This window comes from Electrona antarctica (assembly GCF_951216825.1).
Source record: "Electrona antarctica genome assembly, chromosome: 20".
Classification (NCBI taxonomy): domain Eukaryota; kingdom Metazoa; phylum Chordata; class Actinopteri; order Myctophiformes; family Myctophidae; genus Electrona; species Electrona antarctica.
Window position 1 is genome coordinate 38541800 of NC_136801.1, and position 144179 is coordinate 38685978.

Below are 144179 nucleotides of genomic sequence, written 5' to 3' on the forward strand. Positions count from 1 at the left end.
GGTGTAAGTATGTAGGACTAGTAGCATGCCAAAGTTATAATTTTTTTCGGACGGCATACTATAGCATGTCGTTTTTCGTGATTTTGGACTATTTGAAAAAAAAGATGAAAATCATGAAAACACAACCTACTATAGTTCATGGCTTCGGACGGCATACTATAGCATGTCGTTTTTCATGATTTTGGAGGATTTGAAAAAAAGATGAAAATCATGAAAAAATCGACATACTATATAGTCCATGGTTTGGGACGGCATAATATATTATGTCATATTTTCATGATTTTGGGACACTATGTCAGAGCCAGGACTTGAACCTGCAGCCTCCTGATTACCAGGCAGGCTCTGTACCCAGTGAGCCACTGTGCATGCTGTTCTTAAAAGGCCGAATAGATAATGACAGAAGAGCCAGAGACTTGTTTCCATTGTGGTTCATAAACATTCGAGCGTCTAGAGATAAACAACAGCAAAAGAAACAATAGACAAATCTCCTGTTATTTCTTTTTTGTATTTTATTTTTGTATCAATGTTGTACTCAAAGGGAACAGCAGACTGCATTGTGGCAGGTAGCAAGTAGATCAGTGACTTAGCACACTGTCTGCATGATCTGGAGATAGTGGGTTCAAACCCCACTCAAATCTTTACTTGCCAAAATCTGCCATTGACCCCCATTCTGAATTTCTCAAATTTAAAAGCACTATATTTCTAAAACTATGAAACATTTCAAAGATTCCTTTTCAGGCAAACATGTCCACCGTAAGATGAACCTAAGTAGGCTTGAATGGGGTTTCTAGGTGTAAGTATGTAGGACTAGTAGCATGCCTAAGTTTGTGCTATTGCCATTGAGAATGCATTGAGCGTTAAAGTTAAATAACTCAGAAACTACAAAACATTTCAAAGTAAAAAGTTCCAGCATGTGTCTCCACAGTAAGCTGAATTATAAAAAGTGTGAATGGAGTTTCTAGGTGAAAGTGCTTTTTTGACGTGCCAATATCTGCCATTGAGCCCCATTGTAAAATTCTCAAATTTGAAAGCACTATATTTCTAAAACTATGAAACATTTCAAAGATTCCTTTTCAGGCAAACATGTCCACCGTAAGATGAACCTAAGTACGCTTGAATGGGGTTTCTAGGTGTAAGTATGTAGGACTAGTAGCATGCCTAAGTTTGTGCTATTTCCATTGAGAATGCATTGAGCGTTAAAGTTAAATAACTCAGAAACTACAAAACATTTCAAAGTAAAAAGTTCCAGCATGTGTCTCCACAGTAAGCTGAATTATAAAAAGTGTGAATGGAGTTTCTAGGTGAAAGTGCTTTTTTGACGTGCCAATATCTGCCATTGAGCCCCATTGTAAAATTGTCAAATTTGAAAGCACTATATTTCTAAAACTATGAAACATTTCAAAGATTCCTTTTCAGGCAAACATGTCCACCGTAAGATGAACCTAAGTAGGCTTGAATGGGGTTTCTAGGTGTAAGTATGTAGGACTAGTAGCATGCCAAAGTTTGTGCTATTGCCATTGAGAATGCATTGGGCGTTAAAGTTAAATAACTCAGAAACTACAAAACATTTCAAAGTAAAAAGTTCCAGCATGTGTCTCCACAGTAGGCTGAATTATAAAAAGTGTGAATCGAGGTTCTAGGTGAAAGGGCTTTTTTGACGTGCCAATATCTGCCATTGAGCCCCATTGTAAAATTCTCAAATTTGAAAGCACTATATTTCTAAAACTATGAAACATTTCAAAGATTCCTTTTCAGGCAAACATGTCCACCGTAAGATGAACCTAAGTAGGCTTGAATGGGGTTTCTAGGTGTAAGTATGTAGGACTAGTAGCATGCCAAAGTTTGTGCTATTGCCATTGAGAATGCATTGGGCGTTAAAGTTAAATAACTCAGAAACTACAAAACATTTCAAAGTAAAAAGTTCCAGCATGTGTCTCCACAGTAAGCTGAATTATAAAACGTGTGAATGGAGTTTCTAGGTGAAAGTGATTTTGACGTGCCACTATCTGCCATTATAAATTTCTCACATTTAAAGCACTAAATTTCTAAAACTATGAAAAATTTCAAAGATTCCTTTTCAGCAAACATGTCCACCGTAAGATGAACCTAAATAGGTTTGAATGGGGATTCTAGGTGTAAGTATGTAGGACTAGTAGCATGCCAAAGTTATAATTTTTTTCGGACGGCATACTATAGCATGTCGTTTTTCGTGATTTTGGACTATTTGAAAAAAAAGATGAAAATCATGAAAACACGACCTACTATAGTTCATGGCTTCGGACGGCATACTATAGCATGTCGTTTTTCATGATTTTGGAGGATTTGAAAAAAAGATGAAAATCATGAAAAAATCGACATACTATATAGTCCATGGTTTGGGACGGCATAATATATTATGTCATATTTTCATGATTTTGGGACACTATGTCAGAGCCAGGACTTGAACCTGCAGCCTCCTGATTACCAGGCAGGCTCTGTACCCAGTGAGCCACTGTGCATGCTGTTCTTAAAAGGCCGAATAGATAATGACAGAAGAGCCAGAGACTTGTTTCCATTGTGGATCATAAACATTCGAGCGTCTAGAGATAAACAACAGCAAAAGAAACAATAGACAAATCTCCTGTTATTTTATTTTTTGTATTTTTTTTTTGTATCAATGTTGTACTCAAAGGGAACAGCAGACTGCATTGTGGCAGGTAGCAAGTAGATCAGTGACTTAGCACACTGGCTGCATGATCTGGAGATAGTGGGTTCAAACCCCACTCAAATCTTTACTTGCCAAAATCTGCCATTGACCCCCATTCTGAATTTCTCAAATTTAAAAGCACTATATTTCTAAAACTATGAAACATTTCAAAGATTCCTTTTCAGGCAAACATGTCCACCGTAAGATGAACCTAAGTAGGCTTGAATAGGGTTTCTAGGTGTAAGTATGTAGGACTAGTAGCATGCCAAAGTTTGTGCTATTTCCATTGAGAATGCATTGAGCGTTTAAGTTAAATAACTCAGAAACTACAAAACATTTCAAAGTAAAAGGTTCCAGCATGTGTCTCCACAGTAAGCTGAATTATGAAAAGTGTGAATGGAGTTTCTAGGTGAAAGTGCTTTTTTGACGTGCCAATATCTGCCATTGAGCCCCATTGTAAAATTCTCAAATTTGAAAGCACTATATTTCTAAAACTATGAAACATTTCAAAGATTCCTTTTCAGGCAAACATGTCCACCGTAAGATGAACCTAAGTAGGCTTGAATGGGGTTTCTAGGTGTAAGTATGTAGGACTAGTAGCATGCCAAAGTTTGTGCTATTTCCATTGAGAATGCATTGGGCGTTAAAGTTAAATAACTCAGAAACTACAAAACATTTCAAAGTAAAAAGTTCCAGCATGTGTCTCCACAGTAAGCTGAATTATAAAACGTGTGAATGGAGTTTCTAGGTGAAAGTGCTTTTTTGACGTGCCAATATCTGCCATTGAGCCCCATTGTAAAATTCTCAAATTTGAAAGCACTATATTTCTAAAACTATGAAACATTTCAAAGATTCCTTTTCAGGCAAACATGTCCACCGTAAGATGAACCTAAGTAGGCTTGAATGGGGTTTCTAGGTGTAAGTATGTAGGACTAGTAGCATGCCAAAGTTTGTGCTATTGCCATTGAGAATGCATTGGGCGTTAAAGTTAAATAACTCAGAAACTACAAAACATTTCAAAGTAAAAAGTTCCAGCATGTGTCTCCACAGTAAGCTGAATTATAAAACGTGTGAATGGAGTTTCTAGGTGAAAGTGATTTTGACGTGCCACTATCTGCCATTATAAATTTCTCACATTTAAAGCACTATATTTCTAAAACTATGAAACATTTCAAAGATTCCTTTTCAGGCAAACATGTCCACCGTAAGATGAACCTAAATAGGTTTGAATGGGGATTCTAGGTGTAAGTATGTAGGACTAGTAGCATGCCAAAGTTTATATTTTTTCGGACGGCATACTATAGCATGTCGTTTTTCGTGATTTTGGACTATTTGAAAAAAAGATGAAAATCATGAAAAAACGACATACTATAGTTCATGGCTTCGGACGGCATAATATATTATGTCATATTTTCATGATTTTGGGACACTATGTCAGAGCCAGGACTTGAACCTGCAGCCTCCTGATTACCAGGCAGGCTCTGTACCCAGTGAGCCACTGTGCATGCTGTTCTTAAAAGGCCGAATAGATAATGACAGAAGAGCCAGAGACTTGTTTCCATTGTGGTTCATAAACATTCGAGCGTCTAGAGATAAACAACAGCAAAAGAAACAATAGACAAATCTCCTGTTATTTTATTTTTTGTATTTTATTTTTGTATCAATGTTGTACTCAAAGGGAACAGCAGACTGCATTGTGGCACGTAGCAAGTAGATCAGTGACTTAGCACACTGGCTGCAAGATCTGGAGATAGTGGGTTCAAACCCACTATCCCACTATAAACCCACTATAAACACATAGAAAAGACATTTTAACAAGGAGACGAGAGAGAGAGAGAGGTTGACAGACGCGTCTGAGCGTTTGTTAGCACCGGTTAGTAGTATCGCCGAGTTTGGCTTACTTTATCTCTTTCTAAATCACATTTCGGTACCACATCTACCACATGGGTAGTTTATTAAGTGTACTTTAATCCGGTTAAATGTTTGTAATGATCAGACTTAGCAATCGTATGCTTTACCCATACGGGATCTGCAACCGGCGTTAGCCCACTGCTAGCCAGTCTGACAGCTGCCAGCCCAACCACTAGCCAGTCTGACAGCTGCTAGCCAAGAGGCTAACTTCACTCATCTACTACCACCGGACTGCTGACAGCAGTAACCACGGCACCTTCCATCCACCGAGGGATGACCAGCCTGCCTACCACCACGCTGAGACAAATCTACGCACCGGGCCACCATCTGTGTGGCCCTCGCCGGTAGGTGACTTTCTGGATCGCTGTCGCTACCATACGTGCCACGTCTACACTTTATCTGAGTCTACTCTCCGCACCGGGCCACCGTTTGAGTGGCCCTCGCGGGTACGTGGTATTCTGCACCACTGCCTGTCTACCTGACGTTATCTACTTAGTCTTTCTCCTGTCCATTTCCACTTTACTGGCCACAGTCTGTTTTTTCCTCAGCAACAACCACCACCATGACGGCACTCACCTTATCACCGGGCTGTAAAAAGTGTCTCCATCTGAAGAAGAAAGTATCCGAGCTGGAAGGAAGAATTTCCATTCTACATCAGATACAAGATGATGAACTCCTCCTCGACTCCCTGTACTCCTTCTGTCATGATTCCGTTGTCCCAGTCCTCTCCCCCGAAGCGTCTGATAATGTCATTTCTGTCGGCACCGCCAAGGTGGGGGACCTGGATCAGGTAGGCGACCTGGACGTGACGGTCCCTGCCACCGGACTCTACTACGCCCACCTCCCCCCAAGGATGCGCGAGTTAGATGTAACGGTCCCCGCCACCCGAGCCGACAGTCCCGGCCTCCCCACCACCAAGGTCGGAGAGCTGGACTCGATTGTCTTTGCCGCGGCGGATGGGCTGAACTCAAGGCCTCCCTCGGCCAGCTCCACTCCAGGCCCCTGGATAACTATGTCCAGAGGTAAATATGGGAGGCCTCCTTCCCATTCCCCGCCACCAGCCCACCCACCGCTACCCACCAGCAACCCATTTAATGTTCTGGACATAGACGAGTTCCCCCCACTGGGCCTGGCATCCAACGGGTCACTGTCAACTCCATCTCACCCGTCGAGCTCGTCCTCCGCCACCAGTCAGAAGAAAGGCCGCTTGACTTTGCTAAAAAAGGCTGTTAAGCGCCGCTTTGAGGGTCTTTCTGGTCAACAGCCACTGAAGAAGCCTACCCCTCTAACACTATTCAATACCTGGGAATGGCCTGGAAAGCAGGCGAGCATCCCACCCCAGAACCCCCCCTCTCCACAAACGTCGCCCCATACACTGGACAGTAGCCCCTCACCACAACGGCCCACTTCGTCGTTGTCCCCCTCCCTGCCAACGCCGCTAACATTATTCAACACCTGGGAATGGCCTGGGAAGCCCACCCCCTCCTCCTCACAAACGACTCCTCACATATTGGACAGTAGCCGCCGCTACCCATCAAAACTGCCCCCTACGTCTGCGCCCCCCTCCCCCCCTACGTCGCTGCTGATTGGAGACAGCATAATAAAACATATCCAACCAAAAAGCACATTATTACGCTGTTTTCCAGGAGCAACCACTGCTGATCTCCTGGACAAAATGCCCGACGTCCTGGCCTCTCTTCCCATTTCCATCACAAAAATTATCCTTCACGTGGGCACCAACGACCGTTCTTCAGAACAAACACGAATCCATTATTCCCATCTTTTCAACCTCCTTGTCAACAGTGGAAAGTCGGTGTATATTTCAGGTCCATTGCCTACGCTTAGTAGCCGCGGCGATGTCCGCTACAGTCGGCTGCTGGCGCTGCATCACTGGCTCCAATTTGCATGTCACGTTCATAACATCCACTTCATCCACAATTTCTATCTATTTTGGGAGCGTCCGTCTTTTTATGCCGCCGATGGCCTCCACCTAAGCAAGCTGGGATGCAAAATGCTTGACCAAAATATACATGACTCTATGGCTCCACAGACGCTGCCAAAAGATTTCACACACGTGTTACCTGATCAATGACTACTAGTATTGTTTACTACAGCTGACTCGGGCCATGCTCCTGTGTGCAAGCTCCGCCCCCAAGCCGCGTCAGACACCTCACACAGCCACCAAACCAGTTCACATAGTCACCACAGCCCCACCTTGTGGTCAGGAGGACTTCCACCTCCCTTTGCGCCTAGATCTCTGCCTGTCAACCACTTAGCCCTAGACGCCCCTCCAAACCCCATCTCAACTGTCATTAGAAACAGGAAATATCACCAAAATAAAAACGGCCTAAATCAAAAAAATCTCCACTCCGTGAAAACTGTTAAGACTGTACTACACAGTACAAACAACCTTAACCAGCTCAAAATTGGCTTCCTCAATATAAGATCCCTAAATAATAAATCCCCTATAATTTATGATTATATAATCGACCATAAACTAGACATGATGGGACTCTGTGAAACCTGGCTCACAGCTAATGATGAACAGCCCCTAATCGCTGCATCCCCACCAAATTTTATATTCTCCCAATCAGCCCGCACCACAAAAAAAGGTGGTGGTGTTGCACTAATCCATAACGGTAAGTATCCACTCAACCAAAAACCCAATACTAATTTTTCATCATTTGAGTTGTTATTAATGTCCTCATCATTACCCAGTCAAAATGCCCTCCCCTTTTCCATAGCCATCCTATACCGTCCCCCTGGTGCCTACACCCTTTTTCTAGAGGAATTCTCTCAATTTCTATCAGACCTCATAATCCGTGCTGACCATCTGGCCATAATAGGAGATTTTAACATTCATTATAATAACAAATCCAACCCACTTAATAAAGCCTTTACATCACTTATTGAATCCCTTGATTTTTCCCAAACCGTCACAGAACCCACACACCGAAATGGCAATACCATAGACCTTGTCCTGACCCGTGGAATCAAAATCCAGAATATAACAGTTTCTTCATCTGCCCCATCAGTAACCGACCACTATTTCATCGACTTTACAGCTTTGATCCCCTTACCCTCCATTAACCACTGCCCCTCAAAAAGCCGCTGCATAAACAATACAGTCAAAACAGCACTAGAATCTGCACTGCCAACTGTCATCACTCCTTTCAATAACTATTCTGGATCTCTCGACAATTTCACAAATGGGTTCAATAATGTCCTCCTCAATACTATAGATTCCATCGCCCCCTTCAAAACTATAAAACGCACATCACAAAATATTTCACCATGGTTCAACAATAATACAAGATCACTCAAACGAACATGTCGAAACCTTGAACAAAAGTGGCGTAAAACTAAGCTTGAGGTATTTCATTTGGCATGGGATGAGTCAGTACACACATATAAACGTGCTCTACAAGAAGCTAAAAACACATACTACTCCACATTAATAGCCAACAACAAAAACAACCCCAGATTCCTTTTTGACACAATCGCCAACCTCACCAAAACCACTCCCCCAGCTCCCCCCCCTTCCATCAATCCACTAGATTTCCTTACATTTTTCAACAACAAAGTGGAGTCAATTAGAGAGCAGACTAAGAGCACTGCTACCGCTTCACCCACAACCGCCTCCCAACCTCCATCTTCCACAGCCACTCATTCCAGCATCACCCTATCACATTTTGATATAATCTCCTATGATAATCTCACTAAACTGGTCTCCACATCAAAATCCACCACCTGCCTACTGGATCCAATCCCCACCAAATTATTTAAAGAGCTGCTTTCTACACTGGGCCCCCCGCTTCTTCATATCATAAATGAGTCCCTAATCAGTGGCACCGTTCCAACAGTTTTCAAAACCGCAATAATCAAACCCCTACTAAAAAAACCTAGTCTAGATCCACACACATTAGCGAACTATAGACCAATATCCAATCTCCCATTTATGTCAAAACTGCTAGAAAAAGTTGTTGCCAGTCAGCTTACAGCCTATCTCAGCAATAACAATCTCTTTGACAATTTTCAGTCCGGTTTCAGATCCCACCACTCCACAGAAACCGCTCTGGTTAAAGTGTCAAATGATCTGCTAATGGCAATGGATGCGGACAGGACCTCTCTCCTGCTGCTCCTCGACCTTAGTGCCGCATTTGATACGGTCGATCACTCAATTCTCCTCGATCGTTTAGAACATCTAATTGGTATCAAAGGTCCTGCACTCGATTGGTTCCGCTCCTACCTCTCACATAGATCTCAGCGTGTGCTCTTCAATAACTCAATGTCCGATTTTTCCAGTGTTAACTACGGTGTCCCACAAGGCTCAGTTCTTGGTCCAATCCTCTTCTGTTTATACATGACACCATTAGGCGACATTTTTAGAAAGTCTGGCATAGAATACCACTGCTATGCAGACGACACCCAAATTTACATCCCCATCACAGCAACTGACCCATCCAACATTCACAAACTTGAAATCTGTCTAGCCGAGGTAAAGAAATGGATGAACAGCTCCTTCCTACTCCTGAACTCTGCCAAATCAGAGATGCTACTAGTCGGTCCAGTCAAGCATACTCATCTGTTCAATAACATAACCCTTAACCTCGATGGCTGCCCAATAACCCACAAACCAACAGTCCGAAATCTAGGAGTCATTTTTGACACATCTTTATCTTTCACACACCACATAAAAAGCATTACAAAATCTGCCTTCTTCCATCTGCGCAACGTTGCTAGAATCCGTCCAATACTCTCACTTCCCGACGCCGAAACCCTGGTCCACGCCTTCATCACCTCAAGAATAGACTACTGCAATGCCCTCTTCTCCGGTTTACCATCAACAGCAACAAATGGCCTCAGATTAGTACAAAACGCAGCAGCTAGAGTACTCACCAGAAAAAAGAAATTTGACCACATCACACCAACACTAATAGAACTTCACTGGCTACCCATACAGGCCAGAGCCGACTTCAAGATACTCCTCCTGACCTATAAAACCTTAAATGGACTCGCACCACCTTACATGTCCAGTTTAATAAATATATACATCCCCCCAAGACCACTACGCTCTCAGGATGCTGGCAAACTCACAGTCACAACACATAATAAAATAACGGTTGGGGGCAGAGCTTTCACACACCGTGCCCCCTGTCTCTGGAACGCTCTCCCTCAGGATGTCAGAAATTCACACTCCCTGGAAATTTTTAAGTCAAGGCTAAAAACACACCTTTTTTCTATACATTACAGTTCCGCTTAGTTTTTATGCACATTTTACCATGTTTTACTATGTTTTTATTGCTATTTGTGTTTGATTTGTTTTGTATAAATGCTGTAAAGTGCACAGAGACCCCCTGGGGTGATTTTGTACTATAAATAAAATAAACTGAAACTGAACTGAAACCCCACTCAAATCGTTACTTGCCAAAATCTGCCATTGACCCCCATTCTGAATTTCTCAAATTTAAAAGCACTATATTTCTAAAACTATGAAACATTTCAAAGATTCCTTTTCAGGCAAACATGTCCACCGTAAGATGAACCTAAGTAGGCTTGAATGGGGTTTCTAGGTGTAAGTATGTAGGACTAGTAGCATGCCAAAGTTTGTGCTATTTCCATTGAGAATGCATTGAGCGTTTAAGTTAAATAACTCAGAAACTACAAAACATTTCAAAGTAAAAAGTTCCAGCATGTGTCTCCACAGTAAGCTGAATTATAAAACGTGTGAATGGAGTTTCTAGGTGAAAGTGCTTTTTTGACGTGCCAATATCTGCCATTGAGCCCCATTGTAAAATTCTCAAATTTGAAAGCACTATATTTCTAGAACTATGAAACATTTCAAAGATTCCTTTTCAGGCAAACATGTCCACCGTAAGATGAACCTAAGTAGGCTGGGGTTTCTAGGTGTAAGTATGTAGGACTAGTAGCATGCCAAAGTTTGTGCTTTTTCCATTGAGAATGCATTGGGCGTTAAAGTTAAATAACTCAGAAACTACAAAACATTTCAAAGTAAAAAGTTCCAGCATGTGTCTCCACAGTAAGCGGAATTATAAAAAGTGTGAATGGAGTTTCTAGGTGAAAGTGCTTTTTTGACGTGCCAATATCTGCCATTGAGCCCCATTGTAAAATTCTCTAATTTGAAAGCACTATATTTCTAAAACTATGAAACATTTCAAAGATTCCTTTTCAGGCAAACATGTCCACCATAAGATGAACCTAAGTAGGCTTGAATGGGGTTTCTAGGTGTAAGTATGTAGGACTAGTAGCATGCCAAAGTTTGTGCTTTTTCCATTGAGAATGCATTGGGCGTTAAAGTTAAAAAACTCAGAAACTACAAAACATTTCAAAGTAAAAAGTTCCAGCATGTGTCTCCACAGTAAGCGGAATTATAAAAAGTGTGAATGGAGTTTCTAGGTGAAAGTGCTTTTTTGACGTGCCAATATCTGCCATTGAGCCCCATTGTAAAATTCTCAAATTTGAAAGCACTATATTTCTAAAACTATGAAACATTTCAAAGATTCCTTTTCAGGCAAACATGTCCACCGTAAGATGAACCTAAGTAGGCTTGAATGGGGTTTCTAGGTGTAAGTATGTAGGACTAGTAGCATGCTAAAGTTTGTGCTATTGCCATTGAGAATGCATTGGGCGTTAAAGTTAAATAACTCAGAAACTACAAAACATTTCAAAGTAAAAAGTTCCAGCATGTGTCTCCACAGTAGGCTGAATTATAAAAAGTGTGAATCGAGTTTCTAGGTGAAAGTGCTTTTTTGACGTGCCAATATCTGCCATTGAGCCCCATTGTAAAATTCTCAAATTTGAAAGCACTATATTTCTAAAACTATGAAACATTTCAAAGATTCCTTTTCAGGCAAACATGTCCACCGTAAGATGAACCTAAGTAGGCTTGAATGGGGTTTCTAGGTGTAAGTATGTAGGACTAGTAGCATGCCAAAGTTTGTGCTATTGCCATTGAGAATGCAATGGGCGTTAAAGTTAAATAACTCAGAAACTACAAAACATTTCAAAGTAAAAAGTTCCAGCATGTGTCTCCACAGTAAGCTGAATTATAAAAAGTGTGAATGGAGTTTCTAGGTGAAAGTGCTTTTTTGACGTGCCAATATCTGCCATTGAGCCCCATTGTAAAATTCTCAAATTTGAAAGCACTATATTTCCAAAACTATGAAACATTTCAAAGATTCCTTTTCAGGCAAACATGTCCACCGTAAGATGAACCTAAATAGGTTTGAATGGGGATTCTAGGTGTAAGTATGTAGGACTAGTAGCATGCCAAAGTTATAATTTTTTTCGGACGGCATACTATAGCATGTCGTTTTTCGTGATTTTGGACTATTTGAAAAAAATATGAAAATCATGAAAAAACGACATACTATAGTTCATGGCTTCGGACGGCATAATATATTATGTCATATTTTCATGATTTTGGGACACTATGTCAGAGCCAGGACTTGAACCTGCAGCCTCCTGATTACCAGGCAGGCTCTGTACCCAGTGAGCCACTGTGCATGCTGTTCTTAAAAGGCCGAATAGATAATGACAGAAGATCCAGAGACTTGTTTCCATTGTGGTTCATAAACATTCGAGCGTCTAGAGATAAACAACAGCAAAAGAAAAAATAGACAAATCTCCTGTTATTTTATTTTTTGTATTTTATTTTTGTATCAATGTTGTACTCAAAGGGAACAGCAGACTGCATTGTGGCACGTAGCAAGTAGATCAGTGACTTAGCACACTGGCTGCAAGATCTGGAGATAGTGGGTTCAAACCCCACTCAAATCTTTACTTGCCAAAATCTGCCATTGACCCCCATTCTGAATTTCTCAAATTTAAAAGCACTATATTTCTAAAACTATGAAACATTTCAAAGATTCCTTTTCAGGCAAACATGTCCACCGTAAGATGAACCTAAGTAGGCTTGAATGGGGTTTCTAGGTGTAAGTATGTAGGACTAGTAGCATGCCAAAGTTTGTGCTATTTCCATTGAGAATGCATTGAGCGTTTAAGTTAAATAACTCAGAAACTACAAAACATTTCAAAGTAAAAAGTTCCAGCATGTGTCTCCACAGTAAGCTGAATTATAAAACGTGTGAATGGAGTTTCTAGGTGAAAGTGCTTTTTTGACGTGCCAATATCTGCCATTGAGCCCCATTGTAAAATGCTCAAATTTGAAAGCACTATATTTCTAAAACTATGAAACATTTCAAAGATTCCTTTTCAGGCAAACATGTCCACCGTAAGATGAACCTAAGTAGGCTTGAATGGGGTTTCTAGGTGTAAGTATGTAGGACTAGTAGCATGCCAAAGTTTGTGCTATTTCCATTGAGAATGCATTGGGCGTTAAAGTTAAATAACTCAGAAACTACAAAACATTTCAAAGTAAAAAGTTCCAGCATGTGTCTCCACAGTAAGCGGAATTATAAAAAGTGTGAATGGAGTTTCTAGGTGAAAGTGCTTTTTTGACGTGCCAATATCTGCCATTGAGCCCCATTGTAAAATTCTCAAATTTGAAAGCACTATATTTCTAAAACTATGAAACATTTCAAAGATTCCTTTTCAGGCAAACATGTCCACCGTAAGATGAACCTAAGTAGGCTTGAATGGGTTTTCTAGGTGTAAGTATGTAGGACTAGTAGCATGCCAAAGTTTGTGCTATTGCCATTGAGAATGCATTGGGCGTTAAAGTTAAATAACTCAGAAACTACAAAACATTTCAAAGTAAAAAGTTCCAGCATGTGTCTCCACAGTAAGCTGAATTATAAAACGTGTGAATGGAGTTTCTAGGTGAAAGTGCTTTTTTGACGTGCCAATATCTGCCATTGAGCCCCATTGTAAAATTCTCAAATTTGAAAGCACTATATTTCTAAAACTATGAAACATTTCAAAGATTCCTTTTCAGGCAAACATGTCCACCGTAAGATGAACCTAAGTAGGCTTGAATGGGGTTTCTAGGTGTAAGTATGTAGGACTAGTAGCATGCCAAAGTTTGTGCTATTGCCATTGAGAATGCATTGGGCGTTAAAGTTAAATAACTCAGAAACTACAAAACATTTCAAAGAAAAAAGTTCCAGCATGTGTCTCCACAGTAAGCTGAATTATAAAACGTGTGAATGGAGTTTCTAGGTGAAAGTGATTTTGACGTGCCACTATCTGCCATTATAAATTTCTCACATTTAAAGCACTATATTTCTAAAACTATGAAACATTTCAAAGATTCCTTTTCAGGCAAACATGTCCACCGTAAGATGAACCTAAATAGGTTTGAATGGGGATTCTAGGTGTAAGTATGTAGGACTAGTAGCATGCCAAAGTTATAATTTTTTTCGGACGGCATACTATAGCATGTCGTTTTTCGTGATTTTGGACTATTTGAAAAAAAGATGAAAATCATGAAAAAACGACAGTTCATGGCTTCGGACGGCATAATATATTATGTCATATTTTCATTATTTTGGGACACTATGTCAGAGCCAGGACTTGAACCTGCAGCCTCCTGATTACCAGGCAGGCTCTGTACCCAGTGAGCCACTGTGCATGCTGTTCTTAAAAGGCCGAATAGATAATGACAGAAGAGCCAGAGACTTGTTTCCATTGTGGTTCATAAACATTCGAGCGTCTAGAGATAAACAACAGCAAAAGAAACAATAGACAAATCTCCTGTTATTTTATTTTTTGTATTTTATTTTTGTATCAATGTTGTACTCACAGGGAACAGCAGACTGCATTGTGGCAGGTAGCAAGTAGATCAGTGACTTAGCACACTGGCTGCATGATCTGGAGATAGTGTGTTCAAACCCCTCTCAAATCTTTACTTGCCAAAATCTGCCATTGACCCCCATTCTGAATTTCTCACATTTAAAGCACTATATTTCTAAAACTATGAAACATTTCAAAGATTCCTTTTCAGGCAAACATGTCCACCGTAAGATGAACCTAAATAGGTTTGAATGGGGATTCTAGGTGTAAGTATGTAGGACTAGTAGCATGCCAAAGTTATAATTTTATTCGGATGGAATACTATAGCATGTCGTTTTTCGTGATTTTGGACTATTTGAAAAAAAGATGAAAATCATGAAAAAACGACATACTATAGTTCATGGCTTCGGACGGCATAATATATTATGTCATATTTTCATGATTTTGGGACACTATGTGAGAGCCAGGACTTGAACCTGCAGCCTCCTGATTCCCAGGCAGGCTCTGTACCCAGTGAGCTACTGTGCATGCTGTTCTTAAAAGGCCGAATAGATAATGACAGAAGAGCCAGAGACTTGTTTCCATTGTGGTTCATAAACATTCAAAGGTCTAGAGATAAACAACAGCAAAAGAAACAATAGACAAATCTCCTGTTATTTTATTTTTTGTATTTTATTTTTGTATCAATGTTGTACTCAATGGGAACAGCAGACTGCATTGTGGCAGGTAGCAAGTAGATCAGTGACTTAGCACACTGGCTGCATGATCTGGAGCATGTGGGTTCAAACCCCACTCAAATCTTTACTTGCCAAAATCTGCCATTGACCCCCATTCTGAATTTCTCAAATTTAAAAGCACTATATTTCTAAAACTATGAAACATTTCAAAGATTCCCTTTCAGGCAAACATGTCCACCGTAAGATTAACCTAAATACGTTTGAATGGGGTTTCTAGGTGTAAGTATGTAGGACTAGTATTATGCCAAAGTTTGTGCTATTGCCATTGAGAATGCATTGGGCGTTAAAGTTAAATAACTCAGAAACTACAAAACATTTCAAAGTAAAAAGTTCCAGCATGTGTCTCCACAGTAAGCTTAATTATCAAAAGTGTGAATGGGGTTTCTAGGTGTAAGTATGTAGGACTAGTAGCATGCCAAAGTTTGTGCTATTGCCATTGAGAATGCATTGGGCGTTAAAGTTAAATAACTCAGAAACTACAAAACATTTCAAAGTAAAAAGTTCCAGCATGTGTCTCCACAGTAAGCTGAATTATAAAACGTGTGAATGGAGTTTCTAGGTGAAAGTGATTTTGACGTGCCACTATCTGCCATTATAAATTTCTCACATTTAAAGCACTATATTTCTAAAACTATGAAACATTTCAAAGATTCCTTTTCAGGCAAACATGTCCACCGTAAGATGAACCTAAATAGGTTTGAATGGGGATTCTAGGTGTAAGTATGTAGGACTAGTAGCATGCCAAAGTTATAATTTTTTTCGGACGGCATACTATAGCATGTCGTTTTTCGTGATTTTGGACTATTTGAAAAAAATATGAAAATCATGAAAAAACGACATACTATAGTTCATGGCTTCGGACGGCATAATATATTATGTCATATTTTCATGATTTTGGGACACTATGTCAGAGCCAGGACTTGAACCTGCAGCCTCCTGATTACCAGGCAGGCTCTGTACCCAGTGAGCCACTGTGCATGCTGTTCTTAAAAGGCCGAATAGATAATGACAGAAGATCCAGAGACTTGTTTCCATTGTGGTTCATAAACATTCGAGCGTCTAGAGATAAACAACAGCAAAAGAAAAAATAGACAAATCTCCTGTTATTTTATTTTTTGTATTTTATTTTTGTATCAATGTTGTACTCAAAGGGAACAGCAGACTGCATTGTGGCACGTAGCAAGTAGATCAGTGACTTAGCACACTGGCTGCAAGATCTGGAGATAGTGGGTTCAAACCCCACTCAAATCTTTACTTGCCAAAATCTGCCATTGACCCCCATTCTGAATTTCTCAAATTTAAAAGCACTATATTTCTAAAACTATGAAACATTTCAAAGATTCCTTTTCAGGCAAACATGTCCACCGTAAGATGAACCTAAGTAGGCTTGAATGGGGTTTCTAGGTGTAAGTATGTAGGACTAGTAGCATGCCAAAGTTTGTGCTATTTCCATTGAGAATGCATTGAGCGTTTAAGTTAAATAACTCAGAAACTACAAAACATTTCAAAGTAAAAAGTTCCAGCATGTGTCTCCACAGTAAGCTGAATTATAAAACGTGTGAATGGAGTTTCTAGGTGAAAGTGCTTTTTTGACGTGCCAATATCTGCCATTGAGCCCCATTGTAAAATGCTCAAATTTGAAAGCACTATATTTCTAAAACTATGAAACATTTCAAAGATTCCTTTTCAGGCAAACATGTCCACCGTAAGATGAACCTAAGTAGGCTTGAATGGGGTTTCTAGGTGTAAGTATGTAGGACTAGTAGCATGCCAAAGTTTGTGCTATTTCCATTGAGAATGCATTGGGCGTTAAAGTTAAATAACTCAGAAACTACAAAACATTTCAAAGTAAAAAGTTCCAGCATGTGTCTCCACAGTAAGCGGAATTATAAAAAGTGTGAATGGAGTTTCTAGGTGAAAGTGCTTTTTTGACGTGCCAATATCTGCCATTGAGCCCCATTGTAAAATTCTCAAATTTGAAAGCACTATATTTCTAAAACTATGAAACATTTCAAAGATTCCTTTTCAGGCAAACATGTCCACCGTAAGATGAACCTAAGTAGGCTTGAATGGGTTTTCTAGGTGTAAGTATGTAGGACTAGTAGCATGCCAAAGTTTGTGCTATTGCCATTGAGAATGCATTGGGCGTTAAAGTTAAATAACTCAGAAACTACAAAACATTTCAAAGTAAAAAGTTCCAGCATGTGTCTCCACAGTAAGCTGAATTATAAAACGTGTGAATGGAGTTTCTAGGTGAAAGTGCTTTTTTGACGTGCCAATATCTGCCATTGAGCCCCATTGTAAAATTCTCAAATTTGAAAGCACTATATTTCTAAAACTATGAAACATTTCAAAGATTCCTTTTCAGGCAAACATGTCCACCGTAAGATGAACCTAAGTAGGCTTGAATGGGGTTTCTAGGTGTAAGTATGTAGGACTAGTAGCATGCCAAAGTTTGTGCTATTGCCATTGAGAATGCATTGGGCGTTAAAGTTAAATAACTCAGAAACTACAAAACATTTCAAAGAAAAAAGTTCCAGCATGTGTCTCCACAGTAAGCTGAATTATAAAACGTGTGAATGGAGTTTCTAGGTGAAAGTGATTTTGACGTGCCACTATCTGCCATTATAAATTTCTCACATTTAAAGCACTATATTTCTAAAACTATGAAACATTTCAAAGATTCCTTTTCAGGCAAACATGTCCACCGTAAGATGAACCTAAATAGGTTTGAATGGGGATTCTAGGTGTAAGTATGTAGGACTAGTAGCATGCCAAAGTTATAATTTTTTTCGGACGGCATACTATAGCATGTCGTTTTTCGTGATTTTGGACTATTTGAAAAAAAGATGAAAATCATGAAAAAACGACAGTTCATGGCTTCGGACGGCATAATATATTATGTCATATTTTCATTATTTTGGGACACTATGTCAGAGCCAGGACTTGAACCTGCAGCCTCCTGATTACCAGGCAGGCTCTGTACCCAGTGAGCCACTGTGCATGCTGTTCTTAAAAGGCCGAATAGATAATGACAGAAGAGCCAGAGACTTGTTTCCATTGTGGTTCATAAACATTCGAGCGTCTAGAGATAAACAACAGCAAAAGAAACAATAGACAAATCTCCTGTTATTTTATTTTTTGTATTTTATTTTTGTATCAATGTTGTACTCACAGGGAACAGCAGACTGCATTGTGGCAGGTAGCAAGTAGATCAGTGACTTAGCACACTGGCTGCATGATCTGGAGATAGTGTGTTCAAACCCCTCTCAAATCTTTACTTGCCAAAATCTGCCATTGACCCCCATTCTGAATTTCTCACATTTAAAGCACTATATTTCTAAAACTATGAAACATTTCAAAGATTCCTTTTCAGGCAAACATGTCCACCGTAAGATGAACCTAAATAGGTTTGAATGGGGATTCTAGGTGTAAGTATGTAGGACTAGTAGCATGCCAAAGTTATAATTTTATTCGGATGGAATACTATAGCATGTCGTTTTTCGTGATTTTGGACTATTTGAAAAAAAGATGAAAATCATGAAAAAACGACATACTATAGTTCATGGCTTCGGACGGCATAATATATTATGTCATATTTTCATGATTTTGGGACACTATGTGAGAGCCAGGACTTGAACCTGCAGCCTCCTGATTCCCAGGCAGGCTCTGTACCCAGTGAGCTACTGTGCATGCTGTTCTTAAAAGGCCGAATAGATAATGACAGAAGAGCCAGAGACTTGTTTCCATTGTGGTTCATAAACATTCAAAGGTCTAGAGATAAACAACAGCAAAAGAAACAATAGACAAATCTCCTGTTATTTTATTTTTTGTATTTTATTTTTGTATCAATGTTGTACTCAATGGGAACAGCAGACTGCATTGTGGCAGGTAGCAAGTAGATCAGTGACTTAGCACACTGGCTGCATGATCTGGAGCATGTGGGTTCAAACCCCACTCAAATCTTTACTTGCCAAAATCTGCCATTGACCCCCATTCTGAATTTCTCAAATTTAAAAGCACTATATTTCTAAAACTATGAAACATTTCAAAGATTCCCTTTCAGGCAAACATGTCCACCGTAAGATTAACCTAAATACGTTTGAATGGGGTTTCTAGGTGTAAGTATGTAGGACTAGTATTATGCCAAAGTTTGTGCTATTGCCATTGAGAATGCATTGGGCGTTAAAGTTAAATAACTCAGAAACTACAAAACATTTCAAAGTAAAAAGTTCCAGCATGTGTCTCCACAGTAAGCTTAATTATCAAAAGTGTGAATGGAGTTTCTAGGTGAAAGTGCTTTTTTGACGTGCCAATATCTGCCATTGAGCCCCATTGTAAAATTCTCAAATTTGAAAGCACTATATTTCTAAAACTATGAAACATTTCAAAGATTCCTTTTCAGGCAAACATGTCCACCGTAAGATGAACCTAAGTAGGCTTAAATGGGGTTTCTAGGTGTAAGTATGTAGGACTAGTAGCATGCCAAAGTTTGTGCTATTGCCATTGAGAATGCATTGGGCGTTAAAGTTAAATAACTCAGAAACTACAAAACATTTCAAAGTAAAAAGTTCCAGCATGTGTCTCCACAGTAAGCTGAATTATAAAACGTGTGAATGGAGTTTCTAGGTGAAAGTGATTTTGACGTGCCACTATCTGCCATTATAAATTTCTCACATTTAAAGCACTATATTTCTAAAACTATGAAACATTTCAAAGATTCCTTTTCAGGCAAACATGTCCACCGTAAGATGAACCTAAATAGGTTTGAATGGGGATTATAGGTGTAAGTATGTAGGACTAGTAGCATGCCAAAGTTATAATTTTTTTCGGACGGCATACTATAGCATGTCGTTTTTCGTGATTTTGGACTATTTGAAAAAAAAGATGAAAATCATGAAAACACAACCTACTATAGTTCATGGCTTCGGACGGCATACTATAGCATGTCGTTTTTCATGATTTTGGAGGATTTGAAAAAAAGATGAAAATCATGAAAAAATCGACATACTATATAGTCCATGGTTTGGGACGGCATAATATATTATGTCATATTTTCATGATTTTGGGACACTATGTCAGAGCCAGGACTTGAACCTGCAGCCTCCTGATTACCAGGCAGGCTCTGTACCCAGTGAGCCACTGTGCATGCTGTTCTTAAAAGGCCGAATAGATAATGACAGAAGAGCCAGAGACTTGTTTCCATTGTGGTTCATAAACATTCGAGCGTCTAGAGATAAACAACAGCAAAAGAAACAATAGACAAATCTCCTGTTATTTCTTTTTTGTATTTTATTTTTGTATCAATGTTGTACTCAAAGGGAACAGCAGACTGCATTGTGGCAGGTAGCAAGTAGATCAGTGACTTAGCACACTGGCTGCATGATCTGGAGATAGTGGGTTCAAACCCCACTCAAATCTTTACTTGCCAAAATCTGCCATTGACCCCCATTCTGAATTTCTCAAATTTAAAAGCACTATATTTCTAAAACTATGAAACATTTCAAAGATTCCTTTTCAGGCAAACATGTCCACCGTAAGATGAACCTAAGTAGGCTTGAATGGGGTTTCTAGGTGTAAGTATGTAGGACTAGTAGCATGCCTAAGTTTGTGCTATTGCCATTGAGAATGCATTGAGCGTTAAAGTTAAATAACTCAGAAACTACAAAACATTTCAAAGTAAAAAGTTCCAGCATGTGTCTCCACAGTAAGCTGAATTATAAAAAGTGTGAATGGAGTTTCTAGGTGAAAGTGCTTTTTTGACGTGCCAATATCTGCCATTGAGCCCCATTGTAAAATTCTCAAATTTGAAAGCACTATATTTCTAAAACTATGAAACATTTCAAAGATTCCTTTTCAGGCAAACATGTCCACCGTAAGATGAACCTAAGTAGGCTTGAATGGGGTTTCTAGGTGTAAGTATGTAGGACTAGTAGCATGCCTAAGTTTGTGCTATTGCCATTGAGAATGCATTGAGCGTTAAAGTTAAATAACTCAGAAACTACAAAACATTTCAAAGTAAAAAGTTCCAGCATGTGTCTCCACAGTAAGCTGAATTATAAAAAGTGTGAATGGAGTTTCTAGGTGAAAGTGCTTTTTTGACGTGCCAATATCTGCCATTGAACCCCATTGTAAAATTCTCAAATTTGAAAGCACTATATTTCTAAAACTATGAAACATTTCAAAGATTCCTTTTCAGGCAAACATGTCCACCGTAAGATGAACCTAAGTAGGCTTGAATGGGGTTTATAGGTGTAAGTATGTAGGACTAGTAGCATGCCAAAGTTTGTGCTATTGCCATTGAGAATGCATTGGGCGTTAAAGTTAAATAACTCAGAAACTACAAAACATTTCAAAGTAAATAGTTCCAGCATGTGTCTCCACAGTAGGCTGAATTATAAAAAGTGTGAATCGAGTTTCTAGGTGAAAGTGCTTTTTTGACGTGCCAATATCTGCCATTGAGCCCCATTGTAAAATTCTCAAATTTGAAAGCACTATATTTCTAAAACTATGAAACATTTCAAAGATTCCTTTTCAGGCAAACATGTCCACCGTAAGATGAACCTAAGTAGGCTTGAATGGGGTTTCTAGGTGTAAGTATGTAGGACTAGTAGCATGCCAAAGTTTGTGCTATTGCCATTGAGAATGCATTGGGCGTTAAAGTTAAATAACTCAGAAACTACAAAACATTTCAAAGTAAAAAGTTCCAGCATGTGTCTCCACAGTAAGCTGAATTATAAAACGTGTGAATGGAGTTTCTAGGTGAAAGTGATTTTGACGTGCCACTATCTGCCATTATAAATTTCTCACATTTAAAGCACTATATTTCTAAAACTATGAAACATTTCAAAGATTCCTTTTCAGGCAAACATGTCCACCGTAAGATGAACCTAAATAGGTTTGAATGGGGATTCTAGGTGTAAGTATGTAGGACTAGTAGCATGCCAAAGTTATAATTTTTTTCGGACGGCATACTATGAGCATGTCGAGCATGTCGTTTTTCATGATTTTGGAGGATTTGAAAAAAAGATGAAAATCATGAAAAAAACGACATACTATATAGTCCATGGTTTGGGACGGCATAATATATTATGTCATATTTTCATGATTTTGGGACACTATGTCAGAGCCAGGACTTGAACCTGCAGCCTCCTGATTACCAGGCAGGCTCTGTACCCAGTGAGCCACTGTGCACGCTAAATGGTAAATGGTAAATGGTGCATTTATATAGCGCCTTTATCCAAGGCGCATGCTGTTCTTAAAAGGCCGAATAGATAATGACAGAAGAGCCAGAGACATGTTTCCATTGTGGTTCATAAACATTCGAGCGTCTAGAGATAAACAACAGCAAAAGAAACAATAGACAAATCTCCTGTTATTTTATTTTTTGTATTTTATTTTTGTATCAATGTTGTACTCAAAGGGAACAGCAGACTGCATTGTGGCAGGTAGCAAGTAGATCAGTGACTTAGCACACTGGCTGCATGATCTGGAGATAGTGGGTTCAAACCCCACTCAAATCTTTACTTGCCAAAATCTGCCATTGACCCCCATTCTGAATTTCTCAAATTTAAAAGCACTATATTTCTAAAACTATGAAACATTTCAAAGATTCCTTTTCAGGCAAACATGTCCACCGTAAGATGAACCTAAGTACGCTTGAATGGGGTTTCTAGGTGTAAGTATGTAGGACTAGTAGCATGCCTAAGTTTGTGCTATTTCCATTGAGAATGCATTGAGCGTTAAAGTTAAATAACTCAGAAACTACAAAACATTTCAAAGTAAAAAGTTCCAGCATGTGTCTCCACAGTAAGCTGAATTATAAAAAGTGTGAATGGAGTTTCTAGGTGAAAGTGCTTTTTTGACGTGCCAATATCTGCCATTGAGCCCCATTGTAAAATTGTCAAATTTGAAAGCACTATATTTCTAAAACTATGAAACATTTCAAAGATTCCTTTTCAGGCAAACATGTCCACCGTAAGATGAACCTAAGTAGGCTTGAATGGGGTTTCTAGGTGTAAGTATGTAGGACTAGTAGCATGCCAAAGTTTGTGCTATTGCCATTGAGAATGCATTGGGCGTTAAAGTTAAATAACTCAGAAACTACAAAACATTTCAAAGTAAAAAGTTCCAGCATGTGTCTCCACAGTAGGCTGAATTATAAAAAGTGTGAATCGAGGTTCTAGGTGAAAGGGCTTTTTTGACGTGCCAATATCTGCCATTGAGCCCCATTGTAAAATTCTCAAATTTGAAAGCACTATATTTCTAAAACTATGAAACATTTCAAAGATTCCTTTTCAGGCAAACATGTCCACCGTAAGATGAACCTAAGTAGGCTTGAATGGGGTTTCTAGGTGTAAGTATGTAGGACTAGTAGCATGCCAAAGTTTGTGCTATTGCCATTGAGAATGCATTGGGCGTTAAAGTTAAATAACTCAGAAACTACAAAACATTTCAAAGTAAAAAGTTCCAGCATGTGTCTCCACAGTAAGCTGAATTATAAAACGTGTGAATGGAGTTTCTAGGTGAAAGTGATTTTGACGTGCCACTATCTGCCATTATAAATTTCTCACATTTAAAGCACTATATTTCTAAAACTATGAAAAATTTCAAAGATTCCTTTTCAGCAAACATGTCCACCGTAAGATGAACCTAAATAGGTTTGAATGGGGATTCTAGGTGTAAGTATGTAGGACTAGTAGCATGCCAAAGTTATAATTTTTTTCGGACGGCATACTATAGCATGTCGTTTTTCGTGATTTTGGACTATTTGAAAAAAAAGATGAAAATCATGAAAACACGACCTACTATAGTTCATGGCTTCGGACGGCATACTATAGCATGTCGTTTTTCATGATTTTGGAGGATTTGAAAAAAAGATGAAAATCATGAAAAAATCGACATACTATATAGTCCATGGTTTGGGACGGCATAATATATTATGTCATATTTTCATGATTTTGGGACACTATGTCAGAGCCAGGACTTGAACCTGCAGCCTCCTGATTACCAGGCAGGCTCTGTACCCAGTGAGCCACTGTGCATGCTGTTCTTAAAAGGCCGAATAGATAATGACAGAAGAGCCAGAGACTTGTTTCCATTGTGGTTCATAAACATTCGAGCGTCTAGAGATAAACAACAGCAAAAGAAACAATAGACAAATCTCCTGTTATTTTATTTTTTGTATTTTTTTTTTGTATCAATGTTGTACTCAAAGGGAACAGCAGACTGCATTGTGGCAGGTAGCAAGTAGATCAGTGACTTAGCACACTGGCTGCATGATCTGGAGATAGTGGGTTCAAACCCCACTCAAATCTTTACTTGCCAAAATCTGCCATTGACCCCCATTCTGAATTTCTCAAATTTAAAAGCACTATATTTCTAAAACTATGAAACATTTCAAAGATTCCTTTTCAGGCAAACATGTCCACCGTAAGATGAACCTAAGTAGGCTTGAATAGGGTTTCTAGGTGTAAGTATGTAGGACTAGTAGCATGCCAAAGTTTGTGCTATTTCCATTGAGAATGCATTGAGCGTTTAAGTTAAATAACTCAGAAACTACAAAACATTTCAAAGTAAAAGGTTCCAGCATGTGTCTCCACAGTAAGCTGAATTATGAAAAGTGTGAATGGAGTTTCTAGGTGAAAGTGCTTTTTTGACGTGCCAATATCTGCCATTGAGCCCCATTGTAAAATTCTCAAATTTGAAAGCACTATATTTCTAAAACTATGAAACATGTCAAAGATTCCTTTTCAGGCAAACATGTCCACCGTAAGATGAACCTAAGTAGGCTTGAATGGGGTTTCTAGGTGTAAGTATGTAGGACTAGTAGCATGCCAAAGTTTGTGCTATTTCCATTGAGAATGCATTGGGCGTTAAAGTTAAATAACTCAGAAACTACAAAACATTTCAAAGTAAAAAGTTCCAGCATGTGTCTCCACAGTAAGCTGAATTATAAAACGTGTGAATGGAGTTTCTAGGTGAAAGTGCTTTTTTGACGTGCCAATATCTGCCATTGAGCCCCATTGTAAAATTCTCAAATTTGAAAGCACTATATTTCTAAAACTATGAAACATTTCAAAGATTCCTTTTCAGGCAAACATGTCCACCGTAAGATGAACCTAAGTAGGCTTGAATGGGGTTTCTAGGTGTAAGTATGTAGGACTAGTAGCATGCCAAAGTTTGTGCTATTGCCATTGAGAATGCATTGGGCGTTAAAGTTAAATAACTCAGAAACTACAAAACATTTCAAAGTAAAAAGTTCCAGCATGTGTCTCCACAGTAAGCTGAATTATAAAACGTGTGAATGGAGTTTCTAGGTGAAAGTGATTTTGACGTGCCACTATCTGCCATTATAAATTTCTCACATTTAAAGCACTATATTTCTAAAACTATGAAACATTTCAAAGATTCCTTTTCAGGCAAACATGTCCACCGTAAGATGAACCTAAATAGGTTTGAATGGGGATTCTAGGTGTAAGTATGTAGGACTAGTAGCATGCCAAAGTTTATATTTTTTCGGACGGCATACTATAGCATGTCGTTTTTCGTGATTTTGGACTATTTGAAAAAAAGATGAAAATCATGAAAAAACGACATACTATAGTTCATGGCTTCGGACGGCATAATATATTATGTCATATTTTCATGATTTTGGGACACTATGTCAGAGCCAGGACTTGAACCTGCAGCCTCCTGATTACCAGGCAGGCTCTGTACCCAGTGAGCCACTGTGCATGCTGTTCTTAAAAGGCCGAATAGATAATGACAGAAGAGCCAGAGACTTGTTTCCATTGTGGTTCATAAACATTCGAGCGTCTAGAGATAAACAACAGCAAAAGAAACAATAGACAAATCTCCTGTTATTTTATTTTTTGTATTTTATTTTTGTATCAATGTTGTACTCAAAGGGAACAGCAGACTGCATTGTGGCACGTAGCAAGTAGATCAGTGACTTAGCACACTGGCTGCAAGATCTGGAGATAGTGGGTTCAAACCCCACTCAAATCGTTACTTGCCAAAATCTGCCATTGACCCCCATTCTGAATTTCTCAAATTTAAAAGCACTATATTTCTAAAACTATGAAACATTTCAAAGATTCCTTTTCAGGCAAACATGTCCACCGTAAGATGAACCTAAGTAGGCTTGAATGGGGTTTCTAGGTGTAAGTATGTAGGACTAGTAGCATGCCAAAGTTTGTGCTATTTCCATTGAGAATGCATTGAGCGTTTAAGTTAAATAACTCAGAAACTACAAAACATTTCAAAGTAAAAAGTTCCAGCATGTGTCTCCACAGTAAGCTGAATTATAAAACGTGTGAATGGAGTTTCTAGGTGAAAGTGCTTTTTTGACGTGCCAATATCTGCCATTGAGCCCCATTGTAAAATTCTCAAATTTGAAAGCACTATATTTCTAGAACTATGAAACATTTCAAAGATTCCTTTTCAGGCAAACATGTCCACCGTAAGATGAACCTAAGTAGGCTGGGGTTTCTAGGTGTAAGTATGTAGGACTAGTAGCATGCCAAAGTTTGTGCTTTTTCCATTGAGAATGCATTGGGCGTTAAAGTTAAATAACTCAGAAACTACAAAACATTTCAAAGTAAAAAGTTCCAGCATGTGTCTCCACAGTAAGCGGAATTATAAAAAGTGTGAATGGAGTTTCTAGGTGAAAGTGCTTTTTTGACGTGCCAATATCTGCCATTGAGCCCCATTGTAAAATTCTCTAATTTGAAAGCACTATATTTCTAAAACTATGAAACATTTCAAAGATTCCTTTTCAGGCAAACATGTCCACCATAAGATGAACCTAAGTAGGCTTGAATGGGGTTTCTAGGTGTAAGTATGTAGGACTAGTAGCATGCCAAAGTTTGTGCTTTTTCCATTGAGAATGCATTGGGCGTTAAAGTTAAAAAACTCAGAAACTACAAAACATTTCAAAGTAAAAAGTTCCAGCATGTGTCTCCACAGTAAGCGGAATTATAAAAAGTGTGAATGGAGTTTCTAGGTGAAAGTGCTTTTTTGACGTGCCAATATCTGCCATTGAGCCCCATTGTAAAATTCTCAAATTTGAAAGCACTATATTTCTAAAACTATGAAACATTTCAAAGATTCCTTTTCAGGCAAACATGTCCACCGTAAGATGAACCTAAGTAGGCTTGAATGGGGTTTCTAGGTGTAAGTATGTAGGACTAGTAGCATGCCAAAGTTTGTGCTATTGCCATTGAGAATGCATTGGGCGTTAAAGTTAAATAACTCAGAAACTACAAAACATTTCAAAGTAAAAAGTTCCAGCATGTGTCTCCACAGTAGGCTGAATTATAAAAAGTGTGAATCGAGTTTCTAGGTGAAAGTGCTTTTTTGACGTGCCAATATCTGCCATTGAGCCCCATTGTAAAATTCTCAAATTTGAAAGCACTATATTTCTAAAACTATGAAACATTTCAAAGATTCCTTTTCAGGCAAACATGTCCACCGTAAGATGAACCTAAGTAGGCTTGAATGGGGTTTCTAGGTGTAAGTATGTAGGACTAGTAGCATGCCAAAGTTTGTGCTATTGCCATTGAGAATGCAATGGGCGTTAAAGTTAAATAACTCAGAAACTACAAAACATTTCAAAGTAAAAAGTTCCAGCATGTGTCTCCACAGTAAGCTGAATTATATAAAGTGTGAATGGAGTTTCTAGGTGAAAGTGCTTTTTTGACGTGCCAATATCTGCCATTGAGCCCCATTGTAAAATTCTCAAATTTGAAAGCACTATATTTCCAAAACTATGAAACATTTCAAAGATTCCTTTTCAGGCAAACATGTCCGCCATAAGATGAACATAAGTAGGCTTGAATGGGGTTTCTAGGTGTAAGTATGTAGGACTAGTAGCATGCCAAAGTTTGTGCTATTGCCATTGAGAATGCATTGGGCGTTAAAGTTAAATAACTCAGAAACTACAAAACATTTCAAAGTAAAAAGTTCCAGCATGTGTCTCCACAGTAAGCTGAATTATAAAACGTGTGAATGGAGTTTCTAGGTGAAAGTGATTTTGACGTGCCACTATCTGCCATTATAAATTTCTCACATTTAAAGCACTATATTTCTAAAACTATGAAACATTTCAAAGATTCCTTTTCAGGCAAACATGTCCACCGTAAGATGAACCTAAATAGGTTTGAATGGGGATTCTAGGTGTAAGTATGTAGGACTAGTAGCATGCCAAAGTTATAATTTTTTTCGGACGGCATACTATAGCATGTCGTTTTTCGTGATTTTGGACTATTTGAAAAAAATATGAAAATCATGAAAAAACGACATACTATAGTTCATGGCTTCGGACGGCATAATATATTATGTCATATTTTCATGATTTTGGGACACTATGTCAGAGCCAGGACTTGAACCTGCAGCCTCCTGATTACCAGGCAGGCTCTGTACCCAGTGAGCCACTGTGCATGCTGTTCTTAAAAGGCCGAATAGATAATGACAGAAGATCCAGAGACTTGTTTCCATTGTGGTTCATAAACATTCGAGCGTCTAGAGATAAACAACAGCAAAAGAAAAAATAGACAAATCTCCTGTTATTTTATTTTTTGTATTTTATTTTTGTATCAATGTTGTACTCAAAGGGAACAGCAGACTGCATTGTGGCACGTTGCAAGTAGATCAGTGACTTAGCACACTGGCTGCAAGATCTGGAGATAGTGGGTTCAAACCCCACTCAAATCTTTACTTGCCAAAATCTGCCATTGACCCCCATTCTGAATTTCTCAAATTTAAAAGCACTATATTTCTAAAACTATGAAACATTTCAAAGATTCCTTTTCAGGCAAACATGTCCACCGTAAGATGAACCTAAGTAGGCTTGAATGGGGTTTCTAGGTGTAAGTATGTAGGACTAGTAGCATGCCAAAGTTTGTGCTATTGCCATTGAGAATGCAATGGGCGTTAAAGTTAAATAACTCAGAAACTACAAAACATTTCAAAGTAAAAAGTTCCAGCATGTGTCTCCACAGTAAGCTGAATTATAAAAAGTGTGAATGGAGTTTCTAGGTGAAAGTGCTTTTTTGACGTGCCAATATCTGCCAATGAGCCCCATTGTAAAATTCTCAAATTTGAAAGCACTATATTTCTAAAACTATGAAACATTTCAAAGATTCCTTTTCAGGCAAACATGTCCGCCATAAGATGAACATAAGTAGGCTTGAATGGGGTTTCTAGGTGTAAGTATGTAGGACTAGTAGCATGCCAAAGTTTGTGCTGTTGCCATTGAGAATGCATTGGGCGTTAAAGTTAAATAACTCAGAAACTACAAAACATTTCAAAGTAAAAAGTTCCAGCATGTGTCTCCACAGTAAGCTGAATTATAAAACGTGTGAATGGAGTTTCTAGGTGAAAGTGATTTTGACGTGCCACTATCTGCCATTATAAATTTCTCACATTTAAAGCACTATATTTCTAAAACTATGAAACATTTCAAAGATTCCTTTTCAGGCAAACATGTCCACCGTAAGATGAACCTAAGTAGGCTTGAATGGGGTTTCTAGGTGTAAGTATGTAGGACTAGTAGCATGCCAAAGTTTGTGCTATTGCCATTGAGAATGCATTGGGCGTTAAAGTTAAATAACTCAGAAACTACAAAACATTTCAAAGTAAAAAGTTCCAGCATGTGTCTCCACAGTAAGCTGAATTATAAAACGTGTGAATGGAGTTTCTAGGTGAAAGTGCTTTTTTGACGTGCCAATATCTGCCATTGAGCCCCATTGTAAAATTCTCAAATTTGAAAGCACTATATTTCCAAAACTATGAAACATTTCAAAGATTCCTTTTCAGGCAAACATGTCCGCCATAAGATGAACATAAGTAGGCTTGAATGGGGTTTCTAGGTGTAAGTATGTAGGACTAGTAGCATGCCAAAGTTTGTGCTATTGCCATTGAGAATGCATTGGGCGTTAAAGTTAAATAACTCAGAAACTACAAAACATTTCAAAGTAAAAAGTTCCAGCATGTGTCTCCACAGTAAGCTGAATTATAAAACGTGTGAATGGAGTTTCTAGGTGAAAGTGATTTTGACGTGCCACTATCTGCCATTATAAATTTCTCACATTTAAAGCACTATATTTCTAAAACTATGAAACATTTCAAAGATTCCTTTTCAGGCAAACATGTCCACCGTAAGATGAACCTAAATAGGTTTGAATGGGGATTCTAGGTGTAAGTATGTAGGACTAGTAGCATGCCAAAGTTATAATTTTTTTCGGACGGCATACTATAGCATGTCGTTTTTCGTGATTTTGGACTATTTGAAAAAAATATGAAAATCATGAAAAAACGACATACTATAGTTCATGGCTTCGGACGGCATAATATATTATGTCATATTTTCATGATTTTGGGACACTATGTCAGAGCCAGGACTTGAACCTGCAGCCTCCTGATTACCAGGCAGGCTCTGTACCCAGTGAGCCACTGTGCATGCTGTTCTTAAAAGGCCGAATAGATAATGACAGAAGATCCAGAGACTTGTTTCCATTGTGGTTCATAAACATTCGAGCGTCTAGAGATAAACAACAGCAAAAGAAAAAATAGACAAATCTCCTGTTATTTTATTTTTTGTATTTTATTTTTGTATCAATGTTGTACTCAAAGGGAACAGCAGACTGCATTGTGGCACGTTGCAAGTAGATCAGTGACTTAGCACACTGGCTGCAAGATCTGGAGATAGTGGGTTCAAACCCCACTCAAATCTTTACTTGCCAAAATCTGCCATTGACCCCCATTCTGAATTTCTCAAATTTAAAAGCACTATATTTCTAAAACTATGAAACATTTCAAAGATTCCTTTTCAGGCAAACATGTCCACCGTAAGATGAACCTAAGTAGGCTTGAATGGGGTTTCTAGGTGTAAGTATGTAGGACTAGTAGCATGCCAAAGTTTGTGCTATTGCCATTGAGAATGCAATGGGCGTTAAAGTTAAATAACTCAGAAACTACAAAACATTTCAAAGTAAAAAGTTCCAGCATGTGTCTCCACAGTAAGCTGAATTATAAAAAGTGTGAATGGAGTTTCTAGGTGAAAGTGCTTTTTTGACGTGCCAATATCTGCCAATGAGCCCCATTGTAAAATTCTCAAATTTGAAAGCACTATATTTCTAAAACTATGAAACATTTCAAAGATTCCTTTTCAGGCAAACATGTCCGCCATAAGATGAACATAAGTAGGCTTGAATGGGGTTTCTAGGTGTAAGTATGTAGGACTAGTAGCATGCCAAAGTTTGTGCTGTTGCCATTGAGAATGCATTGGGCGTTAAAGTTAAATAACTCAGAAACTACAAAACATTTCAAAGTAAAAAGTTCCAGCATGTGTCTCCACAGTAAGCTGAATTATAAAACGTGTGAATGGAGTTTCTAGGTGAAAGTGATTTTGACGTGCCACTATCTGCCATTATAAATTTCTCACATTTAAAGCACTATATTTCTAAAACTATGAAACATTTCAAAGATTCCTTTTCAGGCAAACATGTCCACCGTAAGATGAACCTAAGTAGGCTTGAATGGGGTTTCTAGGTGTAAGTATGTAGGACTAGTAGCATGCCAAAGTTTGTGCTATTGCCATTGAGAATGCATTGGGCGTTAAAGTTAAATAACTCAGAAACTACAAAACATTTCAAAGTAAAAAGTTCCAGCATGTGTCTCCACAGTAAGCTGAATTATAAAACGTGTGAATGGAGTTTCTAGGTGAAAGTGCTTTTTTGACATGCCAATATCTGCCATTGAGCCCCATTGTAAAATTCTCAAATTTGAAAGCACTATATTTCTAAAACTATGAAACATTTCAAAGATTCCTTTTCAGGCAAACATGTCCACCGTAAGATGAACCTAAGTAGGCTTGAATGGGGTTTCTAGGTGTAAGTATGTAGGACTAGTAGCATGCCAAAGTTTGTGCTATTGCCATTGAGAATGCATTGGGCGTTAAAGTTAAATAACTCAGAAACTACACAACATTTCAAAGTAAAAAGTTCCAGCATGTGTCTCCACAGTAAGCTGAATTATAAAACGTGTGAATGGAGTTTCTAGGTGAAAGTGATTTTGACGTGCCACTATCTGCCATTATAAATTACTCACATTTAAAGCACTATATTTCTAAAACTATGAAACATTTCAAAGATTCCTTTTCAGGCAAACATGTCCACCGTAAGATGGGGATTCTAGGTGTAAGTATGTAGGACTAGTAGCATGCCAAAGTTATAATTTTTTTCGGACGGCATACTATAGCAGGTCGTTTTTCGTGATTTTGGACTATTTGAAAAAAAGATCAAAATCATGAAAAAACGACATACTATAGTTCATGGTTTCGGACGGCATACTATAGCATGTCGTTTGTCGTGATTTTGGAGGATTTGAAAAAATATGAAAATCATGAAAAAAACAACATACTATAGTCCATGGTTTGGGACGGCATAATATATTATGTCATATTTTCATGATTTTGGGACACTACGTCAGAGCCAGGACTTGAACCTGCAGCCTCCTGATTCCCAGGCAGGCTCTGTACCCAGTGAGCCACTGTGCATGCTCTTCTTAAAAGGCCGAATAGATAATGACAGAAGAGCCAGAGACTTGTTTCCATTGTGGTTCATAAACATTCGAACGTCTAGAGATAAACAACAGCAAAAGAAACAATAGACAAATCTCCTGTTATTTTATTTTTTGTATTTTATTTTTGTATCAATGTTGTACTCAAAGGGAACAGCAGACTGCATTGTGGCAGGTAGCAAGTAGATCAGTGACTTAGCACACTGGCTGCATGATCTGGAGCATGTGGGTTCAAACCCCACTCAAATCTTTACTTGCCAAAATCTGCCATTGACCCCCATTCTGAATTTCTCAAATTTAAAAGCACTATATTTCTAAAACTATGAAACATTTCAAAGATTCCTTTTCAGGCTAACATGTCCACCGTAAGATGAAACTAAGTAGGCTTGAATGGGGTTTCTAGGTGTAAGTATGTAGGACTAGTAGCATGCCAAAGTTTGTGCTATTGCCATTGAGAATGCATTGGGCATTAAAGTTAAATAACTCAGAAACTACAAAACATTTCAAAGTAAAAAGTTCCAGCATGTGTCTCCACAGTAAGCTGAATTATAAAAAGTGTGAATGGAGTTTCTAGGTGAAAGTGCTTTTTTGACGTGCCAATATCTGCCATTGAGCCCCATTGTAAAATTCTCAAATTTGAAAGCACTATATTTCTAAAACTATGAAACATTTCAAAGATTCCTTTTCAGGCAAACATGTCCACCATAAGATGAACCTAAGTAGGCTTGAATGGGGTTTCTAGGTGTAAGTATGTAGGACTAGTAGCATGCCAAAGTTATAATTTTCTTCGGATGGAATACTATAGCATGTCGTTTTTTGCTATTTTGGACTATTTTGAAAAAAAGATGAAAATCATGAAAAAACGGCATACTATAGTTCATGGTTTCGGACGGCATACTATAGCATGTCGTTTGTCGTGATTTTGGAGGATTTGAAAAAAGATGAAAATCATGAAAAAACGACATACTATAGTCCATGGTTTGGGACGGCATAATATATTATATCATATTTTCATGATTTTGGAACACTATGTCAGGACTTGAACATGCAGCCTCCTGATTCCCAGGCAGGCTCTGTACCCAGTGAACCACTGTGCATGCTCTTCTTAAGGCCGAATAGATAATGACAGAAGAGCCAGAGACTGGTTTCCATTGTGGTTCATAAACATTCGAACGTCTAGAGATAAACAACAGCAAAAGAAACAATAGACAAATCTCCTGTTTTTTTATTTTTTTTATTTTATTTTTGTATCAATGTTGTACTCAAAGGGAACAGCAGACTGCTTTGTGGCAGGTAGCAAGTAGTTCAGTGACTTAGCACACTGGCTGCATGATCTGGAGCATGTGGGTTCAAACCCCACTCAAATCTTTACTTGCCATTGACCCCCATTCTGAATTTCTCAAATTTAAAAGCACTATATTTCTAAAACTATGAAACATTTCAAAGATTCCTTTTCAGGCAAACATGTCCACCATAAGGTGAACCTAATTACGTTTGAATGGGGTTTCTAGGTGTAAGTATGTAGGACTAGTAGCATGCCAAAGTTTGTGCTATTGCCATTGAGAATGCATTGGGCGTTTAAGTTAAATAGCTCAGAAACTACAAAACATTTAAAAGTAAAAAGTTCCAGCATGTGACTCCACAGTAAACTGAATTATAAATAGTGTGAATGGAGTTTCTAGGTGAAAGTGATTTTTTGACGTGCCACCATTTGCCATTGAGCCCCATTATAAATGTCTCAAATTTGAAAGCACTATATTTTTAAAACTATGAAACATTTCAAAGATTCCTTTTCAGTCAAACATGTCCACCGTAAGATGAACCTAAATACGTTTGAATGGGGTTTCTAGGTGTAAGTATGTAGGACTAGTAGCATGCCAAAGTTTGTGCTATTGCCATTGAGAATGCATTGGGCGTTTAAGTTAAATAACTCAGAAACTACAAAACATTTCAAAGTAAAAAGTTCCAGCATGTGTCTCCACAGTAAGCGGAATTATAAAACGTGTGAATGGAGTTTCTAGGTGAAAGGATGTTTTGACGTGCCACTATCTGCCATTATAAATTTCTCACATTTAAAGCACTATATTTCTAAAACTATGAAACATTTCAAAGATTCCTTTTCAGGCAAACATGTCCACCGTAAGATGAACCTAAATACGTTTGAATGGGGTTTCTAGGTGTAAGTATGTAGGACTAGTAGCATGCCAAAGTTTGTGTTATTGCCATTGAGAATGCATTGGGCGTTTACGTTAGATAACTCAGAAACTACAAAACATTTCAAAGTAAAAAGTTCCAGCATGTGTCTGCACAGTAATCTGAATCATACAAAGTGTGAATGGAGTTCCTAGATGAAAGTAATTTTTTGATGTGCCACTATCTGCCATTGAGCCCCATTATACATTTCTCAAATTTGAGTATGTAGGACTAGTAGCATGCCAAAGTTTGTGCTATTGTCATTGAGAATGCATTGGGTTAAGTGAATACATTATCTGTTCAAGTTTAAGCTTTTAACATTACAATATCACGTGGTTCAACTTACCCCTCGACTTGGATCAACTTACCCCTTACCTGGGGCAAATTGAGGCAGACCACTTTTTTTAAAAAGGTCATATTTTCATGGCCCTTTGTCATAGATGCTTACTCATCGTTTCAATTGATAGAAGACATCCTGAAATATGGGCAGATCATTAGATTTTACTGCCATCTCATTGTGCCTTGCTTCCAGGACAACTTAAGCAAAAAGTGGTTCATCTTATACCCCGTTCCTATATAGGGGACTATATAGGTTCCCCAATTTCTGGAAGCATAATGTGCTTTTTTTATTTATTGTTTTTAAACACATATTGTGGTTAAAAATAATCTGTGGTCTATTTATGAGCAGGCTACATTAAAACAGCTAGGCTCAATAAAGTGTCAGTGATTTTACCCATGTTTTAAATGGAGAGTTTGTACCTTCTACCCTCTCTGGGTAGAAGGTACAAAGAAGCAAAGTGGAAGTACGAGGCTCTGAAACAGCATTGACACTAGGTGGGTTTCCATCAAAACATTTCGAAAATAGGAAGCGAATAAGTAAGTAATTCGAAAAAAGAAAAGCGTATTTTTCTTGTTTCCATCCACTGACAAAATGCGCTTCTTTGGAGATATTAAATAAGCAGTAGGCCTAGATGGCGCTATTTGCCAGTCAAGTGAGACGCGCAGAGAGGCGCATATTATCTGACATTTATTTTACCGTTTGATGTCTGAAATCTGATAGCATCTGCATCACACACTACAGGATAATCTTACACGATTATTTGATCATGTCACACACACACACACACACACACACACACACACACACACACACTTCTCTGGTTTGTTCTTCACCACGGTGCATTTGACGTTCTTTTAGGCTATTCAAGTTGGTCTGCATGAAGTCCGCTGTCCAGATGGGCCACTGGGACAGGCTGTCTTTCAAACAGGCTGTCTGTTAAATAAATAGGCGTGTGTTTTTGTCTAGACAGGGGCTGGTATAGTTTCGTTTTCAAAGTACAGGGACGATCGGGACCCCTGCCCTGCGACTTGACAGTACATTTCCATTTTGACTAGTCTCCTCTCGTCCGTTTCGTTCCGAGCTGTTTAGGAGAAATATCACCGATCTAACTTCATGATCAACGGCGAACGCCCTCACCGGGGAGAGCAAAAGAGCCTCAGCCTGCAGACATAGGCTTCGAGACTCGAGTGTGTAAATTTAATAATTTATGTATCCACATCCCACCCACCCTCCCGTTCGAACACTCCACAAGTCCACTATAGGCTACTCACCATCGCGTGTGTTTTTTTCTTTTCCAACTGTTAAAAGCGATATAATGCGAGTTCAATGCTTTCTAATTAGAAATATTTTCCGCAAGTGTTTCCATAACCCATTTGCGCATTTCACTTTTTCGATATAGCCCCAAATCCGCCACCTTCTAGCGAAAAAGTGTTTTTGCGAAAAATGCAGACTTATGCGCATTTTGAGGTGTTTCCATCCAGGAGATTTTGCGAAAGAACCGCAAAAAAAAGGCTTTATGGAAACGCACCTTGTGAGAGGTTATATTAACCACACTGTGTGCACTTGTTGTGTAATGAAATGAAATTAAATCTATATTTACCCAGGGTATCTGGGCTAAGCTCAAGAACTTGTTTCCAGCCAGGCCCTGCTCATAGAACACATTTCATCGTAGTGGTTGATGCCTTGTTCAAGGGCATTTCAGCGGTGGTAATTTTAACGTGTCGGACGGCTGATTCGAACTGGGAACCTTCCGGTATCTAGACCGCGCCGCTATCCGTTCGGCCACCGCTGCCACTGTTATAGTCCAGCTGCTTACCTCCAATATATAAAGGAATCGTTCAGTTTGTGATAAAAGCATGAAATTTGGTACACATATAGCCAAAGGCATCCCAAACATAATTGGATGTGGAGGCATCCTGAATTTTCAACATGGCACCCATGGCAGCCATTTTTCAAAATACCACCATTGACATCCTATTATAAGGCAATATTTTCTAAATTTCCTTATGCTTTAAGTAGCATGTGACATATCAAACTAGGGGGGTTTCATGATGCTGAATCCATTCCAAGCATTAGTTTTGCATAAAAACACTCATTGGGCTAAATTTGGCCATAGCAACTTGCCCAACTGTGCTGATGTCAGCACATTTGGGCAAGTTGCTATGGCCAGATTTAGCCCAATTTGGCCAATTAGCCCAAACTAATGCTTGGAATGGATTTAGCATCATGAAAACCCCCTAGTTTGATATGTCACATGCTACTTAAAGCATAAGGAAATTTAGAAAATATTGCCTTATAATAGGATGTCAATGGTGGCATTTTGAAAAATGGCTGCCATGGGTGCCATGTTGAAAATTCAGGATGCCTCCACATCCAATTATGTTTGGGATGCCTTTGGCTATATGTGTACCAAATGTCATGCTTTTATCACAAACTGAACGATTGTTATGGACCATGCTGCACTATTATGTATTTTGTTTTGTTTGATGTTTTGTATACGTGGCTGCAGCAGGGGTGAAAGCCCAAGACACATTTCCCTTGTGGACAATAAAGTTTACCTTGACCTTGACTTTGAAGGCCGTCTCCATTTCCCAACCAATTTATTCATTGTCAGAACATATGTGTCTGTTGACCTACACAGTCTTTAAACACACATCGTTGTGTGTCATCGTGAGGTTTTGTTTTGAACCAGAAACCAAAAATAAGAGGAAAATAAATAAATAATTTACCATGAAAACAGACTCATTCAATTACTGATTTGCCACGAAAGCAAGGACACCACTTGCTTGCTAGCAATTGTAAATAATTGTAATCACAAAAGAGGAAAAAAAGTGAAGTTCTTAATGATGGGTGGGGGTCATGTAAAGTCATGTCTGGACAGAACTTTTCATATCAAGTCCCATTATTCTGCATTTGAGCCCACGGACCACCATTTGATGACATTTAGCCTCTCAGACCCAAAACTAAAGAATATTTTGCTGTCATTGGATAAGATTTTGTCCACAATTCCATGCTGTATTGATATTGGTACCATTAGGAGAGAGATGACAGGAAAACGTTCAAAATAACAATTATTCTACATTCTCTATTGTGAAGACTTCTTGTAAATTAAGTAATGCAGATGATTTACAATATTTAACTTTTAAGAGCGTAAACTTAAACCAAATGGACCCGTTTAATTTTACGTTCTCAAGAGTTAAAGATCTATAAGGGTCCATTTGGTTGCCAACTCTCCATCATTTAGCTGGGGGACCACCTGGAACCGCCTCAAGGACCAATATAAAATAGCTTAATTTTCCCTCATATTAATTACTGTAATATTGTCTGGGCTGCTACATATTCAACACATCTCTCTAAATTACTGATCATTCAAAAAAGGTTTCTGAGAATGATTTCACATTCAAATCGGTATGAGCCGTCTGCCCCGCTCTTTATCAAATATTCACTATTACCCATTGACAAAGTAAACGTTTTTCAGACCTGTTTATTTATGTTTAAATTCAAAAAATGCATACAAGACATTCCCTCTTCTTTTCACAATTTCTTCCGTGTTACTTCTGACATTCACTCCTACCCCACAAGGCAAAGAGATGATTTTGAATTACCTTTTTGTCGTACTTCCAAACATCAATCTTTCATCAAATTTAGAGGCCCTCATCTATGGAATTCCCGGCCTAGATGCTTCACTTAAATCCTCATTATCCTTGTCAATATTCAAAAAACATCTAAAGAAATATCTTATGTCTTCCTCTCTGTAGATTACATGATTTACTTTTATGTGTTATATTTTCTTTTGTATGTTTGTTTGTTTTGTTTATTTCCCTTTTTGTGCAGTCTGTTGTTTTTTATTTCTTTATTGCACATCTGCCCCCCTTTTCCAAACCTGTTTAGACTTTTGTATTGTTCTTAATTGAACTTTTAATCTGTTTTAAATCAATTGACCTCATACAGGAAAGGATTCCAAATAAGCCAGCTGGCTTCTTCCTTTCCTTGCATTGTATTTTTGTTTTTTTGATATGTATTGTCTATCTTTTGTACTACATGCTAAATAAATAAACCTAAACCTAAAACCTAAACCTAAACCACAGGTATAGTCAGTCCCCGGACCACTGGTTGAAAACCAGACATGTGATTTCTCTTGACATCTTTCAAGACCAAAAGCCTTCCCACTTGACCCTAAAACACCAAAAATAGGCAGCGGTGGCCGAACGGATTGCGGAGCGGTCTTGATACCGGAAGGTCGCCAGTTCGAATCAGCGGTCCGACACGTTCAAATTACCACCGCTGAAGTGCCCTTGAACAAGGCATTGAACCACTACGATGAAATGTTCTATGAGCAGGGCCTGGCTGGAAACAAGTTCTTGAGCTTAGCCCAGATACCCTGGGTAAATATAGTAATCATTTCATAAAACCACAAATAGCTGTGTCACCGGGGGCTAGATTTATTTGGCCTTCAAACAAAACAATGTAAAACATGTTCGTCAACAGTCATTACTTTATTAATATTATTTCAATTAATCACGTTCTTTGTAACTTCTGTCCGCATACCATGACATGAGCTCATAAAACAAACGTGTCAACACAGCAGTATTTCTCAAACTGCAGGCCGGCAGCACCCACTGGTGGGCCTTGAGAATATTGCAAGTGGGGCCCCCAAATAATTGACAAAACACCACGATTTCAGTCATAAAATAGCATTAATATATCGTTGCTGTTGGGAGGAAATCACCTAACTCCATTTTTGAGGTTTTTGATTTTTCTGCATAAATCAATGCTATTGAATTGATGCCATTGGTCTCCATTGGACCCTCAAACGGTCTGCTAAAGCAACTAACTCCACCGCCGCTCCCCCTCTCATGCAAGTAATTGACAATATATAAAGTCACAACACCAACTTTGATGAGGCAGTATTACTTTGTATTCAAAATATAAGGTTTTCTTCAGTTCCTGAAAAAATAATTATTTTTCATTTAATGAAAAATGAACATTTTGGAATTAGGTGGTTTCTTCCCGACAGCAGATATATACAATAAAATAAAATAAAAAACAATGTGGGAAAAAAAAAAAAACTTAAATTTTGTATTCATGCGTTAGATTTATTGATTCGAGCCACAACACAACCGTTCGACTGATCATAAATACCGGTAAACATGTTCTGAAAATTGCATCCGACCACAGTTTTCAGGATTACAGTGGGGCCTGATTCAGAAGACCGCTGGGTTAACGGACGTTTAATTGCATCAGCGACATATTAAGCCACACTGGCACAGGACAGCACATCTGGACTGTGAAAGTGACAGTTGTTTTTGACTGACGTACACGGCTGAACAAACCACGTGGGCTCTCCACTGGCAACATACACCTAAACCGGGGGTGGGGCAACTTTGACGATGGCGAGGGCCACTGTATTTCCTCACTCACTCCAGAGGGGCCACAGTGCATATTTACTGTCGTAGCAAAAAATAGACGATCTACAAGCTCAAAACGTGTTGCATTAGATCAGCTATTTTTGCTATATTTGAATTGAAAACCTGAATATTTTTTTTGCTATTTTTGAATTGGAATCCTGAAAAGTAACCTTTTTTATTGAATTTCAAATGCATTTTAGTTATAGTTATGTTAACTTTATGAACTGTTAACATAATTACATTGGACACAAAAAGACAATAACATTTTAATACTAGTCATTAAGTACTAGTCATTTAATACTAGTCATGAAGTAATTAAAGCAGGTTTGGAATTGCAACAGCTGAAATCAATACTATTCTGATATTAACATGCGGGCTGCATTAAGTGAAGGTGGGGGCCACATGTGGCCCCCGGGCCGCCAGTTGCCCACCCCTGACCTAAACAGTGGTGGAAAGTAACACAACTCCTGTCCCCAAGTCCAATGTTGAGGTGTTTGTACTTTACTTGAGCATTTCCAATACTTTCTCACGCTCACAATGCGAGCTTGTAGATCTGCTATTTCAAAATACTTTTAAATACATCTGAAAACTTGAAATGGGACATTGTGCACAATGAGCACTTTTTACTTTAGTTACTTTAAGTATATTCCGATGCCAATACTTTTGTACTTTTACTCATTTTGAATTCCGGACGGAATTATACTTGTAACTGTACTGTACTGTACCCATTTTGGGCGGGAACCCCTTTTGGTGTTTTAAACATTATGTTATAATTTAGCTATTGAAAAATAGCAGATCTACAAGCTCATAGCGCGCCACCGAGTGGCGCGCTACGAGCTTGTAGGTCTGCTATTTTTGAAAAATCGTGAAAATATTTATTTCAGAAAACTGGAGGATTTAGAAGATTTTTTTTAAATGTCGAGGTCAGGCCTAAATGGGTTAAGTAAAACAAATACAATTGGTACTTTTCCCACCACTGCTGGTAACATACAGCAGGGGTTCTCAACCCGTGGGTCGCGTCCCCTCGGGGGGGTCACCAAATTATTTTAGGCGGTCCCCAAATTATTTTCAAAAAAAAAAAAGAAAAAAAAAATGTTTTTAAATTTTATTTTCACGATTTTTCAAAAATAGCAGACCTACAAGCTCGTAGCGCGCCACTCGGTGGCGCGCTATGAGCTTGTAGATCTGCTATTTTTCAATAGCTAAATTATAACAATGCTTAAAACACCAAAAGGGGTTCCCGCCCAAAATGGTTTAAGGTTATTGTAGCAGTCAATTTATATTGGGGGTCGGGAGGGGGCGGCGGTCCCGAGACATTGCCAAAGCATTTCCGGGGGTCCCCGGCCAAAAACGTTGAGAACCCGTGACATACAGCTAAAAAAAACACACAGACAAACTCGACCGACAACAGACTAGGTACGGACGGACAAACGCAGGTTAAAAACATTCCAAGGCTATTATTACGTTATCCTCATGCAATGATGACAACCATGACAGAGAGTTAGGGAGGGTCATGGCGCATGGATGGAGCAGGAACAGGGGGTTTAAAGGTTTGGTTAAATTAAAATACAGGATTCATTATGTAATGCAAAAAAAAACATGAGCAGCCTCCGTTTCTCCATTTCGTTGCTGTCGGGCAGAAACCTTGTATCTCTCCATATTTCACTTTGTTTGTTATTTCTGTAAAATTAATGACCTACTTCAAACAAGAGTGCCACGCAAAGCTTCGCATTGCGAGCTTGTAGAGCGGCTATTTTCATAACTTTTATTTAGTTTTTGAGGAGCTTTAATGCTTGTGTTGACTGAACAATAACAAAATCACACCTGTGTGAAGTGAGTGGTGCAACTCTGTGTGTAAGGGGGGTGGGGGGTTGGGGGAGTTCCAGACCCACATGAACGCACCCAGGGTGCCGGCCCGGTTCCGGCGAGCCGCCCCACGTCCGAAACGGTTGAGAAATGACAGAGTTACCGTGTGGCGGTCCCTCTACTGTACTGTCACTGTACTGTACTGGCACACCCGAAATCATCATATATACAGTTAATATGAGCGTTTGTGTGTGCGTTAGGTTGCGCACAGGTGGTGAAAAACAACCATGCTATTTTCGTGCTCATACCCAGACACCCACCTAGCCAGGCAGGCACCCCACACACATAGCTCCGTAAGGGAGTGGTTGCACCACTCAAAAATGCCATTGACAATGAACGGAGAATTTACGTCAGCTGCGTCTGAGCAAATCGGCATATGTTTGTCGGTGTGAACCCTTGGCCAATAAGGGCCCACCATTCTTGATGATGATGTACGATGAGTAGTAGAGCGCCCCTCACTTCACACGGGTGTTATTATTTAATAATAATTTGAAAAGGAATGGTTTTGGTTTCTGACATACAAGGCTTCCACGCGTCAGTGACGATTTGCACTGGAGTCAGCTGGATAGTCAGAGACAGTGGATATTAACTAGATGCAATCTCTTTATGAGCTTGGAGCTCGGCACAAAAGCAGGACCCTCTCAAACAGGCCTTAAGACATTGAAGACGGAATTAAACTGCATGAAATGCATTATTTAGTTATCAATATGAATCACAGTAGTAGGCAATTAAAGTTTTGCGTCTTGAAATTCAGTCGCCTTTCCTCAAACACTCAGTTCGAACTGTGCGTGTGCGAAAACATCGCAACACGTTGATGTTTGCCGAGAATGCCGACAGAGCTCTACACAAAAAGGTGTAATGTCTGACTGTACGTAGGGTTCCTACACATTTGGAATTTCAAAATGTCATACTTTTTCCTGACTCAAATTTTGGGCCCGTGGGTCGCTCCCCGGTCAAGCTGCGGCCGAAGAATCGAGGTGTCAGAGATATAAAAAAAAAAGTGGACGGTTCAGTGTGTCAGAGAGATTTCCGGGGGGCGGCGCTCTATCCCAGGGGAGGGGCAGGGGACTCGGGCTCCTGGGCCCTGCCCGTTCGGGGGCCGTTTGGGGCGAAACTGGTGCCAGAATACTGGCCGCCCTGGGATTACAGGACACTCCAGGTTAGGGCAATGGCACGAGCTGGAATCACTGACCGGGCAGGGACCAGGGACCAGGGACCAGGGACCAGGGACCCAGGGACCAGGGACCCAGGGACCAGGGGACCAGGGACCCAGGGACCAGGGACCCAGGGACCAGGGACCCAGGGACCAGGGACCCAGGGAACAGGGACCCAGGGACCAGGGACCCAGGGACCAGGGACCAGGGACCCAGGGACCAGGGGACCAGGGACCAGGGACCCAGGGACCCAGGGACCAGGGACTCCCTCCCGAGTGGCCGCAACACAGGAAAACACAACAGCAGCAATAGACCTTTTCCATACGTTTCCGGACCTGGAAAAGTATGAAATGAAATTCCATACTTGCGTAGGAACCCTACTGTGACAGGAAGATGATGAGTTGGGGGGGAGGGGGGGCAGGAAGGAGATCACTACTACACCCACGTTACATGATGAGGCACCAGGAGCATGCAGAGCCATGGAGACGACAGCAATACAGCATTAGTCCACACACACACACACGCGCACACGCACACGCACACACACACACACACACACACACACACACACACACACACACACACACACACACACACACACACACACACACACACACACACACACACACACACACACACACGGCATTATAGGCTGCAGGCTTTGGGATGTTGTTGGGTCTTTTTCACACAACCATGCCAAAGAAGTGAGAGGAAGAGGGCTGAGGGTTTGGTGGGAGCCCCTCACTCACTCCAGGATAAAGGAGAAGTGGAGGGAGAACGGGGGTTTTGGAGTGCATGAATGACCCTGAATAATTTTTTTGTCAAGGGCGAATTAAGGGATCCGTCTGCAGAATAAAACGTCTTTCCTCGCTGAAGAGAAAATGAATGTCCAGACGACAAGAGCAGCCGCATCCGTCTGCCAGATGCAGATGGATCTCCGTCTGCTTTCCAAATGGGTCCAGAACAGGTTCAAGATCAATTCGTCGTCCCACAAACAAATTAAGTACATTTTCATGTTCATGTTTGTTTGTCCGTTTCGTCTTAATATCAAATCGTCATTGACTTGGCCCGTGGCGCTGAACTCGTTGTTATCAGTGCGAACCAACCACGACTCGGAAGAACCTCAATCACCAGCAGGACGTACATATCTCAGAGTTGACACCGTCCAAACTGCGCTCCCCCCTATCCCTCGCGGTCCCGTCGAGCCCATATCCGCGGTCCGGTGGGATGGATGGGTGCGGTGTGGAAGTCAAAGTTCAAAGGCAGGGAAACGGGAGGCTTCGGGCTTGGCCAGCTCAGACAGGTAGTGGAGGGCACCGGCCATACCTGGAGGGAACACAGAGACATTCACAACATCACATGTTAACACTTTAATTGCCCGGGGTTATTTAATCCATTACATTATAGCGCCCATTCGATTTATAAACACGGACGCCTTTTCCGGACGGACCGGTTGTTGTTGTGAATGTGTGTGTAGCAATAGCCACACCACTCTAGAGTCGATCGACAACAACGGGAGGTAAGAATAAATCTATTGCGACTAGTGACTGGACCGCGGAGCGCCGTCTAACACAGGATATTTTTTCATAATTAGACGGGATACGTTTTAAGATTTTCGTTTTCATCAGCTAAACAGGGGAGGAAGTTTTTCGATGACGTCTCACTCTTGCGCAACACCGAGGATTGCCCAACAGGCGCTCCTGGGCTATGGAGCCATGCGATCCGTTCTCATATCAATAAACTTCGTCTTTTGGACAATACTTCGTCCTGGGCGTCGGGCGTTACTAATAGAAAGGACAAAGAACTTCGTCCTGGGCGATGGGAGTGTTAAATCCTGACTGCTGAACCCGAATAACACGAGGTAATTGATAAGGACCTCTTTCCCCGCCGACCATGAGTTAGCCGAGTTATGTTTTATCCGTTTTATTCGCCGTTTTTGATAACTTTGAAGACGTAAGATTGATACGAAAATCGTTCACTTTTTCATAAAAGCATGAAACTTGGTACACTTGTACAGTTTGGGGCCCTGAACATTTTCAGATATGGAACCATCGCAAAAACGCCCCCTGGTGGCCATGGCGGCCATTTTACTTCTACATCTATGATTTGATAGTCAAGGATTACAATGACATCATGTACAACATCATAAACTGTTCAGGTACGGTGGCACAGTAGGTAGTGCTGGTCTCTAAACTACCTCCCCCTGGCCAGCTGGGGCGCCTGATGGAGGGGAAAGGAACTGGTTGGACCACGTGCTACGTCCAACCGGGGAAACTCCCTCCCCTCCCTGTCAGGCGAAAAGAAGCGGCTTGGACTCCTCATGCATTGAAGGAAGCATGAGGTCAGTCCGTTGCTCTCCCCAGGTTGGCAGAGGGAGTGTAGAGCCGAGTTACATTACATTAGATAATTGACAAAATGGGTTACAAAATCGTGGAAAAACTATTTAGGGGGGAGAAAAAAAAGAGTACAGTACGCTGTCGTGCATGCATGAGAATGTATCGCTATCCGTTTAGGACCGATTAACTGTCGATAAAAAACAGCTAACATGAATCAAAGAAATATAAGCTCCACAGCTGCTCCATAAAGTGTTATTTCCTCTTCAGGAAGTCTGCGTATGAAATATTGACAAACTGCCTAGAGGTGAATCTGATCTGATCCGCTGCTCTGAAGATTTGTAATTGCCTTGTTTTTTTTAGGAACCCTGGATTTCAGTTTAATTTCAGTATTTTTGCAAAACCCGAGGACGTTGAAAGCCCACGTCTCGTTACTTAAAGGACCACTTCACCACTTTTCAACATCTCTTCATATAATTGGTCCTCACTAATGATCATGATAAAACACCACAATTTTTTCCTACTCAGTCTGTGTCTCATAGGAGGGCTTTGGACAGTTCGGACACCCGTCCACCAGTGACATCATCATTAGGCAGATTTCTTTTTGTTTTGATTTGTTTTAAAATATATTTAGATTTGTATTATCGTGAGAACGATGGCTTCAACTTTTACATTGCAACTATCAACTTCAAAATCTAAAAATGGGTCAGAAAGACCTCACAGACACGCAAGTCTACAGTTGATTTAATGAACTGTATGTATTTTGACTGGCCGTGATGCTGTTGAAATGCCTGATTCATGTGCCGAAAATAGCCGATCTACAAAGCTCACAATGTGTCGCGAATCGTGATGCAACACGTTGTGAGCTTGTAGATCGGCTATTTTTGCCTTTTCGGAGAGTAGCACCTGCACACAACCAAGCATAAAATGACTTGTCATTAAGTTATACTGGATCTCTTCTCCACTAGTATAGTCCCTCCATAACATTCTAGTCTAGTTTTTATTTGTCAACGACATTTTCAGTATATGTCATCATAGCTTATATTTTATTTAGCTTTCGTCAGTTAAAAATGTAGTCGACATAATTCTTTCGTCATAGAAAGTATAGTTAGAAAGCTAGACAAATCTAGACAGACATATGTATCCAAACTTGACACACAGTAAGTCATTGGATTTTGTTTGGGTTGATTTCTCGTGTCATATGAAAGCAGGGAATCATAGCTTCAAGTTGACATATTGGTTGTTCAGTTTGACCCACCCGTTTTGGAGATATGGCTTATAGAGTAAGGTCTTGCAGAACAACAGCGAGTTGAGAAAACAGGCTTGAAAGGTTCACTTCTGTTTGATTGATTAATTGAAGTATTTATTAACAGATTGGAGAATTACTGTACATTTCAAGCACAACTCAATACAAAACTGTTAACTGTGGCACCATAAAGCATTACACTTGTTTACAATAGGGTCCACCATGTTCAATTCATCATAACTGTGGTCTCTAACCTTACACCTAACCACATGTTTAAGCATTTATTTCATATTTACATGTCGATTTCAGCTCTGACATTTATTTCAGACATGCTCTAGTATGTGAAGAGTCTGCCTGTGCTATTAACCCATTTTGGGGCGGGAACCCCTTTTGGTGTTAGCATTATGTTATGCTTTAGCTATTGAAAAATAGCAGATCTACAAGCTCATAGCGCGCCACCGAGTGGCGCGCTACGAGCTTGTAGGTCTGCTATTTTTGAAAAATCGAAGAACCACTGACATAGAAACATAGCTTTTTCAGAAAACTGTCAGGATGTAGAAGACATTTTTAGAATCTGAAAAAGAAAACAGTTTTTCTCCTCTCCTGAACAGTTAGTCTTGCCGCCATGACTGTCTCTGTATCAAAAAGAGTCACATATTATTGCGTTGACGTGGCCGTGCATGTGTGCATGTGCATGTGTCATGCACATTCATCGCCCTCTTCCTCTTTTGGTTCTTCCTCTCGCTTTTCAATCTCCATCTCTCAGGTGGTCTTTACACGAGAACGGTGTTCATAGAAAACGGCAAAATAACCCATTTAGGCCTGTCGTCGAAATTTATAAAATGTCTTCTAAATCCTGACGATTTTTCAAAAATAGCAGACCTACAAGCTCCGAGTGGCGCGCTACGAGCTTGTAGATATGCTATTTTTCAATAGCTAAATTATAACATAATGTTTAAAACACCAAAAGGGGTTCCCGCCCAAAATGGGATAAAGTATCGTTTGCTGGTGTCCCTTTAGACGAGAACGGCGTTTTCAGGAGGTGAAAACGCGACAAAGTGAAAACACCTCCCTGGTTCTTTCATCTTGTACGTGGGTGACTGGTCTATCTTGGCAGCCCGTTAGCGCCACCTATAGCGTCATTATAGAGCGTCGCAGTCGCGCCCCCTCGAGAGACCCGGAAAAGAAATCCCCGTTCATTTTCCTCATAGACTTTTCAGAAAGTATTTATTTAAAGACGTTTACGCCGCGGACAAAGCAAACTCTTGTCGTGACAAATCATGACAATAAACACAATGTTTTGGGCCAAACAAATAATTAGAAAGTAGAAAAAAAACAGCAGGTTACAATACTTTTTTTGTTGTTTTTCTTCATTGTAATTATTTGTTTGGTCCAAAATATTGTGTTTGTTGTCATGATTTGTCACGACTCGGCTTCGCTTCGTACGACGCTTAAAAGGTCTTTAAATAAATACTTTTTGAAATGTCTATGGGAAAAATGCATTGGGATTCATTTCCTGGGCCTGGCGTCGTCATGAAAGGGGGCGGGACTAAGACGCTCTATAGCGTTTTCATAAAGTGTGCGTTCTCGCGTAAAGGGTCAATACAAAAATGAGAACGCAACGGGACTTTGCCGTTTTTATCTGGAGACCGTTGGCGTCTAAAAGAGGCCTCAGTCTCAGCCATAAAAAAACAGGCTCATCTCCTGCAGCTGTATCTTCAAGATTGGAGCTGTCACACACCTCCTTTGAATAGAAAACGAATGGGTTCAAATATAGACATGAAAGTGCCTCAGCCGTCTTGCTTTATACTGCCTATATATCCATGGTAACATGTTTCACTCTAGTATATACCTGGAGAATGATTGATGGTTACATCCATCTATCTCTCTCTCTCCAGTATATCTACACATGCAGTATACCAGGGGTTGTCAAAGTGGGTAACTACGTCCTTTAGTTATTAAAATTAAAAAAAAATCTTCTAAATCCTTCAGTTTTCTGAAATAAATATTTTCACGATTTTTCAAAAATAGCAGACCTACAAGCTCGTAGCACGCCACTCGGTGGCGCGCTATGAGCTTGTAGATCTGCTATTTTTCAATAGCTAAAGTATAACAGAATGCTTGAAACACCAAAAGGGGTTCCCGCCCAGAATGGGTTAAAAATTGCCAAATATTATTTGTGGGGGTTTGTGACATGAAAAAGGTACGGTGTATTCATATGTGACTCATTTGATACAGAGGCAGAGAGTACAGAGACTAACTGTTCAGGAGAGGAGAAAAACAGATTATTATTATTTTAATCCAAAATGAGTTAATAGCACAGGCAGCCTCTTCACATACTAGAGCATGTCTGAAATGTAGCTAGGTGTAGACCACAGAAGTGAACCCTTCAAGCCTGTTTTCTCAACTCGCTGTTTTCTGAAATTACTTTATAAGCCATATCTCCAAAACTGGTGGGTCAAACTGAACGACCAATATGTAAATTTGAAACTATGATTCCCTGCTTTCATACGGGAAAAAAATAAAAACAATTCCAATGACTTACTGTGTGTCAAGTTTGGTCACATATTATGTTATCGCTGATCTAATAAATAAATAAAGGAACGGTTTTGGGACAGGTTTCCACCAGACAGCAAGAGCGCTGGTGATTTCTGCTTCGTCGGACCACCCTCGGAAAACATCTACGATTCTACGTGATCGAAAATAAATGTTTAAAAAGCAACTACAGCAGACTCTCTTTCTGTATGGACGATGGTTACTTTGCTTTGTACAGAAAAGAGTGCCAGTAATGGTTACTTTGCTTTGTACAGAAAAGAGTGCCAGTAATGGTTACTTTGCTTTGTACAGCAAAGAGTGCCAGTAATGGTTACTTTGCTTTGTACAGAAAAGAGTGCCAGTAAATGGTTACTTTGCTTTGTACAGAAAAGAGTGCCAGTAATGGTTACTTTGCTTTGTACAGAAAAGAGTGCCAGTAATGGTTACTTTGCTTTGTAGAGAAAAGAGTGCCAGTAATGGTTACTTTGCTTTGTACAGAAAAGAGTGCCAGTAATGGTTACTTTGCTTTGTAGAGAAAAGAGTGCCAGTAATGGTTACTTTGCTTTGTAGAGAAAAGAGTGCCAGTAATGGTTACTTTGCTTTGTAGAGAAAAGAGTGCCAGTAATGGTTACTTTGCTTCGTAGAGAAAAGAGTGCCAGTAATGGTTACTTTGCTTTGTACAGAAAAAAAGAGTGCCAGTAATGGTTACTTTGCTTTGCACAGAAAAGAGTGCCAGTAATGGTTACTTTGCTTTGTACAGAAAAGAGTGCCAGTAATGGTTACTTTGCTTTGTACAGAAAAGAGTGCCAGTAATGGTTACTTTGCTTTGTACAGAAAAGAGTGCCAGTAATGGTTACTTTGCTTTGTACAGAAAAGAGTGCCAGTAATGGTTACTTTGCTTTGTACAGAAAAGAGTGCCAGTAATGGTTACTTTGCTTTGTAGAGAAAAGAGTGCCAGTAATGGTTACTTTGCTTCGTAGAGAAAAGAGTGCCAGTAATGGTTACTTTGCTTTGTAGAGAAAAGAGTGCCAGTAATGGTTACTTTGCTTTGTACAGAAAAGAGTGCCAGTAATGGTTACTTTGCTTTGTACAGAAAAAGAGTGCCAGTAATGGTTACTTTGCTTTGTACAGAAAAAGAGTGCCAGTAATGGTTACTTTGCTTTGTAGAGAAAAGAGTGCCAGTAATGGTTACTTTGCTTTGTAGAGAAAAGAGTGCCAGTAATGGTTACTTTGCTTTGTACAGAAAAAGAGTGCCAGTAATGGTTACTTTGCTTTGTACAGAAAAAGAGTGCCAGTAATGGTTACTTTGCTTTGTACAGAAAAGAGTGCCAGTAATGGTTACTTTGCTTTGCACAGAAAAAAGAGTGCCAGTAATGGTTACTTTGCTTTGTACAGAAAAGAGTGCCAGTAATGGTTACTTTGCTTTGTACAGAAAAGAGTGCCAGTAATGGTTACTTTGCTTTGTACAGAAAAAGAGTGCCAGTAATGGTTACTTTGCTTGGTACAGAAAAGAGTGCCAGTAATGGTTACTTTGCTTTGTGCAGAAACGAGTGCCAGTAATGGTTACTTTGCTTTGCACAGAAAAAAGAGTGCCAGTAATGGTTACTTTGCTTTGTACAGAAAAGAGTGCCAGTAATGGTTACTTTGCTTTGTACAGAAAAGAGTGCCAGTAATGGTTACTTTGCTTTGTACAGAAAAAGAGTGCCAGTAATGGTTACTTTGCTTGGTACAGAAAAGAGTGCCAGTAATGGTTACTTTGCTTGGTACAGAAAAGAGTGCCAGTAATGGTTACTTTGCTTGGTACAGAAAAGTGTGCCAGTAAAAGATCACAACAATTTAGTGTGGATGAGAGTACACACACTGTGTGCTCTTATGAATGGCTCTCGATGGTAGGGGAACGGACAGCGCTCGATACACTCAAAATTAACCTATTTTGACCTGAGATCAGATTCTAAAAATGTCTTCTACATCCTGACAGTTCTCTGAAAAAGCTATGTTTCTGTGTCAGTCGTTCTTCGATTTTTCAAAAATAGCAGACCTACAAGCTCATAGCGCACCACTCGGTGGCGCGCTATGAGCTTGTAGATCTGCTATTTTTCAATAGCTAAAGCATAACATAATGCTAACACCAAAAGGGGTTCCCGCCCCAAAATGGGTTAACCATTATTTTAAACTTTGTTTGAAGGGAAGACCTCCGCACACTCGACTTACTATTATGACAACAGCTGCGTCGGCGACAAAGCAGCAGAATGCAGAAACTTTAGCTGTTGAACAACAGCAGATCTACAAGCCGACGAGCTTGTAGATCTGCTATTTCTTTTTAATCGTGAAAATGTGCCGCAAATCTTTGAATATTATATTCTTTCACAGTGAACGTTTTTAACTAAAATCTTTGCATCTAGGGGTATACCCGAAAAACAACATATTTTCAGATGGGGTTCGGCGGCCAAATACATATAATCTTTTGGGGTCCTTGACATGAAATAGTTTGAGAACCAACTGACACAGAAATGATTTAGAAGACATTTTGTAGAATCTGTTCTCAGGTCTTAACCCCTTTTGGTGTTAGCATTATGTTATGCTTTAGCTATTGCAAAATAGCAGATCTACAGTGGCACGCTACGAGCTTGTAGGTCTGACTGACATATAAACATAGCTTTTTCAGAAAACTGTCAGGATGTAGAAGACATTTTTAGAATCTGAACTCAGATCAAAATGGGTTAATAATAACAAAAGTGGTGGGCTTGCTGCTGTGTCTGTTGAATGGATGGGGGAAAGAGGACAAGGGGAAAATCACAGGGGCATTCTTCCATCAACACGAGCACAAAAACAAAAAAACAGTGCCATCATCTGGTACTTGTTACGTTGAGCCATTAGTGTGGTTTGTTGACTACAAGGTGAAATTCAGACAGACAGACAGACAGACATACAGACAGACATACAGACAGACAGACAGACAGACAGACAGACAGACAGCTGTAGTGGGTGTTAAATCCGTCCGAAGGACCAACAGGCCGTCCGTTTGGCTATTTTGTGTGATCACGTTTTTATTTAGATTGTGTAGGGTAAGTTATGGATTCTTTTTGTTTTACTACGGTATGCTTATTAACACTTAGTTAATTGATTGTAGAACAGCTTCCCTCCCAATAACGAGTTACACGGGCTACGTTTTCGTTGTTTAATTCGCGTTTTTAATACGTTTTAAGACTTACAGGGTTTCCATCGGACAGAGTGGGATAGGTGACGCGTTCGGATGATATCACCGGGAAAAACATCCGTCACATGGCATGCAAAGGCTTCTGGGAAATCGAGGCCCAATGCATTCCAATGGCGGTTGTTGATCGCCACGTTGGAATATTTTTCAACAGTACGACAAAGGATCACACCATTTCAAAACGGATTTTCACGAAAAGGAACGATGATGTTAGCGCGGTGGTGCTTCAAAGGTTAGTGAAATCTAGGCGGTCAACGATTAATACATTCCGCAGTCAAACTCTCCTATGGCGCTCGCTGCCATTGACGTGTTTCGCGTGTTTTTAGGTTTTTATTGATTCAGAATGGTCTCGCATCTATCTATCTATCTACCGGCTATCCCTTTCTCTGGGTAACGCTACATACGTAGGTACCGGTACATACCGTACATACATAAGTACGCACACATACAGAGACGTGGTGCATTCACCAACATTGTAAGATGTTTTACTCATTAAAATAAGAGTGGAAATTGAAACGCAGACAAACAATAAATAAATATCCAGTACCTTCGAAGAGAGAGTAGGGCCTGTCAGGGATGCGACAGCCGTGGGTTCCGTAGTCTAAACACCACTCAGCAAACTACAGGAGGCAGGAGGGGACAAAAAACACCAATGTCAAAACACCAGTGTCCATGTGCTATATACACTTCGAGCACAAGGACATTAACCCATTTTGGGCGGGAACCCCTTTTGGTGTTAGCATTATGTTATGCTTTAGCTATTGAAAAATAGCAGATCTACAAGCTCAAAGCGCGCCACCGAGTGGCACGCTACGAGCTTGTAGGTCTGCTATTTTTGAAAAATCGAAGAACGACTGACATAGAAACATAGCTTTTTCAGAAAACTGTCAGGATGTAGAAGACATTTTTAGAATCTGATCTCAGGTCAAAATGGGTTAAAGGAGCAATTCACGCATTTTCAACTTCTCTTCATATATAATTGGTCCTGACTATAATCATAGCTCATTACAATATGGGACATTTCCCTTCTACTCGGTTTGCGTGTCCGAGGAGGGCAGCTGTTGTGGGCAGTTCAGAAACCCCGCCTACCCAGTGACATCACGTCAGGCTTTCTATTCCAGGAAAGTTAGCATCGCCATGCTATGATGGAAGCCACTGTTCTCCCGTTAATAAAAACAAACACAACTTTGTCCTCACTGAGGACCAATTATACAAAGTTAGGTTGAAAAGGGGTAAAGTCGTCCTTTAACCCATTTTGACCTGAGATCAGATTCTAAAAATGTCTTCTACATCCTGACAGTTTTCTGAAAAAGCTATGTTTCTATGTCAGTCGTTCTTCGATTTTTCAAAAATAGCAGATCTACAAGCTCGTAGCGCGCCACCGAGTGGCGCGCTACTAGCTTGTAGATCTGCTATTTTTCAATAGCTAAAGCATAACATAATGCTAACACCAAAAGGGGTCTCTAAGTTGAGATTATGATTATTATAATGATTTTTTTTAAAAGCAAGACATTTGGTGTAGAGGTGAATCAAGGGGGGTGGGGGATGGGACGCATGCCAGACCGCAAAAGAACATGGAGGCGCGGCCTTTGCGCTTAAAGGCAGGCCCTATCTATCTATCTATCTATCAATAAATCAATCAATCAATCTATAGTATCTATCTATCTATCTATCTATCTATCTATCTATCTATCTATCTATCTATCAACATATGAGGTACCTTAGCATGTTAACCCAATCCAAGCCAAGGAACGACAGGTTACGTATTAAGCACTATAGCCCCCTGTGCCAGGACGTAATTTTGCGTCTTATAAAAAAATAGAAACGCTGGCCACTGGTCTGCGTTTCTATTGTAGTGTACTGGCATTAGTGTACATTGTAGATCTGCTATTTTTCAATAGCTAAAGTATAACATAATGCTTTAAAACACCAAAAAGGGTCCCCGCCCCAAAATGGGTTCAAAAGGGTTAAACGCGCACCTTGCATGCGCGGTACAGATACTTCCTCTCCTGGGTGAGCTGGTAGAGCGCCAGGAGGGCGTACGCGTTGCCGGCGGTGCCGTGGCAGATCCCGTAACCTTTCCTCAGCAGGCCTCGGCTCCAGATCACCTCCCCGCACTCCACCGCGTCACGCAGGTACTTCTCCTCCTTGAACAGCTAGTGGGAACACACAGGAATCGTTTTTTTTAATTAGTCTGCACATTTAATCACACATCAATCACACGCTCACTCACACGTGTCACAATAGTACGCACCGAAGTGTTGTTTTTAAGCAGAGATAAGCTCACTGTATTGTCTATTTTAGGTTTGGTGTAGAGGGGAAAAAGAAGGGTGTCTAGTATAGGGCCCTGGGGACGTGCACCGGTCAATTAAGTATACAGGGTGTTAGTGGTTAAATGCTTAATTTAGTGTCCGGGTAGCCCAGTCGGTACAGCTCTCGCCTTTGGACAACAAGAGTAGAAGAGACAGCAGTTATCAGCAGCCAGACTGCCCCTAATCTCTGGTGCCCTGTTTGAACCAACGAGGTCAGATCTATTCCAGGGAGTCCAGAACAGAACAGGGCCATCATGGGGTTGGGTTGGGTCAGAAGACAGCCGCCCACCGAGAACACACGCTGGGACAACAATCTGTCCAATAAGAGCCTCCTGGTCCCGGTCATAACACTGAGTCACATAGCAGCTGTTGGCTCTGCGACGCAGCGACGTGTACCAACATCAGCATTCATATCGCCTCTCTCTGTCGGGTGCAGAACAGTCACTTTAAAAAAATTACTCTGGTCGAGATGAGGGCCTATTTGCCAGACCCGGTCACAAATGTCTTCTAAATCCTGACAGTTTTCTGAAAAACCCATGTTTCTATATCAGTGGTTCTCAAACTATTTAATGTCAAGGACCCCTAGAATTATATGTATTTGGCCGCCGACCCCCCATCTGAAAATATGTTGTTCCAGGAACGCCCCTGCAGAAGCAAAGATTTGAATTAAAAACGTTCTGAAAGAATATATATTCAAAGATTTGCGCCATATTCACGATTTTTCAAAAATAGCAGACCTACAAGCTCGTAGCGCGCCACTTGGTGGCGCGCTATGAGCTTGTAGATCTGCTATTTTTCAATAGCTAAATTATAACAATGTTTAAAACAACAAAAGGGGTTCCCGCCCAAAATGGGTTAAAGCAGTGGTTCCCAAACTTTTTCAGCCCCGTGACCCAAAAACAGAAATTAGATATTCGCCCCCCGGGACCCAAACTAGTGAAAACAGCAGATCTACAAGCTCACAACGTGACGCTTTGCGCCACGTCGTGAGCAGATCTAAAACGTGGCAGCGAGCGACGTGTTTTTAGAGCTTGCAGATCTGCTACTTTGGATACGTTTGTGTGACGCTGTAGAAATATCAAGTAGGACATACATTTATTTAAGAAAAGATAAGCGGTTTGTGCCCGAAAGCAACGATATGGATCTGCATGCATAACTACAACGTAATCTTTAGCCACAAAGTTCTGCAGTCTGCGGAAAACCTGGACCGTCAAGAATAATAATGCACCACAGTGGTAGTCTGTTTATTTTATCCTTTTTTTTGTGTTCTTATATCAGTGATGTACTGTGGAAGTGGGCCCTCCACTCGGCCTTTCACCCCTGATGTATTGTGGAAGTGGGCCCTCCACTCGGCCTTTCACCCCTGATGTATTGTGGAAGTGGGCCCTCCACTCGGCCTTTCACCCCTGATGTATTGTGGAAGTGGGCCCTCCACTCGGCCTTTCACCCCTGATGTACTGTGGAAGTGGGCCCTCCACTCGGCCTTTCACCCCTGATGTATTGTGGAAGTGGGCCCTCCACTCGGCCTTTCACCCCTGATGTATTGTGGAAGTGGGCCCTCCACTCGGCCTTTCACCCCTGATGTACTGTGGAAGTGGGCCCTCCACTCGGCCTTTCACCCCTGATGTATTGTGGAAGTGGGCCCTCCACTCGGCCTTTCACCCCTGATGTACTGTGGAAGTGGGCCCTCCACTCGGCCTTTCACCCCTGATGTATTGTGGAAGTGGGCCCTCCACTCGGCCTTTCACCCCTGATGTACTGTGGAAGTGGGCCCTCCACTCGGCCTTTCACCCCTGATGTACTGTGGAAGTGGGCCCTCCACTCGGCCTTTCACCCCTGATGTACTGTGGAAGTGGGCCCTCCACTCGGCCTTTCACCCCTGATGTATTGTGGAAGTGGGCCCTCCACTCGGCCTTTCACCCCTGATGTACTGTGGAAGTGGGCCCTCCACTTGGCCTTTCACCCCTGATGTATTGTGGAAGTGGGCTCTCCACTCAGCCTTTCAGCCCTGATGTACTGTGGAAGTGGGCCCTCCACTCGGCCTTTCAGCCCTGATGTACTGTGGAAGTGGGCCCTCCACTCGGCCTTTCACCCCTGATGTACTGTGGAAGTGGGCCCTCCACTCGGCCTTTCACCCCTGATGTACTGTGGAAGTGGGCCCTCCACTCGGCCTTTCACCCCTGATGTACTGTGGAAGTGGGCCCTCCACTCGGCCTTTCACCCCTGATGTGCTGTGGAAGTGGGCCCTCCACTCGGCCTTTCACCCCTGATGTATTGTGGAAGTGGGCCCTCCACTCGGCCTTTCACCCCTGATGTATTGTGGAAGTGGGCCCTCCACTCGGCCTTCCACCCCTGATGTACTGTGGAAGTGGGCCCTCCACTCGGCCTTTCACCCCTGATGTATTGTGGAAGTGGGCCCTCCACTCGGCCTTTCACCCCTGATGTATTGTGGAAGTGGGCCCTCCACTCGGCCTTCCACCCCTGATGTACTGTGGAAGTGGGCCCTCCACTCGGCCTTCCACCCCTGATGTACTGTGGAAGTGGGCCCTCCACTCGGCCTTTCACCCCTGATGTATTGTGGAAGTGGGCTCTCCACTCGGCCTTTCACCCCTGATGTATTGTGGAAGTGGGCCCTCCACTCGGCCTTTCACCCCTGATGTATTGTGGAAGTGGGCCCTCCATTCTGCCTTTCACCCCTGATGTATTGTGGAAGTGGGCCCTCCACTCGGCCTTTCACCCCTGATGTATTGTGGAAGTGGGCCCTCCATTCTGCCTTTCACCCCTGATGTATTGTGGAAGTGGGCCCTCCACTCGGCCTTTCACCCCTGATGTACTGTGGAAGTGGGCCCTCCACTCGGCCTTTCACCCCTGATGTACTGTGGAAGTGGGCCCTCCACTCGTCCTTTCACCCCTGATGTACTGTGGAAGTGGGCCCTCCACTCGGCCTTTCACCCCTGATGTACTGTGGAAGTGGGCCCTCCACTCCAAAGTGCCTCTCCTTGCTAGCAAGACGGATGACGGGGGGCCAAAATAGCAACACATCAGCATGTGCCCAGTGGCTGGCTAATGGGCCATGGGTGAGGCAGATTACAATGCATTTCTGTGGAGTGAGTGCAAGCAACGGCGTGTGTGTGTGCGTGCGTGCGCCAGCCTCTGACTATAGAAAGACACCATTGCAGGGGGAAGAACATTGCAGTGTGCATAATATTGACGTCCTAAATGTGGGCCATATGCAAATGTCTCTCCACCATTACTAACCAGGCAACTTCCAAAGCTCTCACCAACCACGGGGAAACATATACATGTCCATTTTTTTAACGATATTTTCCAAACCACAAAATACCACAATAACCCATTCTGGACGGGAACCCCTTTTGGTATTTTAACTAAGCATTATGTTATACTTTAGCTATTGGAAAATAGCAGATCTACAAGTTCATAGCGCGCCACCGAGTGGCGCGCTACGAGCTTGTAGGTCTGCTATTTCTTTTAAATCGTAAAAATGCGGCACAAATCTTTGAATATATATTCTTTCAGAGCGAACATTTTTTTTTATTTCGACGTCAGGCCTAAATGGGATAATACTAATAATGTGTGGCATTGTGTGTGTGTGTGTGTGTGTGTGTGTGTGTGTGTGTGTGTGTGTGTGCACTGCATGGCTTCTGGCAGTGCAGATGCTCGCCGCTAGGTGATGCTGTTGTTCATGCCATGGTGATGGAAGAGAGCGGTGTGGTGCAAGGGAAAGTTACTGTTATCTCATAGAGCAGTGGTTCTCAACCAGTGGTCCGGGGACCACCAGTGGTCCTTGAGGCGGATCCAGGTGGTCCCCATGCTAAATGACGGAGAGTTGGTAACCAAATGGACCAAGTGTCCCTGTAATTAGTATCATTGGTAACATCTGTGAAGTATATAGGGAAGGGGCAATATAGAGCCCATTGCGTTAATCTCAAATAATTGTGATTGGCCGATTACCGTAATAATTCACCCTTTGTCAGCCTTCTGATTGGTCCCTGACTGACTAACCAGCAGGCTCTTTCTGCCTTATTCCGCCCTGGTTCCGCCTTGTTTATGTTGAATTTGATAAAACATCATTTTTGGAAAAAAAACTAAAAACAAACAAGATATGCAGAGTCACCGTGCTGCACCTGTGATGTTCCTTTTTTACTGACACCAAGTTTACAATAACAATTGAGTGCACAGAATATCAATACGACGCAACTGAAAAACCTGTTATTTCAATGGTAGTGGATGGAGAGAGAGGATTTTTGTCCAACCCACGAAACTGCAACCAATGGGTGCGAAGAGGGGCACAACCACGGGCAGGACTTAACCCATTTTGACCTGAGATCAGATTCTATAAATGTCTTCTACATCCTGACAGTTTTCTGAAAAAGCTATGTTTCTATATCAGTCGTTCTTCGATTTTTCAAAAATAGCAGACCTACAAGCTCGTAGCGCGCCACTCGGTGGCGCGCTATGAGCTTGTAGATCTGCTATTTTTCAATAGCTAAAGCATAACATAATGCTAACACCAAAAGGGGTTCACGCCCAGAATGGGTTAATCACACATTAATCACTCACGCGTGTCACAATCGCACGCACCGAAGTGTTGTTTTTAAGCAGAGATAAGCTCACTGTATTGTCTATTTTAGGTTCCATCTCCCAGGGGTCTAGCGCTTTGTAACGGGGACAGACTCCATCTCCCAGGGGTCTAGCGCTTTGTAACGGGGACAGACTCCATCTCCCAGGGGTCTAGCGCTTTGTAACGGGGACAGACTCCATCTCCCAGGGGTCTAGCGCTTTGTAACGGGGACAGACTCCATCTCCCAGGGGTCTAGCGCTTTGTAACGGGGACAGACGCCAGAAGCCAAAAAAAACGTTCGCTCTGAAAGAATATATATTCAAAGATTTGTGCCGCATTTTTACGATTTTTCAAAAATAGCAGACCTACAAGCTCGTAGCGCGCCACTCGGTGGCTATTTTTCAATAGCTAAAGCATAACATAATGCTAACACCAAAAGGGGTTCCCGCCCAAAATGGGTTGACAAAGGGTGCATTACGACAGGCCTATACGATCCGTTTTGGTTTACCTTGTGTGCCATGAGTAGCATGTGGACCATGCCGGGCGCTCCGTGGCACCAGTGGACCAGCCGGTCGCTCTCGTTGCTCAGCGACGACGGGTAGTTGCCCGAGCGGAACTTCTTGTGGCGCACGTAGTCGATGCTGGGCCGCACCAGCTCGGACAGCACGTCCGGGTTCACCTTTGACCCTGGCTGTGTGTGTGTGTTTGTGTTGTGGGGTGGGTGCGTGTGTGTGTGTGGGGTGGGGGGAGCGATTGAAGATGTATAGGGGTGGAAAAAGAAGAGGAGAGAGAAAGAGAGAGAGAGGGAGTGATGAAGGAAAAAAATAAAAGAATTAGTCACTTTAGCGTTTAACCACATTGACCCTTATTTTAAACTTTAGCTGTTGAAAAATAGCAGATCTACAAGCTCATGGCGCGGCACCGAGTGCCGCGCTATGAGCTTGTAGATCTGCTATTTTTGAAAGATCGTGAAAACGGGTGCCAGTCTAGTTTGAAAACCCACCTTTTCAGACTCCACCATGGCCCATTGCGCTTACCCTACCGCCTTAGACAGCACTTTTTAGACTTAGATAGCATTTGAAACAGAATTATAGCATGTCATGTAGACAGCACAATAACAGTACAGCATAGTATAATATATATGTATAGTTTATATGTATAGTGTCATTATATAGATATGTTCTAGTTACGTTCTTAGCTTACGCATGTTTCTTGATAAATGCTTTTTATATATGTGATGTATTCCCATGCTTTTTGTTCTTGCTTAATGTAAATTGCTCTGGATTAAGAGCGTCTGCTAAATGCCTAAATTGTAAATTGTTTGAATACATATTCTTTCACAGCGGACATTTTTAACTCATATCTTTGCTTCTGGGGGGGGGGGTCCCTGGAACAAAATAAATTCAGATGGGTGTCAGCGGGCCAATTACATAATTATAATTTGTGGGGTCCTTGACATGAAAAAGTATGAGAAGTCGAGAACCACTGATGTAGCAAAGAATGGGGGACAAAAGGTGACGAAGAGGGACTTGGTCTTTATTCTGAAAATATGGGAGAGAGAGTTATAGCCGACACGAATAAGCTGCTTTAGGGCTTAAATGTCCATAAAGACTACAAGTTGACAGAAGTAATCCTGAGCTCAACTCTCCATCATTGTGAGAATAATCTTAAACCTTTGACTGTTAAGCCTGATTCATTCCTTTGGTCACAATGACGGTGTCACACACCAAATAGTCTCGTGTAGCCAGACAACTATTCCACAATCTCCGAATACTATATAGAGTCTGGAACTATACACCTCCCGAAATCTGAGTAAGGAACCTGCCATTTCCGTTTACAAAAAATACATTCGATGTTTGTATTTCCATTTATTCTAAGCAGCAAGCTATATATGCTTAGATGTTTTTTTAACCCATTTTGACCTGGGAACGATTCTATAAATGTCTTCTAAATCCTGACAGTTTTCTGAAAAAGCTATGTTTCGGTGTCAGTCGTTCTTCGATTTTTCAAAAATAGCAGACCTACAAGCCAACCCCGCCTCGGGTATGGGCACTGATGACGCGGAGGAGGGAACACGCCCCCAGTGCCCACAGCGGGAATCGAACCCAGGACCTTCTAGCTGTGAGGCGACAGCACTACCGACTGTGCCACCGTGACCCCCCTCGACGTCAGGCCTAAATGGTTTAAGTGAAGGTGGGGGCCGCGTGCATGTGGCCCCCCGGGGCGCCAGTTGCCCATGCGTGTCCCACACTGACAGCACTGTACTTGGTCACATTATGAGGTTTCCACCCGACAGAGACCATACATTCTATATGTAAAGCGAGAGAGAGAGATTGAGATCAAGAGCAATCAGCTCAACGGTAATAACAGCTGGTCATGCGACTTACAACAAAAAGTGCTTCATGGGCATTAACTGCACAGTTGGTGGCTGCTTAACCCGTTGAGAACCGAGAACAGATTCTATATAAATGTCTTCTAGATCCTCAGTGGTTCTCAAAATATTTCATGTCAAGGGCCCCAAATATTATATGTAATTGGCCCACCGACCCGCATCTGAAAGAATGTTGTTCCAGGGACCCCGCAAAAGCAAAGATATGAGTTAAAAATAAAAATGTTCGCGGCCTGGGCCGTGGCTCAGCGGTCCAGGCACCTTGGCTGGTGGTCCAGTCTGGCAGTGTGCCGCGAGTTCGGCTCCCGATCCCGCTTGTAGATCTGATATTTTTCCAACAGCTAAAGTAATGGTTAAACGCTAAGGCGACACTGATGCGTTCCAGGTCTTAATGTATTAACCCATTTAGGCCTGACGTCGAAAAATGTAAAATGTCTTCAAAATCAGTTTTCTGAAAAACTTTGTTTCTGTATCAGTGGTGCTCAATATTCCATGTCAAGGACCCCAAAAATGATATGTAATATGCCTCTGCCCCCCCCATCTGAAAATATGTTGTTCCAGGGACCTCCCCAGAAGCAAAGATTTGAGTTAAAATGTTCACTCTGTAATAATATATATTCAAAGATTTGAGGCACATTTTCACGATTTCTCAATAGCTAAAGTATAACAATGCTTTAAAACACCAAAAGGGGTTCCCGCCCAAAATGGGTTAATGTGATGATAGCTAGAACAGTGTGCCGCAAAGCACTGCGCTCCCACTCCGGCACTTTGATCAGGCCACGCTCCACACAATCTTTTTGAAGACTCTGATCATGATGTTTCTAATTACAGCATTTTCGTCATCTTCTTAAGGTCTATTTTACAGCGCAGCAGATGTTTGATATAGCTCAGAAAAGCAGGACATTGTCTATGTATGAGATCTGTGATGCTTTGATAGCTTTTGAAGCAAATCCGTGTCATCAGCGGAGCCCGAGAGGAGTGAAAGAAATGGAGACAAGACAAGAGAGACGAGAGAAACAAGAGACATTTTGTCCAATGAGATTAACCCATTCTGGACGGGAACCCCTTTTGGTGTTCAGATCTACAAGCTCATAGCACGGCACCAAGTGCCGCGCTACGAGCTTGTAGATCTGCTATTTTTGAAAAACCCGTGAAAATGTGGCGCAAATCTTTGAATATATATTCTTTCAGTGTGAGTTTTTTAACTCATATCGTTGCTTCTGAGTGGTCCCTAGCCTCGGAAACCCAGACGTTTTTTTTATTTCCAGGAGGAAAAATAAGTCTGGGGGCCAAGTCCACTTCAATTCGGCATACAATAGCGCAAACGTCGCTCACTCTCTGCTGATTTCTGATCGTCTGCACCTTTGTTAAATAGGCCTGTCTCACATCCATTCCCTGCCCCCTTTCCACGCCCCCTTTCCAGACCTAGTGGTGTTGACATGACGTCACTCCATAGACATTAGATGTTAAAAGAAAATACCTACATTCAGAAGCCATAAACAACGCTTTTTCTGAAGGTAAACTTTATTCCATTTGTTTTAGCGGTCTTAACATCTTGTTTTCTTCATAATAATATTGGTCTTTTACATTTTAACATTTGGAAACGGCCTTAAATGGTGCAGAGAAAGCAGGGTAGGGATGTAGCTCTGGTCCATGAGTAAGGCTATGGACCAGAGCTACATCCCTACCTGCTTTCTGTGGAACTAGGTGAGTTCCAGTCTAGGTGGTCCCTGGAACAACATTCTTTTCAGATGGGGGGTCGGCGGGCCAATTACATATCATTTCTGGGGTCCTTGACATGAAATAGTTTGAGAACCGCTCATATAGAAACATAGGGCTTTTCAGAAAACTATCAAGATTCAGAAGACATTTAGTAGAATCTGGTCTCAGTCCTAAATGGGTTAACATAACGTCTTATAATAATGAATTGCATTTTTATAGCGCTTTTCCAAGTGCTCAAAGTGCTTTACAATGGTTCATTCATTCATACATTGGGAGGTGAAGCGGCGAACAGTCAAAAAATAGCAGATATGCAAGCTCACACACCGTGTCACTTTGTGCCGTTTGCTGCCACGAGCTTGTATGTGCATCATGCCATTTTTGAACCATTTTGGAAAGATCTTAAAAGTGTGAGAACTACTGATTTAACCCATTTTGGGCGGGAACACCTTTTGGTGTTAGCATTATGTTATGCTTTAGCTATTGAAAAATAGCAGATCTACAAGCTACGAGCTTGTAGGTCTGCTATTTTTGAAAAATCGAAGAACGACCGACATAGAAACATAGCTTTTTCAGAAAACTGTCAGGATGTAGAAGACATTTTTAGAATCTGATCTCAGGTCAAAATGGGTTAAAGGGCATTTGCAGAATCGACAACAGGACTTAATGCCTTTTCTTATTTTGCCTGAGACACTACTGAATGGCTGGCAACTCTAGGGCTTCATTTACTCTCTCACACCACGCTGCATTAAAGTGCAGATGCTACTGGGCTCACACTGTGACGGGAACAGTCTGACTCCCTTTGCGACGTGGACGAACTTGCAAAAATAAAACGCTCAGTCAGGGTTGCAGGCACACTTTTGCGTCAAGAAGCGTCAAGAAAACGCCTGGAACAGGCATCTCTTCCCCGTTTTTGAGCGGATATCATCAGAGGACAAAGAGTGAGCTTGCACTGGTGCCGTCAAGTAACAGCATGTTCTGATTTGTGTTGGCTCTTACCCATTTTGGGAGGGAACCCCTTTTGGTGTTTTAAACATTATGTTATAATTTAGCTATTGAAAAATAGCAGATCTACAAGCTCATAGCGCGCCACCGAGTGGCGCGCTACGAGCTTGTAGGTCTGCTATTTTTGAAAAATCGTGAAAATATTTATTTCAGAAAACTGGAGGATTTTGAATATTTGTTTTTAATTTTGAGGTCAGGCCTAAAATGGGTTAAAATGAACAAAAAAATCTTAGATCTGGATGAGTAGCTGATACAGAGGCAACCAGGAACCCACGAGATGGTGGAAAATAACATTTGCGTGCGTGCGTGCGTGCGTGCGTGCGTGCGTGCGTGCGTGCGTGCGTGCGTGCGTGAAAGTGATAAGGCAACCAACTATTGAGCGCTGTGTGATATATTGCTGAGCGTGCACCATTTGCCAACCGTTCCCGTTTACAGTAACTCATTGAATATTTCAAATTTCATGTATTATTCAGGGTCTCGGATTAGCGCTATAATCTTTCTCCTTGGAGGCTGATTGGCATGAGAGCTGACAGCTGCCAATAGTCACTGGTGGGCTACGGGTATAGGACTCTTTAGTTAAAACCGGGGAAGCATCTGGCATCTTACAATTTAGCTTGTAGATCTACTATTTTTTGTACATACTGTATTTAAAAATAAATCTTTTAGAACTACTGATTTAGAAGGCGTTTGTAGAATCGGCCTGAGGTCTTAACCCATTTTGGGCGGGAACCCCTTTTGGTGTTTTAAACATTACGTTATAATTTAGCTATTGAAAAATAGCAGATCTACAAGCTCATAGCGCGCCACCGAGTGGCGCGCTATGAGCTTGTAGGTCTGATATATTTTAAAAATCGTGAAAATATTTATTTCAGAAAACTGGAGGACAGGCCTAAATGGGTTAAAGGGGTTAATAGTCCCCATATGTGTTTTTTTTCCTTTAAACACCTGATGCAGTGGTTCCCAAAGTGGGGTCCAGGGACCCCCAGGGGTCCTTGAGGGAGTTCCAGGGGGTCCCCAGCTAAAAGATAGTTTGGAATCAAATGGACCCGCCGAGTGGCGCGCTACGAGCTTGTAGGTCTATTTTTTTTGAAAAATCGTGAAAATATTTATTTCAGAAAACTGGAGGATTTAGAAGATTTTTTCTTTAATTTTGAGGTCAGGCCTAAATGGGTTAACAGTTTGACGCCATACCCCGCGGAACCCGCCTTTTAATAAAATCTCCTACGCTGCCTGGATTGTTTTATTACCTTTGGAGCATACGCTGAAGTATTTGGGTGTTTGATCCGTGAAAATCGGGTAAAGAATGGTCGTTCGTCTTGTTATGATCAGTTGCACCAGCGGCCATGACAATGCGAAACGAAACCAAAGTGCAGAGCAAGTTGTAGTCCAAACAAACCCCCGTCCACTTGCATTGGGCTCAATTTCCCAGGAGCCCTAGCAGCCCAGCATAAATTTCGATTTCCGGTTTCGTCATCAGCACACAAAGCTAACTCCCTCTGCTGCGCGGCAGAGGCGGACTTTTTTTATTATTATTTATGCGATGCTATTTAGACACATAAAACAAATAGCGGGGATGTCGTATTACGCAGCATCGGAACACTGGAGTAAACAATGCTCGGCCGTCAAACTGTTAACATACATTAGTTTGGGTGGCCTCCCTACGGTCTTACCTGCATGAGCATGCAGTAGATGCCCGCCAGGCCGTGGGCCGCGCCGACGTACTGCTTCTTGTGCCACTCGTAGAGCAGCGGGCAGCGCTCCGTCTTCTTCTGCTCCGCCGACAGGTTCTTACCGGAATCCAGGATGGCGGTGACCACCTGCACACGACACACAACACGCAACACAAAGGAACCAACGCAGTTAACCCATCGACTCATTTTCTGCAGAGAATGACTTTTTCCACAATGGCGCTCACTGTTAGGCAAGGTTCCCAGTTTGAACCCGGGCTCCCCCAGTAATAAGGGAAAATTAGCTTAAGTTATGGCAAATCTGGAGAAAAAAATGCTTACCACTAGTTTTCTTCACAGATGTGTTCATAAAGGTGTCTACTATCACAGGAAAATGTGTTCCAACCCAACTCCCTTGGGAAACTTTGTGACAGCTGCTGAAAGTTGGGGTACCATTATCAACCAATATAAGGCACAAAATTTCAAATTTCATTATACTTTAAGTAGCATGTGACGTGTCAAACTAGGGGGTTTTCATGATGCTGAATCCATTGCAAGCATTAGTTTTGCACAAAAAACACTTTGCCTAAAAATGCCCATAGCCGTCATCACAAATGTGATGAGGTCAGCACATTTGGTGGCTATGGCCGAATATAGCCCAAGGAGTGTTTTTCGTGCAAAACTAATGCTTGGAATGGATTCAGCATCATGAAAACCCAATAGTTTGACATGTCACATGCTACTTAAAGCATAATGAAATTTGGAATTCTATTGGTTGATAATGGTACCCCAACTTTCAGCAGCTGTCACAAAGTTTCCCAAGGGAGTTGGGTTGGAAAAAAAATGTCTGTGATAGTAGACACCTTCATGAACACATCTGTGAAGAAAGTTAGTGGTAAGCATTTTTTTTTGCAGATTTGCCACAACTTAAGCTAACTTTACCTAACTACAGAGTTAGTGTCGAAGTGTCCTTGAGCAAGACACTAATGTGCAGGTTGGTGCCTTGCATGGTTTCCTCCAGCATCGGTGTGTGAATGGGTGAATGTAATGCACAATCTCTGTAAGCTATATAAATGCACCATGCAGTGGCGTGCACAGACATTTAGAGGGGCAGGTGCTCAAGTGAAAAAAGGGCACCTTGTGCAGCGCGTGGAACCGGCCGGTTGCCTTAATAGTGTGAGATTTATAGATTGTGGGGCCTAAATAATATATCAGAAGTTTTTTTATCAAGAATTGATCAATGTCACCATGGTCCACATACTGTACAGTGTACACTGTATACAAAAATAAATAAAAAATAAAGTTTCTTTTTTTTTTCAAAAGGGCACATTGCCAAAAGGGCAGGGGGTGCTCTAGCACCCCCTAGTGTCTATCTGTGCACGCCACTGGCACCATGTACCATGCAGGGGCGGCGGTGGCTCAGAGTGGCTGGATGGTAACCGCAAGGTTGCCTGTTCGAACCCGGGCTCCCCTAGAGTTAGTGTCGAAGTGTCCTTGAGCAAGACACTGAACCCCAAATTGCTCCCGATGTGCTGGCTAGTGCCTTGCATGGTTTCTGCCGCCATCGGTGTATGAATGTGTGTGTGAATGGGTGAATTGATGCACTGGATAAAGATGCCTTGGATAAAGGCGCTATTTAAATGCACCATTTACCATTTATTTAGCATTTATGCCACCAACTTACTGAACCTGCGGTTCCTCTCGTACTGAGCGGGATTACAATTGCAACAACACATAAAACGAACCTGTCTCAGTACATGAAATAAATACAAATTGTAATGTTGCAATGTTCAATGCAAAAGAAAAAAAAACACAATTAAATCGTTATCACAATTATTGGTATGACAATTAATGGTGAACTTAACCCATTTTGGGGCGGGAACCCCTTTTGGTGTTAGCATTATGTTATGCTTTAGCTATTGAAAAATAGCAGATCTACAAGCTCATAGCGCGCCACCGAGTGGCGCGCTAAGAGCTTGTAGGTCTGCTATTTTTGAAAAATTCAAGAACGACTGACATAGAAACATAGCTTTTTCAGAAAACTGTCAGGATGTAGAAGACATTTTTAGAATCAGATCTCAGGTCAAAATGGGTTAAATGTGTAACGGTGACAGGCCTAGTTGTGAGAAGCTGAGAGACGATGCTACAGAGCAGCAGGGTTAGAGAAGCAGCACACAGCTAGCCTAGAGCTAGGGTCTTATGGATTTCCTTTAGGATACGACTGCATGTTAGCGCTGCAGAGCTAATGACGCTGAACCGCAAGGCTGACTGCATCTACTGAGAGAGAGGGAGAGAGGGGGGGGGGGGGGGGGGGGGAGGGGGGTCAGCCAGGGAGGACAGGTGGGGCGAAGGAGGGGCATGAGAGGAGGGAAGACGAGGAGAGAGCGAGGCGTGAAGGAGAGAGGGAGTGAGTGATAAAGGAGGGAAGGAGAGGGAGGAGGGAGGGAGGAGGGAAGGAGAGAGCAAGAAGGGAAGGAGAGAGGGAGTGAGTGATAAAGGAGGGAAGGAGAGAGGGAGGAGGGAAGGAGAGAGCAAGAAGGGAAGGAGAGAGGGAGTGAGTGATAAAGGAGGGGAGGAGGGAGGGAGAGAGCAAGAAGGGAAGGAGAGAGGGAGTGAGTGATAAAGGAGGGAAGGAGAGAGGGAGGAGGGAAGGAGAGAGCAAGAAGGGAAGGAGAGAGGAAGTGAGTGATAAAGGAGGGAAGGAGAGAGGGAGTGAGTGATAAAGGAGGGAAGGAGAGAGGGAGGAGGGAAGGAGAGAGCAAGAGGGGAAGGAGAGAGGGAGTGAGTGATAAAGGAGGGAAGGAGAGAGGGAGGAGGGAAGGAGAGAGCAAGAGGGGAAGGAGAGAGGGAGTGAGTGATAAAGGAGGGAAGGAGAGAGGGAGGAGGGAAGGAGAGAGGGAGTGAGTGATAAAGGAGGGAAGGAGAGAGCAAGAGGGGAAGGAGAGAGGGAGGAGGGAAGGAGAGAGCAAGAAGGGAAGGAGAGAGGGAGTGAGTGATAAAGGAGGGAAGGAGAGAGGGAGGAGGGAAGGAGAGAGGGAGTGAGTGATAAAGGAGGGAAGGAGAGAGGGAGGGAGTGAGGAAGGAGGGAAGGGGAAAAGGAAGGAGAGAGGGAGGCCGGGCTACACACCACAGCGTGATACAGCGCATTTATGTTGTGCCTGTGCCTCCACACACACACACACACACACACACACACACACACACACACACACAGAGCAAAGGAGAGCGCAGACCGAGATGTGAGGATAAGGAGAAGGTGCAGCGATGCAGAAAGAGAGGAGAGGGAGGTAGAGGCAGGTACAGTATCTACGCCAGAGAGAGAGAGTTGAGACACACTGGGCCGGCCAGGAGGAGTGGCAGCCATATAATGGAACATGGACAAAGAGAAAGCAACCAGAAACATGCCGCAGTATACTGTATATAGGGAAAGGAGAAAGAAAGACAAAAGAAAGGGAGAGAGAAATACAGTAGCAGGGGTAGTATAGTCGATAGAGATCCTGCAGCAGTTAATGCATTCAGGGCGGGAACCCCTTTTGGTGGTTTAAGCATTGTTATACTTTAGTTATTGAAATACAGCAGATCTACAAGCTCATAGCGCGGCACCGAGTGCCGCGCTATGAGCTTGTAGATCTGCTGTTTTTAGTTTTTTTTATCTTGAAAATGTGGTCCCTGGAACAACATATTTTCAGATGGGGGTCGACCGCAAATGATATCAGAAAACCGTCATGATTTAGAAGACTATTAGTAGAATCTGGTCTCAGGTCAAAATGCGTTAACTAACTCCTCCCTTTATGACAGGGCACATTTATACTGTAGGTCCTCATTCGTTCGCTTATCCATTCCCTCGCTCGCATTGGTCTATCCTCGCACGCACACACGCAGTCCTCGGTCCACCCCACAGGGATACCGATCGAATTTAGAGAGGGAATTAATTTGTTTACAGCCCTAATGTATCACCAGTGTGCGCGCGCACACACACACACACACACACACACACACACACACACACACACACACACACACACACACACACACACACACACACACACACAGTACACACACACACAGTACACACACACACACACACACACACACACACACACACACACACACACACACACACACACACCCACCCACCCAGTGGAGTTGCAACAGATACAGTCACTCCAGGGATAGACAGACAGGCAGTAGCTGGTTTGGGGCTATAGCTATCTAGCCCATTTAGGCCTGACCTCAACATTTAAAAGAATTCTTCTAAATCCTCCAGTTTTCTGAAATAAATATTTTCACGATTTTTCAAAAATAGCAGACCTACAGGGCGCGCTATGAGCTTGTAGATCTGCTATTTTTCAATAGCTAAATTATAACAATGTTTAAAACACCAAAAGGGGTCTAGCCCAAAATGGGCTAGACCAGAGGCTACATCGGATAGCACTCCGTAAAAGTAAAGTTAATTAAAAAAAGCCCATTTGGAGTTTATTTTATGCTGCTATACAAAGATATATCAACACACACACACACACACACACACACACACACATATATATATATATATATATTCGCAGAAATTGCCCATGAAATCATTCACAGGGCGCGCACACACAACATGAAACCGACAGGTCCGGGGGCAAAAAGAATAAAGGCAAAAATAAATCCTGCAGCCATGCATGCTAGGAGACGCAGATAGATAGGGACAAACGCTCATGTACTAATGTCTTCTAAATCATGACGGTTTTCTGAAAAAGCTATGTTTCTATGTCAGTGGTTCTTCGATTTTTCAAAAATAGCAGACCTACAAGCTCGTAGTGCGCCACTCGGTGGCGCGCTATGAGCTTGTAGATCTGCTATTTTTCAATAGCTAAAGCATAACATAATGCTAACACCAAAAGGGTTCAACGCTCACATTGCTGCAAACAAACAGAAAAAAAACCCTGCATGTCAGCACACTTTGCCATAAAAAAAGAAAATTATAATACACAAGTGAAAAGATGGGAGAGAAACATCGAGTCAGACTGAACCGAAACGTGTGTTTGAGAGAGAGAAATAAAACGATCCCGGATGGGATCGTAAAACCCGGCGAAACGTGCATCTGGGGAGACGACTCCTGCAACCTCTGCCGACGTGTCACACTCGACCACTTAAACCCTATAAATATAGTATAGTTTAGTTGTCCTGGGACTCCCCAGGGCTCTATGCTTGGCCCCCCTCCTCTTCCCCCCTCTACAACAAATATATCTGGTGTATTAGCCCGTCTACATTAAACCCTATAAATATAGTAGTTTAGTTGTCCTGGGACTCCCCAGGGCTCTATGCTTGGCCCCCCCTCCTCTTCCCCCCCTCCACACCAAATATATCTGGTGTATTAGCCCATCTACATTGAAAGGTCCTACTACATGAAATTCAATTTTACAATGTAGGCTTTTAATCCAGAGCGATTTACAGTATAGCAAAGAGCACCACATGGAAATATACATCAAATACATAGAAATAGTCATCAAGGATCATACGTAAACTGAGAACATAACATCCGTCTATAGGCCTGATGTCGGAATAAAAAAAACGTTCGCTCTGAAAGAATATATATTCAAAGATTTGTGCCGCATTTTCACGATTTTTCAAAAATAGCAGACCTACAAGCTCGTAGCGCGCCACTCGGTGGCGCGCTATGAGCTTGTAGATCTGCTATTTTTCAATAGCTAAAGTATAACATAATGCTTAGTTAACCCATTTTAGGCGGGAACCCCTTTTGGTGTTAGCATTATGTTATGCTTTAGCTATTGAAAAATGGCGCGCTATGAGCTTGTAGGTCTGCTATTTTTGAAAAATCCAAGAACGACTGACATAGAAACATAGCTTTTTCAGAAAACTGTCAGGATGTAGAAGACATTTTTAGAATCTGATCTCAGGTCAAAATGGGTTAACAGTACTAGTAGAATATCTGTACAATGAAACTATGAGTATAGATATAGTAGTATACACTATATCTATATGCTATATGTCTACATAAAATGCTATCTAAATTGCATGAGCTCTCAGCACACCACAACGCGTTGAGAGCTTGTCGATGGCCCTGTTCTTTTCCGTTTTGCCTATTATGATGATTCGGGAATAGGGACACCGGGGATTCACCTGGCTAATAAAAGCATACCAGTCATCGACTCATGAAATGGATTTACTGCTGTAATCTCTTTGTGGTCCGGTGTTTAGCCCGTTCAGGGCGGGAACGCATCCGTGTCACTTGTGTGCAGCCATTTACCACTTTAACCATTATTCTAAACTTTAGCTGTTGATAGCAGATCTACAAGCTCGTAGCGCGGCACCGAGTGCCGTGCTACGAGCTTGTAGATCTGCTATTTTTTGAAAAATCGCGAAAATGGGTGCAATTCTTGGAATATATATTCCTTCACAGCAAACGTTTTTAACTCATAACTTTGCTTCTGGGGGGGAGGGGGACGACGACGACGACAACAACATATTTTTGGATGGGGGTCGGCGGCCAATTACATAAAATGTCTGGGATCCTTGACATGAAATAGTTTGAGAAACCACCGATATAGAAACATAGGGTTTTTCAGAAAACTATCAGGATTTCGAAGACATTTTAGTAAGAATCTGGTCTCAGTCCTAAACGGGTTAAGGTGCCGTACGTACACAGATGACATGATGATGATGAATGGCGTTTGTGGGAAGACGGATGTGCTCGCCGACAACCCGACTCCTCCATTTGTCACCATAATCCCCCCACATATCCAATATGTCTGACCACAACGCCGGCTGTTTGTCAACATGCTGCTGACACCTCCGCGCCACCGTGTGTGTGTGTGTGTGTGTGTGGCACCTCACCAATAAGGACAGCTGGTCCTGCAGTTTCTGCAGCAATTTGTGTGCAGGAGTGTGTGTGTGTGTGTGTGCAGGAGTGTGTGTGTGTGTGTGTGTGTGTGTGTGTGTGTGTGTGTGTGTGTGTGTGTGTGTGTGGGTGTGTGTGCGTGTGCGTGCAGAAAAGGAAAAGATAATGTATGCAATAATCATGGTATCCATTCTAGAATCATGACACACACACCCTACGCACACACACACACACTCCTGCACACACACACACACACACACACTCACACACGCACACACACACAAAACATAATATTTTTGGCTTAGCTAGTATAGTGAAGTAAGGGTAAGTAGTGTGGGTTGCGTCTTTGTCAGAATCAGTTTTCATGCGTGGGTACATGCTCTATGATGAAGTCGCCTCTACGGATAATTGCAGAACTGAAGCAAACTCACCACTGAGCTTTTATTTATTAATAGATGGTAAAAAAAACATCAATGGCATAGGCATAAAAAAAGCCCCAAAAACAAATCTTAGATCTGCTATGAGCTTGTAGAACTGCTGTATTTCAATAACTAAAGTATAACAATGCTTAGCCCATTTTGGGCGGGAACCCCTTTTGGTGTTTTAAACATTATGTTATAATTTAGCTATTGAAAAATAGCAGATCTAAGATTTGTTTTTGGGGCTTTTTTATGCCTTCATTGATAGTGACAGTAGACAGACAGGAATTGGGGAGGAACATTTTAATAATTAAGATAAATCCCAGATTATAGTTTTCAAACGATAGGCTGAAGGCGTTTTCTAATAGAGTGATCATCATCTTGTCCTGTTATGTTAAGCTGCCTCATATCTATACCGTACAACCATAATCCCATTGTTCTACAGACATGATAATCACCATGATCTCTTTCCGCGCCATACATCTCAGGCCTGTACGATATCATGTGAGCGTGCGGGAACCCCTTTTGGTGTTTTAAACATTATGTTATAATTTAGCTATTGAAAAATAGCAGATCTACAAGCTCATAGCGCGCCACCGAGTGGCGCGCTATTTTTGAAAAATCGTGAAAATATTTATTTCAGAAAACTGGAGGATTTAGAAGACTTTTTTTTAAATGTCGAGGTCAGGCCTAAATGGGTTAACTTCAAGGACCCCTAGTTTGATATGCATGAGGCCATTATTCCTCTGGGATGGCCCTGAGCAGTCTACTCTACATTGCCAGTACCCAAATGGACTATGGACCCTCATAGGTCCACTTGGTTCCTAACAATCAATCAATTCAGCTGGGTACACCCTGGCGTTTGGTCTCGCTCCATGTGTTTTTTTTTCCTCGAGTCTCCCTGCCCTCTCTGACTCAGATATACTCGCTTTGTTATTATTGGCTCATGATGGCCCTGGGGGCGGGGCACGCCACGCAACGAGGTCTCGGCATCTTTCTCAAAGGGCTGGAGCAGCTAGGGGGAAGAGAAACGAGGTGACGCACGGCTTCCTTTCTCACTGGGCTGCAGCAGCTAGGGGGAAGAGAAACGAGGTGACGCACGGCTTCCTTCTCACTGGGCTGCAGCAGCTAGGGGGAAGAGAAACGAGGTGACGCATGGCTGCCTTCTCACTGGGCTGGAGCAGCTAGGGGGAAGAGAAATGAGGTGACACCCCACCCGCGGCCTCTGCGGGGTCATCCCTATGTTCCCCACTTAGGGCAAGGAAGCTCTGAGAAGGAAGTGAAGTGGTCACGTGACTGGCCATGACACTTTCATGGACACTTTCATGGGAGCCAAACTACCCGGAAGTTTGGCAGAATGCACTGGAGTCAATGAGAGCTCAGTGACCAGCTCATGAACAAACATTATTTATGAATGACTCAGACCTTTTGTAAAGTAATCACTTCTGGAAAAAAACAGAAGACATGTAACACATTATTGTCTGCTGTGTTGCTATTCGATGTGTACACTGTGTAATTTTTATAGAGGTATGGTATCTAAAGAGCACAAAGTACCTTTCTGAACACACCAAGTATCGAGAGACTTCCCACCGTTTCCTGTCTGGCAGCCAAATCTCGCGATACTTCGGAGCCAGAAACGATACCTGCTGCTGTTTAGATCCTCAGATAAAATGATATACTGTGCACTCTGTGCACATCGAAAAGTAAGTGATTAGAAAACAACCTGTGATATGTCTTCTGTTATTTTCCAGAAGTGATTACTTTACAAAAGGTCTCAATTGTTCATAAATAATGTTTGTTATGAGCTGGTCCAGCCGGCTCCATTCACTGCCATGTATTCATTGCACTTCCGGTGTGAGTTTGGCTCCCATGAAAGTGTCCATGAAAGTGTCATGGCGCAGCCCAGTCACGTGACCACTTCCCTTCCTTCTCAGAGCTTCCGTGACTTAGGGTTAAGGTTAGGGTTAGGCTTCTGGCTTCCTGTCTTTTCCTCAGTGTGTCTCTAAACCACACAACATACTTAGCTCATAGACATATATACATAGAGGCCCTTTCCGGCTCTGAGGCGCGTGTCACCAATTGAAGGCGGAAGCATTAGCGGAAGCAAGGCGGAAGCTTGTCAAGCTTCCGCGTGCGTAACATAAGTCCCGGAAAAGACGCGCTGTGATTGGCCAGTAGTCACTTGAGTGACAGCGAGAGACATGGAGGAGTCGCATGAGTGACGTCACTTGGGCAGCGACGCAGTCGCCTTCAGCAAATGCCTTCAGCACTTCTAAATAAGAAAGCTGCGGAGAACTGTTGCTTTGTGTTCACTCTTTAATGTTTTCTGTTAGTAATCTAATCCCCCTGGCTCTGATGTTGTATTGTTAATAACTTTGTTGTTTGTGTTCGTTTGTTTGTATTGTAATGTATATTGTCATGACTGTTATAAAGATTTGTTAAAAAAAAAAAAAAAAAAGCCTTCAGCACTGCACTTCCGCCTCCATTGGAATACACGTCGCTCCAATGAACTGCAACGGCCAGTGAGGCATCTATTTCTTATAATATCTATGACTTAGCTGGTCTCACCACCGTCTTGTACACCTTCCCGTTCATTCTTGCTGACGCGTTCCTTTCACACATCAAACTTTTCTCCACCCAAACGACATGTGTTCTGTAGTGGTGCCAATAGAGCCCCTTTGAATTGAACTGAATAGTGTCACCTTAGCCACGGTGCCATCACACACATACACGCACACGCACACACACACCTTAGCCACGGTGCCATCACACACACACGCACACACACACACATACACATACACGCACACGTATACGCACACACACACACACACACACACCTTAGCCACGGTGCAATCGTCCACGGTGTCGGGTCCCATCTCCTTGTTGACGTAGAGTAGGGCGTAGAGGTAACCCGCTCGACCGTAGAGCAGCTCGTCTGACATGTCCGACTCTGGACTCAGTACCGCCCTCTGGAGTTGAAGAAGTCTGACAGGCACAGGCACAGACACACACACACACACAATAATATGAACAATATGAACCCACGTGCGTACAGGCACACACACATAAAAAATACTAACTCAACATAAACTGTCTTTTCATGTCAAGGACCCTCAAATTGATACAAATAAGCCCCGCGGACCCCCATTTGAAGAGATATGCCAGGGGGACCTCCATAAGAGAAGATTTTTACGGCTCTAGCAGTGATTTCTCAACCCGTTTAATTTCAAGGACCCCTCAGTTTGACATGCATTAGTCTACGGACCCCCCATTTAATGGCATTTCTATCTCTGTGACCCCCAATTTAGATTGGAAAATTCAATGTTAATTTAACGGGTCCATTTGGTTCCATTTGTACACTCTCAGAGTTATAGACCCATAAGGGTCCAATTGGTTCCAAACTGTCATTTAGCTGGGGACCCCCTGGACCTCCCTCAAGGACCCCTGGGGGTCTCCGGACCCCACTTTGGGAAAATATACAGTATCTAAGGGTTGAGAAGAATGAATGTCTCGTTCCAGACCTCGTCCGTAATAACTAGATTGCTTTGTTTGCAGCATTTTATAATTGGGTTTCATTCATTATTCATGCGTCTTCTTGTTTTACACACAACAGGAGGAGGAAGTTGACAGGAAGCAGCGTGTTGCCATTAGGGATAAACAGAAGCAAATGAATAAAATCCGCACTCTCAGTCGAGTAAGAGTCTTTGTTTAATAATGATAGTGCTCCGCAGCAGCAGTCATACCAGACAGACAAACAGGCCTTCGTCAGTGTCAAAATAGTAATGCAATTTTGACACTGACGAAGGCCTGTGGTTGGTGTTACCATAAAATAACATAATGGTGTTACCATTATGTTATGCTTTAGCTATTGAAAAATAACAGATCTACAAGCTCATAGCGCGCCACCGACTGACATAGAAACTTTTTCAGAAAACTGTCAGGATTTAGAATTCGTTCCCAGGTCAAAATGGGTTAATGGCATTTCTATCTCTGGGACCCCCACCCCAATACATTATTGTAAAATCAATGTTAATTTAACTCCGAGAGTGTACAAATCAAATCAAATGGACCCGTTTAGGGTCCATTTGGTTCCATTTGTACACTCTCCGAGTTACAGACCCATAAGGGTCCATTCGGTTCCTAACTATCATTTAGCTGGGGACCCCCTGGAACTCCCTCAAGGACCCCTAGGGGTCCCCGGACCCCACTTTGGGAACCACTGGTCTACACGAAACACAATTGGCATAATGAGTATGACTACATTTGTGTTTGTTTTGTTAAAGCGAGCATTTTTACCTCAAATATTTGCTTCTAGAAACATATTTTGAGATGGGTGTTCACGGACATGAAAACACTGATATAGCCGACGTGCCGAAACACGTCAGTTTATTTTTTTATATATATAATTTTTATCCCACGATTTTGCAACCCATTTTTATCACCCAGTGTCAATTATCTAATGTAATCCTGGGCGCTACACTACCCTCTGCCAACCTGGTGGAGGGCAGCGGACTGACCTCATGCTTCCTTCTATGCATGAGGAGTCCAAGCTGCTTCTTTTCAGTTTCCCTGGCCGGACGTGGCGCGTGGAAGGAACACGTTATTCCGACCAGTTCCTTTTCCCCTCCATCAGGCGCCCCGGCTGGCCAGGGGGAGGTAGTTTAGCCCATTTTGGGCGGGAACCCCTTTTGGTGTTAGCATTATGCTTATGCTTTAGCTATTGAAAAATAGCAGATCTACAAGCTCATAGCGCGCCACTCGGTGGCGCGCTACGAGCTTGTAGGTCTGCTATTTTTTCATTTTAGTTTTAGTCGTAGTCTCTTGAATAGTTTTCATTTAGTTTTAGTCACATTTTAGTCACCCGGAATGTTTTAGTGTTAGCCTAGTTTTAGTCGACTAAATGTAATGTGATTTACTAAATCTACAGTTGATTTAGTCGACTAAAATGTATTTTGGAGATTTTACACTTCTACAAGCTCACAACGCGGTGCGTTGTGAGCTTGTAGATCTGCTATTTTCAGCATGCAACCAAGTGTAAAATGACTTATACTGGATCATGTTGAATTATGAACTATGAACTGAACTAGTTCATAAAATAAATGAACTTTCCCAACACTGGTCCTGGCTGTTCAATAATAACACTTACTTGCTGAGACAGTCCTGGCTGTCGGCGGTGTTCCCCAGCCGGTGATGGACCACGGCGCCCACGGCCAGGGGCCCCGCGTCTCCGCACAGGAAGGTCACCTTGCGGCCGTTCAGGTTCCGCAAGGCTCTCTTCACGTAATCTAGCGCCCTCTGCAGGTGGGCGGCGTCTTGGGACACGCGGTGCAGCTGCACGTAGAGCAGTGCAATGCCTGTCGGGCAATTGCAAAGGTAAATTAATCTCGTTCTCTCGGGGGCGCTGATCCAGTTAAGCAGAGCGCGCAAGTACTGCGATCCACCGGCCAATAAGGGGCCACCATACTTGATGTAACTAAGGTGCGTTTGGTGATCGGCTGGGGTATGTATGTATGTATGTATGTATGTATGTATGTATGTATGTATGTATGTATGTATGTATGTATGTCGGGGTAAGAATGGTGGTCCATTATTGGCTGTTGATGGTGAGGTAACTAAGGTACGTTTCAAGGTTGGTATAAGGTCAATAAGGGGTCTAAAGGATTTAGAACAGCAGTTGTAATAGAGATTAGTTAGTAGCAGTACTTGCACGCTCTGCTTGCGCACAAGTAGGCCATGCATCGATAAAAAACGATAAAATTAACACTGTAACGGAGTGTTACGTCATGCCATGCGTGGGGAGAGAGACATTTTGGCCCAGCCGTGTCTCACGGTCGGACAACAAGACCAGAATAGACCTGGGGAGAGACCAGAACAGACCTACCTGTCCAGCCGGTGTAGGTGGAGAAGTCGTGAGGGTCGGCGGTCTTCAGGCCTTCCTCCATCTGCTGCAGGAGGTCTTTTATCTTGTTCTGGACCTTCTTCTGGAAGGCAGCGCTCACCTGGAGGAGAAACCCATAGATATTTAAAAAAGAAAACAGATGCCTCATTGGCCGCTGCAGCTCAGTGAAGTGATGCGTCTCCATCGTAAGGCCGGAAGGCAAGCGGAAGTACGGAAGGCACACTGCATCGCTGCCACTCAAGTGACTATACTGGCCAATCACAGCTCCTCTATTCCGGGACTTATCAATTCAATCTTGCTTTATCATTGGCACGAGGAAACAAACGTTTACATTGCCAAAGCAAGTGCCGCCTTAGTTTCCATTCCATGCCAGCTTGGACAATCAACAATGGACAATAAGCCTATCTCACAGAATTTCCCCGCCCCCCTTAATACGCCCCCTTTCGGGGTTAGTGGTGATAGCGTGACGTCACTCCATAGACGCTACATGTTAACAGAGGTAATTTAAGAAGTCTACAACTTTTGTTTTCTCAAGGTAAGGTTTGTTCCATCTGTTCGAGCTGATTTACCATATTGTTTGCTTCATAATAATATTGGTCTGTCACATTTTTACATTAGAAAATGTACTTAGATTCTCCAGAGAAAGAAACGTGTAAATGCTCATGTTAAAGTCACCACTATTTACCGGAAGTGGGCGTGAAAAACGGGCTGTGAGATAGGCCTATTGTAAACAAAGTGGAAATGCAAATTTGGAACGAGGGGGAGGAATTATACAAAGTAGGGGGTGATACAGATGAGATCACGCTTACAACCCAATCAGATGAGCTGTTCCTGAGAGCAATTTCCATAAAAGCCCCTATTATGATGAGAAGGGCTGCTTGTTCAAAATTGCGTATTTGTGGGGATAGAAAACACATAGGGAAGCGCAAAAAAAAATTAAAGTTTAATTTCATGTTGTAGGACCTTTTGAATACCTCTAAAAATAAAAAATAATGCCATTACCGCAACAAATTAAAGAACAGACAGTTAGGGCTGAAAATATGGATTTATTTTTAATGCCAAATATCTTGATACAATAATGGTTTCACTATATATATATATATATATATATATATATATATATATATATAGTGTATTCCTATTTATTTTGTACCATCTCATCCCACATCCCATTTCTGCCAATGAAAAGACCTAAGCTAGGCTATACGGTCTCTTTTGAAACCAGCCAAAAGCTGGCCATAAACCGAAAGGACTAATATCCATTCACAAAAGGTTATGATCCCAGTGCTTCGTTACTGGGGCCTTATTTCAGGGAATAAATGGCCTCGAATAGTTGATTTATGTTAGCAAGACCCAAGGCTCCATTTGCCCTTTGTGCGGTTTAATAGGCCAGGCTGACGCTGGCTGGGCTCCATAAGCCTCGTGAACGCACCATCATGAACGTGGAGTTAGCTCACATGGTTCACGCTCTGAATCCGTAGGCTACATCTTTTACATACAATTCACTTAAGAATACCGTCTCATACAACCAGTTGTTCTTGGGGATGTCTGATTTATTCTAAACAACAAAGATGTTTTTGTTTAGTTTTTTCCCAATACTGTGATCTCTTATCATCTCCGCTGATACACACATGGAATCACCACCAGCCACCTCACTTTCACCGATGAGATTCACTGGGACAGCCTAACGCATGTGGAGGTTTACAACAACCCCTTGTAATTCTACTCCCCGCTGAACTCCCCTGACCAGCCAGTCCTTCCCACCCGCTAAAGGCCTATTCATATATTGCATTTTATGAATTTTCTAATTGTTAAAGGGATAGTTCCGAATTTTTGAACATAAGCTGTATGAAATACTTTCCATTAATACAGTGGTTGCAACTGTATTAATTGATTGCCCGAGTCCCATGGTGGGAGTTCTGCTCTGGTTTTGGTCAATATTAAGTAGTTCCGTTCATTTTGTGGGGGGCACTGGGGCCACGCAGTAAAAGTAAATGAATTCACAAAACTAACATAATTTGTATTGTTGACCTATTTCTAAAATATTAGCGCAACTTTCGTTCAACTTTGACCCCTCTATCACATGGAACTATTTTTTGGACACAAAAAACATAGTTCCGTGTGATAGACACTATCGGGACGTAACTCGAACGCTGATTTATTTCGGCTCAAGTCCGCTTCAGGCAGCGTGCCTCTGTCGTTTTAACAGATTTTGCCAAACTAGTTCTTAACTTAACCACGGACCACGGATTTTTCTATTGGCATTAAAATGACAAATTAAACATATGAATAGTGCAGGCAGAAGGCACAATCCACTGTTTAATTAGGCTGGCCATAAGCCAGTTAATATGAGAGGCTGCAGTCTGTTCGCACCAAGCGGGCCGAGTGTTCTGGTGACTTGTACCGAGCGTTCCGCGAAAAAAAAGGGGGTCTGTCTAGGTTGCTGAATTGAGCGTGCCGGTTACCGCCTGCAGTAGGTCTTGCAACTATCCATTATATTCTTGTCGATAATTCTATCCATCACCTGTTTATATTTATACATCAACAAATTGAATAGCTTTTTTTATAATTGAATAAATCTATTACTTTGATTTAGCAAAAAATGGGACCCAGTGCCTCCCTGCTTGACACTCAGCATCAAGGGTTGGATTGGGGGTAAGTCCCTGCGACATACTAGCGTCATGTCCAGGGGGTGTACTTGTACATCAAGCTGCCTCACGCTACAGAAACAGGAGATAGGCTCCTGCCCTATGGGCCCCATGGCTACAGAAACAGGAGATAGGCTCCTGCCCTATGGGCCTCATGGCTACAGAAACAGGAGATAGGCTCCTGCCCTATGGGCCTCATGGCTACAGAAACAGGAGATAGGCTCCTGCCCTATGGGCCTCATGGCTACAGAAACAGGAGATAGGCTCCTGCCCTATGGGCCTCATGGCTACAGAAACAGGAGATAGGCTCCTGCCCTATGGGCCCCATGGCTACAGAAACAGGAGATAGGCTCCTGCCCTATGGGCCTCATGGCTACAGAAACAGGAGATAGGCTCCTGCCCTATGGGCCTCATGGCTACAGAAACAGGAGATAGGCTCCTGCCCTATGGGCCCCATGGCTACAGAAACAGGAGATAGGCTCCTGCCCTATGGGCCTCATGGCTACAGAAACAGGAGATAGGCTCCTGCCCTATGGGCCTCATGGCTACAGAAACAGGAGATAGGCTCCTGCCCTATGGGCCCCATGGCTACAGAAACAGGAGATAGGCTCCTGCCCCTATGGGCCCCATGGCTCGGCAAGGCCGCTACTTACTCCCATCATGCACCTGTGCACAGTGTGAAGCTCGACAGCGCCACATGGCTGCTAAAAAACACAGCGACATATGTTATTTCCGTGCTCAGACCCAGGGACACACATAGCTGTCTATAGGAGTGATTGCGGAAAAACACCAAACAATGCATGCAGGGCAGAATAGAGGGTATGCGCATGCATAAAGTGAATGGGAAATAGAGTGGCAAAGTGACAGGCAAAGTAAGCTTAACATTATTTAATGTTGTTTAATGCAATTAGAGATGACTTTTCTGTTCGGATGTACAGTTGGGTGCCACCGATATTGTCCCTTATCATTTGACCCATTTAGGCCTGACCTCAAAATTTAAAAAAATCCTTCTAAATCCTCTGTTTTCTGAAATAAATATTTTCACGATTTTTCAAAAATAGCAGACCTACAAGCTCGTAGCGCGCCACTCGGTGGCGCGCTATGAGCTTGTAGATCTGCTATTTTTCAATAGCTAAATTATAACATAATGTTTAAAACACCAAAAGGGGTTCCCGCCCAAAATGGGTTAACTGTCCTTTTGCGCAGATCACGCAAACCTCAGCAAAAAGAAAAGGACAATATCGATGGCCTCCAACTGTATGGGGTGTCGAGGCCAGAAAGTAGTTTTTAGCCACTCAGTAGGCATTCCTGCATAACTTCCTGGTTTGATGATGATGTCACGCGCATACCCTCTATTAGGACGATACCCACTCATAATCAAAATAAAAAAAAGAGAGCACTTAAGTTCTACAACCACCTAAAAGAAAGCGACCTCGATGCACTCCATAACGAGGCACTCACACACACAGCGAAACTCTAGAGAGATGCCCCCTCAGCCAGCTGGCCCTGGAACTCATTAGAAAACCCATTGGACTAAACCAAATTATAAAACAGCAAAAGGAAAACTACCTGACACATTGGAAAGAAGCAACACAAAAGCAGAGTAAACTAGAATGCTATCTGGCCCTAAACCGAGAATACGCAGTGGCGGAATACCTGAGCACCGTGACCGACCCAAAGCAAAGAAAAATCTTAACTAGGTACAGACTCAGTGAGCAGTCTTGCGATCGAGAAAGGCCTACATAGGCAGACCTGTATCCCGAGAGAAGACAGACTATGCACCCACTGCACACAAAATGAAGTGGAAACTGGAAACCGAGCTACACTTCCTAACCATCTGTCCATTGTACCAAGACATCAGAGACACGGAGATTTTGAAAACATGACCAATGACAAAAAACTCCCATATCTACAAGTACAACAATGTGCAAACACAGCAGCAAGATTCGTGAGTTGCTGTGATAGGAGAAGGATATCAAATGGAACACAACCACCCTAAAGACTAATCATTGTGTGTATTCCTGCACTATACCTGCATCCAGTGATCTTGGTACATAGAAATTGATCCATTTAAGATTCTGACTTTCAAATGTACATACTTTTTGTTTTGATTGTATTGCTGTATTGTTGTATTGTGCTTTCTGCTTTGGCAATGTAAACGTATGTTTTCACATGCCAATAAAGCCCTTGGAATTGAATTGAATTGAATTGAATTGAATTGAATTGAATTGAATTGAATTGAATTGAATTGATTGCACCACTAAAAAATCAGCTTCAAGAGAAGAAGAACAGGGGAGCAGACTGGCGTCTGTTCTGTTTTGGATTGTGACCAGAGGCACGCGCTATAGCTGCCTCACTCAGTGCTGCAGGATCACAGAGGGAGGAGAGAGGCTGGCACACAGAACAGAACCATGGATACACACACAGGCAGACAAAGAGAGAAAGAAAGCCAATCCAACACAACACAAAAACAAACAAACAAACCTAATGTTCTCAAGCCTTAACAATAGAATATTCATAAAGTGGCAAAACACTTTCAGCTGTCACTGTTAAGCACTTCAGCTGTCACTGTTCTCCCTTTGTGTTGATTTGCTGCAAACGTGAAGTTTCTGAAATGCCTTTGTCTCGGCTCCTGTGTCGTTGTCGGGTGGTATGATCGGCTCAATTGGATAAAAATGGACAGCCAATCGTAAAACTGGCTGGCACGTTCTAGCAGTTTGCAGAGTGTCCACGTCCAATGGGAACCCAGCCTTGTAGTTTGAGAACTATGCCATGATGCAACGCTAAAAGACTATGGTAACTAACTAACTTGGATACTTAATGAACACACAAAACTGAAAATAAGCAGAGGATGTTGTCCCCCCCAAAAAAGAAAAGTACACAGCCTTCTAATAGTCTTTCTAATTGAATTCAATGTGTTAATGAAATTGGGGGGGAACTATGGCGTCATTGGTTCCGGAAAGAGGCATATATTTGTTGAACGTCAGATTTATTGGGACCGGGTTTCAAAAAGTGAGCGTATTCGCCGGTCACCCAAAGCGCTGGTTCTGTGTGGAGGAAACGGCAATACGATTTAAAACTTGTGCGGAAGTGTTCGAGTTTGGAAGCGCTCGTTGGAAATCACTCAATCGCCCTGCGTACCACCACCCGTTTAGAAATTGCACATAATGCACGAGGTCATTAGATAAAAATGATGCGGAGGTAAAAACCTAACACGCACGTAACTTGGTGGGAGATGTTGTGCACCTCTCCACATACTCTGCATGGTTATAACCGGTTCTCAACGAAGGGACCCCCTGGGTCCTTGAGGGGGTTCCCAGCATAAAAAAAACACACTGTAACCCAATGTTATACACTTATATGCTTAAACATTTTTATTTGATCATTTGATTTTTTTTTTAAATTGGTGGTCCTTGACAAGAAAGGGTTTGAGAAGTGAAATCCTTTAAACATGTAAATACATGTAAATTTAAACATGTAAAGCTACCACCTTCAAACACATCTTAAATCTGAGGGTTTTTTTGTATGCCATTTAAAGTCTTGAGGAACAAATGCTGCTATTTGTGCCAAAGTGACTGTAAAAGAATTTAAAATAAAACGAAAAAGAAAAGCTTGTATACGGGGGTATTGTATAATGACACAATGTGACATAGCTCTGTTTACAAAATGCTGTACCCCCTCCAACAGACTGTATCCCCATTTTCAACTTTATATTTTGACACTTGTATGTTTTCAAATTCTCATGCCAATAAAACTCCTTTGAATTGAATTGAATTGAATTGAATTGAATTGAAAACCACTGGGGATTTGTCTGGCGACGTGAGGTTAATTGGGGATAGACAGTGGACTTGACTGTATATGGATGTGAGCTCTATTCACAAAATGCTGTACCCCCTCCTCCAACTGTACAATATATTGTACTATATATACACTTTACTTTCCCCATTTTCAACGTTTTTATTATTGACACTTGCTTTGGCTGGCAATGTAAACAGTAAACGCCCTACCAACAGGAACGCCCTACCAACAGAAACGCCCTACCAACAGTCATTAAGACATGCGAATCCCTTGACTCCTTCAAAACCGCTCTCAAAGGGCACCTACGGACGGCTGCAATTCGAAACTGGCCCCTGTAAAATCGGAATCCCTCAAACATGGACGCAAGGACAACACAAGAGACGGTCGCGGCCACACAGCCAACTCAAGGTACGGCCACTGAGCCGACTTGGGGACCCAACGCAAGGACTACACAAGAGACGGTCACGGCCACACAGCCAACTCAAGGTACGGCCACGGAGCCGACTTGGGGACCCAACACAAGGACAACACAAGAGATGGTCACGGCCACACAGCCAACTCAAGGTACGGCCACGGAGCCGACTTGGGGACCCAACGCAGCTCCTCCAAGGAAAACAAACAAATTAACGGAGCTGAACGTGAATCCCCCCCACCGCCCACCCCCTTTTTCCCTCACTGTATATGTTTCTTTTCCCTTTTTACCTCCTTTATGATGAATTCCTGTTCTGTCCTTTGTCTATATAGAAGTGTCTATTTGTACGTCTCTAAATGTTTTTGATGAATTGAACATTGTGGACCCTATTGGAAACAAGTGTAATGCTTAATTGGGTCGTCCACTCACAGTTAACAGCCTTTGTATTGAGTTTGTGCTTGAAATGTACTGTAATTCTGCAAACTGTACATTTTTCAATCAATCAATCAAAACGTGTGTGTTTTCTCATGACATTTGCCAATAATAAAAGGTCCTTGTTTGAATTGAGAAGAGAAAACTACTGCATGGGGATTTATTTGTCGTGTCTGGTGACACAAGGAGGTTAACTGGGGATAGACAATGAAGACAGTAGTCTGTATGTAAACATATAGCAGCATGCTAGCTTAGTTCAGTGGTTCCCAAAGTGGGGTCCGGGGACCCCCAGGGGTCCTTGAGGGAGTTCCAGGGGGTCCCCAGCTAAATGATAGTTTGGAACCAAATGGACCCTATATGGGTCTGTAACTCTGATTGTACAAATGGAACCAAATGGAATTGAACATGGTGGACCCTGTTGTAAACAAGTGTAATGCTTAATTGGGTCGTCCACTCATATCACAGTTAACAGCCTTTGTATTGAGTTTGTGCTTGAAATGTACTGTAATTCTGCAAACTGTTAATACAATTTTCAATCAATCAAAAAAACCCTTATGGGTCTGTAACTCAGCGTTAACTTAACTTTGATTTTACAATATAAATTGGGGGTCCCAGAGATAGAAATGCCATTAAATGGGGGTCCGTCCGTAGACTAATACATGTCAAACTGAGGGGTCATTGAAATTAAACGGGTTGAGAAATCACTGCTAGAGCCGTAAAAATCTTCTCTTATGGAGGTCCCTGTGAAATCTTTTCAAATGGGGGTCCGCGGGGCTAATGAGTGTCATTTTGGGGGTCCTTGACATGAAGAAAAAAAGGAGACTTGACTGTATGTAAACATAGCCGCATGCTAGCTTAGTTAGCACTACCATAAACAAACACGCATGGTGAATGTTGTGGTTTTTACAACTCTCTTCCTCACCTTCCCGTTGGCGTCAAGAGGCTCATGGATGCTGCTGCAGTCCTCCTCTTCTCCCTCATCGTCGGCGGCGGAGGAGGAGGGGGAGATGTGTCCCTGGTGGTCGTAGTCCGAATAGGGGTTTAGGAAGGAGCGCTCCTCCATGTCTGCCTCGGCGCCAGAGACCAGCTTCAGCTTCTTGGACATGTTGTCTCCCATGGCGACGGACCGGACGGCGACCCGGCAGGGACACACTGCACGGGAGCGAATTATTTGTCACTCTGTCATTAAATGTTTCTATGAATTGAGTAGCCTACAATATTTAAGTTACTGTAGCCTTACTTGCCTGTGCACTTGCCTGTGCACCCCCCCCCCACACACACACACACACACACACACACACACACACACACACACACACACACACACACACACACACAAACTAAAATAAAGTACTCATTCAATCAGATTAATATTCATTTATACTTTACTAGTAATAATACGGTAATAATATCTCAAATTTATATAGCGCTTTTATGAGTAGCTATATACCCAAATCAAATAATTATGCTTTACGTGAGGGGCATGACTGAGAAAACATAGAGTTAGTTAATGTAATAATTAAGGTAGAAAGACAGGAGATTGTATAAATGTTGGAAGTGGAAACACCTGTGGAGAAACTTCAGCCAATGAATGTCACCTTGAACATATAATACTCACCTCACAGACCTGGCGCAATTTAAGACAAGTTATTGTAGGCTATACAGTGCTATTAATTATTATTATTATTATTATTATTATTATTATTATTATTCAAATAGAAACAGGTTTTACATTATTGCCTTTTCTAGGTGGGTTCAGGTTGTGCTGTGCACATTAAGTAAAAAAAAAGATATATTAAAACAGACAGGCAACAAAAATGTGAATTAATATTGCACAGTGTATATAGCTAAATTGCTGCTAAACCTGCAATCTAGAGTGCATGGATCATTGTTTATGTGCAACTGCAATTAAGCTATACCTCCAAAAATAAATAAACGGTTATAGTACATCACAGAATGCTTAGCAGACTTACCAATAATACTGCAATAAAGCCACTGACGGATGCTGCCTTCATAGACCTTGTGCAATCCAGCGGTGCTATATTATGGTCGACTCGATGCAGCTGCAGCTCTGTGGGACTGGCATGCAGTCTCAACAGCATCCCCACTCAGCACTCACCCTCACCCAGTCAGTCCTGTGGGCATTATGATGTCCAGACAGACGTGTCTAATTCACGTCGGCTTTACGTGTCATCCACGAAACGCACAGCAGCAGCATTGTATGATCACTCACTCTGCATGCTGCTGCCTGTATGTATTCTAAATAATCCCCCAGTCTCTCTCTCTCTCTCTCTCTCTCTCTCTCTCTCTCTCTCTCTCTCTCTCTCTCTCTCTCTCTCTATCCCCTCAGGCACAGGGACGATCATTCAGGAATCCTCCCATCTCGCTACGGTCTGTCTGTGTCAGAGGCAGAGCTCAGAGGATGTCCCCGACTCCCCCCGCATGCAACCCAGCCAGCCAGCCCAGCCCCCCTACAGCCTCTCCAGACTCCGGTCCACCACTATGCAGACCCCCTGCACACACCCCACCACCAAGGCAGCAGAGAGTGGACCGACAAGCTGTTTTTGAGGGGCGCCGCCGCTAGCCCCTCCTTCATATGTCCCGTCCTGCAGCTTTGAGGGTTGGTGCACACACAACACAAACATCGTGTTTACACAAAAGTTGAATGCCATTGACAATGAACACAAACACAAACATTGAAGACATTAGAGGACGCAAATTATGATTGGCCGGAATGAGATGATGTATGATGATGTATAAGAGCGCCCCTCACTTCACAAGGGTGTGATTTGTGTTAATATGCTCATGTTTGACCGAATTCGTGTCTACTGTGGGCTAGTATGACTCCAGGAGGGAGCAGATGGTGTGTGTGTGTGTGTGTGTGTGTGTGTGTGTGTGTGTGTGTGTGTGTGTGTGTGTGTGCGTGCGTGCGTGCGTGCGTGCGTGCGTGCGTTGAGGATTATAGGCAATACAGCCAAATCCCAAATTCAAGCTGAATTAATTATAATGCACTATAGTCTAGGCAAGAGAGTTGAGCCAGAAGGCAAAGCTCTCTGTCCACGAGCAATCTTCCTTCCTACTCTCACCTATGGCCATGAAGTGTGGGTCATGATGACCGAAAGAATAAGGTCGCGAATACAAGCGGTCCGAAATGAGTTTGCTTCGACGGGTGGCTGGCATCTCCCTTAGAGATAGGGTGAGAAGTTCAGTCACACGACGAGAGACACTCAGAGTAGAGTCGCTGCTTCTTCGCCTGGAAAGGAGCCAGCTTAGGTGGTTCGGGCATCTGGTTAGGATGCCTCTCGGGCGTCTCCCTATAGGGAGGTCCTCGGGGCACGTCCCACTGGGAGGAGACCCCGGGGCAGACCAAGGCGCAGTTAGAGGAAATACATCGACTCACTGGCCTTGGAACGTCTCGGGATCCCCCAGGAGGAAGTCACTAATGTTGCTCTGGAGAGGGAAGTCTGGAGCACTCTGGTGGAGCTGTTGCCCCCGCGACCCGACTACGGATAAGCGGTTGAAGATGGATGGATAGTATAGGCTTTTAACATAATGAATATTATGTAATGTTCAGTTTGTGTTGGATTGATTGATTGATTGATTGATTGATTGATTGATTGATTGATTGATTGACTGATTGATTGAATAAAACTAAGAGCAACTTGCCCAAATGTGCTGACATCATCACATTTTGGCAAGTTGCTATGGCCAAATTTAGCCCAATGACTGTTTTTATGCAAAACTAATGCTTGGAATGGATTCAGCATCATGAAAACCCCAGTCAGTCAGAAATGGCCAGGATTATTTGTTTATTTTTAAAACACAGTTCTTATGAGGTGATCTGAAATCCCCCAATGGGGATAATCATACAAATAAAAAAGTACACAAATCCGTGGATTTAGCGCCCTATACAGAGATATTGACTTCGGTGCTTTTTGCTTTGCGGTTAAACGTTCCTCATGTAGTGATCATGATAGTCAATGTGGGGGTGACCGGGTTCTCTGTTAGGCTTCCTATTAGTCCGGAATCAGCTCTTTGGTCTTGTCGACGTTGATAGCCAGGTTGTTCTGACACCATTTAGTTTTAGTATTAAGGGTCCTTTAGTATTAAAAACCAGCTGGAGCTTGGCCATGCATGCAGTCATGAATTTACAATTTTCTTTTTCTTTTGTATTTTGTTTTCCTCTACATTTTTAATCCCACGATTTTTGTAACCCATTTTTTCACCTGGTGCTAATTGCCTATTCTGTAATCCTGGCCGCTATAGAGTGTCGCAGTCCCGCCTCCTACCCTGGACCAGGAAATGAAACCCAATGCATTTTCCTCATAGACATTTCTTAAAGTATTTATTTAAAGACGGTTACGCCGCGGACAAAGCCAACTCGAGTCGTGACAACTCATGACAACACAAACAATATTTTGGACCAAACAAATAATTACAAAGAAGAAAAACAACAAAAAAAGTGTTGTAACCTGCCGTTTTTTTCTTCTTTCTAATTATTTTTGTTTGGTCCAAAATATTGTTTGTGTTGTCATGAGTTGTCACGACTCGAGTTGTCTTTGTCCGCGGCGTAACCGTCTTTAAATAAATACTTTAAGAAATGTCTATGAGGAAAATGCATTGGGTTTCATTTCCTGGTCCAGGGTAGGAGGCGGGACTGCGACGCTCTATACTCTCCCTCTGCCAACCTGGGGAGAGCCCTGAACTGCCAAATATATATTTTCAATTGAATGGCTGGAAAATGGAAATTAAGAGTTTACATAGTACACATAGTACATCAACTTCCCTTAATGATTTATATCTGGTTTCAGTATTTATTGACACGGGAAGCGAGAACATGCCCCCCCCCATCGCACACATCAGCGTCCCCGGCGTGGATCGTATACGCGGGACCTCCTAGCCGTCGCTACCAACTGCACCCCCACGTCCCCCGGATTCACACAGTTCAGAGACATCTCTTAGATCTGCAGACATCTCATTAACATTTTGTGGAACAGCCCTGAAGCATCAATGGGCAGAAATGTAGGTTAAAGTATTACATTTGGCCCAAGGACCTACGAATACTTAACGTCTGTCACATCAACTAAAGACATATAATAGTGTGTGTGTGTGTGTGTGTGCGTGCGTGCGTGCGTGCGTGCGTGCGTGCGTGCGTGCGTGTGTGCGCGCGCGTGGGCGCGTGCTCATCATTGCAGTTAAAAAGATAGAGATAGGAGAGCATACAGTGCATAATTATGACTAATCTGCATCATGATACAATATGAGTGCATAGTAAATAAATCATGAATGTACGTGTATAAATATAAAAGGGGAGTCGCTATTAAAAAAATCACACCCGTGTGAACTGAGTGGTGTAAGGTCTTCTTATATAGACTGATCAGCTGTGGTCTGATGTAATGTCTGACGTAATGAAATCACACCCGTGTGAACTGGGTGACCATAGCAACCGTGCTCATTTTTTGAGCACAGACAGACAGACAGACAGACAGACAGACTAACAAAGCCAGTTGTAGGAGTGGTTTACACCACTCAAAAATCACACCTGTGTGAAGTGAGGGGCGCTAATATATTAAAGTCTAACTCATGTTGATTAGGTGATGTAATGGTGAAAACCAACGGTGCCATTAACAATAAAGAGACAATATGACGTAATGAGGCATATTATGACGTACATTTTCCGTTCATTCTCAATGGCGTTTACAAAACAAACATTGAACTGAAGACAAACTTCAAACCTGAGGGGCTATAGCGCCCCTCAAAAACACTAATTCAGTTCAATCTGTGCAGTGTCACCGGACTTAGCTCTTTCAAGCTTCTACTGATCCCAATGCTCTGGTAACGGCAGCGGATTGAACAAACTATATGGCTGGAGTGGTGGATGTCCCTGATGATACTTTCAGTGGATTGAACAGACTATATCAGAGGTTCCCAACCACTGGTACCACTCCCAGCAAGCCAAATGACGTCATGATGACGTTATGATGACGTCCTCCAGTGACTCCGGTGACGTTCAGGACTAGGCCAGATCACAGCCCATATGGGGATGATCTTTACGTCATTTCCAGGACGTCTTCACCAGTTTAAATAATATAGCTTATTCTGGGCCAGATCTGACTTAAGTTGATCTGGCCTCGATCGGACACTCTCTGATTCATCCAGGGACGTCCGTCTTAGTGGATACAATTTAAGTTGGTTGAAATCAGGTGATATTCTGGGCCAGATCTGACTAGTCTTGGTTTCACTTGATCTGGCCACAATCGAGACGTCACTAATTTGTCGAGGTCCTGACCGTGCTTGCTGGGCTAGTACCACTGGTGGTACACAGAGGAATCGCCCAAAAAAGGAGAAATAAAGACAAAAGTGGAATAAAATATTTATATTAGTTCTTCTTCTGACCAAGCAATTGGTTGAAATGGGCTATCCAGCCGTGAGCATGATGAACACCTAGCCGTTAATAGAAGATTTGAGGACGGATGAATCAGCACAACTGATTATATTCCTATAATGTGATTCATCCGTCCTCAAATCCTCTATTAACGGCTAGGTGTGCTGTCATGCTCATTTCAGCACGGCTGGATAGCCCATTTCAACCAATTGCTTGGTCAGAAGAAGAACTAATATAATCATCAGTTGTGCTGATTAGTGATTAGACAGAGTTTTGTCAGAGCAGCAGCATTATTGGCCTATAGGAATGGATCAAAAAGGGCAGGTTTACACTCCCATATTTTAATATCAGTTATTACTGGAGAGCCAAATATTTTCTGAGGTGGTACTTTATAAAAAGGTTGGGAACCAATGGGCTATATGGCTGGGGTGGTGAATGTCCCTGATGATACTTTCAGCCTTAGCCACCCAACGTCTCTCGTGTATTTCCTGGAGGGGGGAGGGGGGGAGGAAGCTCCCCTCCCACGACGCGCTGCGCTGTTCGTATACCATGCACTCTCTGCAGACAGTGCTCTGTGGGGGACCCTCACTGGGGGAGGGTTGGGGGGGACCCTTCCCCCATTCATTATCTTCACTAAAGGATATTAACCTCACTGAGAGAACAGTTTAAATTTAGAGCCCCGATCTTTAAGGGGTTGTTGTTGTCGTCGTTGTTGCAGTGGCAGCTGCAAAGGGCAGCCCAATTAGAGCGATGCATTGATCCCATGTAGGAGGAGGTGGGAGGAGGAGTGACATGGACATGATGGATCAATGAGCCACTCTCTGGTGCTCTCAGCTCTACATGCTCCTCCAGCCGGCTACATTTGTCCAGTGGTGTAAAACAACTAGGTGCATTTACTCAAGTACTGTGCTTAACTCTTTTTGAGTGGTGCAACCACTGCAAGGAACAGCAATGTCCGTGTTCAACCGTGTTTGTGTGTGACTATGAGCACCGTGTTCAACCGTGTTTGTGTGTGACTATGAGCACCGTGTTCCACCGTGTTTGTGTGTGACTATGAGCACCAGTACCAATGAGTACCAAAAGTTGTGCCAGAAACAGAGAGAGAGAGATAGTGCTGCACTGTTGCCTGCTAATGAGAGAGAGAGAGAAAGAGAGAGGGGGGGGGGATTTGCACCACTCAGTTCACACGGGTGTGATTTCTTTGCTAAGTACGTGTATATTCGTACGCCCAGCTATGGGACATTATGCTATGCTACGCCTCCGTCACCATCAGCTATATGGGATCTTTACAACCCCTCTCCATTTAAAGTTAAAAGCAGGATCTTCAAAGCTCCATAACTCGGAAACTATACGAGCGCTGTCCTTGGTGATCGTTATCCATCCAAAGTTCGGATGTCATTTGTGATTTTGTACCGCGTCGCTCCCGACATTTAAACGTTTCTGGCGAGAGGTAAACAGTGTGCGCTAATGCTAATGATAGCCAATCCTTACAGTGATAGTGTGCAGCGGGCTACAGCAGGTATAAAACTGATCCTCTTAAAGTGAACGCACGCGCTATAGCACAGCTTAAAACTTACACTTCTGCTACCACCTTACTTTATTCTGATTGGCCATGGTTTCTGATTAGACCACATAGTAAATCTCACGATAATCTACACCTTAGATCAGTTTATATCAATCCCAGGTGCGTTACAGTGATCCAGCATCTCTGTAGCTGAACTAGGGAAGGCGAGCGCTTGATTTCTATACAAACCTTGGCCGTGCGGGGCTTCTAAGCACCACCCTGTCACGCACATAGCATGGTGAGTGGTGACTGAGTGACTCCGGCCTGGGCGGTGCTTGTAAATACACAAGTGCCCCCTATGTTCTCGTCACTCAGAACAGCTGTTCGCTAAGTCAGTGATTCCCAACCTGTGTGCCGTGGCACTTTAGTGTGCCGTTTTTTCCAGGGACAGAAAGTAACACTAACCCTCCCCCGAAAGCAATATTATAGCTACTGGGCTGCAGGCTTCCTATTGTTGCGTCGTTGTTGTTGTCACACGTCTAACCATTAGACGTGCGATAACAACAACGACGGAACAATAGACTACTTAGCGGCTAAGTAGCTACGGTATGCTAGCCGTTTTGATGTGACGTTCACAGACATATCGGCTAAATCTGGATTCCAACATTTATGAATTTCTATCGAATAGGTACCATGAGAACACATAAGTTAACACATAAGACCTAACATACGTTTTGATTCTCTATTTATTTGTTTGGCAAGGTTTGTCGAAAACACACACAGCCTAACTTAGTCTAGGACCTAGCTAAGATTTGTATGCACTTCCTTTAGGAGAGAATATCTCAACTGTTCTTGACTAATATGACCCCTGCGAACAACGTGAGAACTGTGAACAATTCTCTATCCGGGTCGAAATACCCGAAAATGACCACACCCTATTTTAAAATGACCGCTAGTTCAAACATGGCTCTATCTTCTAAACCGTTGGAGCTACAGATTTTCTGAGGTGCTCAAAATATTCAGAATACTCATGTTTGTTGAATCCGTGCCCAAGCCAGCAACCCTCCGGGTCATCATAGTGGCCAAATCCAATATGGCCGCCAGTCCGCCACCTGAAAAAGGTTTTGTCTAGAACTTTTGAACCAGATGAGCTATGGATGCAAACTTTGTGTCTAAATCATGTTTGTTGACAATTAGAAACATTTTGGAATGGTTATCTTTATGACTGTGTGTGTGTGTTTGAACCTCTATTTAGCTTATTTGCTTATTACGAATACTGTATGGCCTATGTAAAAATGTTATGTAACATGAGGTTTCATCCAGATTTGAGTGTAAAGTTGTTGGAATAAGTTAAGATCAAACTGGAGGAAAGAAACAACCTCTATACAGATGCAACGTTATTGAAATAATAGAATAATGGCATATTAAGAGAATAATAATAATTTATGCTGGGCATTATTCAAAGGTCTATCAAATTTTAACAGTGTTTAAATTAGACACACACACACACACACGTTGCATGTGCTCCGTCCTTTTGAGTCCACAGGGGGAAGACTATTTTTTTTGTCCTGATCATACAACTTCTATCCAGCTTTGCAGAACTTTCTTTGTGTTCAATAGGCCTACATGACTGTTGCAGCCTCAAGGAGGATGGTGAAAGAGTTAGTGACTCTGAGTTTCAACAGAACTAGGCTTATCACACAGAACTTATTATTATCCGTTGTAAAATATTAAAAGTGCTTTAACTTGTGTAAGGGATATGTTTTGTTAAAATAGCTCTACTAATCATTGCTATATTGTTTGTGCAGTAACAGAGGTCGTCCCACGTCTCCATACCCATTTCACTAACATCATTATTACTATTTCATAGTGTGAAATGTGTTAATAATAAAATTGACCAGTACTATGAAGAGAAGTACTGTGAATTTAAGAACTTATGACACAATATTTCGTTCACAGGTTTTAATTAAAAAAAAAATGCTCACATGTGCTTACCACATATATATCACTATAAAATACATTAGGCCTATATTCATAAATGTGTGCTAATTTCTCTCTCAGTTGGAAGGAGACAAATCTGAAATGGTAACTAGATAATTGGCCATTTGAGAACAATGTCAAACATAAAATATTAAAAGACATAAAAAAATAAATAGAAAAAGTATTGTACCAAAAAATGAATTTAAAGTAATAAAAATCACTCAACCGCAAACAATGACAATCAGTCACCAGAATACGGGTGTTTTCAATTAATCTGATGAAAGGAGATGTAGTTCGCACACAGAGGATACAACGTTTCGACCCCTTCGGATCTTCGTCAGGATATGTTCAATGAATCTAACATGGTTAAAATGGTGTGAATCCTCTGGTGTGATTTAAGATTTCCCATTGTAGGGAAGTGTTGTCCACACAGATCACATCCATAGGGTTTCTCTCCAGTGTGAATTCTCTGGTGTGTTTTAAGTTTGGACATTGTAGCGAAGCGTTTTCCACACCGATCACAGCAGTGGCATTTTCTCTGTTGAGCAGAATCATTTGAGGTGGCGTTGAGAGAGTCCATCTTCACTTCAAGCCTGGAGTCCACAGTCAGATGAGATCAGAAAGTATTGATATCCTGAACGGACAACTACAAACTCTTCTTATACCAGAGAGCCTGAGGTGGAACTGTAAAGTTCAACTCTGTGCCACTCCAAAGGACATACAAGGACGCCACTCCAATTTCCAACTCAATCCAATGATTTTTTATTTTCCAACTTTTACGCTCAGTGTTGGCTTCATTGGTGATTGGCTGGTCATTTCAGTTAGGTTGAAAACCTTCGAACACAAAGAAACAAAAGATTAACAACATTGCCAAACAACAAATGATAATCCTTTCAAACCAACAGGTTCTTTTTAACCATTCTTGATTTTAAACATTAAATATTCTTAAATAATCAAATGTCTTTAAACAATTAGTGTTCTTAAACAATGAATGCCTAAATTAAATGTCTTTTAAATTAACTTATTAAAGTCAACATTTTAAACATTTCAAATTACTTCACCTTTAAACATCTAGCATTTTAAATTGTGAATAAGTAGTTAAAGAAAATAGCTGAACTTAAGCTTGTAGATCAGCTCTAATTGAACAAGGCATTTTAAACCTTTAACATGAATTGTCCATATTTTAGTAGTCTTTTAAATTCTTAATCATTTCTAACTTGGTCTTATTTTGTAAAGAGATACTATTAAACATAAATGAAATCCAACTCTCAAGCAAGTTAATGTGTTCCTTCCCCACTTCAGACTGAAGCAGTTGAAGCTATTAAACACAATTAGCCATATTTAACCACATCAAACAGTACATACATAAGTAAATAAAACAATACAATATCACCGACCATTGGCGTCTTTGGAGGTAGAACCCAAGAGTTGTCTTTGCTGTTTGCATCTGGTGTTTGTTTGAATGACTGAAGCTCCATTCCTTTTAAGGTGCTCCTAATCAGGTAACGAGCAGCCATCTTGCTGCTGCATTCTGGGAGATGTAGTTTCTGAGGTGTGAGATGTCATGCTGACCAGATTTTGTCCATTTCTGAGTTTTGACTCAACAGGAACTACTATCTGCTTGGTGCTGATTGGCCAAAGTGTGTAACAATAGAATCATCAGCCACCAATCATAACAAACTGCTGCATGTGCTCCACCCCTCTCTGACTCCTCCCCCAGGTCATGCTCTATGCAACATTCTAGAAATAAACTGCTAACTGTGAGATTGCTTTGTAAGCTTCATATTTAATATATGAATATCTATATCCAATATGGAGTATCTGACTATCTGGATAATATATGTACAGTCTAATAATATTGAATAAGTAGATAGAAATAAACTGCTAACTGTGAGATTGCTTTGTAAGCTTCATATTTAATATATGAATATCTATATCCAATATGGAGTAACTGACTATCTGGATAATATATGTACAGTCTAATAATATTGAATAAGTGGATATTAATGAAGTGTTACTGCATGCAGCAGAGGCATTATTATATGATTGCTCCATATTATTTCAGTGACATAGAACCAGCTCTGGTGAAGAAACAACAAGAAAAACAGTTTTCCAAAACTATTGTTTTCAAAACACAAACTGCCACCCACCCCCTAAAGTATTGCAAACAGACTTCATAAATAGTACACAAGTACAAACAAGTACAAGTACAAACAAGTATACTACCGCACACCCTGTACTTTTATATATTTTTTTGATTAAGTTGCAATGTAAGTTCAATTAGTTTCGACTTTAGAAGACAGTGGTGTTAGTGCCTATCACTAAGGCACACTGGGTGGAGCACTTTGGCTCCAAGGTTTGGTTTGTATTGTTGTTTTTGTTTTTGATATGTTTTTTCCTTTTGTTTCTTCACCCCCCCTCCCCAACTCTGAGGCTGTGTGGTATTTTGGTTTCAAGCTAACGGATGAGCGGGCAGGATCGTAGGGGGGGGCTAAGCCTATGTAGCTGGAATACGAAAGGGATGGGTCAATTGGTAAAAAGGAAGAAAATATTGAATACTTTAAAAGCAAGGAAATATGACATCGTTTTCCTCCAAGAAACACATTTATTAGAATCAGATAATAAGAGATTACGGAGGGACTGGGTGGGTCAGGTTTTTTATTCCGTTGGTTCAAGTAATAGTAGAGGTGTTGCGATCCTGGTGCATAAACATCTTCAGTTTAAGAGCAATAAAGTGTTTACCGATGATCAGGGAAGAATGATTATTATTGAAGCCGAAATTCAAGGCCACCATTTGATATTGGCCAACGTATACGCCCCTAATCTAGACGACCCTGCCTTCTTTGGAATGTTGGAATTTAGAATGGGAGAGATGGATAACGGGCATAATTACCCTATTAAATTAGGTGGAGACTTTAATCAGGTTTTTGATAAGGACAAGGACCGTAGCAATGCCATAAGTTACAAAAGCCGTAGAGCCGTCGAAATATTAAACAATATTTGTAAAGACCTAGGCCTAGTGGACGTATGGAGATTATTGAAGCCTACTAGTAGGGATTATACATTTTACTCCCCCTGTCATCGGATTTACACTAGAATAGATTACTTCCTGATATCTCATTCCCTTTTACCATCTATTGTCTCATGTGACATAGGGCCTATTATAGTATCAGACCATGCAGAAGTGACTCTTCTCCTCTTGCCATTTGGCAGCATTGGTAAAGTAAAATCACTAAGATGGCGACTAAACTCAAGTCTACTACAGGATAGCAACTTTAGACTATTATTACAAGAACAGATTAATTTATTCAGGGAAACCAATATACCCACAGCCCCATCTCCATCAACAGCATGGGAAACAATAAAGGCTTTTCTCAGGGGTTTTAGAATTCAATATGCTTCCCATAAAAAGAGAGAGAGAGCGTCAGAGATTCTTAACCTTGAAAAGGAAGTGAAGATAGCTGAGAACAACTTTAAAGCCTGTATGTCGGAAGACAATCTACGCAAACTCTCTAAACTTAAATACTCTAAACTTATAATACTCTGCTGTCACAGAAGGTCGAATTCTCATTGTTCAGGGCTCGTCAGCAATTATTTGAGGAGGGCGATAAGGCTGGGCGCATGTTGGCTAATTATATTAAACAGCAAGAGGCCCATAGCGCTATTCCTGCAGTACAAGATCATCAGGGGACATTACACACAAGTACTACTGAAATCAACACCACCTTTAGAGAATTCTATGAGAATCTTTATAAATCAGAATCAGAGGTAGAGCAGATAGAAATAAATGTATTTCTTTCCAAATTAAATCTTCCAACTCTGTCGACGGAACAGAAACAAAAACTTGATACTACAATAACAGTTAAAGAGATTGTAGAAATCATACAGACACTACCTGTAGGCAAGGCCCCCGGCCCTGATGGCTTTACCGCTGAATTTTTCAAACATTTTGCAGATGAACTTGCTCCAATGATGCTTGACATGTACAACGACTCGCTGGAAAGAGGCATGCTTCCGCCGACACTCTCCCAAGCTATAATCACCCTTATTTTGAAAAAAGATAAAGACCCCACAGACTGTCGTAATTATCGACCCATTTCTCTGACTAATTATGATAGTCGGATTTTCTCAAAAATCTAATAGACTAAATAAAGCTGTCCCCTTCTTGGTTCATCCCGATCAAGTGGGGTTTGTGCGTAATCGCTACTCTACAGACAATATACGACGTCTAATTGACTTAATGTGGTTTGTCAGGGAAGAGGCGGAGCCTGTTGCAGCCCTGTCATTAGATGCCGAAAAGGCGTTTGACAGGGTCGAGTGGGGGTATTTATTTACAGTCCTAAAGCACTTTGGAATTGGAGAACCCTTTCTTAAATGTCTTCGCTTGATATATAGAGAACCTACAGCAGCTGTAACAACCAATGGGTTAATTTCTGCATATTTCAAGCTGGGTAGAGGGGTTCGCCAAGGAGACCCTGCCTCTCCTGCCCTCTTTGCGCTCGCCCTAGAACCGCTGGCAGCGGCCATTCGCCTGGACCCGAATTTTCCTGGCATACAAGTGGGCCCAATAGCACATAAGGTAATGCTATATGCAGATGACATTTTGACTATGGTAAGCAAACCAGAAACCTCTGTCCCCACACTGTTGTCTATTATTAATTAATTTTCTAGACTCTCAGGCTACAAAATAAATTGGTCTAAATGTGAAGCGTTGCCCCTCACAGCATACTGCCCCAGAACCCTGTTCCAATCAGGAAACTTTAGATGGCCAACGCAGGGCCTAGGCTATCTTGGAGTTGTATTCCCATCTAATCTGTCAGATCTCATAAAGGTTAACATAGAACCCCTATTTGAAAAAATTAAGCTTGACATAGAACGATGGGCACCTCTTCGTCTCTCTTTGTGGGCAAAAGCGAATGTGCTAAAAATGACTGTAGCTCCCAAATTTAACTATATTTTACAATCATTGCCTGTTGAGGTTCCCATGAAGTACTTCCACAAGTACAACCAGTTTAGCTAGGCGGGAAATAGCTGTTTTCAATACATGATAGTTCAGTTGGTGATGAAAGCATGAAATTTGGCACAGATGACCTTCATATGACCCTAATCGATAATCAACCTCCGGCCACGCAGAATTCCAATTTTTTCAAGGTGGCCAGCCAGTTTTAAAAATGGCTGCAACTGTACATACGTTTTTGGACTATATGACTTTGCTGGGGCTGTAAATATTTGATATCCCCTCAATTTGATATAAGAGAATATGTTCTGGAGGTATTTATACCAAGTACGATATAAAAAGTAACATTAGGTTCCAATATGGCGCCATGTTTTCCAATATGGCTGCCAATAAACTGTATAAATGTACATCTGCTTATGGTTAATGCACAGTTGGTGATACAAACGTGAAATTTGGCACAGATCACCTTTATGACACCCTAATTCATAATCAACCTTGGGCAATGCAGAATTCCTACATTTTTCAAGATGGCCGCCAGTTTTCAAAATCGCTGCAACTGGACCTACGTTTTGGATAATATCACTTTGCTGGGGCTGAATCTTTGATTTCCCCCTAATTTTGATATAAGAGAATATGTTCTGGAGGTATTTCTACCAGGTAAGATAACAAAATTACATTAAGTTCCAATATGGTGGCATGTTTTCCAATATGGCTGCCGATAAATTGCATAACTGTACTACTCATGATTCATGGCTCATGGTTAATCCACAGTTGGTGATACAAGCATGACATTTGGCACAGACCTTTATACCACCCTAATTGGTAATCAACCTCGGGCCATGCATAATTCCTCAATTTTTCAAGATGGCCACCAGGTTTCACCAGTTGAAACTGGGCCTATGTTTTGGACTATATCCTTTTGCTGAGACTGTAATATTTTTTTATTTCTCCCTCATTTTGATATAAGAGAATATGTTCTGGGGGTATTTCTACAAAGTAAGATCAGAAATAACCTTCCAATATGGTGACATGTTTTCCAATATGGCTGCCGATAAATTGCATGAATGTACATCTGCTCATGGATAATACACAGACCGGATACAAGCATGAAATATGGCACAGATCACCTTTATACCACCCTAATTGGTAATCAACCTCGTGCCATGCAGAATTCCTCAATTTGGGAAGATGCCTGAAGCCCAAAAGCCCAATTGACAAGTTTGTATTGTGTTATTGCAGTACCAGGGTACACTGGTTGACACTATAGCTGTGATACTCAGCATGGGGTTCAATGCTAATACATTTTCTAGTTTCCTAAATGCTGTTTAGCTTGCCCCAAATTAAAGTTAAACAGCCGCACCTGAATTGACATGATGTGCCAGCGCGGGAGAGCCGAGCCAAGGAAGACAGGGCTTTAGTCTTTCGGAAGGTGTACAGATCATATAGGAAATTCATAGCATTGGATGAATGATCGGACTGGGGGTAGGATAGTGATGTTACTGAGCCCAGCCCAGTTGTATCCCATAATTATTGTAGTGTATTTTTTGCCAGGTGGAAACCTGGCATACAACAGCTCATTTTATTTTAGTGACCTAGTCATGATTGACTGCCCCTATTAAAGCCAATGTATGTGGTCAGACTCCCAGTCTGACCACATACTCTGAAATGCCGCTTAAGCTATATGAGACTTGTGTAGCAAATCGCGTAGTAGCAACCTAGTCATGATTGGCTGCCTCCGAAGCCCTCACACGACGCAACGCGGCCATAACAAAACACAGTGATTGAACTAACAAAGTTGTTTTTACAAAATTAATTGCATGCCAATTATTTTTGACCCCAGGCAACTTGATGATGGAATTCAGTTGACACTTGAACAAAGCTACATACCAAGACTCATGGTAACAGTTAAAAACATCAACATTGGAAAGAAAAAGGAAGTTAATATCAGAAGAGAAGTGTAAAGTATCTTCGGCTAAATTCACTCGCAGCAGCCTTAAAAGTAACATCTGCCCATTTGCGCCACATTTTAAAGTGATTTGGTAGCTTTTGAATGACCTGTAACAAGACAGACAAAACTAAGAATCTGCACAAAGCCATAACTGCATACCAAGCTGCAAAGATGTGCCAAAAACCTTCACCAAGCTTTATCGGATCTAAGTTTGTGTATGGTGATGGTGACCATATTTCAAAATATGCCACGCTATTTGAACCTAGGTCATTGAAAACCTAAATGGATCCTGTGTATGGTAATTATTAATACAATTATTATTTAAGCACATGTGGTGTTGGAGCTCATGTTATAAGATCATGTGGATTAACCATAATCATTTATCGGCAGCAATACTGGAAAACATGACGCCATATTGGAACCTAATGTTATTTCTGATCTTACTTGGTAGAAATGCCTCCAGAACATGTTCTCTTATATCAAAATGAGGGGGAAATAAAAAAATACTGCCCCTGCAAAAGGATATAGTCAAAAACGTAGGCCCAGTTGAAGCCATTTCAACTGGCAAAAACTGGCGACCATCTTGTAAAATGGAGGAATTATGCGTGGCCCGAGGTTGATTACCAATTAGGGTGGTATAAAGGTAATCTGTGCCAAATGTCATACTTGTATCACCAACTGTGGATTAACCATGAACAGATGTACAGTTATGCAATTTATCGGCAGCCATATTGGAAAACATGCCACCATATTGGAACTTAATGTTATTTTGTATCTTACTTGGTAGAAATACCTCCAGGACATATTCCCTTAGGTGGAAATCAAAGATTCAGCCTCAGCAAAGTGCTATAGTCCAAAATATAGGTCCAGTTGCAGCCATTTTTTAAACTGGCGGCCATCTTGACAAATTTAGGAATTCTGCATGGCCCAAGGTTGATTATGAATTAGGGTGTCATGAAGGTGATCTGTGCCAAATGTCATGTTTCTATCACCAACTGTGCATTAACCATGAGCAGATGTACATTTATGCAGTTTATTGGCAGCCATATTGGAAAACATGCCGCCATATTGAAACCTAAAGTTATTTTGATCTTCTCTTATATCAAAATGATGGTGAAATCAAAGATTTACAGCCCTAGCAAAGTGATATAGTCCAAAACGTATAGGTCCAATTGCAAACTGGCGGCCATCTTGAAAAATGGTGGAATTCTGCGTGGCCCGAGGTTGATTATCAATTAGGGTCATATGAAGGTCATCTGTGCCGAATTTCATGCTTTCATCACCAACTGAACTATCACATCAATTTCCCGCCTAGCTAGTTGTGTAGCCTTTTTCTGTGGGAGGGGAAACGACCTAGGATATGTCTCAAGAAACTTCAGAACAGGGTGGATCAAGGTGGTTTAGGGATACCGAATCTACTTTTGTACCACTATGCCTTTTGCCTGCGGCATTTGGCACAGTGGTCACTTCCCCCCGAACGTGCCCCCCCGTGGTTTGACGTGGAAGGATATCAGTGTTCTGCTCTCCCCTTGAAGGCCTATGCCTCGGCCTCCCTACCTTCAAGTGTACAGTCTCACCCAGTGTTGACATGTCTGAAGGGGGTCTGGAACAAGGCAGCTAAAATTCTTAACTTTGATCCATTATTAAATAAGACTTCTAGCATATGGCTTAATTCTCGTATACATATTGGCAGATCCTCCATCTATTGTAAGGAATGGGTGGAAAAGGGAGTGGCGGTGCTTGGTGACCTCTACAGAGACCAGGAACTCAAATCATTTAATGACCTACAGGCAGAATTTAACCTAAATAGACAACAATACTGGCATTATGTCCAACTTCAAAGCCTGTTGAGAAAAATGTCTAGAAGCTCCTTGGTCCCTCAGAATGGGAAGACTCCCTCTTCTATTATCACTAGCTACGGTAGGGGTCATGAAGCATCGCTCTACTACTCGATGTTGCTGGAGAAAGTTAGTACTACTAGTGCTCTGAAAATGGTATGGGAAAAAGACATGCAAACTACTTTTACAGAAAAAGAATGGGTCAACATACTAGGCAATTCAAAGCACATGTCACGCAATATTCGCACTAGGCTAATTCAGTTTAAAATCTTTAATAGAATGTATTGGACCCCTTCTAAATTACATAGAGCAAAGCTCAAAAATGATCCAGGATGCTGGAAGTGCCCGAACGAAGGTACGTTGACCCATGTCTTATGGAAGTGCCCCAGGGTACAAGATTTTTGGACACAAATACATGATCTTATTGAGAGAATCATTGGTCAAGATATCCCTCTCGATATCCGCTTATTTATACTAGGAGATCCTTCTATTCTTAAAGATATAACTCCTTCCACACACGTGGAATGGATCCAAACAGCCATAATGCTGGGCAGGAGGCTGCTAGTCCAATTATGGAAATCAGCCCACGTACCATCAATTACAGAATGGCATAACTTACTAAACAGTACAGCGTCATATGAAAGAGTATCATTCTCTATGAAAAATAGGATAGATCAGTTCCACCAGAAGTGGGACAGATTCCTTCTGTATGATAGCACTACGTAATGACAGACTACTGGCTGCCCCCCCTACAGTAGATCCTCGCCTGCTCACATATATGTCTCTATCGAGAAGAACACAGCCTCCCCTCCCCTTCCTTCCCTCCTAGTTGTGTCTTTTTCTTATTTTTTGTAATGTGACTGTCGATTTGTGTCAAACGCTTTTTTTATTTTATTTTGTCCTTGTTTGTTTGTTCTGTATTGTTGTTACTGGTATTGTGGGTGTTGTGTTTGTGTCTGAAAAAGAAAATCCAATAAAATACTAATCACAAAAAAAGAAGACAGTGGTGGGGTTTCTGTACAGGACTGGTACGGCCTAACAACAAATGAGTATATTGTCAAATCCTCAAAGTCTCGTAGCAAATTGTGCTCTATTGTTCTCATTTAATCACTTATCTATATTTACAGTGAAATCCCAATGTGTAGGCCTGTGTGCAGAAACATGTGTCAAGGCATTATGAACTCATTGATTGATTGATTGATTGATTGAAGAATTTATTAACAGTTTGCAGAATGACAGTACATTTCAAGCACAAACTCAATACAAAGGCTGTTAACTGTGAGTGGACGACCCAATTAAGCATTACACTTGTTTCCAATAGGGTCCACCATGTTCAAATCATCAAAACATTTAGAGACATACAAATAGACACTTCTATAGACAGAACAGGAATTCATCATAAAGGAGGTAAAAAGGGAAAAGAAACATATACAGTGAGGGGGAAAAAAAGGGGTGGGCGGTGGGGGGGATTCACGTTCAGCTCCGTTAATTTTTTTTTTTTTTTTTTTTTTCCCTTGGAGGAGCTGCGTTGGGTCCCCAAGTTGGCTCAGTGGCCATACCTTGAGTTGGCTGTGTGGCCGCGACCGTCTCTTGTGTTGTCCTTGCGTTCGTGTTTGAGGGATTCCGATTAATGCCTGAGTAAACAAGGAAGTGGCTCTTATCTGGTGGCCGCAAAGTGTCTACTTTCTCCAGTAAATTGGAATAGTTTTTTGGAATAGAATTGGAATAGTGTCAATGATCTAATGTAATCCTGGGTGCTACACTTCCTCTGCCAACCTGGGGGGGCAGCAGACTGACCTCATGATTCCTTCTACTGTATGCATGAGGAGTCCAAGCTGCTTTTTTTCACCTGACAGGGGGGAGTTTCCCCGGCCGGACGTAGCGCGTGGAAGGAAGGAACACATTATTCCGACCAGTTCCTTTCCCCTCCATCAGGCACCCCGGCTGGCCAAGGGAAGTTACTTTAGAGACCAGGATTAATGCATGTTTTTTTTGTGAGGGTACCTACCCTAGGGGACACGGGGAGAACATGCAAACTCCACACAGAAAGGCCCTTTCGCCAACCCCACCTCGGGTATGGGCACTGATGACACGGAGGAGAGAACAGGCCCACAGCGTCCCCAGCGGGAATCGAACACAGGACCTTAGCTGTGAGGCGATCCTCCTGGATCAAATCAAAAACATTATAATGGTGATAATATTAATAATCGAAAAATTACCAAACTAGTATGTAAATGCTCAAAATATATTATAGGTTTTTGTGGGTGGTGGCGTGTGGTCTGGTGCATTTAAATCAAGCCCTTAGCGCACGTTATGGAAGTCTGCCGTCTGTGACATGCATGACAGGTCACGTGACAGCACATGCATTAACATTGCGTCAACCTTAGGAATGGCTGATAGTGATTTTTTTCTAGTTTTCCATGTGTTTATGAGGTGACAGTACTTTATTAGACCCCTTGGTGTGGTTGTTATGTGCAACAATGTCTTCCCTTTGTATTTAGGGTTTCTTCCTGAAGGCTGAAACCTTGACAGTAAAACGTGCTAATGAAAAAATAACAGCGATATAGTGACATCACAATATCTTCCCCTCCCCTAACCCCTCCCCCTTTATCAGACAACAACAGCTGTGGGTGCGGCTTCAGTAGAGGTGGATCACCAGTCACCCATCAACACCCACCAGGCAAACCAGGCATATACTTAATGAACTGGTGGGCCTGCCCACATAAAAACGTCAATAATTCTCCAAAAATAATAATACCTGATGTTTTAGGGTGGGAAAGAAATCATGGTCTCCCTGCGGATGAGAGTGTCATCTAAATCAGGGGTTCTCAACCCGTGGGTCGCGACCCCTCGGGGGGTCCCCAAATTATTTTCAAAAAATAAAAAATAAAAAAAATATATTTTTTTAAAATTTATTTTCACGATTTTTCAAAAATAGCAGACCTACAAGCTCGTAGCGCGCCACTCGGTGGCGCGCTATGAGCTTGTAGATCTGCTATTTTTCAATAGCTAAATTATAACAATGCTTAAAACACCAAAAGGGGTTCCCGCCCAAAATGGGTTAAGGTTATTGTAGCAGTCAATTTATATTGGGGGTCGGGAGGGGGCGGGGCGGGGGTCCCGAGACATTGCCAAAGCATTTCCGGGGGTCCCCGGCCAAAAAGGTTGAGAACCCCTGAGCTAAATGAATGATGTGTATCACCACAGTAAGATGTGCATGTAGCCTGCAGGCTCTTTTCAGCAGCTGGCTGCGTATAGTATAAAGCTTAGCAGAGCAGACAGATGCACCGCCACTCTGCCAATTCAATCCTATCAAATTAGCCGACTCATTATTACCGCACTCACCCTGCAGATTAAAGGAGAATTCCATGCTAGAAGGCTTTCTTACCTTTCTTTGTAGTCGTTATACGTCCCCACCAAAGAGGTCCAGGTGTTTTTTTGTGCAAAAACTCCTTATTGGCTATTTCCCCTACCATAAGCCCTCAATGAATTGCATTGAATGGGGCTATGGGGTGTTGTGCTGATCCACTTATTTCCATCGAAATAAGTAGTAAAGTGTGCACGCACACACACACACACACACACTCACACACACACACACACACACACACACACACACACACACACACACACACACACACACACACACACACACACACACACACACCATGCATCCTTTTACTTACTGTAGGCCTACTTGTGAGGAACCCTGTTTGCATTCATGTTAACATAGAATTGTAGGCCTGGGCCATGGCTCAGTGGTCCAGGCACCTTGGCTGGTAATCCAGTCTGGCAGTGTGCCGTGGGTTCGACTCCCGATCCCGACGACCTTTACTGCATGTCTTCTCCCCATTTCCTGTCAGCCTACTGGCTGTCCCTCCATAAAAATAAAGGCGAAATACATAGAATTGTAGCCTATTGAATAGTTGTTATTTTTTGGCCCTCACAAATACAAGCATATGCAAGTGCATGCACACGCACGCACGCGCACGCATGCATGCACGTACGCACACACACACACACACACGCGAGCGTGCCTAATGGGGAAGCGCGTCTTAATTAGCTCAGTATCAAAGAAAGCACAGGTTTCATAGCAGGTGAAAACACGGGATTTATCACTCCTCTGCACACTGTTTAATGAGATTAATTACTTTTTCTTTATTTTTGTTTTAGACCTCAGCTGTTCCTTCTGTGTTGTGTGCATGAGTGTGGGGGTAACTGATGTATTTTTTTATTAGACCCACACTGTGTGTGTGTCTGTGTCATGTGTGTGTGTGTGTGTGTGTGTGTGTGTGTGTGTGTGTGTGTGTGTGTGTGTGTGTGTGTGTGTGTGTGTGTGTGTGTTCGCGTGCGTGCGTGCGTGCGTGCGTGCGTGCGTGCGTGCGTGCGTGCGTGCGTGCGTGCGTATACTTGTGCCATGCACTTACTTATGTCGGGCTACGAATACAATTTGTGTTGTTAAAACTTGATTGTGTATATTATGTCCATACAGCACCTTAATTATGACTTGGTTTTGAAAGGTGCTTTATAAATAAAATGTACTTTGGCCTATTTACTATCAGCCTATATTTATATGTTCAAAGATGTGTCACAAATGTTCAAGATATTTCTTTTAAATAGCAGATCTACAAGCTCATAGCGTGGCGCCAAGTGACACGCTATGAGCTTGTGTATCTGCTTTTTTTGTCCTATAGGCTATACATACTGTATAGCCAAAATCTAAAATGACACAGACGCTTTCCCGGGTTTTAGCAGGTTAAACTAGCTATTAACCCATTTAGGACTGAGACCAGATTCTACATGTCTTCTAAATCATGACAAACCTATGTTTCTATGTCAGTTGGTTCTCACACTATTTCATGTCAAGGACCCCAAAAATGATGTGTAATTGGCCGCCGACCCCCATCTGAAAATATGTTGTTTAAGGGACCCCCGCAAATATATGAGTTAAAAATGTTCGCTGTGAGAGAATATATATATATAAGATTTGCGTCACATTTTCATGATTTAAAAAAAAATAGCAGACCTACAAGCTCGTAGCGCAGCTTGTAGATCTGCTATTTTTCAACCACTAAAGTATAACAATGCTTAAAACACTAAAAGGGGTTCCCGTCCTGAACGGGTTGATATTTATCTTGTTATTTTTTGGGGGGGACAAATAAGACACATTCCACATGCAGGTACTGTACTGTAGCCTGCAGTACTACTGTACATAATGACTTCAGCTCAGCCAGTGATAATAATTCAAGTCATTTGCATTTAAATTAATTTTCAGCGATGTTTCCGGTCCACTTGGAATTTGGATTTGGCCGGCTGGAAACACACAGATACTGGTTATGCATACACACACACAGCAGCTCCAGAATTGTATGTAATAATTTGTAACCTATTTGTAACTATACTACTACCGATTTGTATACTCTCAACGAAGTCCACACCCACAACATCACCAGAGGGAGCTGAACAAACCATGTGCAACCCCCGAACAAACAAGGGACTAAATAGCAGATCTACAAGCTCGGTGCCGCGCTACGAGTTTGTAGATCTGCTATTTTTCAATAGCTAAAGTATAGCATAATGCTTAAAACACCAAAAGGGGTTCCCGTCCAGAATGGGCTAAAACAGTTCAAATAGCCAATCTACAAGATCGGCTAGTTTTAAATGTTTTTTCAAAATAGTAAAAATGGTTTAGGGAGAAGGGGTAAAGGGGGGGCCCAAGATATAGCCCTTTATCTCCACACTGGCCTGGGAACGCCTCAGAATCACCCAGGAGGACGTTGCTAAAGTTGCTCTGGAAAGGGAAGACTGGAACTCTATGGAATTGTTACCCCCGTGACCCAATTCTGGATAAGCGGTTGAAGATGGATGGATGGATTGGATTGGATTGGATTGGATGGATGGATGGATGGATGGATGGATGGATGGATGGATGGATGGATGGATGGATGGATGGATGGATGGATGGATGGATGGATGGATGGATGGATGGATGGATGGATGGATGGAGAATCACTGCTAGAACCGTAACAATCTTCTCTACTCATATGGTTGGTCTCTGCTGGGGTCCGTGGGCTAATGAGTGTCAAATCAGGGGTCCTTGTCATGAAAATGTTTGAGAATCACTGCTTTAGGGATGTATAAAGTATAAGGGTACTAGACGGAGAGAACACGGGATGGCAGTGCTCCACTCCTCCTCACAGCTATAGGGATCAATGAAAACAATCAATTCCAATTTCAAGACGTGTTAAGTAATCAATCTAACCAACGGCAGCCTGCAGAGATAGGAGAAGCTCAGGTAAAACGAGGACGGACTGAGGAGTGATGGAGACAGATGGAGCTGGAGACGGCAACAGGAGAACAGAGGGAACGTGTCTGAATGTTTGACAGAGGTATAAGGGAGCTTCATCCACGTGTGTGTGTGTGTGTGTGTGTGTGTGTGTGTGTGTGTGTGTGTGTGTGTGTGTGTGTGTGTGTGTGTGTGTGTGTGTGTGCGTGCGTGCGTGCGTGCGTGCGTGCACGCGTGCACGTGTGCGTGCGTGCGTGCGTGCATAGTAAAACGGGCTCCATGCACTGCACATTTTGGAAAGAACTTGGGCCCCAATTCCTTACTTCCTTCACAGGTGTTATTACCAATGATACTAATGAAGGCTCTGCGCGCATTCTGGTCAAACAGAGTCAGTGTTAATGATACTAATGAAGGCTCTGTTCCATTCTGGTCAAACAGAGTCAGTGTTAATGATACTAATGAAGGCTCTGTTCCATTCTGGTCAAACAGAGTCAGTGTTAATGATACTAATGAAGGCTCTGTTCCATTCTGGTCAAACAGAGTCAGTGTTAATGATACTAATGAAGGCTCTGTTCCATTCTGGTCAAACAGAGTCAGTGTTAATGATACTAATGAAGGCTCTGTTCCATTCTGGTCAAACAGAGTCAGTGTTAATGATACTAATGAAGGCTCTGTTCCATTCTGGTCAAACAGAGTCAGTGTTAATGATACTAATGAAGGCTCTGTTCCATTCTGGTCAAACAGTCAGTGTTAATGATACTAATGAAGGCTCTGTTCCATTCTGGTCAAACAGTCGAGTCAGTGTTAATGATACTAATGAAGGCTCTGTTCCATTCTGGTCAAACAGTCGAGTCAGTGTTAATGATACTAATGAAGGCTCTGTTCCATTCTGGTCAAACAGTCGAGTCAGTGTTAATGATATTAATGAAGGCTCTGTTCCATTCTGGTCAAACAGTCGAGTCAATGTTAATGATACTAATGAAGGCTCTGTTCCATTCTGGTCAAACAGTCGAGTCAGTGTTAATGATACTAATGAAGGCTCTGTTCCATTCTGGTAAAACAGAGTCAGTGTTAATGATACTAATGAAGGCTAGATCTGTTAGTAGGCCTACTTATTAACAGCTTGGAGAATTACAGTACATTTCAAGCACAACTCAATACAAAACTGTTAACTGTGAGTGTGGACCCCACTTTGAGAACTATACTGATCTAGTAAAAACACGTGTATTTCCTCCAGCAGCCTCAGCACCTGTCCTGCACACAGAGCAGCGGCGACATGGTAGACAGCACAGCAGTGCCCCCTACTGGTGGTTTTCTACAGCTGCAGGGACAATGATGTGAAGTCACCGAGTGCAAATGCATTGATTTATTTAGCTTTCTGAAGAAAATCCTCAGCTTCAAATCAAATCAAATCAAGTGCTGTGCAAGTCAAGAAAACGTAGCATCAACAATACACTCACATAAAATCCATACATCAATGGCAAGCTATGGTACAAGACACTGAGATAAGAGATGATCAAATAAAAGGTTGGAATTAAACTAGACTGTGATTAGAAGCCAAGTCGAAAAAATGTCTCGATGAACTGGGCGGATCTGATGTGAAGAGGAAGGCTATTCCAGAGCCTATAGGGGCAGCTACGCCAGTGGAGTGAAGCCAAGACAGGGGAAATATGGTCACACTTTTGTGTGCCTGTGAGGAGAAGCATAAGCGCAGAAGCATCTTGCACTAACTGTAGTCGTCTGACCAAGGACTGGTCAATGCCAGAGTATAAAGCATTACAGCTTGTTTATATGGCAGGTAACAGCAGTCTGTGTTAGACTTGATTGATTGATTGATTGATTGAAATATTTATTAACAGTTTGCAGAATTACAGTATACAACATTTCAAATACAAACTCAATACAAAGGCTGTTAACTGTGAGTGGACGACCCAATTAAGCATTACACTTGTTTACAAGAGGGTCCACCATGTTCAATTCATCAAAACATTTAGAGACGTACAAATAGACACTTCTATATACTATATAGACAAAGAACAGAACAGGAATTCATCATAATGGAGGTAAAAAGGGAAAAGAAACATATACAGTGAGGGGAAAAAAGGGGGGGGGGGCAGTTTCGAATTGCAGCCATCCGTAGGTGCCCTTTGAGAGCGGTTTTGAAGGAGTCAAGGGATTCGCATGTCTTAATGACTGTTGGTAGGGCGTTCCACATTTTGGTGGCATAAGGAGCGAAAATAATTTAGTCCCTTGTTTGTGCCGAATCTGGGTTGTACATGGTTCGTTGCACTTCCTCTGGTGTTGTGGGTGTGGACTTTGTTAACATTAAGGAAGTATCTAGACAGGTACATGGGTATCTTGGTGGTGTATCGACATAGGAGGACAGTGACAAAAGCACATTTACTTCCTAGTAGGCCTGTACTGTACTTACAGTTTGAGTATCTGTACGTTGCCTGCAGGTATTTGCCTATTCTGTGTATACTATACATTCCAAAGACAATATAGTAGCCTGTGTATTCGCCAGAGTTTAGGGGTGTCTGTGTAACTAACGTTAACTATAACCATGCCATGATAAAATGGCACCATCCTTTTCTATACTCTGAGTCTGTGTCTCATGGGAGGGCTGAGGGCAGTTCTGAAAACCGTCCACCAGTGACATCATCGATGGGGAATCCAAGTTAATAGAAACTGCAGGCTTTCTATTCCTGAAAAGTTGCATTGGTAAAAGTTAAGCCATCGTTCTCACGATAATATAATAGAAATCTAAATATATATACAAAATATATATCTTATTGTTTAAAAATAAATCTGTCTATAGCGATGATGTCACTGGTGGACAGGTTTCTGAACTGCCCAGCCCTCCTATGAGACAGACTGAGTAGAAATAAATGGTGGTATATTATCATGAACATTAGTGCGGACCAATTATATGAAGATAGGTTGAAAAGTGGAGTGGTCCTTTAATTAATTTAAGACCTCTCCTTAATAATGTAATATCTCTCTCTGAGTGAATAGGCCTCTCTCTCATTGCCCTTTAGTTGCATGAGATGGCTCTGAGCTCTCGCTCTCTCTCTCTCTCTCTCTCTCTCTCTCTGTCTCTCAGCAACGGGAGCCTGTATGTCAGATTAGTCGTTGCAGTACTTTCTGAATCATGTCATATTATGTCTATACATGTGTAACATGTAGGCAGGAAAAAAAACTCATGGTGGCGCTAGAACATACCGATGTTCTTCCTTAATTGGCCTCTCGGGAGTGTGTATGCAAAGTTTTACGCAGATCGGTCCAGCGGTGCTGGAGATTAGCTCTTACGGACAGACAGACAGACAGACAGACAGACAGACAGACAGACAGACAGACAGACAGACAGACAGACAGACAGACAGACAGACAGACAGACAGACAGACAGACAGACAGACAGACAGACAGACTGACTGACTCACATAACCGAAAACATAACCTCTAACCTTTTCCTGCCTGTTCCGGCCTGCATGGCGGGGATAATACAAAATATATAAAAGATAAATAAATAAAGTGAAAGTACAGGTGGAATGGCAGTGTATGATATATGATGGCTTTAGTAGAGGTGTCAAAATGTGCAGGAGCAGAAAGCATAGCTATAATATTATCTACTATCTATCAGGCTACAGCAGTGTCAAAGTGCCAAGAAGCAGTGGGGGGATATACTTGCATGTTTTACTTGAAGGAGCATTCCACTCATTTTCAACATTTTACTATGTCATTAATATACCCTAGAGCTGTTGTGTGGAAATAATAAAATAAAAAAGTCCCCCCATTCTGTTTCCTAGAACTGTATGAAAAAAATAATTAACATGGTGATTCGTGATTTTTTAATGTTTGATGTTAATGTTTGAGTGATCATCAAAAAGAAAAAAGTAAATGGTGCACACACACGCACACGCACACGCACACACACACACACACACACACACACACACACACACACACACACACACACACCGATGGCAGAGAAAACCATGCATGCAAGGCAACCAACATCGGGAGCAATGTGGAGTGTGTGTGTGTGTGTGTGCGCGCGCGCGCGCGTGTGTGTGTGTGTGTGTTTCTCAACCCGTGGGTTGGAACCCCAAGCGGCGGTCCCCAAATAATTTGTCCCCAGGTGACAGTGAAGTGACAATTTAAGGACCTTTTCTAATAAGAACAATACTATACAAAACTGGTCAAACACTGGCCAAATTGTCAAATAATACAAGCAAGAGACAAAACATTATGAATACAGCCGCAGCTATATTCACTGATTATGAACCAGGGACCACTTTGTGTTGGGAGGGGGGATATGGGCGTGGTGTGTGTGTTTCTCAGCTTGTGGTCAATATGATAAATTAAAATACAAAATCTTCACTTTCCTACATTACTAAATGCACTGTCACTGGGACCACATGCAATACCTTCATGGGCCACCTGTTGAAAACCCATTCATTAGACAATTAACACTGGGTGGCCGAACTTGGTATTGCAGCGTGGGCCAAACACATGAACGCGCTGGTCCGTTGACTATCATTGCGCACGTTCATGATGACACGTGAACGCGGTTTCAGTGCAATGGCAGCGCGTTCATGTGTTTGGCCCAATCAATCCCAGAATGCACTCTGTTCCTACAAGGAAGGAGGAGTGAAATCGCCTCATGCGCTTTTGAGCAACTTAATGCAAGTGGATGGGAGGAGAACTCGGGTGACGTCTCTATTCATATATTATATACTCTAAGGGCTTGACCCCTCTGCCGCAACTTCTCTCTGTGCATTGCAGAGTCTGCCCACACCCAAGATCAGAGAGAGAGAGAGAGAGAGAGAGAGGATAGAATTCTCCTCCTGCCTCAGAAACCGCAGTGGTTCCCATATTATGCAGGCAGAGAGATAGACATACTGTACAGTACAGATACCAACCCTGCAGAGCAGGTGAGGCAGGGACAAAGCTAATGATTTACAGCATTGATTTCCTAACTCTGCTATTGACTATACGCTGCCTCAAAAGCTGCTTGAATGGTGCATGCACGCACGCACGCACGCACGCACGCACGCACGCACAGAGCTACATGGCACTGGCAGCCTTGACATTATTTGAAAACCCATGCGGCGCTTCCTCAGACCTCAGAATTCTTGAGGGGATATAATCCACCAACCGGGAAAATAATCAAATAAATTAAAAACTTATGTTTAACAAATTCCAACAAAGTGATTCTTAAAACGTATTAAATGGACTACCAACTACTGCATCCAATGGTTAACTTAACCGAGCAATATAGCCGTTATTCAAAGAGTAAAGTTCGGCACACACAATATCACGATATCCAAGACTAAAGGTAACCTATCACCCTCCAACATGAATGGAGGCAGAGAAGCAAATAACACACTTTTATGAATACTTTTGTAGGAGCCACTTCATTAGACACATCTCTCCCACAGTTTTTGAGTGGTGCAACCACTCCAAGGAACAGCAATGTCCGTGTTCAACTATGTTTGTGTGTGACTGACTATGTTTGTGTTTGACGTTAATGAGCACCAGTACCAATGAGTACCAAAAGTGGCGCTGTTGTGCCAGAAACGGAGAGAGAGAGATAGTGCTGCACTGTTGCCTGCTAATGAGAGAGAGAGAAAGGGGGGGGGGGGGGGATTTGCACCACTCAGTTCACACAGGTGTGATTTTAATACAACATTAGAATCAGCCAAGCCTTTATGGCCTCGATCGGGTGGAAACCTCCACCTCATGTCCAAAACTGTGACTTTCCAGCATTTGAATTAAAAATCACACCCGTGTGAACTGAGTGGTGTAAGGTCTTATATAGCCTGTCTGACGTAATGAAATCATGTCTGACGTAATGAAATCACACCCGGGTGAACAGGGTGAACATAGCAACCATGCTCATTTTTTCTGCACAGACTAACAAAGCCAGTTGTAGGAGTGGTTTACACCACTCAAAAAAAGCAAAAGCAGCAGATCTACAAGCCCAACACGTGTCGCTTCGTGCGACAAGTTTCAAGATTGGGTTAATTTACCAAAAAAAAGAAAAAGATTAGACTATGGATTTCTGCCGGACAAACTGCAACAACAGCAACTCACTGCATTTAGGCCTGCAGATGTAGATAGAGCAGTGATACCCAAAGTGGGGTCCGGGGACCCCCAGGGGTCCTTGAGGGAGTTCCAGGGGGTCCCCAGCTAAATGATAGTTTCTGTAATTAGCAGGCAACAGTGCAACACTATCTCTCTCTCTCTCTGTTTCTGGCACAACAGCGCCACATTTGCCCCTACTGGTACTCTAAACATAGTCACATAGGGGCGGACATTGCTGTTCCTTGGAGTGGTTGCACCACTCAAAAATCATGATGTTTTCAGTGGACGGCTGTAGTCGTGTCTTCCTGGCTTCATGTCAAAGAGTCAAGAACCCGAAGCCCTATAATGCTTATTTTATGCTTAAAGGAGCATTCAGTGATTTGGGTGATTTGGAAAAAAAACAGGTCCACCCGGTAACAAGATGTGCACATGCACACGCTCTACAGTGGGGGGAAGTGCAACAGGCCAACAGCATGTGCACCAAGGCCCGCCCCCACTCGATCATGATTGGAGGAAGGCCCCTCTCATCCTGATTGGATGAAGGCTTTGCCACCCGCCACCAAAACTGAAACTAGGGTTTTTTGACCCCAGGGGCTCGCTGGGGACAGGGAGGAACTCCTTATATGGTCAGCACACTCTATAGTAGGGAGGATTATCCAGAAAAAAATAAAAAATAAGTGATATTTGAATTAAGTCAAATCACTGAATATACCTTTAATGTGGCGGCGTGGCGCACTATAAATAGCCGATCTACAAGCACACGACAACTCACATCCATGACTTGTAGATCAGTTATTTCCAGTAACTATGCGAAACGGTGGTAGAATACAACTAAAATTGCCGCTCGCACGACAAGTTGTGTGTGAGCCATTCTATCAGAGCTCATTTAGAAGTCCGAGACGTCACTGCATTCAATGTAGCCTATATTTAGTCGACTAAAACTAGACAAACACTAAAGCATTCCAAGGTGACAAAAACGAAATGAAAACTATTGAAGAGAAAATCAAAATGCTGTCCAAATCAACACTGCACTGCATTCATTACAATCCTCTTAATGCGAGCACTTTGGTGGAGTGTTATGCTTTATTGTTAAAGCTCTTTTCAGCAAAAGGCAGCAAAAGTACTTCTTCTTTCTCACAGTGGCAATTAATTCGTGAGTGAAACTCAAGGGTGACAACATTAATTGTGCTGTCACACAAAAACATCTTTCTTCCAACCAAATGTGACTTGCACAGAATGAAAGCCTTGAAATGGTAGATCATTTATTGAAATCGGACAAATACCGTAGAAGATATTGTTGCTGTCTGGAAGATATTATTAAACTTTTCATAAATCAACACCCTTTACATCTGTGTGTTAAAAATATTGAACCAATGGAAAGCAGGCCTATAGTAAAAAAAAAACAAAGTACTACTTCCAGACAGCAGAGATATATTCTCATTTGAAGCTTGTTACTAGGGGTGCGTTCGGAAATGCGCACCGGGAATGTGGTCAGTTTGTTGAGTGTGGTGGGCAGTGACGTCACAGAGTGCCTTATTTACGAACGACCACAGCTGTGACGCATTCACACCGCCGACACCGGACAACCCCAGCTTCAGGGTAGGGTCGCTCAGTGCGGGCACTCGAACGACAACGCACAGAGTGCACTGAATAAACGAACGACAAGAGAGCACACCAGTGTGTTCAGGGCGCATTTCCGAACGCACCCTAGGGGTCAGAGCCATCTAATAGAAGAGTTGCGATATTGAGGGGGCAGAAAACAGCCTGGTCACGTGGTTCACGTACTCGCGCGAGCCCATAGACTGCAATGCATTTCGTAAACTTACTGTTGTCCCCATTTGAAGCCTTCAAATAGGGACAAACCAATATAAGTCTATGTAGAAGAGCCGCCATTGGAGTCACTGGCCCCATGAAGTGAACGGAGTTTGCGTAACTCTGTCTTTGCGTAACTGTCTATACTCTGTTGTAATCTCTAAGTACTGGACCCTTGTCTGGTTCTGACAGACAGGTAGTGTGTGCAGGCTGGGTGATGTGTGATAATCTAGTTGAAGTATTCCTTCGGTACGGCGACTGCGGCGGCGGACCCGGGAGAACAATAACGCGACACGATACAGTATCACGCTAAAGGTTCACAAAGTTTATTACACAAACAGGAACATATATAGTGCTGGATCATAATGACGTGACAATAAGATATGAGACAGACTAACGTGCCTACTGCAGCAAGGCTGACCTTGCTACAGTACAGGCAGTACACAATACATGTCAAGTACACTGTATCTCAAGTTCGAGTACACAGACTAAGATGTACTGTGCATGGACTAATTATTATAACACTCTATGGCTCTGCTAGGGGTGTGAAGATACATTTGAACAGCGATACGATACGTATCACGATACATGGTTGACGATACGATACATGGACGATATTGGTTCATTCATGGTGATACGATAAAGTAACTATTTAGCAAATACATTAAATATGTGTGAAACTTGTGGATATAGTGCAGTTTTTTTTAAAGGAAAGATTTATATGTTATTTTTTATTTATTATTATAATGTATTATGGATATAAATAAGTAAATCACAGTGAATCTCTGGCAAATAGACGGACATTGTATTTGAACTCATGTGGACGAACCTGCACGCCTTGACATGAACACAGAGAATACACAAATTTTTCGATAGACCAACTTTGTAGATACCGATTATTTCCATTGCAAAACGACACGATACAAAGTCAAACGATACGATAGGATATTTGCTGTTTACATAATCGATATACTTCGATATTTCGATACAGTTACTATATCGTTACGCCCCTACTTGTTAAGGTAAGCCAGAATAGTCAAAGCAGAGCAAATGGCTTTTAAAGACATTGAAGGTTAGAGGACAGCCAATACGATAAATACAAAATATGATAAATATGATAAATACAATACACAAATGTATTCCGAAATGTTGAAACCCGGCGTCTCTTGTATATTAACCCATTCAGGCCTGACCTCGAAATTAAAAAAAATATTCTAAATCCTCCAGTTTTCTGAAATAAATATTTTCACCATTTTTCAAAAATAGCAGACCTACAAGCTCGTAGCGCGCCACTCGGTGGCGCGCTATGAGCTTGTAGATCTGCTATTTTTCAATAGCTAAATTATAACATAATGTTTAAAACACCAAAAGCGGTTCCCGCCCAAAATGTGTTAAAGTGTCCTTGAGCCAGACTGAATGCCTATAACTGCTCCCTTGGTGCCCTGCGTTGGTTTCCTCCGCCGTCAGAGTGAATAGAAGGAATAGGTGAATGTATAAACTGCAGAGAGACCACTTAAAAAAAAGATTTGAACATATAAATTCAGTAGCGTATCTGAAGGTTGACTGCAGTCTAATGTTTGTTTCTGTGTCCTGGATCAATTTCCTTTTCAAATATTGCTCACTATAGAGCACCGAAGTGAGTCTGACGTCAATATTGGTATAATGGGTCAATATTGGAGGGCGCAAATCCACGGGTTCATGTACTTTTTATTTGCATTGTAAAATCCCCCGATTTTAGATTGCCTCATTGTGTTATATAAATAAACATGTCATCCCGGCCCTTTCACTCATATGGATATGAAGAATCAACTGACTGAGAGAAAACGTTAATGTTACTGCTGCTGAATTAGTTTCATTTTCGCTAGAAACAGACTATCATATATGAGTGACTGACTGACGTCCCTCATTCACAGTAGTTACTCCCCCCCTCCAATGTTCTGCTGTGGAAGTCGCCCCCCTACAATTTCCTCAAGCCCCCTCCAGTGGAGCCGGTTAAATCCAGACCTGGGTGGGTGTTGAGTTGTTTATCCTTCACATCAAAGGGAGAATTCTCCATCAATTTATTTCAGTTTTAGCTTTTTTACCCCTTTTATGCCAATTGATTCCTCCCCTCTCAAATGTCCATGTTGTATCCTATGTCTGAACATTCTGTAGCGTGAGGCAGCTTGATGTACAAGTACACCCCCTGGACATGACGCTATAGTATGTCGCAGGGACATACCCCCAATCCAACCCTTGATGCTGAGTGTCAAGCAGGGAGGCACTGGGTCCCATTTTTAGAGTCTTTGGTATGACCCGGCCGGGGATCGAACCCCGACCTCCCAGTCTCAGGGCTGACACTCTAACCACAAGGCCACTGAGCTGGTTACCCCAGTACGTTCACCTATATACCAGTGAGGAGCCCCCACCGGGAGGAGGACGTAGAGCCTTTATTTTTGTCCTTCTCCTCCCGTCCCAACAAAGGCGGATCCGACCATGGTGGATTCGAACCCAGAACGTTTGCGGTGCATATGGGCTGCGTGGGCAGGCTCTTTACCACTGCCCCACCGGAGCGCCCACACGTTTTAGTTTTGAGAGTTTTAGTTTTTGTCCTTCACAGGATCAAAAAGAAATGTCCCTGGAGACTCCAATTGCATATCCTTCGGAATTAATTCTCAATGTCAATCCACAGTTTGTATGCCTTTACAGTCTCATATATAGTTGAACTTAACCGCTCAATAGCATTCTGGGCTGAATGGTTGTCTAAATCATCCATGCTTTTATCTCTTCCAGATTAGATTACTGCAATGCACTTTATTCAGGTATCAGTAAACAGAACATTCACAGACTACAACTGATACAAAATGTAGCTGCTAATTAAGGCTACTGACCCGCACTAAGAGAAGTGAGGACCTGTCCTTGAGGCACTTCATTGGTTACCCGTAAGTTTTAGAATAGATTTTAAGATTTTATTACTTGTTTTTAAAGCTCTAAAATGGTCAGGCACCTGGTTACATCTGTAATCAACCCATTTTGGGCGGGAACCCCTTTTGGTGTTAGCATTATGTTATGCTTTAGCTATTGAAAAATAGCAGATCTACAAGCTCATAGCGCGCCACCGAGTGGCGCGCTACGAGCTTGTAGATCTGCTATTTAAAAAAAATCGAAGAACCACTGACATAGAAACATAGATTTTTCAGAAAACTGTCAGGATGTAGAAGACATTTTTAGAATCTGATCTCAGGTCAAAATGGGTTAACCCCCTACAAGCCTGGCTGCTGCCTGAGATCATCCAGCAAAACCCTATTGAAGGTTCCAAAATCTCGCCTTATTACAAAAGGCGACCGGGCCTTTTCCGTACGGGCCCCTCGGCTGTGGAACTCACTGCCTGAGGATCTCAGGCTGGCAAACTCAGTATCCTCTTTTAAATCGCGGTTAAAAACCTCACCTTTATTGCACAGCCTTTTTACGAAATGTTGTATTGTGTTTGCATGGTTTTTTGATTCCAATTGTATTTTTATTTTTATTTTTACTGCTATTATTATCTGTAAAAGCACTTTGTAAACTTGTTTTTGGAAAGGTGCTCTATAAATAAAGTTATTATTATAACTCTGCAACTGAAGGTTCATGGAATACATATTTATTTTCTATTACTGTATTACCAAAGACACCGTAATCGTTTGTGCCCTCATCATTGTTTGTGCCCAGCTTGCCTGTCAGACAGGTACTCAAAAACAATCCTTGAGGCATCGAGACACTTCGCTTGCAACATACTGTATGGCAGCCTGCCTCTCCTAATAAAATACACTTCAATGCCAGGAAGACATGCACAGAACGCTTGTGTGTGCGTGCGTGCGTGCGTGCGTGCGTGCGTGCGTGCGTGCGTGCAGAGAGCTTTTACTGAAAACAACAATGGACAGCAGGCAACCTGAAATCTTGAAATACAGTCCGGATAATCCAATATTATAATGAGATATTACAATTATATTCAGGCAAGAAAGCATTATTTTTCTTATTTTAAACGTAGTGAAGTATAACTTTGACAGAAAAAGACTCGCTCACCGACCGTATAGAAAATAGAAGAACGTTTCGGTCCTCGAAGGTCCTAGGACCGAAACGTTTGCTTTTTAATTGCACTTTGAGCACAGAGCACTTTATGAGCATGATAAAATAAAGAACAAATATTGTCTTAAGTCTCAGTTTAAGGAGTTTTACGTCTATTTTCTATACGGTGAGCGAGTCTTTTTCTGTCAAAGTTTCCCTTATGTTTTTGAGACCACCGCTACCGTAGTCAAGTTTGGAAAGAAAAAAAGGACGAAGAAAGACGCAACAGTTTTCAGGTTGTCTTCAGCTCAATATTGTTGTTGTTTTTTGTAATTGAGGATATAACAATATGAAATGTGCCCACTATTTTCCACTATATGTCTAAGTCTATGCCTTTGTTTCATATTAGACACCAGACAATACCGCTGGCCCGGTCACTACGTATTTTATGTTACTCCTTCAGATTGTGTCCCAAAATCCCGCAAATCGGTACAGAGTATCTCTATAGTCATGTGATCAAGACAGATCTGTCAGATATTTCATATTCCATGCTAATTCACCATTTGTCAGCCTTCTGATTGGTCCCTGACTGACTAACCATGCAGCAGGCTCTTTCTGTCTTGTTCCTCCCTGGTTCCACCTTGTTTATGTTGAATTTGCTAAAACATCATTTTTGGAAAAAACTAAAAACAAACATGATATCACCATGCGCTACACTGATACCGACACCAATAGTTCCCCCATAGTCCGGCAGCCGGGGTTGTGGAGTGGGACATTTGGTATAGTCTTTTTTATTGGCCTAAAATATTGTCTGTATATTCATGAATCCACTTGGTGACTGGCTGTCAGCATCGAGCAATTCTTTTTTAGGGGTTTGTACGTATGTGACCATACCATTAACATCCTAAGGCAACATTTTCATTAGTCACATGCTACTTAAAGCATAATGACATTTTTGCCTATGAATGCATGTATATAGACAATATTTTAGGTCATTAAAAAAAGTACTATATACCAAATTTCACACTTTAAACCAAAGAAGCCTGTTGACTGCCGGACTACCACAGCTCTCCCTATGATCAAACCTTGTCAACAGAAAATTAATGACCATGGTTTAACTACAGTACACAAAACAAAATGAATGACCATGGTTTAACTACAGTACACAAAACAAAATGAATGACCATGGTTTAACTACACAAAATATAGTCTTGCGTATAGCCAGACAACTATTCCACAATGAATCTCCGAATGCTATATAGAGTCTGGAACTATACGCCTCCCAAAATCAGAGTATGGAAGTTGCTATTTCCATTCACGAAAATATATTTTAAAATATCTTTATTTTATTTTTTTTATTTCCTTCTCTGCTAAGCAACAAGCTATATATATGCTTATATGTTTTCTATTTATATTAGGATGAATGTGCGCGACTGTAAAGACAAAACGGAAGTGGGGAGGCTCCACTTCCGCTTTAAATATTTTACTCATGATAGCTTTTCCATTGCACCAGACTGTATGACGGAAGCATTTGGAAATTGCGAGAGGCAACAGTTTGGCAACGCGAGACTACACAAAACAACATATTTTCCAAACACTACATTTTGGGGTTAAATATTCAACCATATTTTAACCAATATATTCCCTTGTTATCACCCAGTATGTTATGTTTCATTTCCTTACAAGGAAATGACAGGAAATACATTTCGAAAATGAATAAAATCCGCACTCTCAGTCGAGTAAAATGTCAAAGGTATTTTGACACTGACGAAGGCCTGCGCGCCGAAACGCGTTTGTCTGTCTCGTATGACTGCTGCTGCGGAGCATCATTAAACAAAGACTCTTACTCGACTGAGAGTGCGGATTTTATTCATTTTCTATATGTTCATTTTGAATCTGCACCCAGCACACGCCTGAAACTATATAAAACTGTCTGAGTGGAGCGGGCCTTTTCCCTTGAAGGAAATACATTTCTTCACACATGTACAGTTGGAGGCCATCGATATTGTCCTTTTCTTTTTGCTGAGGTTTGCGTGATCTGCGCAAAAGGACAGTTAACCCATTTTGGGCGGGAACCCCTTTTGGTGTTTTAAACATTATGTTATAATTTAGCTATTGAAAAATAGCAGATCTACAAGCTCATAGCGCGCCACCGAGTGGCGCGCTACGAGCTTGTAGATCTGCTATTTTTGAAAAATCGTGAGAATATTTATTTCAGAAAACTGGAGGATTTAGAAGGATTTTTTAAAATGTTGAGGTCAGGCCTAAATGGGTCAAATGATAAGGGACAATATCGGTGGCACCCAACTGTAGGAGAGACAGTCGGCAGTGGCAACTGTAGCAAGCATGAAACTCATATCCTTCAGTAAAACATTACAATAAACTACTACGAACTAACATCGAGCCAGGAATGTCTCAATAACAGAGTTTGAAATGGCTTTGTGAAGTGCCTATTCATTACAGCTTTTCAGGGACCGTGGTTGTTGCTGTGGGCAGCGGTGACTAAATAGTCTATTCAATTGAAGCCACTCGATTTGGGTAGGGTACTTTATATCTACTTGACTTGATAGGCAAGCTGTGACAACGTTGGACTGTGTCAGCTGTGCGAGAGAGTTTAGGTATGCAATTATACGCATTAGAGTGTATGAAGCCTGTTATACTCAGAATCCCTTGGCCTAGGGCAAGGGTCTTCGAGGTTTTTCCACGCCAAGGACCCCTCAGCTGAGAGCGATGAAGCAGGGACCACCCACTACATATTGTATAAAGTGTGTTGCAGATTAAACTTTTTCATAGAATTCATAGCTAGCTTCATTGACTTGTTTGACATCTGTTGTATTTATGTTAATGTGTACTCCACACTAATGAAAGTGCTAGCCGATAAGCAAGAAGCTACAGACTGAGCACTTCATTGAAGAGGAAAAACACACTGCACTTTCTGAAGCAGAAGTCTGAGTAGCTGAACTTCAGGAGAGGGCCCAGAAACTGCAGGAGAGCCAAACACAGATAGCTGGCCTGCATCACCTTTCTGCCACTCGGCATATTGAGAACACAGCCCCATCTACAAGCTTAGTTCATAGATTTTGTGAAAAGGGGGTAAAATTGCATACAGTATAGTGTGCTAACCATTTTACAATGTATTGAGGGTCCAAGTGGTTAACTGAAGGTTTTAAGATGGGATTTACTCAACCTCAAATATTCAAATGTTACAGCTTGAACCCACTTGGTAAATTGTCTCAAGTTAAACATGGGGAAAGGAGGAGGACACAATGATACATTTAAACACTTTTAATTGAAGTCAGACATGATTATTGCCAAACATCCTGATCAAGTGATGAAGTCAGATGTTGCCCGGCCGCTCATTCACTCAATTCGATTTCATTCACTTCTCAAAGTCTTCTGCCGTCGGTGTAACTCTGGTTGAAGTAACTGCATTCTCAGGTCGTTCATCATGGTCGTGTTGGACCCAGCATTCAGGTCTCCGTCTCCTTCTGGGCCTCATTCCAGGCCTCCTTCTCGGCCACCTTCAAGGACTTCCAGTCCAGTCCTCCTAAACCAAGCCTCCATCCAGGTCACCTTCAAGACTTCCGCCATGGCCGCCTTCCCCTTCCTGGCCCTGGCCTCGTCTGCCGCCTTCCCCGCATTGTACGTCTCCATTATTATTAAGTCACTACTAGTTATTCTGCCATCAGTGTTATTCTGGTTGAAATAACTGCTCATAACATTCATCATAGTCTCGTTAGGCTCAGCACTCATGTCGTTAGCCATAGTGATGTTGGGCCCAGCACTCATGTCGTTAGCGGGCCCAGCACCCATGTCGTTAGCCATAGTGATGTTGGGCCCAGCACTCATGTCGTTAGCGGGCCCAGCACCCGCCCTGTCGTTAGCCATAGTGATGTTGGGCCCAGCACTCATGTAGTTAGCGGGCCCAGCACCCGCCCTGTCGTTAGCCATAGTGATGTTGGGCCCAGCACTCATGTCGTTAGCGGGTCCAGCACCCGCCCTGCCGTTAGCCATAGTGATGTTGGGCCCAGCACTCATGTCGTTAGCCATAGTGATGTTGGGCCCAGCACTCATGTCGTTAGCCATAGTGACGTTGGGCTGAATAGTGTATAATCCTGTTGGCAAAATTAGGACATGGAGTTTTTAATACAGCTTAATGACTTAAAAATTTCTTCAAAGCTTGTAAACTAGAGAACCACCAAGACAACCATCAAACTGGGGCAGTGGGGACGATTAGCTTCAATTCTCATTTAAGTGCCAAGTATAGACTCTAGTTTATTGTCATAAGGAAATGCAATGGATCAATGGGATGTCAAGTGAGGGTATTGCAACTCTAGATTCATCCCAGGGCCATTACTATATTATAAAAAACAAATCAAGTGTTGCAAATTGCAGCTACAGCACAAGAAACAGGGTTCAAATCAAGAGGAAAGTGCATAGTATTGCAGCTTTAAGGCTTAATTTGTTAATTTAGTGTGTAGCACAGAGGTGAACAAACTACCAATGACCACCATGGAGTGTACACATGGACCCATTAACCAAAATGACCATTATGGGTCCAGCTGTTTATTCAGGTGGCATCAGGAATGCTCAACCCAAACTATGATGACAGAATTATTAAAACAAGTAAACAGCATTAACATGCACATTGGAAACAAACCAAAAAGCTTTTACCTGGGGCAAACCCAAGACTGAGAAGAACACCAAGATTAAAAGTGCTTAACATTGCTGTCTCTGTTTGAGGAAGAAGCTAGTTAGTGTCTGACTGGTCCTCAGCAGAGGCTTGCTGCTGGTCCCACAGCTGTTCATGATCAGCACTAATCAGTGGAGTCTGTCATTGGACGGGCAAGTTTGGACTATTATAGAATTCATGGGCTATATTCAGTGTTGATTTTGTCGACTAATACTATGATGAAAAATGTGTCGACTACCTTTTTTCATTGACGAAAACTATAAATGGAAACGAAATGAAAATTATGTTAGGGACTAGTGGACAAGAGATCCAGTATAATTCATTTACTTGGTTGCAAATCAAAATTTGCTGTCAACACTGGTTATATTGGTCAAAATGAATTATTCTCTGTGCTTACAAAAATTGTACCACTCCTATAGACAGCTATGTGTGTCCCTGGGTCTGTCTGTCCAAGCATGAAAATAGCGTTATAGCGTCCGTTCACCACCAAGTGTCACTGTTGCACAGCCTAACACGGACATAGACACACACATGCCAGGGAGGAGGGCTTGTACAGTACAATTTAGGCATTTAGCAGACGCTCTTAATCCAGAGCGATTTACATTATGCAAGAACAAAAAGCATGGGAGTACAGTACAGTACAGTACAGTACAGTACAGTACAGTACAGTACAGTACAGTACAGTACCACTCACTTCAGATGGGTCTGATTCTATTTTATTACATTAACTAAAATGTTGGTGAGGCTTGTGTGATTTCTGCATGGCTTTGGCATATATTTAACATCCATTTGTCAGCAATGGTATGTTTGAAAACTGAAATTTGTTCATCAAAGAACTGGATACCTCTTATTACGGGTTTGATTCCAGCTGGGGACGCTGTGGGCGTGTTCTCTCCTCCGTGTCATCAGTGCCCATACCGCAGGTGGGGTTGGCGAAAGGGCCTTTCTGTGTGGAGTTTGCATGTTCTCCCCGTGTCCCCTAGGGTAGTACTAGGTAGCCTCACAAAAAACATGCAATAATCCTGGTCTCTAAACTGCCTCCTCCCGGCCAGCCGGGGCGCCTGGTGGAGGGGAAAGAGGAACTGGTTGGAATAGCGTGTTCCTTCCTTCCTTCCACGCGCTACGTCCGGCCAGGGAAACTCCGCCCTGTCATGTGTAAAGAAGCGGCTTGGACTCCTCATGCATAGAAGGAACCATGAGGTCAGTCCGCTGCTCTGCCCAGGTTGGCAGAGGGAGCGCCCGGGATTATACTAGACAATTGACACTGGGTGAAAAAAAAAATGGGTTGCAAAAATTGTGGGATAAAAAGATTGATTTTAACACAGCCCCGTGCGGGAAACGGTTTTCTCCGTGGTTCGAATCCCAACGGTCCGGTGCGGGACACATAGATGTCCGTTTAGCTCATGTTTTTATTGATTACTTTCTACACACCCGGGCAGCCCTGGTTCATAGCACAACACTCCGATCACGTGATCCCAAAAAAAAAGAAATTGTTCGTATTGTCACGTAATGGCGGCTCGGAGACTCCCATGCGAGTGTATATATGTACAACTCAGGTCAACAGAATCGCAGCATAACAAGCCGATCGCCTCGGTCCACCTCTCATTCCTGTTTCTCCCTTTGTTTCAGGGAGGGGAGGGGATAACCTGACTCCGCCAGAAGCACCTGTGTATGCCTTGATCCCGCCTCTAGCTGCCGCTGATTGGCCAGGCCGTTTTGTGGCCGGAGCATCAAGTCTGCCTGAGAGTTCCCAGATGGGAGCAGGAGGGGGGGAACCCAGTGTACTCTCTGCTGCCCCATCTGGCGGAGTCAGGTTAGGGAGGGGAGGGCTCCCTCCTGTTTGTTTCAGCGGAGGGAGGAGAGGGGTCTTGTGTGTAGTGTGTGACTGTGAGTGTCTGTCGGTCGGATTTCTGTCTCCTTTTTTCTTCATACTCAAACAAGAAAACTATCACGGATTGTATCGTCCCTCGGCGAACGGTTATTTCTTTAGCATGATGATCAACGCCGGTCAGATGGAACAATGCAAATGCGCTGTTGTGTTACGGGAGGTGGGCAGCAACACTAACCGCGTCACAACAGTCTTTCCACCTCGGAGGAAAAAACAGCAACACCACCGTCCCTCGGCGAACTCGGCTAGCCGAGTTGGAACGGTACACAGCGTCTGACATAAAACGGCTCCTAACTAGGCTTTCTGTTCAAGAAGAGTACGTTTTCTACAAAAGCAGGTGTTACATAACGGTAAATGGATTTTACCATCTTCCAGAATGGAAGATGGTAAAACCTATTTAAAATTGGAGTGGACAAGTTAAGCTTTCTTTTGAGGTATGCTGTGTGATTCTCGATATAAGAGAACATTCTTCGTTCAATGCATCACCCTTAGCACCACAAGGCTAGCATGTACACACACACGCACGTGCACACGCACACACACACACACACACACACACACACACACACACACACACACACACACACACACACACACACACACACACACACACACACACACACACACACACACACACACACACACACACACACACACACACACACACAGCCCTGGGGCAAAAATGCACACACTCACAGCCTCATTAGCAGTGGTGGACAGACACAGGAATTTCAAAGACAAATTATATAATTTCGACTGCACTACATTTCTAGGAATGGGAAAACTACATTAATTAACCACTTAAGACCCATTTCAAATATCCCCTGGATCCCCTGGATGCCAATGATGAACCTCTGCCCAGAACGGCCTGTTATAGCACCACCATGAGGCATATTTTGACATTTTTACCTTAACTGCACCAATCTGCATGACACTTTGCATGCACACTCCCTAGAGGCCAAGGAAAAACCTTTGCAACCTTTGTTTTATGCTATAAAACAAAATGTTTACAAAATGTGTTCTCCAGATTCTGTCTATAACCCATAAACAGTCAGTACATTTTATAATTAAATGTTTTTTAAAACCATCCCATCCAAATTATGAAATGGTAAATGGTGGATTTATATAGCACCTTTATCCAAGGCGATTTACAGAGATAACATTCATCCATGCACACACACATTCATACACCGATGGCGGAGGAAACAATGCAAGGCACCAACCTGCACATCGGGAGCAATTAGGGGTTCAGTGTCTTGCTCAAGAAGGACACTTTGACAATCGACACTGGGGGAGCCCGGGATCGAATGCCACACCTCTGTCGTAGGACAGGTGATGACAGAGTACCAGGTGATGTGTAGTACCAGCATTCAAATCCGAGGGGGGTAAAAAATGTCTGGCCTTTTTTGGCCCCTGGTCGTGGAATGATCTACAGTCCAGACTAAAATTGGCTAAAAGTTTCCAAAGGATCATGATGTACAGTCCAACACCTGCACATGTTTGGATATGTACTAGCCTATGTTCATGCCTATTTATTGTCTCCACCAGGCCGAAGGCATGGGGAGAGAGTATGTTTTGCACTCCGTCCGTCCGTCCGTGTGTCCGTCCGTCCGTGTGTCCGTGTGTCCGTCTGTGAACAGCTAATCTCCGGCACCGTTAACCCGGTCGATGCCAAATTTTGCACACACACTCCCTGGATGCCAACGATGAACCTCTGCCCCAAAATTTCCAGAACGGCCTGTTATAGCGCCACCAGGAGGCCGCTTTGTGCAAAACAAGTTTTTGGACAGTACACCTACAGATTTTGTCCAAACATCACGCAAATTGGTACACAGTCTCTCTAGAGCCATTCAACGAAACGGTTTTTCACATTTCTCAGACTCCATCCTGATTGGCTAAGATTGGCTTCCAAAGTTCGCAGGAGTGCTCAGTTTCAAACAAAATGCTGCAAATCATGAACACATCGTGTGATTTCCGTGAAATTGCGCACGCACATTCCCACTAGGCCGAGGAAGAAATGCCACGAGAACATTTTCAACTCAGCCTCATGGTGGCGCTATAACTGGCCGAAAAGTGTTTTTACCTCCAACTGCACGGAATTGTGGATAACTTTGTATGCCAACTCCCTAGAGGCCAAGGAAAAACCTTTGCCTGGAATTCTTCATATCTGCTCTTTATAGCGCCACCAGGAGGCCGACATATGTAAAACACATTTTCTAATATTACTCCTTCAGATGTTATCCAAATTTCACGCAAATCAGTACACATGCTCTCCATAGTCATGTGATCAATACGGGTTTGTTTGATTTCTCATAATCCACCTTCATTGCCTACGATTGGCTGATAAACTTTTCAGGAGTAGCCCGCTTTGTACCCGTTTTGTACAAATCGCCACAACGACTCAACGCAGTGTCCGATTGTGGTGAAACTGCATGCATATTCCCACTAGGCTGAGGACGAAATGCCACTTGACAGTTTTCAAATCAGCCTCATGGTGGCGCTACAACAGGCCAAGCCGTGACACACACACACACACACACACACACACACACACACACACACACACACGATTATATTACTCCTAAACATTTTTCCAAACATCACACACACTCCTATCCTCCTGGTGGAGACCTGTGCCCAGAAGGGCACTTTTTCTAGTTTATTTATGTATTGGTTCAGATCGTGTAGATTGTGCATATGGTGTATTTTGCCCTGCTACTAAATAGTAGGACTGGGGACCTTTTGTATTTATTCATAGGTACTGTAAGATGTATTCTGGATGTTGTATTTGCTGGTCCAAAATGTAACATTGATGATGTGGTATTGAAGTGTAATTTTATTTCTGCCTCTTGGCCAGTTCCCCCCACCCAGACGCAGTTTCAATGTGTTTTTACTGGTTAAATAAAGGTTAAAAAAACGACTCTTCCACTCATTAGGGCTGATCATGAACAGCTGTGGGACCAGCAGCAAGCCTTAAAACCTCTGCTGAGGGCAGGGCAGCCACTCACTTCATTCTTCCTCAGCATTTCTTATTGTAGAGCAATGGCCAAGTGTTGCAACCTTGTTCTCCTGCCGCTGGTGCTTTATTGGTTTGCCCAAGGTAAAAGCTTTTTGTTTCCAATGTGCATTAATTCAATTGTACGTCTGTTGCAGATTTATAGGAAGACTAAACAATGTTTGAGAAATGTTATAATTGCTGGTAGTTTGGAGGGAGCATTCATTCTATGATGTCACCTGAACATACAGCTCCAGAGAATGAATTCTAATCATTTATGTCTGTCTATGTCTATGATATGATGACTCAGGATGAGTTTATAGTGTAAATGTTAGTGTTTCTGTATCATAATGGGCTCTATGTTGGAATGTATGCTTTCTTTCTTCACTGGTCTTTACAAAGTTGCCAATTTTACTAATTAACATATGCTATAGGCCTACCATACAGATTGCATAGGTTACATTGTATTAACATGCAGGACTCTGCCATACAGATTGGACAAACTTACCAAACTTACTTGGTCACAAAACGTCACATGGTGCTGCTTTAATTAGTATGATTGGTAAGACCTGTTAAGGAAGCTGCTGTGCATGATAGTACTCTGCACTTAAAGAGATATATCTAGTTCACCCCCAAAATGACTGGGGATTTTTTTTGTTGCATTCTTAAAGGGGCATTCCACTCATTTTCAACATTATACTATGTAATTAATATACCTTAGAGCTGTTGTGTGGAAATAATAAAAAAGTCCCCCCATCCTGTGTTTCCTAGAACTAGAGGTCTGAAAAAAATCATTAACATGGTGAAACACATCTTGATGACATCATCAAGATGTGTTTCACCATGTTAATGATTCTTTTCATAATTACAGTTCTAGGAAACACAAAATGGGGGGACTTTTTTTATTATTTCCACACAACCGCTCTAAGGTATGTTAATGACATAGTAAAATGTTGAAAATGGGTGGTTTTCCCCTTTAAGCCAATAATTTGACCAGTAGTGGGTCCCTATTGAGACACAGAGGGCAGTATTATGTGTGTCTTAAGTACCAGGTCTTATTACTTAACTTAAGACCTGGAGGTGTGGTCAATGCTGTTTGGCCACTCAGAATAGCCAAATGGCATTGATCACGCCTCCAGGTCTTAAGTTAAGTAATAAGACCTGGTACTTAAGACACGCATAATACTGCCCAGAGTCTGTTGTTGTTAAAGTAAACCATCCCTTTACATGGGCATTGAAGCTAATCATCCCGCTGCCCCAGTTTGATTGCAGTGTTGCTTCTGTAGTTTACAAACTTTAAGTCATAGCTGCAATTTGCAACTCTAGATTTTTTTATAATGGGATGAATCTAGAGTTGCAATACCCTCCATTGACTCCCCACTCATCCAATTTGGTTTGTGATCTGCTTGTCTTAAACAATGTTAAACTCACCAACATTGCAGCTGTAGTCCAAGCTTGAATTATCCTCTTTCAATCTGCCGAGCTTGTTTTTCATAAAAATCCCCCGTAGACATGTTATGAGCTACTTTCTGTCAAGACATCCTCTGCAGGTGATTCTTTTTCTAAGTGTTGCAGTTTGGAAGCACTCGTTTTTGTTAACGGGTCGCGCTTCTGCCTCCTGCATTATGTGCGAATTCGAAACAGGTGGTACGCTGGGCCGTTCAGTGACTTATGGCGAGTGCTTCCAAACTCCAGCACTTAGAAAAATAATCACCTGCACAGAATTTCAAAGGACAGTTGGCGACCCTAAATGGTGACAGCCAGGCCTACACTGACCTTAAAGGGGCATTCCACTCATTTTCAACATTTTACTACGTCATTAATTATACCATAGAGCTGTTGTGTGGAAATAATAAAAAAGGACCCCCCCCCCCCACCACCAAGTGTCACTGTTGCACAGCCTAACACTGACAGACACACACAGGCCAGGGAGGGCTTGTACAGTACAGCACCACTCACTTCATATGGGTCTGATGTTGTTTTTTTATTACATTAACTAAAATGTTGGTGAGGCTTGTGTGATTTCTGCATGGCGTTGGCCTTTGGTTCACCCTATTTAACATCTATTTGTCAGCAATGGGTTTGAAAACTGAAATTTGTTCATCAAATAACTGAATACCTCTTACGGGTTTGATTCCAGCTGGGGACGCTGTGGACGTGTTCTCTCCTCCGTGTCATCAGTGCCCATACCGCAGGTGGGGTTGGCGAAAGGGCCTTTCTGTGTGGAGTTTGCATGTTCTCCCCGTGTCCCCTATGGTAGTACTAGGTAGCCTCACAAAAAACATGCAATAATCCTGGTCTCTAAACTGCCTCCTCCGGGGCGCCTGGTGGAGGGGAAAGAGGAACTGGTTGGAATAGCGTGTTCCTTACTTCCTTCCACGCGCCACGTCCAACCGGGGAAACTCCGCCCTGTCAGGTGAAAAGAAGCGGCTAGGACTCATGCATAGAAGGAACCATGAAGTCAGTCCGCTGCTCTCCCCAGGTTGGCAAAGGGAGCGCCCGGGATTATACTAGACAATTGACACTGGGTGAAAAATAAAATGGGTTGCAAAAATTGTGGGATAAAAAGATTGATTTTAACACAGCCCCGTGCGGGAAACGGTTTTCTCCGTGGTTCGAATCCCAACGGTCCGGTGCGGGACACATAGATGTCCGTTTAGCGCATGTTTTTTTATTGATTACTTTCAATCGCCTTTCTACACACCCGGGCAATTTATCAACCAGCCCTGGCTCATAGCGCAACACTCCGATCACGTGATCCCCCCCCCCAAAAAAAGAAAAAAAATCCTCTCCCCCTCCCTTCCTGAAAACAGGACGGGAGGGGGGAGGCGTATTGTCACGTAATGGTGGCTCGGAGACTCCCATGCGAGTGTATATGTACAACTCAGGTCAACAGAATCGCTGCATAACAAGCCGATCGCCTCGGTCCACCTCTCATTCCTGTTTCTCCCTTTGTTTCAGGAAGGGGAGGGGATAACCTGACTCCGCCAGAAGCACTGTGTATGCCTTGATCCCGCCTCTAGCTGCCGCTGATTGGCCAGGCCGTTTTGTGGCCGGAGCATCAAGTCTGCCTGAGAGTTCCCAGATGGGAGCAGGAGGGGGGGAACCCAGTGTACTCTCTGCTGCCCCATCTGGCGGAGTCAGGTTAGGGAGGGGAGGGCTCCCTCCTGTTTGTTTCAGCGGAGGGAGGAGAGGGGTCTTGTGTGTAGTGTGTGACTGTGAGTGTCTGTCGGTCGGATTTCTGTCTCCTTTTTTCTTCATACTCAAACAAGAAAACTATCACGGATTGTATCGTCCCTCGGCGAACGGTTATTTCTTTAGCATGATGATCAACGCCGGTCAGATGGAACAATGCAAATGCGCTGTTGTGTTACGGGAGGTGGGCAGCAACACTAACCGCGTCACAACAGTCTTTCCACCTCGGAGGAAAAAACAGCAACACCACCGTCCCTCGGCGAACTCGGCTAGCCGAGTTGGAACGGTACACAGCGTCTGACATAAAACGGCTCCTAACTAGGCTTTCTGTTCAAGAAGAGAACGTTTTCTACAAAAGCAGGTGTTACATAACGGTAAATGGATTTTACCATCTTCCAGAATGGAAGATGGTAAAACCTATTTAAAATTGGAGTGGACAAGTTAAGCTTTCTTTTGAGGTATGCTGTGTGATTCTCGATATAAGAGAACATTCTTCGTTCAATGCATCACCCTTAGCACCACAAGGCTAGCATGTACACACACACACACACACACACACACACACACACACACAGCCCTGGGGCAAAAATGCACACACTCACAGCCTCATTAGCAGTGGTGGACAGACACAGGAATTTCAAAGACAAATTATATAATTTCGACTGCACTACATTTCTAGGAATGGGAAAACTACATTAATAACCACTTAAGACCCATTTCAAATAGACATAGACATAGCAGATCTACAAGATAAATGCACTTGTTGATCTGATCTGAAACATTTTCGGGTAATGTCTGATAAAGAAGAAAAGCTGAACAATACAATTATATTTTCAATTTGTAAGTTTGAATGCTGCGTGCTTGGCCCACCAATAATAGTTATTGGTGGGCCAATAATGTCACGTAATGGTGGCTCGGAGACTCCCATGCGAGTGTATATATGTACAACTCAGGTCAACAGTAATGTCTGATAAAGAAGAAAAGCTGAACAATACAATTATATTTTCAATTTGTAAGTTTGAATGCTGCGTGCTTGGCCCACCAATAATAGTTATTGTTTATTATTGTGTGTGTCCGTCCGGTCGATGCCAAACTTTGCGCACACACACCCCCTGGATGCCAATGATGAACCTCTGCCCCAAATTGTCCAGAACGGCCTGTTATAGCACCACCATGAGGCATATTTTGACATTTTTACCTTAACTGCACCAATCTGCATGACACTTTGCATGCACACTCCCTAGAGGCCAAGGAAAAACATTTGCAACCTTTGTTTTGCTATAAAACAAAACGTTTACAAAATGTGTTTGTTAAACACATTTTACTCCTCCAGATTCTGTCTATAACCCATAGACAGTACATTTTATAATTAAATGTTTTTTAAAACCATCCCATCCAAATAATGAAATGGTAAATGGTGCATTTATATAGCACCTTTATCCATGACGATTTACAGAGATAACATTCATCCATGCACACACACATTCATACACCGATGGCGGAGGAAACAATGCAAGGCACCAACCTGCACATCGGGAGCAATTAGGGGTTCAGTGTCTTGCTCAAGGAGGACACTTTGACAATCGACACTGGGGGAGCCCGGGATCGAATGCCACACCTCTGTCGTAGGTGATGACAGACAGGTGATGATGACAGACAGGTGAGCCACTCTTCCACTCATTAGGGCTGATCATGAACAGCTGTGGGACCACCAGCAAGCCTTAAAACCTCTGCTGAGGGCAGGGCAGCCACTCACGTCATTCTTCCTCAGCATTTCTTATTGTAGAGCAATGGCCACGTTTTGCAACCTTGTTCTCCTGCCGCTGGTGCTTTATTGGTTTGCCCAAGGTAAAAGCTTTTTGTTTCCAATGTGCATTAATTAAATTGTAGGTCTGTTGCAGATTTATAGGAAGACTAAACAATGTTTGAGAAATGTTATAATTGCTGGTCGTTTGGCGGGAGCATTCATTCTATGATGTCACCTGAACATACAGCCCCAGAGAATGAATTCTAATAATTTATGTCTGTCTATGATATGATGACTCGGGATGAGTTTATAGTGTAAATGTTAGTGTTTCTGTATCATAATGGGCTCTATGTTGGAATGTATGCTTTCTTTCTTCACTGGTCTTTACAAAGTTGCCAATTTTACTAATTAACATACGCTATAGGCCTACCATACAGATTGCATAGGTTACATTGTATTAACATGCAGGACTCTGCCATACAGATTGGACAAATTTACCAAACTTACTTGGTCACAAAACGTCACATGGTGCTGCTTTAATTAGTATGATTGGTAAGACCTGTTAAGGAAGCTGCTGTGCATGATAGTACTCTGCACTTAAAGAGATATCTAGTTCACCCCCAAAATGACTGGAGATTTTTTTGTTGCATTCTTAAGCCAATCATTTGACCAGTAGTGGTTCCCTATTGCGACACAGAGGGCAGTATTATGCGTGTCTTAAGTACCAGGTCTTATTACTTAACACTTTGATTGCTACAAGATCTCGGCAGGCCTATTTGGATGTTGCTACCGTTTAACATTGCACAAAGGCCTTGTTCGGGGGCCCACAGCAAAATGTTCTCTTATAGCGAGAATCACACGCATACATCAAAAGAAAGCTGAACTTGTCCACTTCAATTTAAAAAATACATTTTGATTTTACCATCTTCTATTCTGGAGATATTGACCTTTTTGCAACACCTGCATTTGCCTGGAAGTGGTTATCTTGAACAGCGAGCAGAGTTATGGATGGTTTAAAGTCAGAGACATTGACAGGCAGATATAAAATTGAACCCAATAAATATCCTATACATCCTATACACCGAATGAAAGCCCTGAATGTGTACTTTTACGAGGAAAACAGTATACATTGATCCCATCTACAGTTAGACAGTAATTGGTTATTGAATGCAGCTTGTGCCCACCAGATAACTTCAGAGAAGACATGGACGTGAACTCCTCAATATTCACAAAATAAGGCCTATAGCGACATATAAATACTATATACCGTATGAAACAGAAGACTCTCTGCTTTCATAAGAAAAAAACTTCTACTGTAGTAATAATAAAAATCACACCCATGTGAAGTGAGTGGTGCAACTCTGTCCCATATTCTGTTCTCTGCTTATTCAATACAGCTCGCTATATACGGACTGAGGCAGAAAGTCATGTAAACCTTTTATTTACAGTTTGGTCTGTAAACTTCTACTGTAATAATAAAAATCACACCCCTGTGAAGTGAGCGGTGCAACTGTTCTCTACAGTTGCACCGCGCAACTGTAGAGAACAGTTGCACCGCTCACTTCACAGGGGTGTGATTTTTAGACCAAACTGTAAATAAAAGGTTTACATGACTTTCTGTCTCAGTCCGTATATAGCGAGCTGTAGTGAATAAGTACAGAACAGTTGCAACGCTCACTTCACAGGGGTGTGATTTTTATTATTACAGTATAAGTTTACAGACCAAACTGTAAATAAAAGGTTTACATGACTTTCTGCCTCAGTCCGTATATAGCGAGCTGTATTGAATAAGCAGAGAACAGAATATGGGACAGAGTTGCACCACTCACTTCACATGGGTGTGATTTTTATTATTACTACAGTAGAAGTTTTTTTCTTATGAAAGCAGAGAGTCTTCTGTTTCATACGGTGTATATAGTATTTATATGTCGCTATAGGCCTTATTTTGTGAATATTGAGTTCGGGTCCATGTCTTCTCTGCAGTTATATCTGGTGGGCGCAATGTGCATCCACCCAGTAACCAATTTATGACAAACTGTACATGGGATCAATGTTTACTCTTTTCCTCGTAAAAGTACACATTCAGGGCTTTCATTCGGTGTATAGGATGTATAGCATATTTATTGTGTTTATTGTTATATCTGCCTGTCAATGTCTGACTATAAACCTTCATAACTCTGCTTTCTTTAGATGATGATTCACTGCTTTCATTGTTTTGATCGCAGTAACATGGGGGGGGGGGGGGGGGGGGGGGGGTCATGGGCACATTGGGCAGCAAAAGTCTTGATCGTACGGCTATAAAAAGTCCCATTCCACCGTTCGGTTCAGAACTATAGTATAACGGTGAGACGCGTTGTCATCATGAGCTGATTTTGTTTTTCAAGCTAGTATAGGGGAACATGCCTGGGCATGCACAGTTTAGGACGCGGAAAAGTTCGTTATACATTACACCCGGGTCGATTACGTCCCCGACGCGTTCATTGCGGTCTTATCACTACAATTATAATGAATAAAAAAGCGTTACAATCACACGTCCGAGCGATCTCCGATTATGACGGCTCTGCATGGCGATACGTGATCCCCCAACGGTAGACTGTCTGTTGTCATGGCGGCCCCTCTCGATACTGTAGTTCGTTTGTTAGTTCGTAGTATTGTAGGCTCGGGGATCGTTTGGTCGCTACAGTATGAAGAAGTAAACATGCATCTGTCCATGTGTGTTGCAGACGTTGTGCAATGCCGATCTGGTGCAGAATCTGCAGCTCATGTGTTAGGCAGCGTAACAGCGTTCCGTTCATCATGTTTTTTTCCGAGACATGAGCCCCCATCTCGCAAGGCCCTCCTCCTGCAGGAGAAACAGGAGGGGAGGGGGGAATCGAGTATTATAGTGTTGGGTAAAAGCCAATAGGTGGAGGAAAGCCTGGTGAGGCGAGGTTAGGTGAAATTTGATTCTTTTCACACACCGACTAGATCGGCATGGGCGCATCCATTTTAGACTGGCTTCTACACGTAAAGCGGCCCGCCCTCCTGTTTTCAGGAGGGGAGGGTTTTTTTTTTTTTTTTTTTTTTTTCTGATCACGTGAGCGGGACTAAGCAGCAATGACAGGGGGATGGTTCTTCATTGTCCGGGTGGGTAAAAAGATGAATGAAAGTATGCTATAAAAAAGTGATTAGAACGTATGGATACGTATAATTAATTGATAACGTATTGATACGCGATTAGCGTCGGCTGTGTTAACTTAAGACCTGGAGTTGTGGTCAATGCTGTTTGGCCACTCAGAATAGCCAAATGGCATTGATCACGCCTCCAGGTCTTAAGTTAAGTAATAAGACCTGGTACTTAAGACACACATAATGCTGCCCAGAGTCTGTTGTTGTTAAAGTAAACCATCCCTTTACATGGGCATTGAAGCTAATCATCCCCGCTGCCCCAGTTTGATTGCAGTGTTGCTTCTGTAGTTTACAAACTTTAAGTCATAGCCGCAATTTGCAACTCTAGATTTTTTTATAATGGGATGAATCTAGAGTTGCAATACCCTCCATTGACTCCCCACTCATCCAATTTGGTTTGTGATCTGCTTGTCTTAAACAACGTTAAACTCACCAACATTGCAGCTGTAGTCCAAGCTTGAATTATCCTCTTTCAATCTGCCGAGCTTGTTTTTCATAAAAATCCCCCGTAGACATGTTATGAGCTACTTTCTGTCAAGACATCCTCTGCAGGTGATTCTTAAGTGTTGCAGTTTGGAAGCACTCGTTTTTGTTAACGGGTCGCGCTGCTGCCTCCTGCATTATGTGCGAAATCGAAACAGGTGGTACGCTGGGCCGTTCAGTGACTTATGGCGAGTGCTTCCAAACTCCAGCCCTTAGAAAAAGAATCACCTGCACAGAATTTATTGACAAAGTAGCTCATAACATGTCTACGGGGGATTTTTATGAAAAACAAGCTCGGCAGATTGAAAGAGGATAATTCAAGCTTGGACTACAGCTGCAATGTTGGTGAGTTTAACGTTGTTTAAGACAAGCAGATCACAAACCAAATTGGATGAGTGGGGAGTCAATGGAGGGTTGCAACTCTAGATTCATCCCATTGTAAGCAAATCTAGAGTTGCAAACTGCGGCTATTTAAGTCAGTGCTTAAATGTTGGTGAAAAGATGGAGTCCTGTACTGCCTCTACTAATGAGGTAGCAGGTTTCAGAATCTCGAGTAACGACTCACTGAATACACTTCTCCCCAGACCTTCTGATGTGCTCATACTCTTTCCTCTGTCTCCAGTCATGTCTGTTCTCAGTTTTGTTCACTTCCCATTGTTGTCGACGCTCTGTTGTTTTTGTCTCGCTACTTGTATTTTATTTCCTTGTTTTGTGGTGAATACTTGTAGTATTTTATTTCCTTGTTTTATTGTGAATACTAAATGTATGTGAAGTTGTTTGTGTGTATGAGTGTATAATATATATATATATATATATATATATATATATATATATATATATATATATTCTGTGAAAGTATGAAACAGCTGAGGTTGTGAAAAAAAAAGAAAAAAAGCAGTTGTAAGAAAAATGTATGCTTTTAATTCTGTGAAGTTGCCTAAACTGAAATAAAAACAAAGTTAAAAAAATAAAAAAACTCACAATGTCTTGTGGTAACCTGTCTACAGGATGCTGTGTACAGGATGCTGTCTACAAGAGTCTGCCCAACAACACCATGGAGAATCCCACCAACGTCATGACTGACACCAGCAGCATGGTGAGAGGTGGGCCGACTATCACAGACGGCACCAACATTATTAACGTGAACGTAATGACGGGACCAACGCCGCAGGACCAGAAGTTATCTGGCCAAAGAAGTCTTTGGCAAAGGAGTTGGCAAAGGAGAGAGAGTCTTAGGGGGTAGTTTATTTGGCACCAGGATGCTATTTGTGTGGGAATCTCCCTCCATACAAGCCCATTTGACTGATTTCTATGTAAACTATTTCTATGAACCAGAGCAACCGTCCATTACTATGCATTGTCCTGTCCAAATAAACAAAAAAGTATGAACTGAACTTCATTGCATCACATTTATTTTCAATACGAACCTTTAAACTGGCTTTGAGTGTTGCATTTATTGACTGTGCTTGAGTGTTTTGGGTTTAAATAATTTCCTATCTTTATTGAAGTGTACAGATTTACTATATATATATATATATATATATATATATATATATCCCTGTGTTAACTTGGTACTGTACCGATTCAGAACGGGGATTTTCAGGGTCGGCCTCTGGTCTTAATGGGTTTTTTTAAGGGACGATTCTGTATTTCAAAGGACAGTTGGCGAACCTAAATGGTGACCGCCAGGCCTACACTGACCCGAAACCCTGATGCCCTTGGGATACATCACTGAGGATACGTCCCAGGTGCATCCATGTATGTATTCTGTTTAGTTTAGATAGTCATTGAGTCATCTCTGAATGAGACGCGTATGTCTGCACACATGAATCATGCATGCATGATGATAATGTGCTGTAATGTACAGCATTTGAGATGTGGCTCATAGGTTCGAGGCATGTGTGACAGCAAGAGGCAGAGAAATAGAGATTGAAAAATACACATTAGGCCTCACTCAGACCTTTACTGCATTGCTGTATGCTTGTTGGATGAATGTTGTGTAGTGTCATGGCCGCCCCAATGCATTTCCAATGGAAGTCACATGGTTTGTAGTCCACATTTTGGACTACAAGCTGTTGTATGGCTTTCGACTGCGCCCCTCCCTCATACAACACAAATGTTGTGTCAAACCATGTGA

General features: G+C 42.1%; 2 protein-coding genes and 1 long non-coding RNA gene across 4 annotated transcripts; 1 reads left to right on the forward strand and 2 right to left on the reverse strand.

Annotated features, from left to right (window-relative positions):
* Positions 1-39635: 39635 nt before the first annotated feature.
* On the reverse strand, positions 39636-88169 carry lancl2 (LanC lantibiotic synthetase component C-like 2 (bacterial); the record flags this gene model as incomplete). Of its 2 annotated transcripts, XR_013788510.1 has the most annotated exons (10): positions 39636-42334; positions 42750-44918; positions 53468-53540; positions 54900-55076; positions 60323-60505; positions 66598-66744; positions 76701-76848; positions 79010-79217; positions 79745-79862; positions 87975-88169. XR_013788510.1 is itself a non-coding variant. In XM_079489956.1 (9 exons), 9 exons carry the CDS (start codon positions 88167-88169, stop codon positions 44842-44844), a joined length of 1326 nt encoding a protein of 441 aa, XP_079346082.1. In that variant the 3' UTR covers positions 39636-44841. The 2 variants fall into 2 exon arrangements, 1 of the variants encoding a protein (XP_079346082.1); XM_079489956.1 differs by having other exon boundaries at positions 39636-44918.
* Positions 88170-127143: 38974 nt separating this feature from the next.
* On the reverse strand, positions 127144-128685 carry LOC306912979 (uncharacterized protein). Its single transcript, XM_079489469.1, has 2 exons — positions 128548-128685; positions 127144-127988 (listed from the first exon to the last, which is right to left on the reverse strand). The coding sequence occupies exons 1-2, from the start codon at positions 128597-128599 to the stop codon at positions 127369-127371; spliced, it is 672 nt and encodes a 223-aa protein (XP_079345595.1). The 5' UTR covers positions 128600-128685; the 3' UTR covers positions 127144-127368.
* Positions 128686-138342: 9657 nt separating this feature from the next.
* LOC306912787 lies at positions 138343-143436 on the forward strand. The gene is made up of 2 exons (XR_013788444.1): positions 138343-138492; positions 143050-143436. It is a non-coding gene; the product is annotated as an uncharacterized lncRNA (long non-coding RNA).
* Positions 143437-144179: the final 743 nt, after the last annotated feature.

Bases quoted from the DNA above. Each gene is read 5' to 3' on its own strand.
- LOC306912979 (XM_079489469.1), bottom strand. From the start codon at position 128,599: ATGTTAAGCACTTTTAATCTTGGTGTTCTTCTCAGTCTTGGGTTTGCC. The intron at 127,989-128,547 runs GTAAAAGCTTTT...TTTTGCCAACAG, and splicing joins CAGTCTTGGGTTTGCCCCAG to GATTATACACTATTCAGCCC.